Genomic DNA, 144179 nt, shown 5'->3' with positions numbered 1-144179 from the left:
TATGTTCATTAGTTATGCTCTTTGTCACTTTTGCAGCAAAGTTTGCGCATTTAACATTCACTGGTATATCCGTTTGTCGCAAGCTTCTGGTGGAAGTATCTATTTGAGAAAAAAATGTCAACCTCGGGTGCACCAAAGCTATAATAGCTTTCACAAATACTAAGTTGCCTTACAACAACTTCATTTTTCATCGTCAGTTTGTATGGCAGCTATATGCTATATATATCAAAATAATTTCTTCGAAAATTGCATTGTTGCTCCAAATAATAATCTATGTTAAAATTTGTGAATATACTTCGTCAAATGAAAGAGTTTTCGATCCAAGAACTTGATTCCGATCCTTCAGTTTGTATGGCAGCTATATGTTATAGTGAGTTGGTCTGAACAATTTCTTTGGAGCTTTTCGTTGCCTTGTGGAATACGCCATGCCAAATTTGGTAAAGATATCTCGTCAAATCAAAAAGTTTTTCTTGCAAGCACTTATTATCAGTTCCGACAAATGAGCAGCTTCTTGAGGAGAAAAGATTATGAGCGAAATTTCAGAACGATATCTGAGAAATAGAAGGACTAGTTTCAGTATATACCGACAGACGGACAGATAGACATGGCTAAATCGACTCAGCTCAGCACGCTGATCATTTATGTAAATATTCTATAGGGTCTCCGCCTTTTCCTGCTGGGTATTACCAACTTCGTGGCAAGCTTAATACACACTCTTCAGGGTAAAATGAGGATCAAAAACATCACCTTGTGTTTTTTATCAGACCAGCACCCCAATATATCTAAATGCTCCCTCGTATAGAGTTTAAGTGAATATCGTTATTGTTGTTGTAAAATCTAAAAGTATTAATAAGAGTGAGATATGTTCCATCCAGACTATCATGTTCCAACAGTTTCAACTCTTAGTTCCTGTGCCGATAGTTCAAAACACGGGACTGTGTTAGAACCAAAAATGATCACGAATAAAGGCAACTCTTGGATCATTTCCCTGGTGTAAGCGAAAAATGATTAGTTTAAAGTGTTTGGTGTTTAAGTTTAAGTACCCACATATCCGCAATGCAATAATCTAGACCCACAGGTAACTTGTATATATTAAAATATTAATTGGAGCGTTAATATAAGTTTTTTGATAAGCCTATGAGATTATCACGCAGAGTATTTATAGGCTAATTCATTTTGGCTTTTTGAAAGCCAAGTGTTTGAATGAGCTTTATCCAAGTAAATATTATCAGTGGCGTTAGACGCAGGTGGTCTGAAATTAGGTTCAAGCAGTAAATTACATAAAAGTATCGTAGTAAATAGTAAAGTCCAAGCGATGCTTTTACTAAAGTCCACTATAACAACACTTAACACATATGACGATACACAACACGTGTTTAAAATATTTAACTTTCCAATAGAAAAAATAAGTTAAGTTTTTAAATTTAGGAGCAATCATTAGAAAACATTTAATTACTTTTATACTTACTATTTCGGTGTGATTGTTTATATTGTACCTAATTTTAAATTTTATGCCGGCGACCACAAATCGTATAACTGAATATTAAGTAACCGAGGGTTAGCGCAGCAAACAATGTCATACCATACAAAAACAAGTAATACATATACATATGTATAAGGCATACAAATATTTGCCTAAAAATTCTAGGAAAAATAAACTGAAAGCGAAAATTCCACCTACGAGCGCTACGCCATTTCGCATTTCACAAATACAAGTATTTAGCTCTCAAAGGGAATGTTTGCGCATGTGTGCGTGCTCGTGTCACTGTGCAACATTTTTTGCCGCATTGAAATGCGAAAGTTCAGCTACAAACATAAACTTTCGAATTTTTTCGAACTCGCGCGTGTGTGTGTGTGTGGGCGTTAGCAATTTGCAGCTACATGTGAGCAAGCAAAAAAAGCGATCCAACACATTGCAAGGGCGGTGGGGACGGTTGCGGTGAATTAACATTTCCGGTATTGCGGCTGCGGCTAAGCACAACAGCGGACTCGGCGTAGCAGTTACACGCTTTTTGTATATAAATAACTGTGTGCATAGTTACACATACACACCTATATTTGCTTAGTATTAGTGTTGGTGTGCGGGCAGGCATATTTGCGCGGGTGTTTGCATCGCTTGTGGCATAGCTGTTTGTGCAAATATTTTTTAGACATGTTTATTCACAGTTTTGGAATATGCAAAAATAAAAATCTTGTATGTTATTGTTGTTGTTGTTTGGTAGTTTTGGATTTAACCAGCGATAACGAATGTGTGGCATGCAAATGGGAATTGGATTTCGGCGTTTCGGTTTTGAAATCATGCCTAGAACAGAAAATTTAATTGATGAATACGCAGATTTATCATTGTGACAAGGCGGAAGAGCCGTCAGCGTTGTTTAAAAAATGTTTAAAATGGTTGATAGAAGAAATTCAAAATGTCTCATTATACTTTGGAAGGCGGCTCGTGTGAGTTGTCGTTTGTAAACTTACAAAAGTGGACTAAATACATTGCAGTAAAGCTTTTTCTTCTGTTGAAAAATTAAACGAAAAGAGTTTTCACACCTTGAGAGCTGCCACACGTCATATAAAAAGCCAAATAAGCATTAATTAACACTGAATATCTGCTCAAGGACTCAGCTCCTTAGAATTTTCCAATACAACTTCAAAAAAAAAACTTATTTAGACAACTACAACCAACAACAAAAATTTATATTTTTTGGCGTTGCCACCTAATTATGTTGCGAACGTATTGTGATGTTTTGAAATGGTATTTTAGGAAGTAGCTGTAATTTATAAGTTGTTTACAAAAGTTCTAAAGTTTTCACTTTTAGATCAGGGTTGCCATTTTTATATAAAATTAAGAAAAAATATTTTTCTAAAAAATAAGTATAACTGCTTCTATAAAAGGAATTATTGAACATTTTTTCATTCTAACCTTGCCACCAGATTTAAAATATAAAAAATTTAACATTTTTAAAATTTTTTTTATAAAAAACCTATTTTAGGCCTAACAAGAAAAAGCTGTAATACCCTTCAAAAATATAAAAGATTCCTAGCAAGAATCTGATCTAAGCCATTTCTTCGGAGACTGTTCAATTGCCTTCGCAATAATCCATGCGAAATTTCGTGGAGATATCTCGTGAAATGAAAAAGTTTTCCATGCAAGCACTTAATTCCGATCGTTCAGTATGGCAAACTTAATATACCCTGATCGGTTATAAAAATCGTAAATTAAAGAGCTTCTAAAGGTGTGGTTTATGATAAGCTTAAAATATTCATTAATTTAGGATTTTTTTAACATATGTAAGGTTCAAAGGTCGAAACGTATTTCTGAATTTTTTTCATATTTGAAAATTTATATATAAATAACTGTAGACTTGTTCCTAACAGATAAATTTAAATTCCTCAAAACCTTAAAGATTAATTTTCACCACTCTAAACTTTTATTAAAATCTCTAAAAAGATAGAACTGGAAACAGACAAAACGCCAAGTGGCAGGCATACAACGACAATCGAATTGCTCGAGTGGAGTGTCAATTGGAGTGTGTAGGCATGCATGTACATATGTATCGAACGGTAAAAGTGACAGGTACATGCAAATGTAAAAACCTAAGTACGGACGGAGGAGTAATGGAATATATGCCAAAAAAGACAGACCAAACTTCTGCTGAACACAGTTGATAGGCAGCCACCACCACGACGAACATTCGATTGTGTGTGTGAGTGAGGAAGACAATGAAATTTTACCGAAAATGAGGAAAAGTAGTTTTCGCTAACCAAAAGGGCACTTCGTGTGAGATTCCAATATACTCGTACTTGCTGTGGAGCGGCAACTGTATGCAGCAAAGAATGGGTTAACGATAAACCGTGTTTGAGAAAGAGTTAACGGGAATGCTTGCCGAAACATATTTAAAACCGTTTGTGTATAAACGCCAATATGTGCTTGCTTTTGCTGGCACACGAGCAACTCGAAATTTTATGCAAATGACTGTTGAAGTCCCCTGTGACAGCAGCACTGTAGCTGTACCACAAGCCATGTTGCACGCTGCTAGTACTCGACTGAAGTTGAGCTTGAAGCTGCTGCGCCATAAAGACTGTTGTAACTGTCGCTTTTGCCAGCGACACAGCCATTACCGCTTCCTTTTACTTAGCTTCGATTTCGACTCTGTCTATTTTAGTGTTGTTATTGCTTTACTTTAGCACGTCAAAGGGTACATACGCACTAACTTTGCCATGCGAAATGACATACTGAGGGTAGTGCGTCGCCGGCATATGTGACCATCCCTGTCTGCGTGGGTCCACTGGCATTTGCTACACTCGGCAACGGTTGGTTGGGTCCCTGCCACAGCAGTTGCCTTGGACTTTGACATTTGCAATGTTGATAATTCTCTGGGCGTTCACGGTCTTAACACATATGCCACAACAACAGCATGCAGTCAAACACAAAACAAAAACAAACAAGCGTGTATTTTTGCAGACATTTGCATACCCATGCACAAGTATGTATACGTGTATGTGTGCGTGTGGTAAGAGGGCTAAGGTTTGCATTCCGTCCTGGTGCTGAGGGCGTTGAGCCAAAAACACCGTGTGGCTCTCGAAGATAACCAGCACCAAATAAATGTGGCAGCAGTTATCCATTGGAGACAGACCAACTGAAACGTCATGTGTCAGCAGATATTGCTTTGTCAGAGATTTTGAAAATATAGCCTGAGCTTGAGCAATGAGACTCGCCGCTGTAAACTCTATGATGCTATTTAAATCAGCGTTATCCAGTAAGATATGCAGCTCCGTATCAATATCAATTAACTCTAAGAGAACTCTGTCATACGCTTTTTGAGTTGGCTCAGACTCAATGAAACCATTGAAATAAAAGCTCCCTCTTGAGAAAAGGCTTTTTAGTATCAGTTAAAGGATCATAATATGTACTCAAAAAGACCTCGCCTATTTCCTGGAAGCTTCTGAAAACATAGCAAAGTTATAGACGAGTTGTGAGCAAATGAGGATGCTCAACTTATTAGTTTGAGCTTAGACTTCAAGTTCCTCTGATATTTTTAGATCGATTTCAAAGTTTCGATTCGATCTATAAGACATTCCAATGCTTACTATTATTATCTACTTAAATCTTTTATGGTTTTTATCATCACAGTTTCGTATTCTTAATTATATTCAGCATCACAATGCCTAATATGAAGAAGAAAAAAACGTCGATAGTAATTTGTGTCAAAATTATTCTTCAAAAGCTGAAACTATCGCTTAAACTACCCTACAGCATATTTTAAAGAAATGAGATAAAACCGATTGTTGTTTAAAATTTGTTGCAAACTTGTGTATAGCTGTGTTGGTTTAACGTTCCTCTAAAAGGTGAAAATATTTTGTATACAAATTTTTGAGCCATTTGGCCTTGGCTGTCGAGAGCCTCCTAAAACACACATATTTCCCAGTTTATCTAGTAATTGAGCTCACGATACTTTTAGTGGTATGCATATACTAGACTTGGACAGATATTGAAGTTTTCTTTTTGAATCACTGATTGAGAGCATAAACTTGAATTAATACAGTATTTTTCTGATCTTTTGAAGAATAATTTTAACTACGACTTTTCTGCCTACTGCCTATCAATTTTTGAAAACGCTATTCTGTCTGTCTTGTCATAATATATATTTGAAAATGTAGGAGCGGCTATGAGAATGTGTTGCTAAATATTTTAATAATCACAAATATTCTCTTTATGTCCGCAGTTGAAGCACCGGATGTACCATCGATGCGTACATTTTCTCAGAGCTGACTAGGTATATATACTGTTGGTATTGGAAAGCAACTCCCTGCTCAACTGTGTAGCGCTAAACATAGCTCAATGGTAAGGCGAATATATAAATTGTCCCCTGATACACATTCTGTTGTCTGCATGTGGGTGCAGGTTGCTGCTTTACGTGTCCCGTAGTATGGCGGACAGCATGCAAATTTTTTTGTGTCAGCGCAAATGTTGCACACAACAACAACAAGCACAACAAAATGTGAGAAAAAATTAAAAATAGCAACCATAAAAACACTAAAATAAAAGCCATGAGAAATAGACAAATGGGTACGTGAGACAAAGAGCGATATTCACTGTAAGGAGAGAAAAAATAAAAACTAAGTGCCAAAAAAGATAGTAAGAGCTGGAAAGATGTAAGTGTTAAAGAGTGAGACGAACTATAGTCTTAAGCAGATTACCGCTAAAGCTAAAATGAAATAGAGTTTTCAAAGCTGCAAATATTTAAGCGAAATTTTTTAGTACAAAATCCGCTGGTTTACAATTTTGGTGGCCAAATCAGTTGCTCCATCAGTGTAAATGTCAACTTTGCATAATGCAAGAGTTAAAATATTTGCCTCATTAGTTGCGTGAAAAAGTTAAACACCAGCAACAGCAAACAAACTCGCTAAACATGTCCACACCGATTTAAACTCATTTTAAGCGACGACGGCCGCCGCTAACTCGCCTCAATTTCAATTTGAATGATTTGTGTTTGAGTTAATGGCGCCGCACTAATTTAACACATGTTCAGCTGAGCCAATCACCGACACACCCACACTTGTACACACGCACATACAACCACATACACACATATGGAGGTATGTAAAATAGTTAACGGTGAAATACACGTTGAAAACCGCATGTCAAATACCGCAAAGAGGACACCTTCATATCAGTTAAAGTGACATGAACGACATCAATGGCGGTCGCCGTAATAACGGCAAGACAAACAGCAACAGGAAAAAAAAAACGACTTAGCACACAATAGTTGCCACAGAATGACAACAACATGAAAAAGGTCAATAGCGTACGTGGTTTGTCACACACAGGAGCATACATACAAATATAGCGAGAGTTAGAAAGTTGGTATATATGAGCGTGTATGAGTATATACCGATAGCACAGAATTATTACAACATGTGTGGCTGCGAAAGCGTGCATTTGTGTAGCAAAAAAAGTTGCATACGGGTTGTAATTAAAAAGTTGTCATTATCGTTGTACCACAAGAAAGAAAATAAAAAAGTTAAATTATATGTAAAAGCGTCACGGCGTAGTGGAAACAAGTGACAATGACATTTGGCATATGCCGTGGCGTATGAGTAACCTCTGGTGGTTAGGAACATATGTACGTATCTACAACTGCAGCGAAATTTTACTCAAGCAAAGTTGTTATGTATGTTACGTAAGAGTGTAAAGAGCAGCTTGTTTTAAGATTTCAATAAAATTTTTGCGGTAGAAGGAAGCTAAATCACTGTACAAGGTTCCTAAATTAGTGAAACAATTTTCTAGAAAAGCGTAAACAAATATAAAAAAATGGGTGTCACAGTTCTAGCAATTTTTAATGGTGATATATTTTGGATTTGAGTTAGCACCTATTATTAAAGGAAAAAATCAGCATAATAATATACAATGTGTGCCAATTACCAAGCGTTTAGCTAAGCACAAAAAATGTATGTCTCAAAGTGAAAACTAAAAGTTTATCCAAATTCGTTAAGAATTTTATAAAAACTATTTTCTTTATTATATTTTTACCATTTTTATACCCTGAACAGGATATATTAAGTTTGCCACGAAGTTTGTAACACCCAGTAAGAAACGTCAAAGACCCTATAAAATATATGTAAATGATCAGCATGACGAGCTGAGTCGATTTACCTATGCCCGTCTGTCTTTCCATCCGTCTGTCTTATATGCGCGTTGTCTGTATATACGCAAACTACTCAGTCATTTTCTGAGATGTCGATCGGAAAGTTTGGTTCCGATGAAAGGGCTTAGTAAAAAATTACATCGCCAAAAGAAGCCAAAAATGTGAAAAAAATAGACTTACCAGGAGGTTCATGGAGAAGACTGTCATAATTCTACTATAGGTGAAATGATGCCTTGAATGATACATCAATATTGATGAGAAGCCACGTTTATTTTCGAACACAATTTGTGAAGGACTTAGACGTGACCGTTACCTTATCTTTAGAGTAATGTGTGGAAAATCTGTATAACTATAAGTTAATTAGTTTTAATATCGGCATATTTTGTATCAAGAGACTCGTATATATATTAAGCAAGCAGTAAAATGCAGCCTTGTTTCAAAACTGGTTTATATTACATAGATTCACAGTAATATTGGCTTCGATGAAATCGCCAAATTTAAGGTGTATAAATTATAATAGTTAAAAAATAGCAACCATGGGTGGATAAGTTACTTTTAAAAAAATGGTATTGAGCCCAGTAAATATATGCCTCACAGAGAGAAGATATTTCGTATTAAAGCTCTTCAGGAAATAATTTCGAAATTATAGCACAAATAGTTGAAGCTGCTGACGACCCGTATTGCACAGCTCGACCGAAGGATAAGGATGCGAAGATTCGAGCAAAGTCTTCTTTTCCCAAATCAAATTTATGCCAGCATATATATTTAGAGTAAGCAGAGAAGGGTATTGAAAAGTGATGAAGCAAAAAGAAACCATTTGAGATTTCGCAGCGCACTTCGAAACATTCTCTCGCCTTTCACTGCTTCTATTTTTGTTTGGCAGCCAATTTCTTGATGAACAAGTATTGACGTTGAGACGGGACGGGGGACTAAGAGTTCAAGTTAACTAACTATTTTGCATGTAATACAAATAACAAGCAATAACAACAACATTGTAGCAAAACAAGCTAACACAAGCGTAAAAAGCGCCTCGTAAGAACGCCGGGAAGCCCACTAGGCGGCAGGCAGCGGGCGGGGATTGGACACTGCACTGAAATCAAGCCAACTCAAGTCAAGTTGAGACACGCAAATCAGTCAGCATACTCAGCACAGCGTGTGTAATGAATTCCAATAGCCGAGCTGTGAGGGAGGAAAGGGTTCTGCGCCTGAATAAGTTTCTTTGGCAATATTAAAGTCTGATTCCGAGTAACATAGTTATCTGCCGCACATATGTATATGGATATGTGTGTGTGTGTGCTTTGCTAGTAGGTATATATGCTTGTTTATGCTTTGCGCTTTTTATATGTGTGCAAAACTTGATTTCTTACACAACTTTTGTGCGAGCAAGTAAGTAAATTTCGGGTTTTTTCTCGCTTTTTGTTCCACAATCTCGTCTAAAGCAGCTAGTCTAGTTTAACGGTAACGTTGTTGTACGTAAATTTAACTTTTTGCAGCTTTCATTTGCTTTCCCATGGTCTTTCACTTTCGTCCGAGCGTACGAAACAACTTCGTCCTTTGGCATGGGCATGAATAAATTTTCCAATCAACGTCAGTTTGTCTTCGAGCGGAATTTTTATTTGTCTTCCTCATTGCCTCTCACCAGCATACAATGCTGCATGTGTTCGCTGGTTTTGCGAGCTTGTGCGGACTCAGTGTTTGCTCCATTTTATTTATTGCTACGAAAGTGTTGAATGAGACGGCAACAAAGTATGTGCTTGGTAGTACGATGTGTTTGTGCGTGTGTATGAGTGTAAGTTAAAGCTGTACTGAAACAAAACTTTTGGATAAAATACACAAAACGCTCAGGAAGAGAAGCACACTTATATCTAGAAGGTTGAAATGTTTATGAAAACTTTCTTCTCTGGCGAGGCAAATTCACTTAACCTGTGATTTGTGTGGACTACGAGTGTGGTGTAAGACTTACTGCGAACTCTGTCGAGGTAAATCAGTGCATTCTCTAATATTTCTAAAATCCTTTAAATATTTAAGTTAAATATTGAAAAAGTAAGTAGTAGTAGTTAGCTTTACCACAGATTATACAAATTTTGCTAAAGTTCGGTTACTTTTCACGGATTTCAAACGAATGCCCTAGTTGTATTATGTAAATATATTTAAAATAGATTCACATAAGCCGCGAGGCTGATTATTATCCAGCCATGATAATGTGCAGGGATGACTCACTTATACTTATCGAGACTATAAGTGAAGACTTCAACTCATCACAATAATATCCGACTTTTCGCAGAGTTAATGGATAAGTTTTTAGTGTAGAATATGAAAACAGATCTTAAACAAGATACTATTGTGTTACTGGAATTGTGAGTGTTGGTTGTAAGATGTGTGCTTTGGTAACATATTTAAAACTGGTGGAATGTTTCTTTGCTCTGATTCTATAATTGTTAGTAGGTGTAGTAAAAAGAAATCCATTATTTATTTAGGCTTTAATTCCTATAGTTAGAATGTTCCGGTTAAGGTCAAACATGCGCAGTTTTTTTCGATAACTTGTTGCCATTTTATGGATAATTTCATTATGCCTCTCTCATAGAAGATAGTTCTTATTGGTAAAAAATTGGGACCGTCGATTTTCACAAGCCTCTCTTGAAGCTCAAGAAACAGGAACAGATGGTAATCACCTTCGTCATAAATATTTAACTGAAAATTAAGGAGGCACCAACTCTGCTAAAAATTGTGTTCAAGTGAAATAATTTAACATTTTTTTTAAAAAACCCATAATATAATAATAATTCATTTTGTAAATTTTTTTGTATTAAAATTTTGTATAGATATAGCATTAATATTCAATCCTTTGCATTATTAAACCTAATATTTATTAAAAATCTTTCAGTTGTGTTAATTATTTCATTCTAATTAAAATTTAAAAAGGCAAAGCAATTCATAAAAAAAAAAACAAGAGAGAACGTTAAATCTGATCTTTCAGAGTGTACGGTAGGCACAGTGGTCCGATATCGACGGTTGCGATAAATGATGTACTGAGGGACTGGTTCGCATATGTACAGACAGACAGACAGTACTAAATCGACTCAGCTCTTCTCATTGATCATTTATAAATGTATATAGATAGTTTATAGGGTCTCGACACTGTTCAGAGTAGAAAAATTTCGTAAGAATTAAACAATTTCGCAATTTTCGTGCCCATATTTTAGAGTTCTTCATTTCAAAATTAAACTCTATTTTTGTTGCGTTCGGCACTACGGTTCGGTTCAGAAAGTGATGGATTTAATCCCATATTCCTATTAAAAGTATTTTAAAGATAAGGCTAGATTGAAACTTTGTAAGCATACAATAACCCCGTTTGAATTACTTTCTTGTTCAGCGCTAACAAAATTGTGTTTTCAGAGCTAAGAAAAAAGAGTTAATTTGGAGGAATGAAGTAATATCAAGCACATAGTTTTGTCCGGTGGACATAATGGATGTACTTACTGAGCGTTCAGCCAACTGCTTGAATTTCACCGTAGACCAAGCTCGTTCAGAACATTTTAATAAAAAAAGTTCTGCTTTATATTCCCAAAGGAATTAAAAATTTTTTATTTCTCTTAAAATTTATTATATAAATTCATAAGCATGTGCTAATATGTACGCATGTGTATGATATATGGTCGTGTAATTACTTGCAACTCGTTTGTGCAAAAATTCCCAGAATTACCAAACTTTAATTGAGTAACACAACACAACTAATTGGCAAATTCTTTGCAAAACTTTCGGCACTTCAAAGTTCAATTTAAGTGGCTGCAAAGCTATGTAAGTCGGATAGTTGAGCTACATCGAAAAGCTGCAGATAGAAGAAAAGAAGAAGCAGAAAACGTTTCTTTTGAAAATGGCTAACGATTTTACTGTTTTATTTCGCTTTTTGTTCGACCAAAACACACACAAACTAACATTGTGTATAATTTTAGAAGAGTTAATAGGGCTGAAAGAGTTCAGAATCAAAAACTTTTGCAATTACAACTACTTGTTTTGAGGAAATTTTGCTTAATTTTGTTAGCTAATTGATAATATATTTTTGAAGTCAAAGTATGAAAATAATAATTTAGTGGAAAGTTTATTTTTGTTTTAGTGGTGGTCTTATGAGGCTTAATATTTCCCAGATTAATAACTTTCAAAAAAACTGCCAAAGTGAACAGATGTTTTAGATATACACTTTTTTATTTCTAACCGATCAATTTTTTTTCAAAAACTTTTATTTTGTGCCGAAAACTTTCAACTACATTTAAGTCATCAAATAATCTTCAGCGTAAAACATATTTGCGCTTTTATGGGTACGTTAATAATCAAAATAGCAGAATTTCTTGTTTCTACCATCATTGAGAGACTATATGGGCGTTATTAGTCTATATTCTTTTCTATCTGAATCACTAATGATCACTTATAGACGTTATAATTAGTCGTGGTAACTCTCAAGCTTTGTGCTCAAATTAGAGCTATGTAACAAAATATATCTCATAAAAAGTGTTAATATAGATATAATATATATATATAAAGTATGTCTTGAGAATATTATACAACGAATTTGATTCAAATTAACAAAATAATTTGACATGTATAGGATTCCTTCATGAAGTAGTTATTGCTTTGTGCTCGTATTTTTGAACCGATTTATATGTAAATCAAAATTATCATTCTTCATATTCTACTTTAATTGGCGAAAACATAAATTCAAGATCTAGATTATTATTGAGCGGCGCCTGTTGGCGGTGATATTTGTAAAACGCATACTTAAAATCCGATTGAGTTCGCATTTGAAAGACATGAATGAATTTTTTGCAAAAAGACTGCACCCAGATGTAGTTATGAACGATTTTAAGACCAAAATATCGTTGTTGTTGTTGTTCAAAACCATCGATAAACCACCGTATTCACCGGATTTGGCTCCGTACGACTTTTTTTGTTTCCAAAACTCAAGTTACCACTCCGTGGAACCTGTTTCGACTTGATTGAGGCCGTAAAAGAAAATTCGCAGAGGGAACTGAAGGCGATTCCGGGCAGAGGCCAAAAAGCATGTTTCGATGGAATGGAAATCGAGGTGGCATATGTGTTTCGCTTCAGAAGGAGCATATTTTGAAGGCGACAAAGTAAATATTAATGAAGATTAACAATTTCTGGTTTTATTTACAATTTCCGGAACCCTTCTGGTCACAATGTATTGTACATAACATAATAAATGAATATATGCAAAGATTAACAAAAAAATAAATGTTTATTTATTTTATTTGCCATATCCCCAAATCATTAAAATTAAAGGTAATACTCAAAGCAAAAAACCAAAAAATGTGATAAATCTAATCAGGTATTGCCTATACAAACACCAACGATTGTTAAAAAAATTTGAATTTTACAAAATGACAGACTTTAAGAAATTTTCGAATTAGGCTCTAAAATAAAAGGATTTTTGGATCGTTAAAATTACATTATTCATGCAATCGAAAAACTGTGAGGTTATTGCACGTAGAAATACGTACACATATACAAAGTAAACAGAAAAAAGTCAAAACGATCGGATGATTGGTTTTCGCGTTACAGCTGCAGCCAATTTAAAAAAGGCAGTTTTAAGAAAAACGCGTTGAAAGATAAACTGATTGAGCCCATTGAACTGAGCGGCTACACTTTAGAAAGCTGTAACTCAAAAGTTTATTTAAATATTCGATTACAATTTTAGTATGTTACTTTTAAAGGTAGGGACTATAGTAATGTGCAAAAACCAAAAAATATTTCAAATATCAAATGGAAAATGTACGAATAAATTCTATTTACATAAAAAAATGATGTGAAAGTCCTTATTCAGATACTAGATAGTAAAAGTTAGATAGCCATTTTGCGCATCAAAAAACGATTGAAACACACACTCACGCAGTGATCGAAATGTTTTGTGTAAACATTTGTTGAATGTTTTTAACAAACTTTTTTCCAGCGCTTTTATTTCGCCAGCGAAATTGTGCAATTATCAGTGGCTATTGCTGCTTGCGCAATTTGTGCTTCTAATGGACCATGTTGCAGGCCACAAAAATAACGGGAAGAACTTTTAATAGCTCTAGCCAACCACACACAAACACACACATACACTCACACTCCTACATAACAGTGTGCACTCCTCGTTTTCGCTACAAACAACCGCAGCCCTGTAGCGCGCAAAGAAGCTGCAGCCAATATGCAGCAGAGAACGCGCGACTGTGTTTGTTGCTTTGTAAGCGGTTAGTTGCCGCTGCTCCTGCTGTAATGCCGTTAAGCGCCAGTCAGTGCTCGTAATTCACTTTTTTGCATTTTGGCGTAAAACTTTGTTAATCCACATGTTTATGGGCCGCACTGGACATTGGAGTTGCCGCGCTGTGGTGGCAAGCTTCCTACTCCCATTGACGCAGCAAACATGTAGCAGGTCAAATGTGGCTATCGTTGGGTATGTGGAGCGCAGTTACTTGCTGCACACAGCTGCGTGTATCGTTGTTGTTGTTGTTGTGTTACACACTTCTATGCCCTACGCGGCGTGTTTTATGGCGCAATCACCATATCCGTTGCCATTATCCTGACTAGAAGCATCCATGTGTCCATGTCTGTGTGTTGGTGTTGCATTTGGCGATCGTTTGCCATTAACGCAGCGCTACAATCTAGCGGTTCACTCAGAAAGCCATTGCCGTCGTATGTACTCGTATGCATGCGCACATATGTATACATGTGTGAGTCGTTGTAACTTCGTTTGAGTTTTAGCTTTTCGATTTTTAAAAATGCGTTGAGTTTTCTAGTTTTATATGCTTAGCATATCAGCCAATCGTTTGGAATACATTAATTTGGTTTATTTTTCAAGTGTCTGAGCGCTGAACAGAATATGCTTGCTGGAGCTGCATGCGTTTTTGCTACACTCAATCGAACATTTATTGCACGTTTGGCGCAAAGTAGTTATATGGTTATGTGCATTTACATAAAGAATTGCGCTTCATACTTAATTTTTTTTACCACTTGCTGTGTCTACGAACTTCTATTGGACCTGCTATCATTCGAGATACATTTGAAGTGAAAGAGAAACTTTAAAATTTCGTTTTGATTTAAGTTATTTTAAAAAAGATGTGATATGTAATAAAAATACTGCAAATATGCTTTAATAGGATATACACGGCGTATGAGTAACGTTAGCTGATAGAAATTAAATAAATATACATACGGGCCCTATTAGACCCAAAGTGGTCGAATAGCAAGCTAAAACTAAATTATAGTTATTCTTTCTCTTTATTATATTTTTTTGCTAAAAGGCAAACATGATTATTTTACTGCAAAACAGCCCTGTAAACTTCGTTCGGATTCGAATAATTTCTATAAAATAAATATACTTGTAGCATAAGGTCTAGTAAAAAGAAATTCGTTATTTTGCATTAGGCATTATTCAGCATAGTTAAAATTACCCGATTTAGGTGTTATATGAACCGTTTAGTTCGATAACTGATAGGCATTTTGAAGATAGGTTCATAATGGCACTCTCATAGAAACACTTGCCTCTATTTTTAAAAACTGGGACTGTCGATTTTTATAAATTTCTTTTGAAGTGAATTTTTTATCAGAAAAATCATAGAACCTTAATCAGGAAAAGCTTGTAATCAATTGATGCCCAGTCCAAACTGTAAGATTATGCATACATTGTAACCAAAATCAGGTAGCTTCTGCCGAACCACTATCGATGTGTGTGACCTAGCGTTGCCCAAATTGAGTACAATTCCTCTTCCATTGGTCACTACTCTAGGCGATATCTGCCTTCAAACGGTCTTCAGAACGTCCAATTGTTCAAAGTACAAGCACGGATTAAAAGCACATAGCAAATGCTTAATGACCATTAACCCTTGACCATCGTTTTCCCGCCTCAGCGCGATTTGGTCACGACCGTGTTCGTTTGACGTTGTCGTGGGTGAACCACTTTTGATCGCCAGAAATCACAAAACTGTCAGAGATGTTTATTTTTAGTATGAAGTATTTCTAACGCGAAGTTTCATAACCTAGTCATACTTACACAACGCGAAATATAGGTAACTATAGCCATTTATTGGAAATCTAAATGGATAAATAATTTTAATATACTCAATATTATATCACATAGTATAATTGTCATAGTTTGGGAATATAACTAATATGTATGGAAAAAATTGTGTGTTACTTTGAATTAAAATAAAGCTTTTTTAAAAACAACAAATAGTTAAAAATTTGTTTTTCAGATAATCGATATATATCTTAGGAACATTTGGGGAAATAAGCGGGATGAACAAAAGCATGCATTAGCATGCATAGAAAATATGGTACTGTAAACATTATTTAATTCATGGAAATGTCAGTCAACTATATATGGAATTTCGAAATTTTTTATGAGATAAGAATACACCATATGATATAGATCAAAAAAAGAAAAAAATGACTATACTCTTCGTAAATTTCGTTTGAAAAGAGAGAAACACAAACTTTAGAGCCTCTTCTGTATGGTAGAAAAAGTTAGGATTGATTCCAGATTAACCCGATTAACAAATATTAAGAACTCTTTGAATACTTCTCGAACGCTCACCAAAAATAGCGACGCAAGTAAACATGTGCTATCACGTGCGGATACGTGCGTATGTAGCTGCTGCGTGCGTTTGCAACATAATTATGCAATTTAATTGAATGCCACTAGTCTACATTTAACACCAGCATGCACCATTTATGAGCATGTATATGTGTGTGTATGTGAATATACCAATACATACATATATTGTACCATACGTATGTATTTATGTGAGCGGCTATTATCTCAGAGTTTTATGCCTGCAAGTAGTTTATGCCACAAGAGGTGCCGTTATTGCTTTGTTGCAAGCACAACAACAAGTCCGTCATAGAGTCGCGTCATTCGCGCATATTTCAAGCGTCAACTGTACCAACATGTCAGCGCAGTGGCAATGCGTGACGGAGCTGTTGCGCTTAATTCCCATACAAACACACATACGCACACATACACAAATTAATGATAAATATATGCTTATGCCGTTTTAGAAAGAACGCGGTTCCTAAAATGGCTGTTGCAAGTGTGGAAAATGTTGCATGTGTGGGTTTTCATTAAAAGTGAGTGAGTACGCAACGCATGCACGGCTATTATGTGGCATGCCACATGTAGACACGCATACATCTCCGCTGGAGCGTTTGTATGCGCATATATGGTGCACTTTCGCAACAGTCATGCGATTACGAGCGAAGTGACTCTAAAATGCTAACACTTTTTATGAAGTCATTTACAGGGTGATTTATTAGCGACTTTGTTGAGAAAGAAAATACACCAAAACGCCATATAATAAAGTCAACTGGCCTCGCGTGCGTGTTGACAGAACAGCACACGTGTGTGTTTGCGTATATGGTAAGTAATGACCGTTAGGAAGCGTTGTGCCAGCGCCTATAAGTATGCCACGCCTGCGCTGTGCGCCAACTTTGTTAGCTTTTTGTTTATGAATTGCCACGTTGTGCTGCCTAATTTTTTACGTTAATTTTATTTCATATATTTTTTTATTTTCCACTTGGCTGTTGCACACTGAATAATGAGCATACAAAATGGAAAAACTGCAGTTTCCACGGCAAAAAGCACATGTACGCGTGGCAACTGGCTTGGCAAACTACATATACGAATGTTAACGGTGAACCTTTTTCAAAATTGCACACTGCCACTCACTCATTTACACACACACACTCACACATACATATATGCAAATATTTGCTCATGAATACGTAAGTGCGCTAGTGTGTGTGCTTTCTTACTTTACTGTTGTTCGTTAGCTCAGGCGCCTTGCAGCAAATTACTGTGCCTGTTGCTGTTATTAGATTTGTTGTAGTTTTTAACATTATTATTGTTTGCAGTTTCGGTTGCTCGCTCCTCGCTAATGAATGGTTAGCGGAAATTGCTAAAATAACCGTACACGGGTTGACTCACATTTCGCCTTCCTGATTTCGATGCATGAAACATGATGTAAGCAAAGCAGGAAACGATTTTCGGAATGAGTGTTCAGAGCGTACCCTGAAAAAACTGAAAACATAGATAGTTTTTAGAAGTTCTGTAATGCAATAATCAAATATACTTGCAAACAAAATTATAAACCAATTATTTTAATGTTATATTTTCACTACAGCGCAGGTACAGACTTTATTTTATACTAACAATTATATGCAAAAATAAGTAATTATTTAATATTATAAATATAATTATATTATAACTATGCAAGCTTTTCACTGACCTGATCTCATCGTAGTGGTCTACGATATGAGGTAAGTATTTTGCAATTTAGTCTTTGAACAAAATCAAAAAATTAATTTTCTTTAGTATAAAAAGGCTCGGGATAGTCCTATAAGATGTTGACCACAATTATAGTTAATTCATGTGAGACAAAAAAATATTGTTTGAAGTGCTTGAATAGTTATACATAACTAATGTATATTAAGTTTGCCACGAAGTTTTTAACACCTACCAAGAAACGACCTATACCCTATAAAATATATAAATAATAGAATAAAGAGCTGAGTCTATTTAGCCATATCCGTCTGTATATACGCGAACTAGTCCCTTAGTTTTTAAGATATCACTCGGAAATTTTGCACGCGTCCTTTTTCTCCTAAGAGCTGTTAATTTGTCGGAACCGCCGATCCAAATCAAGTTCTTGTAAAGAAAATAATAAAGAAGTATTTGTGAAGGCTATTATAGTTTAAATTTTTTTTTTTTCACATGCTTTTGGGCGCCGAGATATATATGTTTTTTTGCATATACATGCCAGAAATATACTAGCCTTGAATGCTACTTGTTTGTATTTAAAAAACTTTATTTTGATATGCAGTTCGTCCAATATAATGTTTAACTATTTTTCTACTTTTCATTTATGGATTTATATTATTAAAAAATTTATATTAAACTAAAAAGTTTACTAAAAGCTTTTCTTTTTTTATATTAAAAGTGCAATTTATTACTAATGCCGGTTTCAAAACAAACCCACTAAGTTTTCACAGTGCATTCCATTGCGCTTAAAAGTAGACTATATATATGAGCTTATTATGCAAATTACCTCATCCCGTATGCGCGTAGCTGGTAATTTTAAACATTTGACCCAATTTCCAAGGTGGCAAAATGGGGGTAACCAGCATATTAATATAATGGCTTTATTAACAGGTGACTCCAGTGCATTACAAAAGCCATGTCGACACAACATGCAAACTAATGCATGACACTATTGAAGTACAGTAGTCTCGCGTACAGGACATTATGTAAAGCGTGACGTAATTTTGTAGAACATTGCCTAGTACTCTTAAATTTAAATAGAACTAGTTTTTTTTTACAGACAATTGCATAATTCCGCAGCGACATAATGCCATACCGCAAAGTCAAGTTGACTTGGGTCCTTTGATGGCTTTTCAAGTTGTGTTTACGCAGAGTGCCTACCTTCGGTAATCTACTTCATTTCCATAAAAATGTTTATTCACATCGCTTCTATCGAGGCCTCGGCTCTTCATGCTTTTGCCTTTTACTTTTTCTCACGTTTCCTGCGCCATTTGCATTACGCTATGGTATTTCCATTTCATTTTATGCCTGTCTATGGCGGCTTTTGCTTTCTTTTGCGCCGCGTCCGAGCGAAGGTTCAATGGCAGGCGAGGCAAAAGTAAATTTTCTTACTGGACAAAAGAACGGTGGAGTAAAGAAAATTATGTGTAGGTGGGAGTAAACGTGAGAGTCGGGGCGGTGGCTGCTGTATTTCTCACTTCAGTCCACTTCATTATCGCCGTGACTGCTACGAGGAAGCGCCGCTTGGCTAGAAAAGAAGTTGATACAAAGCAACAAACCTGCCGCTTGGTCTAGTATTCAAGTAAAAGTTGTAGGTACCTTTATTCAGGCTTACGCTATCCAAATGTAGGCAGCATTCGAGCACACACACATACACACATAGGTAGATCCGTACGTGTTGCCGGCAGCTCCAGTATCTAGCTGAACGAACATATAAACGAATTGTGTCATAAATTATTCATGTCTGAAGGTGTTCGTGATAAAAGACAAGAAATGCTGTGGGCAAATAAGAGTGAAGAAAAAATTGCAAAACAAAAAATAAATAAAAATGGCTGAAGAAAATGAAAATGGAAAACTTTCTGCCATTGCAACGAAATGATTTTTTCGCCATTTTCATTCACTTCAAGCACAATCACAAACAAACTCACCCATATATCTGTGCACAGCGCATATGACAGATATACATACATACAAATCAACTTTTCTTTTGCTTAAAGCGCCTCCACCACTCACCTGTGCCATTTGCCGGTTTTGTGGATGGCACTGTTGCTGTTTCTGATAAAATTTCCTATTTCTTCTGCATTCTACTTAATTTTGCCTTTGTATAGCATCACTTAGTATATGTGTGTGGTTTGTATATGTGTTTGTTTTTATGCTGTTTAAAAGGAACTTCGCTTTATATGCGCATAAAATCAACAAAACTAGCTTTAATTAAGCCCTACAGCGATAATGAACCGCAGTTAAGTTGCAAGTGATTAATCTCAGAATTCTATAGTGTAACTTCTTTAACTGTATAATTGGTATGTGTTCTGAAAGGTGTATTATATATTCTTTAACTAAGTTATATAGAAGTAATTATTATTTTAACACTGCTGAATCCTGCAGTGAACATATTCAAAGACGGTGTGGCAAGCAGAAAATGAATCCAGTGTATATCTAAAGGAGGAATATATTTTCCAATTTGCAGACGACAAAAACTACTCGCTGAATGAAGAAGAAGTAAGTGCATTATTGAGACATATTTTGAGGCAATAGACAATCGTACTATAAAAATGGTGTCAAAAAATTAAAGATCACTATATTGAATCTCCTATCTAAACGTTATCTACGACAGCACACTTGCGAGAAAAATATTAATTTTTTTATTGGAAGAATATGATATTTATAACTAGTTAAAACCATTGCAATTTTAATTTTCTGAAAAAAAAGCGTTTTCGAGCGTCGGCCTCAGGCTTTCCCAGCTGCACTAAACGCCCAAAATCCAAGCAATTCTTTCTTACAACAGTTGTCTTCGCACCAACGTTTGCCTACATTTTGGTCTCATGAAAAATGCAATTGCATATGTCTGCGGAATGAAATTGAACTCGAAAGGATAATACACTTTGCATGCATAATATGAGGAGTGTCTGTAGACATGAAGAAAAGCAATCTTTAAGACAGCTCTGCTTTGCATTGAAAGTGGAAAAGCGTAGGCAAAACTATGTGTGCAACATTTACTGTTATGCGACCATCGAATTGTTGGCGCTTAGAGCAGCTAAGACAGCTACTTAGTTGCAGTTTCGAAGAGGCGATATTATATAATGAGGATTTTTTGCATCAGAAGTTGATCTGTAGCAAGTCACATACACACAAACACGCATGCAACTGCATTAATTCAAATACGGTCTCGAATAGCCGCCAAGTGGCGTCTGAAGTGCAAGTTGGGCGTCTTACCACTTGCATAATTACACATATTTTTGTACAAATTTTCAGTTGATTTTCTAACAAATTTCTATGGCTTTGAAGTCCCGATTTTTTGGTTTATTTGCCGTTGTGAATGCACTTTCTTGAAGTGCTTGCGAGCTGTGCGTGGGGCTTAGGTGCTCATTTCAATAATGTAATTGCGTCTCGTCTACGCTGGCGTTATTGGCAAAAGAAAGCGCTTCAGCTGCTATATGCCAGTGGGCTGAGGGACTGTTTTATTCCCAACTTAGAAACAACAATGGTTGTGGTCAGCTTTTGAGCCCTTAAATCATCCCATTGACTTGGCCATTCCCAAACCCCCAAATGTAATGGAATTGCGAGGAAATGGCGCAAACTTTGGGGTCCAAACAAAAGTTAAAAGTTTCTTTATTCGAAGTTTTGGAAAAAAGGTCAACACGCACTTTATGTAATAACGGCAAATAAACGTAAAAAAGTATTAAAATAAAAACAGTCGAAATAAAATGCGAAAAAGTTAAGTGCGTTGTTGTTGTTGTTGTTATTACATCAAAAAAGGCCGAAATAATGAAACAGCTTTAAATGCAAATACACAAAAAGTATACACTTGATTTTTATTTATTTTTTGCAAAGTACGTCATGCCAGCAGAGAAGTTTATATTATTGTTGTTTTTGTTTCCTGAGTGTGACTTTTGCTTTGAACTCGACGGCAGCAAAGCGGCAGTTGGACCACTGCGTTGTAAGAGGCGGTAGACAGACAGACATCCTTTACACAAACGCGCTTTTTGCATGACGCACCGTGTTGCATGCCACCCGAAAAGCACTTCCTACCCTCGTCGAGTCTAAATCTTCGCAGTTTCCGAAAAATGTCAGAAAAGAAATTAAATTCCATTCAGCGCATTTTAATGGAAATTAATTGAAGTTTTCAAGCGTCTCGTCGCTCGCTATTTCAGCAAAGTTACACTTTGTGGCACAGTGTCTAAATATCATAAATCTTAAAGACAAAATGATATTTCGTGTATTTCGCTATATTGACTCCCTGGTTTAGGAATGAGAGAACTCGAGCAATAACTCAAAGAAATAACACAACAACAGAACGGCGAGTGCGAGTCAATGTACAAAGGTTTGTGTAACCAGCTGGACTTGGTTGCTTTCGAATTTGGTTCATCGCTCGTATCTAGCTGAGGCAATAAATATTTTGTGCTTGCTTTATATTGCCGAAACACTGTGCAACAGTAAGCCAACGCTAAGTAGCAATCAGATTATGTTTGGCAACAGCTGGCGTAAAAAGTATTACAGTTTCGCGTTAAGCGCTGGGTGTCTTCCGTAACGCGTTACCGTTGAGCTGACATAAAAAAGAAAGCTTTGGCGTACCAAAATCAGAGTGCAAAGAAAATAATTTTTTTAACTAACTTTGCCATAGTTTTCGAGAAATTTTGGTTCCTTCGAAACTTGTGCAAAAACTTCGGTAGTTTTCGTTTAAAGTAAACTGTAGTTGCATAAATCTTTGAAGATCTCGCTTAAAGGCCCAAATGAGAGAACATGTGATGGCTTTATCTTAAAGTCAAATAATACGAAATTGTATAAAAAATGTTATCCGATGGTTACAGATGTACGTACATAGTTATGCATGAAAAATAACACAAGTTTGGGGTTGATAAGTAAACAGAACGGCAGCATTGCATGCATTGATAAGGTATCGATAATATTAAATTCTCCAACACCCCTAACACTGTACTACCATAGGTTCGAGTGGAATCCTTTTCATATCTTTAACACGTTCGATGAACAGCGGCTTCGCCGGACTGGCCTTAGTAGCCGAAGAAAGGCAACGAAACGAGGGCAATGAGTTATCGCATGCGCTGATTGGCGTTTCTTATTGGATTTTAATTAAATTCCACAGCGCTGAGCAGCGGCGAGCAGCAGCAGCGACAGCGCAAATTCCAACTAGATAGAATAGAAAGATATTCTTGACTCTAATTGCACACTTTCTTCAAGAGCGGAAAGGATGAGATCAATGCTGATAACACGTAGTATCCTGCTGTGGGTCAATAGTGTAGCCGCGCACGAGTCGCGTCGAGAGAAAGTCATTAATTTAAATTTGCATGTAATTAAAGTGGAGAAAATTCCAATTTGAAGTGATTGAATGGCTCGCATAGCCTCTACCTCTAGGCGGTGGTGTGGGGGAAAGGTGAAGGCATTGCTTTGTAATCAAATGCTAATGAGCTGCATGTTGCAAAGGAAGAGAATTTCGCGAAATTGCGCACCTATTCAATAAAGGTCAATGTGGGTCATAATTATTCACTCGTTCGCCATTAATTGGCATTTTTAGCACGAAGTGCGCAAATTTTAAAACCATTTATGAATAATTTCATTTTTAATGACCAAAGTTTTGAAAACATAAATGGTTATCTAAGAAATTATGTCAATAGATATGATTTATTGCGCAGTTAAGAAAATATAGTTCAAGAAATCTTACATTGCGCAAATATTTCGTAAAGGTTTAGATAAATTTCGAGGGCAATCCGATAAGTGCTAACCGGGAGATGATGCCACTGCGTTCCTAGCAGTAAAAGATTAGACTTGCAGAGTAATCTTAATAAGCTTGGCGAGTAAGCTGACGAGGTTAGCCTAAAAATTAACCTAAATAAAACCGAATTCATCGATAAGAAACATAACCTCGAATCTGTTATCAGCATTGATCTCATAATTTCCGCTCATGAAGAAAGTGTACGATATACTATATATGACAAAGAGATATCACGCAAAATAAAATTATGTTGCCTTGGGAGCACAATTACCACCACTGGAGGATTTGCTGAAGACATTACCAATCGCATAAACATCCTCTAAATCTAACTCAGTCAGCTCTCAACTTCGTACTTTGACCTGCTGCGTGAAAACAGTGCTCTTATACTGTTGAGAATCCCGGTCTTTAACAAAAACGTTGTTAAGGAACTGCAATCTTTTGCAAATTCGTGTTTACGAAAAATCTTAAGGATAAGGTGACCTCGTACCGTTTAAAAAGCTAACAATCAAACGTAGACGATTTGGCTGGCTTAGGCATGCACTATGCAAAAATACTGATGCGGTTTGAAAAGCTGCTCTTTATTGAAATCTGCAAGGGTTCAGGAATTGCAGACGTCCAAAAACCTCATGCCGACGTATGGTAGATGCCACTTGAAGGACCCTCATATTAACTGGAATAGTCTATCGCAACTCGCAAACAATCTGCACGATTTTAACGCTTTTATTTTAATCCTACTACTCCACCGGAGTTGAAGGAAATACTATATACTATATATTCTCAGAGACGGCTATTGTCAAAACAATTATGGCTTCGGAAAGGCTTAGATTGTCTAAAAAATATTAACTTGACATTATCTGTTTTTTGTATGTCGATTCTAAGTTTTTATTATTTACGTTCCCTGCTACAAAGGCTAGGAGTCGAAGTTTAACTTAAGCTAGGCAACGTGTGTCTGAGATCAGACAATTCTTTGAACTTTACGATTCATTAGGCCACAGTGCGTGTGGCATGTTAAGACATTTTGCTGCGCCAAGAAAAATATTTTTGGCTATTTGACCCAGCTATCGATTCATTGTCGCTAACATTCGATATTTTTACTTAACTCGGATTTTATGACAGTTAAATTAAGATGAGAAAATTATACGCAGCTGCTTACAAAACTTTCTAATGACTTTCCTCAATGATAATAAATATAAAGTGTAATTCTTAATATTATATTAAAGTTGCAATGGAATTATAGAAATGAATAAGCGCTTCAATATTATTACAGCATTCCGATGAACAGTTTCTTCAATGGTTGCCAATAAATACACACACACTTGCTTAACTGCAACCGGCGGTCATTCCCTACAGGTCCGCTTTCCTGCCGAAAATCGCTTGCCAGCACAATTTCACACTCAATCGGCTGCAAAATGAAACTTTCATATCTATTTGCGATTGCGAGTGCATGTACAAATGCAGATACAAACACATACACACACTGCTCAAACAAGAATTACAATATAAAAGACACTTCAAGTACATATTTACATAAATCCGTGCGGATAAGTTTTTTGCAAATTGCGGCTTTGGAGTTCAGAACCGAAAGTATTTTATCTGCGGTTTGCAGCATTCGCTCAGCAAATGTATGATATATACACACACATACTCAAGTGAAGCAACGCGTACAAATGGAAAGTTGCCGACATTTGTGTCCTCGGTGTCCAACTATCGGGTTTCCGCTTCCTTGTCGCAACCCTTCGGCGTTTGCTTTATGAAACCCTCGAACTTGAAAGAAATCTCAAAATGCTGCATACATAGATACATACACAGGCGGCTTAACAGCGGATGACAAACGAGTGCAGGAGGGAGAGAATACGATGGAAGCGGCCATTACAGCGGAACGAGGCGGATAGTGCACAAAAATCTGGATCTGCGAGGAGCATGCTGCCGATGAAAGCATAATCGAAGAGCATGTCCCTATAAAGGGCTGAGGATTCAAGTGAGCTGGCTGAGCGGCGGGTGCTGCTAGTTGAGCGCATGATAAAATCCGAATGAGTTCACTCATAAATTTGCGATTATGAATTTTCCATTGCGATGAATGTGCGGATGCGACTGAAATGCACTTCCGGCTGTAGCAACAACAGCTGCAGGGACGGGCGTGAGTTGTACAACACGAAGCCGTTAGGGCAGCGGTGCAGCGCAGTGTTGTTGCGGCTTACTTAAGCACTTACGGCATCACACATGCACAGCGCACACACGTACATACGCCTACACAATGTATGCGGCATGGAGGTCACAGTAAATTGTTGTAGTTGTTGCATGTCCATGCAGTTGCAGCTGGCTTGCGGGCTTTTCCGAGCAGCAGCTGCAATTTATGTTTGCGGTGCAGTCGAGAGGAAAATTTGTGCGCCTTTCAAGACAGAATTTGTGTTCGCCGGCGTTGTTGGCACTGTTTGCGGATCGTTGAGGTAGGCGATGTGCAACAAAATGCCGAGGGATGGCTGGACACAGGCAACAGAGGCCTCGGTTTGAGTGTGAGGCGCCTTAGATGCGAAGTTGAATGGATTTGGGTGACAAAGCTGCCACCAACTGTTGGCATTTCCACATACCTACACATCCCTTCTCTCTTCTGCTGTCTTCTGTTTTCTATTTCACCCTTCTGCCCGCTTGCTGGAACAGAGACTTTTAAGGCGATTTATTTCGATTATGGCGAGTGCTGTCCTGGATGGGATTGCGATAAGCAGCCTCCACGTCCACAGGCAGCCAAGTGTGTCGCGTTGCAGCGGTGCTGGAGGCATAGTAGAAAAAGCACTTACAACAGCGTCCAGTCGTTGTGCCATCTTTGGTTTATGAAATTCAATGAATTATCGCAGCACTCCACTACAGCCGCATGCTTTTGCGGTTCCTGGCTGCTGCAAGACCATACGCCACATGCCGATTGTAGCGCCAACCGCGCGCACCACAATGGCCAAGCTACGGCCGGCGAGTTCGGTTCGGCTGTAAAACTATTTGTGGGTCAGTGGTTGTGGGCTGCAGCGGTAAAGCGGAGAAAATGTTGCACAAGATAAAGATGTAGAAGACAAAAACAAATGCAAAAGCACTCTGCACTTTGAATTTTCGCTTGCGTTTGCGGCGAACGGAAGTAAATTTATGATGAAAGCCGGCGAGTTCGTGTTGAAATTGATGAGTTTCCTATTTAAAGGCCCAACAGTGCGCACGTGTGGGGGAGCGGCGGCGGCGCTACAAATCAAATATGAATGCAAAACTAGGGCAAAGTGAATTGCTTTTACCAACTGAGAAATTGATTGTGCGATATTTTGATTATTGTCTAAACGGAAGAATGGAAATTGAGTTCGAAGGAAATGGGAACTTGGTGATTTGTTGCTTTTTTGTACTTTTCTTATGCATAAGATGTGGTCTTAGTTTGCAAAATCATATAAAAAAAAAAAAAAATTATAAATTTATATAATTTTCTATGATTGCTTCCACTGTATAGTTCTTATATTATTGATTGCTAGATTTCCGTATCTGAAAACTTGTGTTAATTACATGGTGTACACACTTCTCTAAGACTATTGAACTAGAGACCTTGCCATGAGTATAGAGTTACTATAAAAACTGAGGCTAATTGGGTTAAATTTAGACTAACGCTCAGAAAATCGGGGCATAAAATGCTTGTGTGAAAAACTCTAATATTAAAGCCTCAAATTCTTCGAACAGAAATCACTACTTTACAGCAAAGTCAAGCAGTTACATAGTTCAGCACAAATTACTTTTAGAGTTTCAAACATACACACAGGTACATGTCACAGTGCTCAGACCATTAAATCATATCTTTTTTAGCTCTTGAATATTTATACGCTTATTGTTGTAATTTGTATTTATATATATAGTGATAGAGTAGTCAAGAGCCTTCGTAGAAAGTAAGTACCTATTTAAAGGTTCTCAGCAAAGAGACAACTACTATTATTTGAGTCTCAACAGGAGTCCTATTCTAAGTATTTGCAGCCTCTTTACAGAGCCTGCCGCTCTTCGTGTGTAATATATGTTTCAATAATAGGTGAGAAAGGTTGTGCTAAGTAAAAAATAAATATAAAGAAAGCCATCTATTACTCCCTTAGTACTTCATATGCCGATTGTTTTGATTTACGTAACTCCAGTCGACTTAATATTACATTTATCGCTCAGAATGTGAGGTTAGATACTTTGATACAAACAATGCTAGGCCGCATTTTGACTTCCGGTTGACTCGACAATGTATATGTACATAGGTATGTGGGTTAGTATGAAAGACATCAGAGTGAAGTTTTCTAAAACTTTTTTGGTTTTATGCAAATTTTTATCTGTCGAATTATTTCATCTACATTTATTTCTACAAATTGTGAGAATATATAGTTACGGCTGCATCTTATTAATGCTGTTTAAGGTGCTTAATATAAATGGTCTTATTAAAATTACAGTACATAAGGAGATAAATTAAATTTATTAAGTACATTTATTCTTCTTTTCTACAAAATTCCAGTACACACATTTTTTAAGCTCTCATAATAACATGTTCTATTTGGGAAGACCGGAACTTTATTTTTGAGCTTTAAATAGAACTTGTATAAATTTGCCATCGTAATAACAAGATCATAATATTAACATTTATTGCGAATAACCGTTATGCTGTCTACCAAGCAATGAATAATTTCTAGCTTCCCCAGCCAATTCATGAATTTTGAGTAAAAAATCATATTTAATTGTGGGCGATCAATCTGTAGTCGTTAATTTTCATGTCTCTTTAACAATCATTTAATGCTGAGAATATAGAAATTTATGACGCCTAAGCTATAACAAGAATTGACAATCAATAACGTTGACTCCTCGGCACGAATGAAACGACTGCGATTTATTGGCTCGTTGCAGCATCAGCGATTCATAAAATGATGCAGCAAAATTCATACATGAATATCCACTTTATTGCAATTCAACGAACGCTCGCCCCACACCCCACTAGGTGAGCATACTGAAAGGGGTAGCAACTTCCTCTCTGCTTTGATTGCTGTCATTTTGTGCTTATTTGTAATTTCCAATATTTTTCATGCAAGCGCCGAAAATTTACATAAACTCAAATTTTGTATTTTTTAACGCTGCGGCGCATCACCCTTCACCCGCTTTACAGCTACTTTAAAAAAGCAAAAACGTATTTAACAGCTTTCCTTTAGCTCGATTTTCTGAATTTGTAAAATTGTTGGGTTCGTAGTACTTTTCATGTTTTTTTGATTGGATTTTTGTATTTGGGAGCGTACATCATGTGAGTGGGAAGGCGCATACGTAAAATTTCGATTAATCTTTGAATCAAAATTATATGCGCTCATAAATATTTATATGCCTCGCCCCGTTTTATTACTCTGCCGTACCAGTATCAGCTTTGGTTTTCCATATTTTTTCTGTGCAAACCTTTGGAAGTGAGCTGGCAACACCGCCACCCAAACGAAGTGCCAGGCATCATATATATGTATACAATTGTTGACTTGTAGGTTAAAGCACATATATATTTATGCATCCCCACTATTTCCGCAATGTCGTTTGCCATTATCCCTAAAGTTCAATCCGTAATATATTCTGCTAGCTGCATCCATTCACTGCACAAGCATCTCGCGTGCAACTCTTCAGATGGAATAGCAGGGATATAAAAATGTTGTAATCGAAAATGTTAAAAAAAAAAATAAAATTGTAAAAAAGAATTGAGATCAGTGTTGGTTTAGGAATAAATATTCACTGCAACTAAGTAAATAAGGTTGAGAAATCTATATATTTTTGTGACTTGGAGAGAAGTAATAAGCAATAAAAGAGGTGACATTTTATAGCACTTTTCATGGAACTGCTGTCATTTTACGATGTAAGCAAATTTTAGAGAAATTTATTTCGTACTGTTAAGCTATTGAAGTGAGTGTTATTGAACTCAGTATAAGCTTAAATTTTAATGAGTTAGCAGAGATCTAATTTGATGACTTAACCGATCAATAGCTATTCTCTTTAAAGACTCTCGTTATATATATTTATTCTAGTCACCTGATCATCTGAAGTTATTAAACTGTGCATCGGTTTAATTCCTACCAAAAAGTGGAGAAGTACATGTACTCGTATATTGGGTACAGATTGACTGAGAAAGTGAGACAAATTGAGAGATAAAGTCGATAATGATAAACAGAGAGAGAGAGAGAGAGAGATTAAAAAAAATTGGGAGTTATACAGAGAAACAACAAGAAAAGGTCAAATTCTATAAAATATTATGTAAAGGAATGTGGACTCTTTTGACCCGTAAAAATGTTATTAAATTATTACTTTTAAGAAGATTTTTTTTGAGTGAAGTATAAGTGATTGATGTGGCTGCGAATGGTTTCTATCACCGTGGCAAAGTAAATGACAGAGTTTATTATGTTATTTACTTTATAATTTTCAAATTTAGCTTAAAAATGGTGAGTAGTGCGTGTCTTAAAATGGATCAAAATTGCAAAATAATTGCATGAAAGCAATAAATGAGAATAAATATTAGATTCGTATGCGCAACATCGAAGTAATTGAAATATTTTTTGTTATAGAAATATACGGATTTTTTAAGGAGAGGAATTTTTGATGCTTTCTAGTAAACTGAATAAATACATAGACTGGTAAAAGTTACTAACTTATATAGTAACTAAACAACCAACTGCTATAACTTTTTACATAACAAATTTAATATAAAATCAAGTAAAATCATAAACTTTAAAGCAACAAATAAAATTTGAACAAAAATTAAAAGCAAATATAACTGTGGAAAAATAAATTTAATCAAGGTACGCAATCTTTTGAAGGAAAGCTGACTGCTGAAAGGGAAAGTGCTCACACAGACATAACTAAATGCCAAGGTTTTAACAAAATAACATTTTTGGAAGTTTTGTAAAGCTCTTATGTGATGTTGCAATAAAATAAATTCCAGCAGCAGAGAATGAGAGCAGTTAAGCTCTAATTAAGGTTAAGTGGGAAGCATACGAGCAACTAAAAGCACACATCCCAAGCAATATATAGACAAATAACTAGATTGCGCTTTAGAAGCAGTGATATGTGCTAGTGTGAGTGTGTGAGTTAAGCACAAAAACCAAAAGTAATTAAATAAACCGACGCTTGGCAGTGAGTCTCTAAGCCAGTTACAGCCAATAGTACAGCTTGTTGTTATTGTTGTTGCATGTTTTGGTAGCACTTGTACTTATTTGCACAATACTTCTATAGTCAGACAAATATCGTTAGTTTCAGATTGCAAGCGCTGCTCGGCAGTCACAAGCGGCGCGTTTAAAGTGGAATGGTTGCGCATACGCCCTGTCCTCGCTATTTAAATATGCTTCGTTGGGCTTAAAAGGGAACATAAAACTTTTTACGATGCAAACACGAGATATGACGATGACGACGAGAGTTTTTCATTCAATCTGCATAAATGTATAACGCAAGCAGTTGGGCGGGGCGGCGACGTAAGCAGCGTGCCCAACTGACTAAATATGTGTTGTCACGAGCACAGCGCGGGGTGGTGCGGCGGGCGCTACACAGCGTACCAGATATGTGGAAAGGAGCCAATGTTGTTCGAGCATATGCTGTTGACATTGTGCTTGTTTTACGGCTGCCATTTTCATCGGCTCACTGCCGTTTGCTGTTGTTGTTTGCTGTTGGTGTTGTGACACAAATTCGCAACTAAATCTAAATTCCAAATTAACAGCAGGCAAAAGTTATGACGTTGACATTTTACTTGTACGCGCTCGGTTTGCGCCACCACCGCCGCTATCAACAAGCTTGATACACAATGTTGCCACTTTCACACACACACACACACTTGCAGCGCTGCAGATAATAATGTGTTGGTACATATTTGCTTAGCTATGTTTTTGCAGTATGCGATGTCGAAAATTTCATCGGCGTTGTCATCAGCAGCTAACCGATATAGCTGAGTGCTGCTGTTGTTGTTGTCGTTGTTGCTTATTTATTTTTAACGTTTTTGTTGACGTTGTAGCTGTCATAAAAAATTCAGTAGCGGATACATCAGCCCAGCTGTTGCAATAAAGTGTAAATCACTAAAGATGAGAGCGGCAAGATGCGAAAACGTTCCACGAGGGTAAGCATAAATGGAAGGTCGATTGGTAAAGGTTTGGTTGCGATGAGTTGCGTAGAAAGTGCCAAGTCAGATTAGAAGAAGGTTTTGTTATTATTGCAGAATTAGAATTCGTTCTGAAGAGCGTTTCATGTGTGAAAGAGAAAAGTATTAAAAATGTAACTTTTTGCAATATTCTTGCAATTATTTTGATGTGGTCCATACGATAAAATAAATTTGTGAATATGTTTTTGTACTTGAGATAGATTTTAATAATATAAAAATCGATTTTTCTATATAAAAAAACATTGGAAAGCGAAAAAATTTATTTTCACCATTTTTTTAAAATAAAATCTATCACATTTCCCTAATGAAATTCTCCTTTGGTTGAAAGTCGTTGCATTAGTTCGTGAGCTCAAACTTAGAGTTACAACACAGTGAGCGCTAGTTGACTCCTTCACCAGCCTTCTACATTAGATTCGAACCAATCACATAAAAGCTCACTGTATACACCATCTACAGTTGCTGCAGCCTACCCACCAATCTCTCACAGATATTAGACATTTGCCACCAGGAGCCAGCACGGCGTCAAAACGATCTGAGTATTCAAGAATGAAGTTGATATTTTCGAAAAATTTAAAGTGTCGAGACCTAGTTACAGCTAAGTACTTAGCTTCTTTATGTTCAGAGTCTATTTCATCGCTATCGATGGCTTCAAACTAAAAATGGCGCTGGGGCATGTACTTATGGTGGTTTACTTTACAATTCACCAAAAGACAGTGACAATTTACTAGCAACAGCTGCCCTTAACTGCGCCGCCCTTCAAGATTTAGAGGCCTACGAGTTGAAATGACGAGGTTTGCCAACATAACATTTGTGTGTGTGTAAGAGGAGGTATGTTGCAAAAACTACCATATACAGTGTGAGTAAGTGCGCGCTGCGGCAGCTAAACACATAAAGGCGGCACATCAACACGTCCTGTCATGTGAGTAACTTTTTATGCCTTTGCCTATATTTTACTACGCTTTGCATAGGTTTTTACTAATTTTATAGTGTTCAGCTAGTTCTCAACTTGTTTGTTTTTGTAAAAGGAATTTTATGACAATGTGGTTTTTACGATTATTTGCGGGCCTAAAATGCTTTTGGCGACTTATTTGTTGTTGCACATGTCCTGTACAAAGGCCGAACATAAAATGTATATGTATGGGTGAACATAACGAAACATATTGTGAGTGTGAACACTTTTTTTGTTGTTTTTATCAAATTTGTGCATTTTATTTTGGGGAAAAGGTTTGCAATTTCATTTTATGCTGCAGCTTTGTGTAGTAAAGTATACGGATATAAATACATGTATGCGTTTTGTGCCTTTTGCTTGAAACATGTCGAATTTTAGCACGCTTTGTCAGCAAACAGTTGATTTGGCGTTTTTATTTCGTTGAAATGGATTTTTTCCAACACGCTAAGCTCCACGCGCCGCAATAAAAATATAGTTTTGTTGCTGTTGTTGTGCTGTTGATTAGATTTCTCCAGTTTCCTGTGTACAAAACACAAACACATTCGACACACACAGTTGCATAGAAAATGTAAAAGAAAGACGCAAAACGATTTCACTATTCTCTTTGTTCGACCAAATAAATGTGTATATGATAGGAACGTATGATATGCACTTCTCTTTTTTCGCATATAAATCGCTAAATATTAACTAAAATCAAATTCCAGCGCCTGTCTTTATGCAAAAAGTTCGAATGTGTTTGCTAAAGCTGCGCCGACCGCAATTCTGTTGCCAGTTGGGTGCCATAAATTTTGTTGCGGAAAATAAAAACACCCATCAATTATTGATTTTTGCCAGCATTGACTAAATTTGCGACATTTGCGAAATTTACGCTGTTTTTTGATGGACAAGTGGCACAAACAAAATTATTTGCATGTCATTTATTTTTCGTCGCCAAAACTTTACTTGCTTTTCGCATTTAATTCGACAGTTTTGTCGTCTTTATCGAATGTTCGAATGACGCCCTTGACAATGCAAAGGCGTCGCGGAATATTTGGTGATTTTATTTGTGATAAATGTGCCTATTCAGGGAATGTAATTCCAAAAGTTGTATTATTATTGTAATCTGAAAATTTTAGTATTTCTAAATGTTCGCGCAGGACCATAATATAATATTTTTTTCCTTCGCAACTTTAGTGGCGTGCCCTGAATACAAAAAAAAAAGGCAGCTCTCACTTTTTTCACTAATTTTCTCTCGAATATCGGGTACTATGAGTATGGAGACGTTTGAAGGGAGTGTGGCTAATTCAATATTTTTGCCGCAGAGCAGTTTCAGTCACGGTAAAATATCTGGGTGACGGCAGGTGATCATTTTCTGTACGTTAAGCTTTCAAAGACAGAGCTGGCTAAGAAAAATTGATAATTTGCTGCAATTTGTTGCTCAAAATTAACGTTTTCTTCAATTTTTCTTCTCTGCATTGAAAAAATCACTGCGTAAATTTAAAATACCAACACAAAATTTCTTTTGATACTAAATTGCCAAAGCAAATATTAAAGAATATATAATAAAATAGATATATTCAAACATAGCTACTTTAATCCAAGTGATTAAGCAACAAAAGTTTGCTCATTTGGGGCATAAATTAATATATTAGTTAGATGGACCGTGCAACTTAAGCGTAATCATTTTGCTGCTCCAAAATATACCTAAATACTTTCATAAAGGATATTTAGGTGCCATTCATTTTGTAAGTTTTACCTGTTCCGAAAAGTGGCAACTCTATTTTTGAAATATGTGCAAACATAATATTTACTGGAAATGATTTGTGTTTGTTAAACATTTTATACGGTTTTGCAAAGTTTTATTTTTTCAATAGGTGGCAATACTAATACAAAATATTTTTATTTTTATTTTAAAATATTTCGTTAGCTGTTGAGTAGGTTTTCCTGGAAGAATTACTGTATGACCACCAAAAAAGTGTAAAATAATAAATTTTACTCATTTCGTTATGTGGCAACTCCATTGTCGAATATTTCTAAATTAAGGATTTTCTGTATAATATTTTTTTTTTATAAATCTGGTGCAAACAAAATATTAAGCACGTAGGAAGTGATTACATGTTCTGCTTTTGTGACGTCATGCGAAAATGTGATTCAGATAACTTAAATCTGCTGTAATAAGTATTAAAATTATGACATACGTGGCATGGTTAAACTATCGGAAGTGCCCGATAACAAATATAACTGTTTTTAAATGTACTTGAAGTTTTCGGAATGTACTTGGCAACAAAGGCCTCATTCAACTGAATCATATGTCCTATATTTTTAAGCCACTGGTTAGCAAAGAAAATAATACTTTTGGATTTGGATATCCTTTACTAACCAAATGATCAGTATAAAGGTTAGGTTCCTTCGTAAGCCTGTTTTTTTATTACGTAAGAGATTTCAATAATAATTTTTTCCAACTTCGAAGAACTTGCAATGTACGCTCAGGGCGAAACATTGTTGAAAGCGGATTCTCAAATAACGTTTAAGCATTAAAATTGCTGTCGTTACCGCGTAAGTTTGCTATTAAGAAAGTTGCAATCGTCTCTTTTTGCACAGAGCCGTTTCACCTTCGTTCTTCATATACTCCGCATTTTAATTCTTTTTTCGTGGAATTTATTGCTTTTGTATTGCGAATCGTGCTCTTGTATAGAGATGGATATGTGAAAGTTTAAACTTACTCTGTGTACTAGCACATTTTTTTTATAGCGATACGTTTAATTGCTGCAACACGCTGTGGCTGCACATGCCACATTAAGAAATATTCACACATTTTTCACAACTTTCACTGCAAAGTACCACAAATGAACCTCATTTTCAGGGAATAATGCGCTCAATGTTGCGAGTGGCACAACAACAACACAGATGGTACATTAACTTGCTACTTGCCGCAGCATGTTGCAACCACACGCACACACACACAGCTGGCAGCAAATAAAGATGTAATTTTATGATATGAGCGCAAGGAACGGTTGCAGCATATACTGTGCACCAGCAGCCGCAGCAGCAGCTGTTGCAACTAATTGTGCAACACTTTTTAGTTTTATTGCCACCGCGCAAAGCAGCGCAAGGCTAAGCAGTGTAACCTCAAGCAAAAACGCAGCTAATCAGATGGGCTAAGCAAACGCAGCAGAAGCCGCAACAACAACTACAAAAACAACAACAGACGCAGTTGCGCTTATAACTTTTAGTTTATTTTTTATAAGTGGCAATGTGGTGTTTTAAGGCGAACGCGTCATGTACAAGCAGGTATAATGGCACTTTTTTGCAACAAGCGTCTTGTTGTTGCTGTTGCAGTAACTGCCGCTTGGCATTGGCCAATTAAATTTCTTTTAAACGCTCCTAATGCGGTGCGAGTAATCGAGCGCATTGTTGCACTTTACTTTAAGTGTTGCACAATTGCATTGTTGCAACACCGCCGCGTTGCCACCGCCAAATGCATTTCCTCGCGCTTTTAATCGCTGATCGCCGGCAACGCGCTGGCAAAAAAGTGTTAATCGACGCGTCGAACAGCTTTTGTGGCAGTGAACAAGGTAAATCACACTACTCGCTATAGTGGCAAGTGGCATGTTGTGCGAATGCTTTTGCCTCAGTGCGGTTTGTTGTTTTAAAACATATTCTTTGTTGTTAATTTTTCACATGACATTTGCGCTTGCTACTTATTGTTGTTGTTACTTCTTGTTACTGCCGTTGTTGTTGTTGTTAAGGTCACCAAATCGGCATTGAATTTCATTGCCGCGCTCATCTGCCACGACTGCTTTGCCGCTGCTTCCCTCCGCTGGCAGCTATTCCTACCGCCAGTGCGCGTGAGTTTCGACAATTGTTTGGAGTGCACAAAAAAAAAGAGGCACAACTACAGTAAACAGCGTTGGCGAATGTGCAACAAGCGCAACCTTAATGCTCGCGCAAGACCTTCACACACGATTTTCCGAACCAAAGGCAGCTAAGTAGACGAAATGAGGCGTTTCAAGGCGTTCATGCCACACCGTTATCGCATTGTCAAAATCTCGTGCCACCAAATGGCCAAACGGCTTGCGTTGCAGCTATGATATTAAAGCAGTTACTGGCGATTCGCAGTGCCTAACTCCCTCCGGGTGTTAAGTGCCAATGCCACATTTAAGTTGCTAGAAGTTGGCGCTCACGGCAGTACTCAACGTTAGCTGCCTTGCATTTCAGTGGTCTCTGCGCTGTCGCCGGCAATGCAATTTCCACCAAAAATTGTATTTTCCGACATTTCATAAGTCATCGAACGCTTTGCGACCTTTTCTCGCCTTCTACTGTTGCGCGCGCATTACACAGCATGTTGTATGTTTGTATGTGCAACTGAAAATGTGCACTTTCGTGGCATGGGTGTCGCCAGGTGGCTGGCCGCATGTATGAAATATACAATGTTTCGCTATATTTTTATATATGAAATTTATATATTTATCTTTTAGCTGGACAGACTTGCGGAAATGGCTAAGCTGTTGCCTCTTGGCTGCCTGTTGTTCTCAAATACTTGTAAGCATAGACCAGGGCGGCTACTGCAGAGTGCTGCTGCCTACATTGCATGGTGTCATTGTTTTTGTCGTTGACACTTTTGCTGTTGCCAGAATTTATGAATGCAACACGGCGCTACTTATTTTTGTAATTTACTGTGTGGTATTTTCGGGTATCATTTTCTGTTATGCGGTGTTATTTTCTAGTATGTGCATTTGTTGTTTCCAATTTATTATTAACTTACATGCTGTTGTGGCATCATTCGCATTCCTTGCAGTATGAAGAGAATTGTTGCAGAAAAGAGCTCCTGTGCATGGTTCCGCTTTACGCCTTCATACATTCATACATACATATTGCAAATATATTTTCTAAATTTAGTGCTGTTCTACCACATAATAAAGTTGATTTATTCTTTATACCAAAGATTTCAACCTTTTCCTTAGAAATTCCAAAAACGATTTTAAAACATTTTAACCACTTTGGAATATTGGTATGTTGGGTATCCGATCTTTAGTAGTTTTAGATTCTACACACACTTTTTTATTATTTCTTGAGTTTACTCTTTTCGATATTTAGTAACCTATGGATAAATTGAACACTTCTGAAATACTCTCGAACTACAATATTTGGTTTTGCTGTTTGGTGAAACCACATTACAATAAGTATCAACAATTTCAGTAGAAATACAACATCTGAGAAACTGGATCGATAGATAAACTATTTTGTATTCAAATCAAAAATAAATACTTTGGAAGATTTCTCCTTTAAAGGTGGGTTCTCATTTCGATCTCGCAGGAAGTTATCTAAAAAGATTTTAGTAGAATTTTTTTCATGAAATATTTTATTATATGCGAAAGAAAAGATTTGGACGCTGATAGGGCTTAATTGAAGCTTCAATCACTTAAGCAGATTTGGCGTAGTAGTTAGCCAGTGGTTTCTTCTATTCTTTATATGACACCAAGTCGAAACATGAAATGAAGCCAAGTGCCTATTCACGTTTTAACACGGAAGGGACCTTACTTATCTTCTCTTACTGCAAGCTGATATAGCATTGAATAAGGCTTTGTTTCCAGCAAATTATAGAACCCACCCAGCGTAGTTACTCACTGAGCTATAAAACAGATACAACTGTCCATAAACAAAAGTTGCGATTTTTAGCAGAGAGATGGAGGTTAAGGTATATATAAGTGTCCTGGAAAGGAAAAACGCGAGTAACCGGAAAGGACCACAATTTATATTTGGTTAAGGATTGTCAACTCATAAACACTCCTCAAAATTTGTTGGGGAATGTTTTCTGCTATTACAATAAAAAGAACAACAGACGTGAACGCGAAAATCATAAGCGGACGCAGTCAATTCCAAAAAAAAAGAATATTTATTTACATATATATACCACAAAGTGCATTCAATAAGACCAAAGTTCTGTCACGAGAAGTACTTCTGTTCTATTTTATGCCCATCGGGGCCATTTAGAGATAAAAATCAATACGAATTTTTTATCGCCACCAATAATTGCTTTAGCACTTTGGAGACAAAAAATAATTGGCAATAGATTTACAGCCACGACGTGCCATGGATGACCAAGGAGTAGCTCAGAAAAGAAAAAAAAAACCAAATACCACATTTTTAATATGTCATACAACACCCATTCCGCCTTAGACCGTTATTTTTGCCGACCGTAAGCGCTGACTTTAATCTTGCATTGCGATCAATAAGGCCAATGATCTTGATCAGCGAGAGAAATAAGTAGTGGCAGCAAAGACATGGCGCTGCATGACGAGCAAAGCAGCAAGAGAAACCAACAACAATATATTGGTTATTGTACACACCAATATTGGTTAATGTGTGGGTGTTTATTGAAGTGACACTCGAGTTTGGATCACGTTGCATATTGCCAGTCGCAGTAGATAACAACGTTGAATGTTGCACAGTTTCACAGTTGAAGAATTTGAGAATTTTGTTTTAGCTTTATAAGCATCTTTAATGATATTAAAACAATATGTAAATAAACAAAAATAATGAAAGCATGATGATCACACCGTTAGTTTTTAGTTTGAATTTCTTCTTACATTAACTTCTGCTTAGCAAGCTGATAGCACAACTAAATATTGTTTCGTTTATAAGATTTATTTCTTATGTCAGTAAAGCTTAAGTTCCATATTATCGTAAGTAATTCTTTTACTATGCTCCTACTACTACTATTTTATTTTTTATTTTAAGATACACATTTTCTTGAGCATATTTCACGCCATTTTTACCTACATGTTGCTTTATAGGGCGCGCCTGTAAATATTTCCTAAAGTTAGGGTATAAAAACACCCATACTATCCCTATAAATATCAAATATTTTTAAATAAAATTGAATAATTTACAAGATTTTTCCAATCACTCTTTGTATAGCCCTTGATGTATTATTATTATGCTCAGCTAAGTATTCATACACCCTGTAGGAAAATCTACTAACGTTACCTGACAATATGCTGCGACAGCTCAAAACTAATTTGATGGTAATAAGAATTTTAAATATGAATGAGGTAGGAATCCCAGTTTAGTTAGTCTTCAAGTTTACATTAATATATTCTAAAAAAACAACTGCAGTTAATCTGTACAACAGCTGCTTGTAATAAGTTGTTCAATTAAGATGTTTTTGACAACTATTGTACATATACTATCACATGATTGTAAACGATAGTATCACAGCTAGTTGTAAAACCTTGACAACTTTACTTATAAATTTCTATTAGGTTGAGTTGGATTGTAACTAAATATCTACTTATGAGAGGCTATTGCTTACTTGGAAGAAGTGAAAAAGAGCTGCTTGCTGATTAAAATAAATATGGTCTAGGGAATTTCATAATTTCAAATGGCAGAGTTTCAAAGCAAAATGTGGTTTAAACCGAGTTTGGAGAATATTAACACCAGATATTTTTTATATTTATTTAATTATTTATTTTATTTAAAATCATAAATCGTTAAATCGTGCATCCACCATTTCCTACAAAACATTATGTTCTTGCTAGGTATTTAATTTTTAGTCAAGGTTGTGCATGAATGTGTCACTCATTTATTGTCTTTTGCCTTTTGCCTTCTACCTTTTACTTTTTTTTGCGACTTTTTGCGGAACGTTTAATTAAATTCATTCATTAGATAATATTGCGCTTGCTGGCGCTGGGCGTGCGTCAACTTTTATCGTGCCCTTTTTCACAAAAGTTTGCCGCGCCGCATGCATAATTGCTGTTTAAATTTCGTTATTCACTTTTATTTCAATTTTTGCATTTGCAAACTGGCTTATCATAACTCCATGTTAATTAAGTTGGAAGGGTTATGAGTTCAATTAAAACTCGGTGCATGCGATCATAAGATATTTCTATGAATTTATTGTTGCTTAGGTAAATTCGTTTACGTTGGTATTATATGCGCGTGCATTTCGCGAGCATGTAAATTGGAAGTGATTCGTGTTATTAGATTTTTAATATATAATTGTATACATTTTTCCAAGGATTATTCTGACATATATTATAATAGTCACTGATGTGAGGCATATATGGGTTTTAGCCGAGTTGGTAGCGATATTATAATATATGCTAGGATCGTTGCGGTATGAAAGCAGATCACCGAGTTGAGAGTTAAACTTGATACGGTACACATATAAATAGTTGTTCTTTGTGATACCAAGTCTCATATAAATCGTCTTATATCGACAAAGCATCTAGCACCCATAGTAAATGTGCTAAGACGATTGATTGCGATACCAACACATTTCCCAGATTGCCGATAAGAGGTGTTTTTATACTAGTATTGCAAAAGCTGTGTGGTTGGAAAGCATAGATTAATCTACTTATTTTTTTCCAAGCAACTTCAAAAACTGGTATCCATCAACATTTTAAGCCTTCCTGTAGAAAAGCGTAACGAACTGTAGCTGGTTAGAACACTTACAACTAAGGAAAAACTAATCTTGACGGGGAATCAAGGAGCTCAAGATCAACAGAAATACGCTGCGGAACCTCGACTTGTGCCGAGTCTAATTGCAATAAGGCAAGAGAGCTTTTTTTGCCAACTTTGCAGTACGCATAGATTTCGTTATGAGCTTGCATTTATTCAAGTTTTACCATAAAGTTGGAAAAATCCAATATATTATAATTGTAATACAACTAATGCAAGTTGTAGCGTGCTAAAATTAAATAATGAGAAAAGGTTTGAGCTCTAATAGAAGCTCTAATAAAATAGAAAAGACCCCAGTTAAAATGTGATTTTGCTGAGATCTGAAACTTTTGGTTCGTTTTTATTGGTAGCTTATTCCTCTTTCTGTATGCTAACTGATTCGTATGCTGAAAAATAAATATTCAGATATACCGAGTATATCGATTAAATTTGCAATTACTCTCTATTAATTAGTTGTTAATAATATAAATAATTTTTAATCAACATTCTTTAACCTTTTTGAATAGGTATATAATCTTATTTTCATAAAACGCCTAAATCACAGAGGAGCATTCGCGACCTCCCTTGGAACCTTCTTAGTAATTAATTGCCAATTAGAATTCATATACTTTCCCTCAGCATCCTACTTAATTTCGCCAACATTTGATACCGAAAGTCGCTCGCACGTACTTCCCCCCGCTGCAAAGTCAGAAAGTCGTAAACTCTTTTGGGACATGTTCTTATGTTGTGTGCTATTTTTTGGCCTTCACTTTAGTTGTCATTATGCATTGTTGTTGTTTTCACCATTTTATGTGTCTTTTACAAATCTCGTTGTCTATTTGTCCTATTGCTCAGCCTTCAGCAGAACTTCCTGCCTTTTGTTAATGTTATGCTCTAATTGTGGGCGCGAACTCAAGGCTTCGTATATTGTATGTGTACACACAATAATTTATTTATGATCATATACAGTTACTGACAATAAAATAAAATCAAATAGATGGTTCCGATAACAATCTTTATTATTTGTCAGTTAGATTTCCAATTCGTTTTGCCTGTAATCGATTTCTACAATATTTCTCTTTAAAAACAGCATGATGTAACGGAGCTACCACATTTATTGTTATCTTTATGTTCAAATTAAACATAAGTGTGCTTTTATTGTCGTGCCAAAAAAATAGAAACAAGGAAAATATCAATTATTTTCGTTATTTAGTAAACAATTATATTGTAAGTAAATAATCTGTGGGAATTTTTTTTTTAAATTGACATTTTTTATTAATTAAGTATTATTTTTCTCTCGGAAAGTCCTAAGGTTGACAAAAAGACAGCGGAACAATCGGATTGCTTTGCTGCAAACCTGTGGAAGTTTGTAAAGGAAAAGGTGGTAGGCATTAAACCACAAAATAGGAAGGAACTATGGGAAAAAGTTCAAGAGGCGTGGTACTCAATACTGAATTCAGTCCTTAAGGCTCTAACGGAATCTCTGGCAGAAAGGTGCGCTGCCCTACTCGAAAGTAAAGGTTTTGCAACAAAATTATAACTTATATGCATTTTTAGTTATAATACTCTACTATTTACGAATTTTGGTGTCAGGATTATATTTTATTGTCAATTGAAGTTTCTGACAGTTCCTCTAAAAATTGTCTGCTGATAATATTTAAATTTATATTCAGTTATTTTTGCTTTTGAAATGTTTAAATTCATTTTATTAACTATAAAAAATAATTGTTTCCTCTTAAGAACTGTGGCAACACTGTTTTTTTTTTTGCAAATAATTGTGAATAAAATTTTGTTTCTATTTTATTGTCAGTAACTGTACATATATGTACATATATTTACAATGTACATAAATATACATGTGAGACATACACAAGTGTGACATTGTGTGTTTGGCTTAAACGCTTAACCCGAATTTGACGCCGCAACCGCTTCGCTTTAACTAAACGCAAATTGAATATTTATTGTTGTTGCCTTAGCAACACGTTTTACAATAATTTCGGCATGTTTGTTTTTGGGATTTTTCATTTAATATTTAAAATCATTGTTATTTGTCTTTTGCTGCCTTTGTTCGCTTCAGCACTCACCGCTTCACTCACGCTCTCGCACGATATGCTTTCTGTCGAGGCAAATGAGAAATTTGGGGTTATTTTCTTACTTATATGTATGCGTGCGAGGGTGTGAGTTTTTGGATTTCCTATAACTTCTTTTGTGTTCGTTGTTTTTGTTGGCACTTGGTAGCAAGCATTCAGTGTCAAAGTTATCGGTGCTGTTTATTTAGGTTTCGGGTAAGCTTTGCTCTGAGCCACTGCTCTTCTGTTCTTACCTCACTTTTCAGCTGTACGCGGCCCCGGTACCCAGCCTTAACTCGGCTTAACATTGTTTACAAGCAATTTGTGGAATTTTATTTATTGTGTACTTTAGTATTTGTGTTGCGCCTGTTTTACATACAAAAAGTGATTTTACTTTATTAGAACTAATGAAGGTCTTAAGCCAATCCTTCTGTCTTTAAAACAATTTTTTCTTTGTGTTTGCTTCGATAATCTTGGGCGATATAATTTGTGGAATTTAAAACGAAATACTTGTAAAAAAGCAGTAAAACTTTAAAAGTGATTTTCAAGTATATACAAATCTTTATCGTTCTTTTTCTCTTAAGTGATGCTTTCATAGCAAAGTTGAAACATAAAAACTAAGTGTCGAAAGACATCTACTTCCTGAAAGCATAATTTTTATTTAACTTATTGGAATACTTGATAAATATTTGATCCCGATTTTCGACACCACAATTTTTTATATACATTTACGGTGAAATAATTCACTCTCATTTTTTTTAGTTTTTGGTATATTTTAGAGTTTACTCTCCCCCCTCTCTTACTCGTCTAAAATATTATTTTAATCGTTACCTTAGCTATTTTAAAAGTTCAATATAAGGACTTGATTTTCAACGATCAGTTTTTATAGCAACTATTTCTTTCGACCGATTTCGGCGGTTCCCATAAATGAGCAGGTTTTTGGGGAGAAAAATGCTTGTAAAATATTTCAGATTCATAAAACAAAAACATATATTAAGTTTGCCTTTTCAGGGCCTTATCATTTTTCAAAAAATATTTATATAACATATTTATTAATTTTGCAAGAAATCTGTATTATAACACACTAGAATTTTTATTTATTTTGTACTTTGTTCGAAACTGTGTTCCTTTATTGCTTTTTTTATTGTATTTTTTTTAATATTTACTCAAATTATTTAGTCCATTTGACTCCACTTGAGAGCGCAGAGTCATTCAAGCGCAAAACTGCGCTTCGCACAGATTCACTTTACTGCAATTCCCAGACGCCATCAACATTTTTATGCCAATCATTTTTCCCTTTATGGCGCGAGATCAACGCTGTCAGACCGCAAAACGCAGATGCTCATTAAAATTTTCGCCCTTCGCACACAATGTGGTAAATTCAGAAATGCCAACGCACGCTATACACACGCATACGCACACAGCTGCAAGCATAACTGTGCGTGGTTGTGTGTCCGTGTGAGCGCATGAATACAAAAGCGATATTGTAATTATTGTGTGAGCATCGTGTTTCATAATTACACATTACTGCAACTGTGCCACACGCAATCAGGGGGACGCAGAATGCCATCTACTGATCAAATACATAACGCGTACACTTATCTGTGTGCATGTGTGTGCGTGTATAATGACAGAGGAAATTGCTGTGCGACAACTATGCACTCTGCTCACTGAGGATACGGCACTTTTGATGCATAAAAATGCCATCCAATGACGCGACATTGAGTTTTCATATTTCAAAGTGTCAGACTAGCACACACACACTCAAATGTGCTGCTATATATGCACTTCGCTGTAAAGCGAATTTCAGTGAGCAGACATAACCAGATATCGCAGTTATGCGCGTCCTTGCATTTCGCGCAACCACACACAGGCATGTTGACTTTCGCGCTTCTCCATTTACATGGAAATAACTGTGCACCTACATTCACACACATGTGAATTGGTATGCGTGCGTGCGCTAACACATTCACGGCTTTATGTGGGGTATTACGCATGAAGCGCCGATTTGGAAAACAATCAAATGCATTATCAGCGCCGTCAAAGTGCAATCTCTCGAATTCTCGCTTATGCCTCGGCTTCGCGACATTTTGCGCATTCACAAGTGCCACCATACACGGCACAGTGGAAAACATTTTACTATGAAAATATACATACATACGAGTATGAACGAGTATGATTCCTTATCAGCTCATTTTTGTTTAGAGTGCGCAAAAATTGTGATATGAAAGTAAAATGTAAAAAGCACATAGCGTACATTTTACATACAAATATTATTATAAGTATTTTTAATACTAGCTGTTAAGTTAGACGCTAAGCTTGTTAAATCCCAGTTTTGAACTTTATGGGTACCGAGTTTGTAGGAAAAAACTTTTGTCGGGTCATATTTAACAAAAAGAATAAAACAGTCGACGGAAATTTTGCACCATGTCACATTGCGAATTTCAGTCGAGGTTACAAAGGATCTCAGAGTGCCCGTCTTTAGATTGTCTAGATACACAAACTCACTGAGTCTGATAGCAACTTTATCCTTAGCGCACCACAGTTGCCGCAAGGAGAGCCGATCTTTTAAGACGTTCCAGCTGTTTGGCGAGTGTTTTCTATTCCAGCACACTGCTATTATAAGAACACTCCATGAACATTACTGACTCAACTATAGTTTTCTGGAGCCATTATTTGATTTCTGTTGAGGGGCGCCGCCTTCTTCACTTCTCCCTTGAAGTTCGGCCTCCTCAACAGCTTCCCATATGGGATGAACTCCAGATACTTTTCTCTATCCAGGGGTTTAAGTGAGGGCCTCACTATGTGGCGAGAGGAGCTATGGATATTTGATATACCCTTACGATTAAAACTAGTCGCGTTTCCCTTGTACTTTCTGCAATTTGTTCAAAAATTGCATATCGATATGGCTTCTTAGTTATTTTCGGCCGGTTCCTAGATAAAGTAATAGTATTTCGAAATCCCTTCGATTTCTGTTAGTGTGGAGGGCTTTACTGGGAACCAGATACAGGTTTGAGAGCACAACTAAAAATCTTTTCTAAGCACTGAATTAAGCTTTGTTTCTCTCCAAATCTTTACCGAGATCCTGCATCCTTACAGCAAGAAGACGAACATGTCTCAGCATATATTTTGAGCTCGAAATGCCAACTAGTACTATTACAACCTTGAAGTTACCCAGGGTTTACTACTATGAACAGCGGTTGTGGCCGTTATGATCCACTTCCATTAATTTCAGAAGATAACACTATACTACCTGCTACAGTCACATGCATCTAACTTCCATTCGTGATTTCGTTACTTGGAATGCTCTGCCTGTTTGATCTTTTCTCTACCGCTTAGCACTCCTCTAGCTTGCGTTATCTGTACCTATATCTATCAATTTAATAATGATAAGAATTTTCTGAAGCCTGCCAAGGTTATATAGGGACTGAACTAGTCTTCATATCAGTCTGCATTCACCAGTTGGTATCTTCCCGGCATATTCAGGTAACGGGATACCTCAACCACCAGCCAAATCAAATTCAAAATTACATATATTGTAATCAACCTGCTAAGGCTAATGATCCGTAAAGTGTCTAATAGACCTCGGAGGCATTTAAGCATTACCTAGACGGTACTACTAGCAGGTGAATAATGATGCTCTTTTTTGTTTCGTGGCCAAATTTTATTGCCAAAATTAATTCGTCGGCCATGAAGTTAGTGCTCGCTATGTTTATATGATATCAGAATATAGATTGTGGAATATACTATATATTATATTACACTGTTCACCAAGCTAGGGCGCTGGTTCGCGCTTGATTACCTTAAATGTCTAATTGAGACACAGAGATACCTATTTGAATGATAATTTGGCTTAAACTGGTGTGGCATGGTGTTTCCGGGTATATCTATTGTTGGTTGGCCGCAGATACAAATGCTTTCGTAATGCAACAGAACAGCAGAATCTAAAGAATCGACAAACGAGTTCACATATATTTTTTCAATAGAATACGCTGGTTATGTGCATATGCATGTGCAACTGCATATCATTAGCTTGCTGCATGGAAATGAGCGGCAAGTCCAACTTGCAATTGTTTGGCCGCCATTACTTGTTGTTTTTGTACCTTGTTTAACCGTAGAAAGTGGCCGTTAAGCATTGTGGACACAAGTAAGCACACATACATACACTGAATACAACTGCCACATTTGATGTCTTCATACAAACTAAAGGCCAACTGCGGTGGCACCGCGACATAGAAAAAGTTGCCACAGCCGCCGCTATTGCCTGGTCACATGCTACGCGTGTTTTGTGTGTGGCAAATTTGTTGTCGCTGTCGCAGGCGCTGTCGCAGGCGCTGTCGTTTTGCTGCTTCCGTTTTCGGTGCAACAAATGTCAAATGACAGCAGAAAGTGCAGCGACAGGCAGCGGAGTCTCTTGCCACGACTTGTGTTGAGTGCGTATGTGGGATGTTGCACAGTTACGTGTACGACGAGTACGTATGTGGCATGGCGAACAATTGCATGGCTGTTGGCTGCCACTGGTTGTCTAATGCCACTTAAGGAATTGTGCTGCCGCACACATATTTACTTGCAACATGCGACAAACACTAATTAAGACATTTCCACGTTCCGCTCGATCGTTGTGCGCTTCCAATTAGTTACTCGCTAGCGCAATTCGTGCTTGCGGCACATACCACAGGCGGTAGGCCGCTTTTTCATGCCATTTGCGATTTGTTTGCGCTGCCACGGGGAAATGGTACAACCAAATGCAAACTAAATTGCAACAAAAATCGTTGAAATAATAATAAGCTGTGCCGCTTTTGTATTGCGTGGGTTTTGTGGCACAAACAAACAATTGCAACATGCCGTGCGCTTGGTCTACACCCGTAAAGACACCAAGTAGAAGGAAACTCTCATGCATATGTGTGTGTGTGCGTGTGCTTTCACGTTGCATTAGCATCGCATTTATTTGGCTGCTTCTTGGCTTCGCCTAGTTTCTTCGGCATTTCGCTGGCTCGGCTTGTTGCCAATTATTGCAGTTGCATAAATGCATTTCTTTTATAGCCGAGTTACATGGCAGTCGGCAATAATTTCGCTTGTTACCGTTAGTTGGTAGCATAAAATTTAGTACTCCCCAAGCCCACTCATCTGCGAGGGCCCACAGCGTTGCCAGTGGCGCATTAAACTAAGAAAAACAAACAAAGGCCGGACAGGTGCAATAAAACAATCAACTGCAATTGGCTGAGCTGAATTTAAGTTGCGGTTACATTCGCAATTGGCTTTTGCTCTTTTCGCTGCTGTTAAGCTATAAATTTTGACAGTTATACGGCCACAGAACTTGGCTGCGCTTCGTTAGTGTTTCATTGCATTCGTAAGCATTTATGGCCAGCCGAAGTTTTTAATGATTTCCAGATTCCTTCCTTACTAAGCGCGTTACTGTGATTACCTTCTATGCAGGGCATTAAAAATATTTTGTTTTCCAGTAAATTATTAACATGTGTACTTGAATATCATGCATGAAAACTGCTTCTAGCCAGTTAACTGGTGCTTAAGTCGTAATAATTAGGTGAATCATATATTCTGTGGTAGGATCGGTCAAATCGCGATTCGTTAATAATGCTGATGTAGAGAGCGAGTTCTAACCAAATGTTCTTCATCTGCGGTCATGAAGTATATTTAAGACTCATTCACGGAATGAGTCCCGAATTCGTTTATCAAAGGTTAGTACAATATATTGATTGCAGGTCCATAAAAGCTTTTTTCAATACGTATAGAAAGGTTTTTAGAATTCTGTATGCAGAAAGATGAAAATGTGAGTTTTAGACAGCTAAAAAGCTTTTCTTGAGGAAAACTTATCTTATTGAGACTATTTAACGATAACTTTCTTAATATACGTGGTATGTTCGCGGGCTGTGTGCATTCGATTATCGATATTTTGTTTTTGTTATTGTATAATCGTCGTCACTTGAAATGTTGACTGTGACATTCGGTGAGTCCACTTTGTCTCAAAAAAGTGTTTATAAGTGGATCAAGCGCTTACCAGAAGGCCGAGAAGTTGTTACTGACGATGAGCGATGGTGGTGCGACCACACCAACAATCGCCAACATCGAAACAGGAAAAAATTGTTCTTGAAAATAGTCGAATCACTATCAGAGAAGTTGCAGAGGATGTTGGCATATTTGCGTGAAGAAATATGGCTTAAACGCTCCGAATTGTGGAAAAACAAAGCGTGGATTTTGTCAAAAGCAAAACCGTAATCATGCCTCAACCACCGTATTCACCAGATTTGGCTCCCTGCGAGTTTTTCCTATTCCCAAAACTAAAGAAACCAATGAAAGGAAAACATTTTGCCACAGTTGATAAGATCAAGTCAGAATCGAAGAAAGAGCTGATGACCATACCGAAAAGCGCATTTCAGAAGTGCATTGATGGAAGTCATCAAATGGTTATAGAAGATAGACTCGCAGCAATTAAGCTGATCTGTTGTGTCAACATAAATTATGCATTTCATAAGAACATTGAGAGAGGCTATCTATACAATTTCAAGACAGTTCTGAGTAAGTATTAATAACGGTATCGTTCATATAATTACATAAGGTAATTTATTTCTGAGATTTCACCGCAAAAAACAAAATATGAAACGCGTCAGAAATTTTGTATATTTTAGAAGCCATGACAATGCAATGTACTTTGGCGAACTTGAATTATTTGAGTGCACTCAAATGCATAATGTGTTCAGACGATAAGAATAAAATACATATTGCTTCTATATTTCACACAGATATTTTGTGGATATTAAAATTACTTCTAACTGAGTTTATGAAGCGCATTTTGCCATTTTTCCTCCTTAAACGCCGACTGAGTGAGTGTCCTAGAGTCAGCGTTAATAATGCCGAGCTTGCAAGTGCATAACCTGGGTTGCCGTCAGGTTATTTGAGCTTTGGAGTAAACTAAGTTGCTGGTTACGAAAAATGTAAAATTTTTTTTCTTACTATCAATAAAAAAGCAGAAATACAAATGAAACGCTTCTTTCGCAAGCAGAAAAAGATAAAGGATTGTGGCAAAACTCTAAAAATGCGGCAACCCTAAACACAGTCAACTTACACACACACGCATTTAATATTTTTTAATTACACTCGTGTACATTTGCCAAGCCATTATTTCACATTAATGCATTTGCATGCGCATCATTTGCTGCCACATGACCAGCAACAAAAAACAGCTTGCAGACTAGCTTACCATGTTGGGCGGTTGGCTGACGAAGGGTGCGGGTGCAAGAATAATGCAACGCTTACACCTCACAACCAAGGTGCAACACTATTGGCACTGCATGCAACACGCACCCATCTAGTTGTTATTGGGCGACTGAAAGTGCATTTTCTCACAATCAATTCAAATGCAACCATTGCCAGGCAAATACAATAATTATTTTATTGCTGCTGCCTTTTGTTTCACAGTACTGCGCTTGCCACTAATGCTAGTTGCAGAGTAGTTTAGACTCATGTTGCACCACGATACCCATGTAAATATGTGCACACACATATACGTCATGTATACATATATATATGTAAATAGTGGTTGGAAACCGGTGAGAACGCTGCGCTGATTACCAAAGTGCCCGCCGTGCAACCGTACAATCGAACCACCGTACAGCAGTGCAACGGCTTAACTCGCCTTGTTGCCTAAGTACCAATGTACGGCGTGAGCCCTGGTGCGCCCATTCGGCTAACAAATGCATTTGGCCAAGTGTCAATGTTGCATGCTGAGCGATGGCACTGAACAAGCAGTGCGCCATTGTTGTGGATGTTGGTGTTGCAACACATTGCATAAATGCCAAATACCCAAATGGTTGCTAATGGTGGGCCAACACATTTTGATGCCAAATTATGGGGCGCTGTGACCACAGGTGGGCGTCTGCTATCGCTTCCGTTCTGCGCGCCGCCTGCCGCCGATCCCCACCGCCGTTGTATACAATTGCTGCTGCGCTCATGTTGCATGCAATAAGTGTAAGCTGTTTGTTATTTACTGCATGTGGCGCATTAGACAGCCGAAGCTGGCGGCCAGAGAACGGTGGTTGGGTCGGACGTGTGGTGCTTGGATAAAGTTGCGTGTCAGCTGTGGTGTTTGGTTTAATTTACCACGCGTTCAAATCCAAAACTTATTAGTGGCGCACATACAAGTGTCTAATGTGAGCGTCGACAAAGTGGTGCAGGGACGCTGGGTGTTGCATTACAAGCGGCAGCACTTGTCAAATTCTGTGTAACTTAGCGTGGTTTGTATTTTGTTCGATTTTGGTTTCTCGTTTGTTTGGGTACAAATAGTATTTATAAATTGTGCGTTCATTATTAAGTGACAGTTGTGAGTAGAGTTTGCTAGTTTCAGTGAAACGGTAGAAACTAATGGATCGCATAATGGTTGTGTTTACATTGACATCAACTTGGTTTATTTCTCAACCCAAAGGTTTCAAACTATTTTTAACTTAATTATGAAGATATACCTTCTGGCACGCACTCTCATAAATTACGAATGAAAGCATGTACTCAATTTTAACTCGATTGACTACTACCAATCCTGAATGATTTTTTAGAGTTTAGTACGATACATACGTATATAATTGGCCAATTCGCATTGTTCAGCCTTTCGCAATACCAACATCAATGTCAATACTAATATCATTGCCAATATTAATACCAATACCAATACCAGTAGCAGTAGCAAGTTCAATATCTATATCAATATCAATACCAACACCAATACCAATACCAATACAAATACCAATACCAGTACAAATACCAATACCAACACTAATACCAATATCAATAACAGTTGCAGTAGCACATTCAATATTTATGCCAATACCAATATAAATACCAATACCAGTACAAATACCAATACCAACACTAATACCAATATCAATAACAGTTGCAGTAGCACATTCAATATTTATGCCAATACCAATATAAATACCAATACCAGTACAAATACCAATACCAATACAAATACCAGTACCAACACTAATACCAATACCAATAACAGTTGCAGTAGCAAATTCAATATTTATGCCAATACCAATACAAATACAAATACCAATACCAATTCCAGTACCAATAACAACAGCAATACCAATACCAATACAAATATCAATACCAATACAAATACAAATACCAATACCAGTACTAATACCTATACCAATACAAACACCAATACCAATATTAATACCAATACCAGTACAAGTATAAACTTAATACCAATACTAACATAAATACGAATACCAAAAGAATCAAATTGGTATTGATTATTATATACAAGTAATTAAATATTATTATATAATACACAAAGTTGAGAGCTATGAATCTTTGAAAATGACTGTGGACGTTCAGAAGAGGTTCGGAAATTTGCTGGAACTTCAGACTGAAGTTTTACTAATTAACCAATATTTTGAAATAGTTGAAAATACTATGCTTGCTTACTATTACACCCAAACTCCCCTCTAAGTAGGGCTCCTATTCAGTCTACATTTGAATTGAAATAATGGAAGACAAATCCAAAGCACCAAAATAGTAATTAAAACTAAGAGGGGTTCTAGAATAAATCATTTGGATACTTGTGCGTAAGTTATTACTATTTACTTCGCATACTTAAGCGTAAATTTACAAAGCTACAGGTCTGTGCCGCCTGCAAAATGCAACAGCCAGACAGTTTGACTTAACGCTTGAATAGACGCCTGACATTATCGATGACGTTGCCAACGACAATTGTTTGCTTGTTGAAATCACATCAACTTTGCATACGTGCAAATATTTGCGAAAGAGCCCACGCCACCAATTTACTTAAGTAAGCACACACACATACATATTTATTTACAAACACATATGCATATACAATCGTATAATCGTAAGCAAATAGCGGCAGACACCTTGCCCTATTCAATGAACGCTGCATGGATTGCTCACTCTAGCTGTTGTTGGGCTGTGGGCTGCTAGCGTTAGTCAGTGCTGGACTGGAACTTGTTGGCGGCGACGTCAGTGGCGATGGCGGAGCTTAAATAATTCAATAAATTCGATTGAAGTTTACTCATTTGCAACTGTTGAAATTTTCGAATGTTATTTGCACAAATGCTCAGGCGATCGGGCGCTTAAACAAACGCGTCTGAGCGAGTCTGCGAGTGTGTGGCTTATGGACGTGCTCGCTGAACGTTCGTCGATGCTTGCGTTTGGCTGTGTGTGGCGATATAGAGCAGAGGTTGCACGCAGCAAAGCGCTGTTTTGCATTAGGTTCGATTTGTATTTACTTAAGTTTATTTATATATATTTATGTATGTGTATATTTGCATGTGGCATATAGACACGATATGCAAATACAAGCTATATGCCCACAATATTAATGCGTTCATTTGAGTACTTTCTGCCAACTACTGGACACACTGCCTGCCCATAAGTCTACATATTTCGTTAGTTGCTTGCAACACGCTCCTCTTTCCTTGATAAGCGCCTCTACGCTTAGCACTTGGACCTCATTTGGATCGACTGCGTTGGCCTGGCATTAAATTAATTAAATTTCTATGCTTAATTTGTTGTTCAAGTTTAGAAGTTTCATTAAAATGTTGTAAACAAAGTTGCAGTTAATTGTTTGTCTAGTGCACGGTCACGACTGCAGTGAGTTGGTGCCCCATTGGTCACTATAATGGATTCTGGAAAGTGTTACACACACCGAGAAAGGTTAATTGTTCGAATATTGGATATTTTTGTCTGTCTGTTTTTGTAATTTGGAACTTTTTTGTGTATCTAAGTTTGGCAGATTATACGTAATTGTTTGTGTGGTACGTAAAAATTTGCGCTCGATGGAAAATCTGAGGCAAGCGCTGAGGCAGCCTACATACAATTCAATATCTAATTAGAAGTATTGCGAATCCAGAGTTGACAATCATCACAGCATAACTCACACATATTTGCTGTTTATTATTACAAACATTTTAGTCTCTTGTAAAGACGTCTTCTGGCTCATTAAAAATTATGAAAAACATGCGACAGCTGTCTGTCTATGTTGGAGACGTGCAACATGTTTATATTCATGTAAAAAGCTAATTTATTGGCACATTTGGCATTGCGGGCAAACGCGCTAGCTTGCATATTTGTGTTAAACCCCCTCTGCGCAGAGTGCTGAAAGTGTGCAAAAATTGTTGTGTATTAATTTCTTAATAAATTGCCGCTTGCAAAACGCCCAGCTGTCTGTCTGCTGCAGTGTCTGTAGTCTTCTATTCTTAATCTATGCGGTTTTATTAGTCTTTGCTTGCCACATGCGCATCGAAAGCGCATTTGTAGCGGCTGCCTGCTGCAAGCTGCGAGCTTATAGACGTGTTTAACGCGTCTCCCGCAGTGCGGCAGGCAAAGTGTTGCACTTGCGGCACCCACCATTTGGCGCGTTCACTTTGGTATCGCTCAATTAGCGTGTATTTTCATGTTGCATGCCACACGTTTATGTTCTACGAAATAAGAGCAGAACATGTTTTGCGGTTTATCCCTTGGCTATCGAGTGATTTACGTGGCAATCTGTCGCGTTTTACTTATTTTGGGCGTGCAAATGTCTGCAATTATATTTTTGGTTATTTGTCGGTTGGTTAATAAGCTGCGTTGACATGCAACAACATGTCTGCATTTCGGAAAATATGATTTTTTAGTGAAGCATTTTTCTTATATACACTTGTACACATGATTCGACAGCAGAGCGCGTTATGCGGTTTAAAGTGGAATGGGAGTGGAAGGAGTGAGAAGAAATACTTGCACTGGCACTAATAATACTGGAACGGAACATGACACTTCTGAAAGTGTAGTTAATTACTATTACTTATCGCCTAAATTATTTTTCTAAAGACACAATATGTTTGTGAATAATTTTATTCAACTAATATTTGATTCAGTTGATTTTGGATTCGTCATTTTCTTACTCAAGTTTAATTCTACGCTATTTCCAAAAAATATAAATAAAAGTATATAATCACTTGCTATTATATAATAATTAAATTTGTCAGAAGTTATTGATCCTGTTGCGGCGGTTCGCATTAACGTTGTGTTATTGAAATGTCTGTCTCTTATTTTAAAAATGAAGTATATTAACGGGATTTTCAGTAACCATGTTGCGCTCGCTGTAAGATCGTTGATGGCGAGTTATTGCTCAATAATATAATATCATGTTTTCTGTTGCCATAGAACTATTTATAATATATGCGCCGTTTCAATGCGAGTCGGTGCCGAAAGTCTGAGGGCACCCTAAGTCTGAATACAAAAACAAAATCAATCCTTGTCTAAAGTGGTTAAATTATGGTGGGCACGTCTATTATGAACTACTCCAAGCTCTTAATTCAGACATGTACAGTCAACAATTTTATTGTCCGAAGGAAACAATCGCCCAGAGGTGGCCAATAGGAAAGGAATTGTGTTCCATCACTATAACACCATACAACACATCCAGAGTGTCTAGACGAGTCGGCTTATTCTAACTGTGCTTAATAAAAGCCTCCATTTAATGCAAAAATTATAAATTTTTATTTTTTTAGACCTTATACTATATTCCTTATTGAGATATTTTAGGCGCTACCCGAATATCCCTTTATTCAGACCCGATAGATGTGAGTTACATTAGTATTTGAAGCAATTTTTATTTACAATTGTCTCAAGATATAATATTTAGAAGTTCCAATATATATTTCTATTCTCTATTTCTGGATTTATTGCTCGTAAAAAGGAAATTTTCTGCAGGTGCCTTACAGTTAGTAGACTCCAATCCTATGCTTGTAGTGCACGAGTAAAACTTTTGTTGTATTTTCAGAGAAGAATAACTGATGTCGATGAAACTTGTTCATCAGATCTTTTAAGATGCTTTGAAATTGAGTATTCCGCTGTTGATTTTAAGAATCTTATTACACACACTCCTATTCCAAAAACAACAACCTTCTATAAGCATTACTTCAGTTTAGTATATTCCACATTTCCGACTGCTTCGGGAACTTCAATTGAATAAGCGATGATGATTGTCAGTTGCAAAACTATTTTTATATTTAATTCAACATTTCAATTCAAAATTTAGAACGACAACAGCAATAGCTGAAGTCATCTGGCAGCGTATGTCACATTAACAAATTGCCGCATTCTCAATAAATTATAAAATGAAAGCTAGCAACATTTGCTATGCCACAATTGTTGCAAGAGTGCGGTGGCATGCAACATTGGCTGCCGCTATTATCTTAAGACTGCTACGTACAATTCGGTACTGTGACAGAACAACACTTTGGTGATATTTATGCGCTTTGCATGCCAGCATTTGGACCACTTTTTGCTCTGCACTCTCTGCCATCTTCGACACTCGCTCATACGAGTACTTTGCCATTTGGTGCGCTTTAATGAATGAAAGTGACAAGTTGGCCCTCGGTTACACTCGGTGGCAAGTAATTTTTAGCATACTACATAGACTCACTTGACGCCTAATTAAAATTGTAAGCTGCAATGTTACTGCGTTGCCAAAGAGAAATATAAACACGGCTGCATATACACATGTGTGTGTGTGTGTGTGAGTGAAATGTACCGCAACCAGAGCAACAATAATAACAAAGTCAACTACACATAAATTACCGTCAAGTGTCATTTGTAATGACACAAAAATATTGCCGCATTTATATGGATATTCCTTCGGCTGCCAACTCGATGAAGTTGTTACATTTTTACTCGGCATTAATTGTCACTTGCAGCGTTGCACTCAGGGCGTTTCTATCTATGTGCTAGAGATGTGTTGTCTATAAATGTACATACAAGTACATGCGTATATAGGCAATGCAATTTTTTTTTTTTTTCGATTTCATAATATCAATTAAGACTTCAGCATCTTTTTATTTATTCGGACTGAATGTTGGATTAAATTTTGTCGAAGTGGTTGCACCAACTTGATATATTTATAGGAACTTACTAGAGCAAGCCAAGGAAGTCAACTAATGAGATGAAAAAAGGATTTTGTCTCACCGTGGAACTCCTAAATAAAATTGGTTTGAAAACCGTCACCGTTGTGAAATTCACATATTATACATATAATGTGTTCGAATGGAAGCTTTCTTCCAATATTTGGTTAAGAGGCTAGAAGATATTCTCAGTATAATGACCTATGGAGGAAAAAAATCGGTTAAAAAAATAATCTTGATTTTTACCCAAAATTTTTGCCGTTTGTGGGCTGTCGGGTCATCATTTGGTACTATATATAGAACAAAGAGAAAACATTTAATGGTGATCAGGTCATTTGTACCCGAGTGATTATCCCAGCATATTCGAAAAATATAGTTTTGAGAAAAACGAGTTTAAGGATAAACTGATTAAGCTGATGGAACTAACGGGTGATCCAAGTAGAGATACTTTTTTCATTAGCCTTTTTCGTCAGATCACGCATAAGTTGTGTGAAGCTGTTATGTTATTTTTGTTTAGTATTGCTTGGCATTTGAACATATAAAGACTTACAATTTAACAACATTATTTTTTACGAAAATCCACGCTCTGTAAAGAATGAGAACCAGTATTCATTACCGGAAAATATTCGACCGAATAGACTTCGTCCAGCTCGCAGTGAAGAAAATATAGCGGCCGTAGCTAAGAGTGTACACGAATATCGTGGAGAGTCGATTCGGCGCCGTTCGCAGCACTTCAGACTGACGTACAAGTATGGAACGCTCGACCTTCCGCTCCTGTCCTGTAGGGATATGTAAAGTCTATCTATGCGGATAATCACATTTCGATTCAGGTCTTGGAGCAAAACATTACGCGTGTCATTTGCCAGTTACCAGTCGAAATGCTCGAACTAGTCAACGAAAATTGTACTCAACGGATGGATGATCTGAGACGTAGCCGCGGCCATCATTTAAAAGAGATAATCATCAAAAAATAAGTGCCAAAGAATGTTCTTTCGAATGATAATAAACAATTCCCATTAAATAAAAACCACAAAATAAATCACCCTTCAAATTCAGCTCTCTTGGATATTAATTTCAATATTATGGTGGGAAAGGACCAAGAACCAAATCGGTCATATTGTCGTTAAAAATACGACATTGTTCTCTTATTTTAGACGTGTGTATAGTATTAGTGCCGAATAAGGGCGAAAATCCATGCTGTTCAGATTCCCTACTCACATCTCACTCATACTCTCTAAGAGTAGCGGCCAAATATTCATATGTACGTAAAGAGTGCCTTGGCTCTCAGAGAGCTTCAAAAACAAGCTTGTACGATGGTGTTTATACCGAAAGAGGGGCAGAAGTTTTCGAAATCAGGGAAACCCCTAATAAATAAAATGAAAATGCCAATATGATATCTGTCATTCCGAACAGCACACTACAAGAGTAAATGATGAAACTGAATACGATAATCCCAAATAATGTAATTTAATACATTTTATAAGACTAGAAAAGAGCTTAAGTTGGATTGCAACGTGTACCAGCTGATCGAACTTCCTTACATACCTTTGAAACTCACATAGCTATTATTGATTATGAATGTGTCAGGAAGGAAAACCTTGGAAGCAAGGCAACCATTTTAAATAAAATAGAACAACACTTTTAGTAGCTACTAATTAATATGGTTGGAGAAATTTCTGGAATATTTCTATAATAGAATTTCGATGAAATAATTTGAGCTAGAGAACCCTTCACGCACGATACTAATTAATCATTATTAATTTAATTAATTTAAGTATAATTAACTGTTATTCTTCAAGTTGTAAAGAAAATTAAGCATGAACAATGATTTTTACGATTTTCAGGGTAAAGTTAGGATGTATTATGTATTCTGTAAAGAATTTATTATCTCCAAACCTTTATGTAAAGATTAAAGGCGCAACACACACTGTTGAACACGAAATGAAAAAATGTATGTAAATGTATGTGTGTGAGTAGCCTGCTTACCACCGTCCATTCACCATGCTCTTCACACACGCACTCATTCAATCATGCCCATTTATTTAGCTTTGCGTGCCTGCGGTAATAATATCGAAATAAACGACACTTTACGGTTAAAACTTATCAAAGTTGCATGCAGCAGCAGAACATGCAACACATGTATGTGCACAGATATATAAATATTTTATTGCTCCACATGTAATTTGTGTGTGTGAACGTATTTATGGCTGTTTGCATACCGCCACAATCAGTGGAGGTCAGCGGAGAAGGGCGAAAGCGCCTATTTCCACGCAATGGCAGCGCACATTCCTTGCAGGACTGCTGAGCAGCAATTAACAGCGCCACTTGTGGGGAATATCAAGAGAAATGTTTGTCTTGGAAAGGCTGCAGAAATTGTTGTTAAACTATTTATTTGTTAAGTGCTTCTAAATTGCGAAACAATTTGGGTGACTTTTAAGCAAAGTAATTAAAAAAAAATTCTCATATTAATTTTTTTTTAAATCAAAAGCTTGAATTTCACTTAAATGAAGCACCATTTTGTAGTTTTCCCTGTGGGGTGTGTACAGTAATTCCCGCATATCTGTGTGTGTGTGTGTGTGCGCATTGGCCACAATCAAGTCCGCTCGGGTGCTTCAATGGTCGCTGCTGTTTAAGTAAATAGACGCTAGTTGGCGCCATTACTGTGAGGAGTTGTTTGCAGCTATATGCATATGGGTGTGTGTGTGAGCGTGTGCTTTTTGCTTGACTTTGCAGTGCGGCGTTGCATGCGATGAGCAGCTATTGCCACACTACACAGCGCTTGTAGTGCCACAGCGCTTGTAGTGCGAGTGTGCGGGAACAGGGTGTTTCGTGGCAGCACTGCCATTAATTATAAATGAAGAAAAACCGCATACCCGTACACCCACTCACACACATGCAGTGCAGTTGGCAAGTAAACAACAGCCGGCATATGCAACACACTCACACATGCATGCCACACATGCATGCATGCTATGCAAACATTACACCACACACACTTATATACAAACATAATTGCATAAATGTATATACATACATATGCCTGCATGTGTGTACATAATAAACATATGCAGTACACAAATTTACTTGTGTTTTTGTGCATAATAAATATGACGCTTTATTTTTAATTTGTCACAAGCCATGCTGCAGCTCCTCCGCACCTACGCACACACACACATGCACTCGTATAAATATGTATGGGAGCCTTTTCATATTCGCATTCGCTTATTTATATGGAGCACAAAGCGCTTTAGTGCCACACACCAACACTTGCACAGTGCGCCATAGAAGTACGTGTACGCATGATTGTCTGCTTTTTATTTGCTGTGGGTGTTCAGCTTTCAATGGCTTGCGGCGTGTTGCGGTTGTGCGGGAGGCGGGCGCTCGGCCAACGCTGTCTGCACCACTATACCGCTTTTGACTGATTGAATTGAAAACTGAAAGTTTTCAGCTGGTGATGGTTTGTGTGTGAGCCTGTGTGTGTGTCAGTTAATGCATAGGTGACGAAACATAATACACGATGTGGCTTTGCGTAATGGACTTTCAGTGCAGAGCAGTTCAGTTTATATTAATAATATATGCAATTTTCATTTATTGGTTAACAAAATGGGTTTTTAAATAGAGCGCACTTCTTTGTGGCTTTTCAGATAAAACACAAACATAAAATTTTTATTAAAAGTGATTAGTTGGAAAATCAGGCAGAAAAAAAGTTTGATATGTTGCTAGAAAAAAACGTTTTAACTTAGCACTCTACATATAGAAGAAAATTTCGATGTCTGTCGGCTTCATATAATTATACCTTGAACAGGATGTATTAAGTTTGCCACGAAGTTTTTAAAACACAGGAGGAAACGCTGGGGACCCCAAATAATTTGTGTATAAACGATCATTTTGACGTGCTGAGTGGATTTAGCCATGTCCGTCTGTCTCTATATACGCGAACTAGTCCTTCTGTTTTCAAGACATTGATCTGAAAACGTGCCTACATTTTTTTTTCCACAAGAGGCTGTTCATAGCACTATAGCCTATAGCTGCCATACAAACTGAACGATAGGAATCAAGTGCTTATATGGAAAACTATTTAATTTCTCGAGATATCTTCAAGAAATTTGGCATAAATTATTGTCTAAGGCAATAACCGAGCAAAATTCAGGTATAAGGACACTTAGAAAACTTTTGTATTTGGTGCTATATCTTCATGAAATTGTCTGGAATAGTGTAATTTCCAAAGAAATTATACACATCGGATCACTATAGCATAAAGCTGCCTTACAAGCTAACCGATCTAAATCTAGTTCTAGTATAGAAAACTTTGGTGTTTGGTGCGATATCTTCATGATAATTGGCATGGATTATTCTCCAACACAGCGCTTTAATCTACGCTGAAATTGTGCGGAGTCGAATCAATAGCATATAGCATATAGTTGCCATACAAACTGATCAACCAAAATCGAATTTTTGTAATAAATCGTTTGTATATGTAAAGGTTATTAAAGTTTCGGTGCAACCATTTTATGTTTTATGAAAAGTTTAGAAAAATGTATGGAGACTCATTACCGAAAATATACTCGTCAAACCCAATATTTTTTTTTAGATGGCGTATCTATAAATTAAAATATTTGATATGTCTTTATGTTTCCTAATATGATTCTCATAAAGAAATATTGTTTGTTTAGCTATTTTTGTAAACTTTCACTACATTTTTTTGGCAAAAAGGTTCGCCTGTGTGCTGACTCAAATAAACTGTTCCAATGAAAACCTTTGCGTTCCTTCACTGTTTTATGTAACACTGCTCAGGGACATAAGTATATATATGCAGCAATGATTTTAATGCTTGATACATACATATTTTTTTTTATTTTTGGGGCGATTTTATTGATCTCTGGTTTTAAAAGCTAAGACGACTATCAGTGGAAAAATAATGTAATGGAAGACCGGATTGGTAGATCCCTAACTTCTCAAGCTACACCTATAGTTTGGCATGAGGATAATCTTCTGGGGGTGGAGCATTTTAAAGAATCCAATGAATTGAATATTTCTTGTTTCAAAATTTGTTTAAATATATTATTACATTTTATCCGACAACTTCATTTTAATAAGTTTTGAAATGTCCATTGCTGGCTACTATCTGATAGCGTATAAAATATTAAAATAAAAACAATTTCTCTTTGTGAGACATGGGTCTCTTGGGCTACTTATTCAGTACCGAGTAAAGTGTAAATATTTCTAGGCCCTATTTGGTATTGTATGTTATCGTATTTTATGTTTCGATTGATGCGAAACTAATTTTCGCATCGTAATCAAAACTTGGTTGATTTTCTCTTCAAAAACCAATTTTTAAATTAGTAATTCTATATTTGCTTAAACTTTGTTTACTATCAAGCCAAAATTTACTAACTCAATTTGTGAAAAAAATAGCCGCTAAATCAGACTATCCTCCTACAGCACAACAAGAAGAGAAGTCACATGAAACAAGCTATGTGCAACATAGCGGCAATTAATCTGCAAATTAATGTGATGTCTCACACGAAATGACACAACGACAAAATGAGTGTATCCTCTATACGCCACCGTCTCACCGCCGCACACACTTGCCACCTCCGATTCATACTCCTCGGGGCATACAATGGCAGCAATGAAATGCTGCTTGCATATCAGCACTGTGTAACAGCAACAAAAATGATTGCAGCACTTACTGGCACATAGCGCAGATTTCATTAGCCGGGGCCATAGTGGCAACGCGGTGGCGGTCGAGGCAGCGATGGCACCACAGCCACGGCAACAGGCGCAGATGGAGTGGCACAGAGGCCGCTTGACATTTATTTGAGGCCATCACAGCGATTGTCGCGCAGAGGCAAGGCAGCACAGCTACAGAGAGAGTACCGTCGTGCCGCTACCTCTCGTTTCCAGCGTCACGTAAAAGGATTACAAAATTAACAGGCGCAGACAATGCAGACGACATTTTAAAACCGAATTGCAGGGTAACAAGAGCCGCCAACGCACGACCGAGGGTAGAGAGCGTGACGGGTGCCAATGTGACATATGCCGTTGCATACACACGCACACAGACAGGTATGTATGTGTGTATTGGTAAATGGTTGAAATGACAACGCATTACAAGCACTCAGCGCGATGAAGGTGGCGAATGTAGAGGAGACAATGGATGGCCGTTGGCGGCTGGAGTGCTCAGAACAACGGCGGCCGGGGGCTGCCGAAGGACTGAAGGCATAAAAATGTTGGCCCGGACTCACATGTGATCGATGTCATTTATCACGCATGGCTCCCGCGGTCAGCAGGGCGTACGAAATGGCATTGCAGTGACAAGGTCCAATGCGACATCAGCGCAATATAAAACAACAACAACAGCAGAAGCAAAAACAATTGCAGTAACTGGAAAAACAATGGCAGCGTTAAGACTGTGACAGCCAGTGCAAATGCATATGCACCAAAACAAACACACCGAACGCCGCGTCGGAGAAACCAAGTTAAAACAGAAGAAGGCGAAGGCAGATGCGAAAGGAGAAAGGAAGGATGGAGCAACGGCAAAGCGCGCCCACACTGGCTAACTGGGAACTGGTCGCCTGATTGGAGCCAGCCATGAGGTACATTATGCGTCGCTTGCCACGACGTCGCTGGCGCTTGCAACATATTGATTCAAGCCTGCTGCTATTTGCATATGCAGTCAACCTCGCTGTTGTTGTTGTTGTTATCGCAAGCTGCTGCTGCTCTGTTGATTTTAATATTGTTACAATGTGTATTTTCGCCGTATGCTGCACTAATTTTTATCGTTTTCCTCGTTTTGTGCTTTCGTTTTTTGCTGTATTTGTTGCTTGTTGCCTATGCAACAGCATTGCCGCGACGCCGACTGCGTTTATGCTTTTGCCTGCGCATTGTCTGCTCTGCAGCGCAGCGCGTCTGACTCACTTAATGGTCAGCCCGACGCCGAGATAAGCGTAAATGCCATTTTATTGCACGAGATCAGCGCCGCCGCGAGGCCAACGCAGTTAAGTGCCAGTCAAGCCACGCTCATATGTAAATAAATACTTGTCGACGTATTTTCCAAAGTAGGTGTTGTAAATTAAGCGCCTTCAACGGATAAGTTCTTACTTAATTCTACATTTTGTAAAGTTATTTACATTACGCGCTGAACTTTACCGAGTGCAGACCTCAGACTGGATTGTAGACTTTTTACTAGTTAATAAAATATATACTTCTGAACTGTTGGGGTTCGTAGGTGTTTTCCCATTTAGTGTACAATGAATAGCTATTCACATGTGTATGCATAGTATTGTGAAATATATATTCATCTTGTGAACTGACGAAGATTTGGACTTAAAAATGTCTGCAAAAACATAATCTAAATTATTTCATTCTTATTTTTGGCACAGTGACACAAAAAGTATACAAAAATACCTTTTTGGTCTACTTTTTCAATCAGTGGGTAATAAAAATAGCAATTGAAGAAGTTGAATAGTCTTTGATATCGGTGAATTTAAATTTATGGATTATTGCTAACGCCTTAATATTTCTTGATACATATATATTTTTCTTTTTCCTCTTGGTTTTCTTGTCCTCATATAATATTCAAGCTTCCCTGGGAATATAACTATACTTCCAACTTAATACTTACTCTTCTTCAAGATCCTTTTGGTCATCGAATGAAGTTAACCAGCGCAATATATTTCCTACATAATACTAATCGAAAAAAAGTTTTCTTGACGACGTTTACTCATAGTTATTTTTGTAAAAAATAGTTGTTTTGGTTAGAATTATTCTAGCTTCAATCATAAAGCGAAAACCATCAAATAAGTTCCATCGATAAGGATTTTTGAGATTCCTAGTAAAAATGCATTCAGCTTGTACCAAGAATTTAGGAAATTTTTATACGATATTACGATCTTCAATGAAACTTTCTATACCTCCATAATACTCGTACTCTCATCTTTCAGAAACATTAATTACACTGTACGATAAAATAGATTTTTTTCTGTGTTGGACTAAACCAATTTTTTTGAATCATAAGTACAAAAGTAATTTCTCCGTTATTTAATGTTGGCGGCCAAAAACAAAGTATTTGACTTTGGAAGTATGTAAGTTAGTGGACAGGTAAATATATCAGTATTATCCATCCCTTATTTCAATGTAGTATCTATAAAATTTCGCGGTCAAGCTTATATCTTGGAGGTTCAAGGCGAATGACCAACGTAGCATATTCGAAAAAAGTATTAGTTTTATATAGCAAAAAACATTGGACCGATTTTTGAAAGTTTTAAATCATTGTGACTGAATGTGAATTTTGGGACCAAAAACGAGAATTAGGAAAAATTATTTTTTTAACTCTAACTCAATCTCTTAAAAAAATTGGATTGGTCTATAGTAATACCCATCCGACTTTTGTACAGTTTTATTATATCACCAAACTTTCCACAAAAGTCAAGCATAATCGAAACGAACAGCTCTCGTTGGTCAATTGGTAAATACGGAAGAAGTGGTCGTAAAGAATGTGGAGGGGTATGAGACATTTTGAAATACCAATTATAACTAATTTCGGATAAAAAATTATGATTTACTATACTCACGTTAGGTACGTCGTCAGACAGCCGCTCTACCTACCTCCTCCTACGTTTGATCCATATTTTTTGCTACACTTTCTTTGTTTGTGTTGTGAGCGATGTTGGCCGCAGTTGTATTTTCTGGTCTTTGCAACACTTCGTTCAAGTCATTCGGAATATTTTCTTCTGAACTTTTTTGGTTAGTAAATTCAACTGCTGTTATATCTACCGCTGTATATAAACTATACTCATTTCTCTTTAATACGCTTAAAAGTTATGTAAACAAAGAAAGAGTAAGATTTTTATCTCCAATTTATTTTCGTACACCCTTTCTTAATTCCATCAAAATTTTGCAATTCACATCTAATACCTAAAGTCACGTTGCCACCGCTCCATCCCTCAAGCTGAACAGTTTTTCAATGCCAAAACAAACGCGGACATTTCATAGTGGAAGTGGAGAGGATTATTGGCAGACAAGGATTGCATGAGGCGGCTGGAAGACAAGTGAGGTGGGTGTGAAAATCCTTGACAGCCGTGAAAATCACTCAAAGTGCTAAGCAAACAGTTGAACAACTGAAATTACTGATGGTACCGCTGCAAGCCAAGACACTTAGCAGCGCAAGATAGCGCCAAGAAATCAAAGTTCAACAGCAGTTGCTGACGCAACAACAACAACAGGTGCAGTTAAAGGGAAGGAATTGGAATTAGTCAAAAGCAGAGTATGGTAAGACGCTGATAGTACGAAAGGATCTCAAGCAGAGCAGTTCACAACCCCTCATTTGTTAGTGCTGCACTTCGCTGGCTGCTGCTGTGGCAAGTGTGCGAATCGGCATAATCGGTTGTGAAACGACGGAGCGTTGATTGTATGCCATGTGTGTGCAGGCGCAGGCACACACCCACACCCACACCACAGCTAAACGTGCGGGACATTGGCAATCAGCACAGCGATTGTTGTTGATAACAGTCAAAGTGGTGTCGCGCTGTTGGCGGCGATCAATACAAGCCATAAAATACGCATGTGGGCGGGCCAAATGACGGAAATGGCGGCGAGTTGCAAGCTGATGAGGGTGGTTGCATGCGTGTGTTTCGCTGCCTGCTACGCGTTATCTGTTGTAGACACATGTGTGTGTGTGTATGGGTGAGGGTGCGAGAAGAATTGGCGCCGCATGCCGCATTGTGTCAGCAACTGCAGGGGTGGGTGGCTGCGTGCGCTTCTAATAATGGTGATTTTGATTGAGGCATGCAACATGCTGTGTTAATCTGCATAAACTACGGCGGCAACGCGTTAACTTGCAGACACACATTGCTTAAAAAAACGCAAATGAAAGCTCCACGCATTGCGCTTTGTTGTTGTTGTTGACTTTTGTCAATGGATTATTGCAGGCTGAAATTTTTTCTCGAAGATTACTCGGTGCTGATAGCGCGCAAATTGCTTTTTCACGTTCACAGTCAAACGCCACAGCGACATGGCTGCGGATTTATTGTACTGGAAACATGTATATAAACATTTGTGTTGCCCAAGTATAACAAAACGTGCCCAACCATATACATATACATATCTATAAGGGTATAATGACATAAAAAATAGTTGGAAAGTTGGGCGTGTATTTTTAATGCTAGCATGTTGCCAGAAAATAAAATTGGTTATTACCAGAAAGAGTAGATATTGAAAATAACAATTTTATTCGAATGAGTTAATCAATGCCTTCAGAAATATATATCGAGTGTGTTTACTAAAAAAATTTTTTAATATTTTTTTTCTGCCCTTATTTAATTTTTCATCGTTAAAGTCATCTATTTCTGCAACACCTATATACTATGAGCTTTAAATAAGCGCACGTGCCTCAGTAAAGTTGCAACTATTCCACTTCATTTAGTTTGTTTAGCGGAAGTAAAACTTTGCTCTTCACTTTTCTATTTGCAAATGCACAATTTAGTTGCTAAATCAAATGTTTTTTCTGACCTCAAGCTTGAATATTTCTATCGAGTGTAGCCCTCAGCTCGCTTTGTTGATTTTTAGTTCATTAACGCCGGAAGTTAGTCCGTGCTCGCTAAAAGCTTGTGTACAAACTATAGGAATTACAGTTAGCTAAACTTTTGTTTGTTGTTATTTGCATTAACATTTGTTGTTGAAAAGCTGAGCTGCATTTAATACTATAACTGAATAACATAAAAAAATTTTAACAAATAAAAACAGCATAATAATAATATGGATAATATTTTAATTTTTCATCTAATATTAAGTAGTATGAGCGCAGAACATAAAAAAAAATCGATACATAAAAAGAAGAACATTTATGTAATACATTGTACTTGGATGTGTAGAATAAATCGCAATAGCGGTGATGAAAGCTCGTTTCGCCAAGAGTTACAGAGTTGTGAATCGAATAAGCTATACAAACAGTTTAAACAGACTGCCAGCACTTGTAATGCTTACTTTGGACAAACAAAAGCAATGCTTTCCTTTGCTCCAAATAAACTTCTGTAACGCCTTGATTTGCATTAACCCTTCCGTTTTCTATGTATAATTATATATTATTTCAAGTCAAAAAACAATTTTATATATTCATTTTTGATAGTATTTCTCATAGCTGTTCCCATTTGTAAAACTTTTCTAAAATGTATAAAGAAACACTTGGTTACCGGTTATACCTGCTTAATGAGGAATCTGTATACTCCTAACTTTCGAATTGAACTTTTTAACAAGATAACAACGCTTAGGTATAATCAGGAGGGAAATGGCAATCGAAGATCGCTATATATTCGAGGTTCTTCTGGCAAGCGGAGAAAATGATAGTAAAAAGATATGCATTTCATTATATAATGTATGGAATAAAAAGCTCTATGAAAGCTCAAAGTTACACCGAAAACTGCCAGACATTTTTACTAAATGTTCAGCAAGCATTTGCGAGGGATATTACATTTAATGTCATTTAATTATACCCTAAACAGGGTTTGCACACGTCCTTTTCGCCCCAAGATGCTGCTCATTTGTCGGAACGGCCAATATCGGCCGTTATTATTATTGATAATACATATTAATATTACAAGTATGTTTTCTTAAAGTTATTCGAAAGATTTTGGTACAAATCACTGCTTTTTATAATATTAAAACTTGCATGGATATATGGTTTACTGTTCATTGTAAGAATTTGACTGAATTGATGTTTCGAAAACAGGTCTAACGAACTCTATCGCTAAGTGGTCATACTTATTCTATAAAAACATACGGACATTAAAGATGACACACCCTTTACACATATGGCATTATTTATACATTTTAGTTGACTTAAATTCTTAAAGTTTTACAAAACATTTTTGGTGGGATTGCAAAGTTCGAGCTTTCTCTCAAACTAATTGCTTCACTTTCGCAACAACTGCAATCGTCCTCAGCAACTTTTTATTACAATCATTGCAGACAGAATAATTGCATTGCCCCGAATGCATAAAAGTTATCTGCCAAAAAGTTCTTGTCAAGTTTGCCAGAGCGGCAATAAAAGCGATGGGGTGTGGGTGTGGAAAGTGAATTCCGAGGAATGCCGCCAAGTTTGGATGGATGCAAGATGGATGTGGCAGTGTGGCAGTGATATGTGGCTGCCAGCAACCAAATGTTAATGATGTCGGCGCGCAGACGAATAAATATGCACATAAATATAAAGTGAACACACGCACACATGCCTATAAATATAAGCTCATTCGTGTGTGTGTGTGTGTGCGGAAGTGCGCTGCTGAAACAACAGAGGAAATGTCAGCGGGAAGTGAGCCATGGCGGGAGGCGACAGATTTTGGCTCGACGTTGCCGGCAACATAAAATATGATGAGAGCAGTTTTCCGCTCCATTGCAGCGAAAAATAATAAAAGCTACACACACATACACACGCACACATACGCGTTTATATTTGATGGCGGGGTGCGTATGTGAGCATATGTTGCAACGTATACTTGCTCGTATATAAATTCGTCCCCGTCCAGCGCTGAGACAAAAGCAAACGAGCAAAGTGAAAAGTTAGCTACAAAAACGAAACCAAAAAAAAAAAACAAACACAAGGGCAGCACAACAAAAATTAGCATTGCAGAAAATGCGCTCATTACTTTCTTGCTGCCGCAAGCGTACGTGGCAACAAAAAGTTTCGAATTGAAACATTTCGCTATTTCTACGCAAAAGCGACAGTTGGAGCGAGCGAGTTAAGAACTGCTCAGGCACACATTGATTATTCCAAGCGGGTGAAGTGGGGTTGGTGGCTGAAAGTCAAAGTTTAAGCAACGCATTTCCGCTTACCACAGACAAAAGTCAAGTTCAAATCTGCTTGTAGAAAACGAGCGCGACAGAAGAGTTCTGAAGGACAACGCGAAAGTGTGAAACAAAACCAGCAACATTAACTTGCAACATTTTTGGCTTTCTTGCATGGACTGTGCTACAATCCGCGTTTATAAAATATATTAAACGGCAACAAATTGTCAGCTACAAGGAATGAGTTACAAAAAGAAACGCAGAACCTTTGTAGCAAATCTAACTGCTTAAGGAACAAGAAAGACAATAGCAATTACTAGTAAGAATGCTGCAACAAATAAATAAAGTGGTACAACAATGAAAATATGCCCGAATAAATTTAAGCAAAAAGGCAACGGCTGCATGCAACATTCACGACAGAGTCCGCTGCAAGTTTTTTTGCTCTTGTAATAAGTGTACAAAAATCAGTATATAAATTATTGCAGTTCATTTCGAATATACGCTGCTTGGTTTGCATTATGGACGATCACAACAACAACAATAACATCGAAGATATAATTCTGTAAAGGACGCCTTCGATCTGTGAGTGTAATAGCACTGCAGCTGTTGGTAGTTATGGCATTGGGTAGTTTGTGCAAATGGTTTCGTTTGATTTATGCAACCACAAACCGTTGACTTTGTCGCCAAATGTCTTATCGCGCCGTTGCGTGAATTTTAGCGGTCACTTAATGCTTGTCTTGTCTGTGGCGAGGCGGCTGGTCGCCCATCTGTGAAATTGCTGCTTTTTGGCTTGCTACATTTACTTGCAACTAGTGATATTAAGGAGTAAAATATATATAAACTTTCGGTTGGAATTTCTAAAGTTTAGATAATAAAGCTTTTCGTCATTATAAGTAATTTTTGTTTCAGCTATGTGAAGTGTCAGCTGGAATGATCCTTTTAAAGAATGAAAATAATATTTTTAGAACTGCCCTGTTAATGAGATCAAATATGTAGACTGGATAAATCACAAAGACTTTACAAAGTGACGAATAATGCTATTAGAAGATACCTTTTGGATATATATCCTATATTGGGCGGATCTGTACCAACTATTGTAAGACTTTTGAAGTCGAAAACGAAATCTTCATAAAATTGTGGCACAATTTATGCTAAAATCAGTTGTAAAATAAGATATGACTAATAAAGTAGACTCAGCTCTGACTAAATTGTTATAATTAAGTTAAATTATTTGAACAAAATAAAGATTAGTCACTTTTAATTAAATCACTTATATTCCAATTAGCAATTTAATCATTAAATAATATTTAAATAAGCCATCATTAAATATATTTTCATAATTTTCTGCTTTCGCGTCTTTAAACCGTAGCGCCACAACTTGCCAACACGTTCGCCACTGCGTATGAGTAACAATATTTAAGCGACGCCACATGACCACCGCAGAAAAACACGTCTGCTATAAATGCAATTAAAATATAATTTACGCTGATGAATACAAAATGCATGCAGCAAGGAAAAACAGGGACATCGTATGCACGCACGCACACACACGCGCACGCATGTGAAAATACGAGAAGAGCATTTTAAAAATGCTGAAAAATGGCAGAAAACCGGCCGCAAGCGTTTGTCTTTTTCATGCGGCAATTCGCAAAATGCAAAAGCGAGCAAAAAGTTCCATTTATTTATTGCCATAATTTAATAAAAATGCGTAAAAGTTGCAAGAGGCCGAAAAGCGCACGCCGTAACCGTTATTCGATGTTGCGGCATCAGCATTTAAGCACTTGACTTAACCCTGTCCGTCTGTCGCTGTCTGCCAGCGTGTCACATGAAAAGGCAGCATGAAATGCAACACCTAGTCAGCGTCATGGCTTTACAAAGCCGCCGCTCATACTCTCTCCTCTCGTGGCGCTCACAGTCGCCCATTAAATGCGCTGTCAAACTGTCAGTCTAGGCGCACACCTGCGCTTTGTTGTTGCGCAACTCTATTTACACTTTATTTAATTTTTTTTTTTAATAATATTTTTTCGATTTTTGCAGCGTTTCACATCAAGCTATGCCGTGCTTTGTTATTGTCATTGTTGTAACAATCACTGTTTACAGCGCAGCACACTTTGGTGCAAGTATGAGTATTGTTGTTGCTACGCCATTTTCACTCCTGAAAATAAAAACAAAAACAATACCAAAATCGTATTCATATATTATAATTAACCTAACGGTATTGTATGGGCACAGTTATCTCGATCATTACCTTTCAACTGCAGCATTTACTAAATACACACGATGTCACATATGGATATGTATGTATGTCGTCATTTAATTTATTTTAATAAATTCATTATTAGGGACTGACTGATATCTGTTGCATATACAAATATTATTATTTTATTTTTGGGGAAGGTTTCAGGCGTCGGCTCTAAAATCCGAGTTGCAGTATGGTATGAAGCAATATGAGTTGACAGTTGGACTACTTTTGTCTATGCGCCTTTCAAAAATTGTTGTTTGAAAAATAAAAAATTTGTATTTCAAACAAAAAAATTTTTTAAAAATATTTTTCAACAAAATTAAGTTGAACAGTATTTTCACTTTTCTAAAACTGATTAGAGTTTAATTTCAGCAATCACAGCTCTAAAGCCGCTGTTGTATTCCACAGGTCCATATTCCATCTAATTTTTTGGGAGTTATGATTGGTCATTGTTTTGAGTGACCCACTGTACTCAGCCTCACTTTCTATTGCTATTGTTTAAATTATTGTTATATAAACTTATACATATATAAATATTTTCCCGTTTTCCTTCGGTCAACATCCTCGTAATTTTTCCCGTAGCAAATTTTCTCATTAAAGCTTTTACAAAACGGTGTACAAAAGAGCCAATATAGATACATACTTATTACGCAACAACTGCACAGCAGCAAAAATTATCGCTATCAATGAATCCAAAAATATTTTTGTTACATTCCGAAAAGTGGTTACGTATGTAAATTTATACCTGAACAAAAATGATAAATGGCCACACCAACATAAATCATATTCGCGCTTCGCATACAACGGTATACACGAGCCGTGAACCAAAAACAAATAGATACATAACATACAAACGTACTTGCTATACAGAATTGTTATTGTTCAGAAAAAATATTTTGGTAGTAGGAAACAACCCCAAAATAGTAAGCAAGTAAGCCAAAAGGCATACATTTTTGAAGAGACTTAGTTAATAGCATTACTATGCCTGAAGCATAGACCACAGCCGCTGATACAATATGAGTATGTTTTTCTAATTATATTGTCCTCCCCGTTTGCTACGGCATGCGTTCTACTTCAACTTTAACTTTTAACGCAAATTAAAAAAAAAAAAGAGTTATTTCAGAAAAGCAGCAGCTCTCTCTTTAGATTACTGCCTAAAAAGAACATACGCTATATTTCGGTTTTTGTTGTTCTAAAAAAATGATTTGTTTCATGAAAATATCAATTTAAACTTTTTCTGCCTTCAACTATTGATTTTGCTTATAAGAATTTACTTAGATAATGGTCCTCAAATTATACTTCCTTTGCAATTTTAAAAGCTGGAAGGATTACTGTATTTAAGAAACATAAAATTATTGGTTGAAAAAGGAGTAGAGGCGTTCAAGCGGCCGCGCGGGATCTTAAACCGAATCTCTTGCAAGAAGCTTCAGAAAATTCACGATATACTGTCATGATTTTTCTAAAACTATTAATAAGCACATAAGTTTAAGGAAATATTCTATGATCTCAAACACTGAAACAACCTTTAAGTCGCTATTAAAATTCAACGAAGAAAATGGGCTGAGCAGCGAACAGAGTGAGACAAAACTTGAGCTAATCCAACTAAAACGGAAAACTAGAATGAAAGCTTCGCTGGCTAGTTTTGTAAACAAGACTCTGTAAATGTCTCTATGATAGCCTTCACTAAAATACTCTTTAAAATCATTATAAATGTAGCCCAGTTCTAAATCAGCCAAGGAAGTTGCAAATGCAATATTTATTGACAGCCGACAAAGTCATATCGATGATGAAATATTAAAAATTAAGGTGCCTAACTCAGCTTAAAAAAAATTTTTGAAAATTTGGAAAATACATTTACATTTCCATTGTTCATTGCCATTAGTACTTTTAGAAGTTTTTCATATCATTAAATATATATCAAAATATTTATATTTTGAATATTGTAATGTTTGGACCAATATCCCACACGTTTTCATTAAAATTGTTCATCAGAATTATGCTGAAAAAATTATTAAATTGCAGATATTAACTTTTATTTTAAAATCTGCATTTTTACTCTCATTATTTGAAGATAAAGCTGCCTTTAAATAGCGACACATCCATACAGAGTATACTAGCAGAAAAAATCAATAATCTTTGAGTACAAGTATGAGCCAATGTAAACAAAAATCTCTCGACCAGCTGGATCGCTGAGAAGCACTCTAAAAGAGAATTCTTGTTAGTCCCAACACAATTAACATCTGCTTGCACCTAATACACTATCACATACTACATATGTCCTTCGAGTGTGTGTTTGTGTGTGTGTGTGTGGTTAGTGTCGGTTTTCAATTCATCAACCAATCGACCTAATTAATTTTCCCCCTTTTCACATTAGTTTCATTCCCCTTTGGTTTTGCGCTCACTATGCTCACTCACTGAGACCAACTGTTGCCCGACCACTTTTGCTTTCTTTCATTCCACTTTCCATGCAACTTTCATTTTACGATTAGTTATTTGAATTGGCAGGAAAACAATCAATTGCAACTGCTTGCGCCTAAGCTGTGCTAACTAACTGGCCACAGCTGCAAATGTTGCATGGTTTTAACCACTCGATAGCCAGCCGAGCGGAAGTCTTCATATATGTGTGATGCGGAGAGCTGAAAAATGAAATTGAAACTTTTTATTGACTTACTATAACTACGCCTAATGCGGAAGTGTAGGAGTGTCTTTCAATTAGTTTTGCGGCTTCGACAAGGAGAAGCAGAGAGCAAATTGCTTGAAAGGAAATCATGCTAGAAATTAAGTTTCAGAAGCGTATAATTGATAAACTGCTAGGGTGTAGTGTGATGAAGAGATTATTTGACTTCATATACTAAAAAGTTTTGGTCATTAGATTGAGAAACTAAATTGGAATTTCATTTGTCACATGTAAAATAGCATACAATTTCCAGACTCTAACTTCTTTGAAATATGAAAAGTACATCTCGTACATATCGGTCGCTGTAAATTTATCAGAAATTTGTGATCTTCTTTAGTGTTTATAATTTCTCAGTAGCCAAATAATTCAAAATAAATGAAAATGTGTCACATTGTCAACACAAACCGATCTTCCGATACTTTCCTCTTTAAAAGTTATATCCTAAGATAAATTCGGCACTCCATATTTATGTCAACCAAAATAATTAAAATGGAGTGCTCAGAACATTAAATTTGCTTAATATCTCTACTTCAGTCCTTGGCCTCGGTTGTTAATTTAAAAGTGCTCTCGCAACTTTTTACTAACTCATATATTTGTATTTTATCTTCATTTTTTCGCTTATTTTCTAGGTTTCAGACTCAGGGAGAGCGTCGTAAAACAACGCACGGCGTATAACGGCAAAACAGACATGTGCCACAACACAAGTGTGGCAGTGCTAATAAAACTAAATTAAGTTTGAAAACATTGTTGCAAAATGTGCCGAGCGCCGACTATAAGCTGTAAGCTCGGGTAATAGGCCGCAGCAGTTTCCCCACCAACACCACTTATTGTAGGCAGCCACGGCGGATGAGCAACACTCAAATGTAACTCATTAAAAAAGAGCTCGTTCACTATCGTTTGGGTGGACAGACCGAAAAGTGTGCTTGCAACACGTCCAGTGCGAGTCGTAAAAACGCAACATTATTGCGGCACATTATTGAAAGTTGTGTTGTCCAGTCGCTACAAAAATTTTATGTCTCACTTAATTTGTGTGTGTGTGTATGTGTGTCTGTGGGTAATGCAACCTACGCTTGTTGCTGCTGAAATGATCTTACGTAATTTATTTTTTATTTTCTTTATGTTTTAGATTTTACGAGCCTCTGCGCTGCTATATTTGTTGGTCAGGCAAATGAGCTATTAACGGCGATGAGCGCCACGTACACAAGCACTTACAACTTGCACTCAGCGTGCCGCATTTTGACGCGTGACGTCGATGAAGTTATTTTTCTTTTATTTTACTTCTTTTTGCTTACGTTTTTGCGCAATTTATTTGATGTTGTTGTTTCGAATATAAATGCAATAGCTTCTTTCATTATTCCAGCGCAGAATATCCTTCAAGGTGGCGCATTAAAAGTTTGCGCATAAATATGCTCTACAACACGCACAAAGTTGCCACATCATTCACAATTTGCTTTTTAATAGCGTTTGCTTTTAAAGCTGCTTTTACTCTCTCATTACAGCTGTCAGAGCACATTCTTAAAGTATGAAGACTTTAGTTGGTGTGTGTGTTAGTGAGTAAAATTTAGTGGAAATATTGTTGCGGTTGAGTAGAAGGAGGTTGAACGTTGGACGTACTAAATATTTTCAAGAATATTATCTCAAAATATTTTAAACAATGGCCACCACTGTGTGTATAAAAGTTACTCCCATTTTTAGCGCTACTCTCAGAACTTTTATAAAAGCCTCCTTTGAATACCATTCTATTTGGCTTAAATCTTAAATTGTAATTCACTAAAGTAGAAATTCGTAACGGGCTGAAAAAGATATGGATAAGATTCTGTTGTTTTTTTCGAAGAAATGTTGAGTTCTCAAAAACTAAAATTCACCGTTATTACTTTCTGGTATACTTTAACCCTGAACAGAGTCTACTCGGATTGTCACGAAGTTTGTAATACTCAGAAGGAAGCATCGGAGATCCTATAAAATATATACACAAATTATCGGCATGACGAGTTGAGTGGATTTAGCCATGTCCATCTGTCTGTATATATGCAAAATAGTCCCGCTGTTTTTCAGATATCCTTCTAAAGAAGCTGCAATTTATCTGAAATGCTGATATCGGGCCGGATCCGTCCGTTGTCCGTTGTGGTGCCCAAAATTCCTATGGCAACCGAAATACTTCTACGCGAATGCTGGATAGTGAAGGAGAAAGTGTCTGGATGCTTCCATCTCTTCTTCTTCCAAGCAATTTTGACAATTTTCGTCCTCCCAAATATTTAACCTCACCGCTTGAGTGCCAATCGGACAGTCTTCAGTTAGATCATTGCTAAGAGAAAGTGGCTATTACGATCCGCTCTGAGTCAGAAATATTTCGCGAGCGCACATGTGCTGGTTGTTGGCCAACACTTGCTGAGCTCGTTCGAAGCCGCAGATCCAACGCTATAATATACGAAGACATCTCCTCATAATAGAATTAGGGTAAGAGTGTAATTTCTTGCAATCTCAGCGGCTTTATAGTTTACCACGATTCTGCTGTGTTCAGGCCCCCATACAAGTCTAATATGGATTAAGCTTAATGATACTGCTAATGAGGCAATGTACGCATATTTCTATGTAATTTGAAAACATTTGAAATAGTCTGCGGTTATGTAGGTACGTAAACTTAATCTAATAGTAACCACAGCCCTTTTCTAAAATTTTTAAAAATACAAGTTTTTCTTGTTTTGATCTTTCACTCTTCCTGGCAACAATCGTTATGGATAGTTTCAACATTCATCATGTGGCAGGCTATACAAGAAAATAGGACCGCCGAGGTCATTGTTCCATACTTTCCACATTGACTCTTCACATTCATGTAGCTTTTTACTTTATTTTATTATATTGTGCTCTCTTACACCACCACCTGCTGACCGCCGCTATATCTCAGCGCTCATTTATTAGACTCAGTGGTCTCTCAGCTAACACAGTTGAAGGGACGCGCATCACTTGTGTGTGGAAAATATTCTAATTAAAATTTAATAAGCTTGCGGGTAATCATAATGTGCGTTGCAAGTACTTGTTGCAATTGTAGCTGTGTTTATTTTGTAGTGAAAGTTAACCGCGGCTGGTTAAATACAAGTCAAAACGCTTAACAAGCGTGGCCGCATTACGAACCGCAGCCGGCGGCAACACTGACCGCATGAGCGAGCAATAACTTAGCTCTGCGGCACTTTCCTTTTGCCGTTGAGTGGCAGCTGCTCAACTCGAAGGCTTAAAAGCATTTTTCTCTAATAACCTTTTTTCTTTGACGGTTCTTTTCAATTTAGCGTTTAATTAGTTTCTACTTCGCACCCTTGCCCCTTAATTTTAAAAGGCGCAGAGAGTGGTCAATTATGCCGTTAAATACTCGAGCTCGTAAAATGCACCCCAGGTACCCAGCTGCTTTAATAACTTTTATTAATATTTTCTTTTATTTATTTTTTTCCCAAAATCATTTCGGGAAGCCGCCAGGATAAAAAAAAAATGCTTATGAAGTTAGCTCAATTTAATGCTTCATAAACTCACTTGCGTCATTCTGCGCCCTTTGTCCTCTATCCAAACACCCGTTGTGATTCTTGCTTTAACATACCTGTCATTGTTTGCTGGCGCTTGGGCTAAATATTGGTTTGCGGTTAACACGTGAATTCTTTTCGTGCATTCGATTTGGGTTCGGCGCGTTCGTGCTGTGTGACATGAACAGCTTTGTTGTCATATTTGTATGCAATATTTTGTTTCAAACATTTTTTACGGTTATTACTGGCGCATCGCACGTCCAGTCATGCGGTTGACCGCATTATCACCGCTGCAGTTTTGGTATTTCGAATTCGCTCCAGTGAAATATGGAAAATATTCAACTACGTTGTTCGTGGCATTGAACCTACCTCCTTTGTGGTTGGTTGCAGTTTTTGGCAGTTGTTGCTATCTTTTCGATTTATTTTTGAATTTTCTGCACAATAGTTTGGACAAAAGCAACATTTCTTGTGTGTGGGAAATTTGAATTTTGGAAGAGTTACATAAGAGAGCAGTAGCTGAGAACTATAGCTACCCAGGGTCTCAGGCTAAATTTTAAAAATTATGCTAACTGTTGTTTATAGTTTTCTTTCCGCTATTTCCGTGATGTCAAATCCTTGATTAATTTCAAATTCTTAATAACTCTTAAAATTGCTCAAAAAGAACTTTCCAATATTATTGTAATAATGTTATTATATACGTTCTTTAGATAACCTTAAGGAAGGTATTTTTTTGGCTTTAGAAATTGCTTTATAAATTTCTTAATCTTTTCAAGAGACCATAATGGATCAATATTGGCTCAAAGCTCTTAGAGGCTTATTCCCAATTTTTAAGAAAGTAGTTTCTTGCGTCCAATAACCGAAATTGCTTTATGGAAATCAGAAATGTCGTTATGAGTCCGATAACCGAACTCGATTGGACATTTGTTGGAAACTCTCAAACGAAGTAAGCAAAGTAATGTAAATGATATGTGAAAAATTTGTTTTATGAGAAGGTATCATAAAATTATTGTCAGACCTGAGTATGCACTAGATAACCTTTCTTTGAAATATCCTCTGAATTTTGTGGAACAGCGAGAGCATACTTCTTGAACTATAGACATTCACAGATTAGTTCTATTTAAGAAATACCAAAAAAGTGTCTTCGGAGTGTTAATTATATATTACTTCCAAAAGTTGTAATCCCAAAAATTATCAAATTTATTAAAATCCTTCAAGATACTTGTTTGAAAATTTAATTAAGAAATTCCTAAAAATGCTGATTTAAATACTTACATCGCTGAAATTTAGATCAAAATGCTCTAGTGTCACACGATTTCTTTTTTCATTCTTGTAAATGCACATATCTTCCTCTCTAATGCACCATGTATGCAAACATTCCTCCAACTAACATACATCAAATACGGGCGTAAAAAGAGATAAAGTGCCACATCTCGTATGCGCTGGTGAAACATGAAAATCTCACTTGTAAACCCCTGTGAGTTGTAAATTCGTTGAAACAGACAATGCGACATGCCTGTCAGCCCAATCGTTGCTATTTCTATTGATGTGGACCAATCGAAAAAAAAACAAGAAAAAACTTCAAAAAAAGGTAGAAAGGATAATGCAAAAAATCTACTCATATACTTGTATACATAAGTACCCATGAATATATACCTGCTTATATATATATCGATGCATATCTACATAATATTGAGCTTAGTTCGCTGAAAATAAGTTGGCTATAAAGACAGAGGTGGTGTGAGCAATTGAAAGTCACTCTTACTGCTGTCACGCCGCTAAGGGGAGATGTCATGTTGCTGTCAAGTGGGATCTAAGCCGCAGCAGACAATATCGATATTGGCGGAATTTTGTAAATCCGCAAGTAGGCTTGACGACAAGTATGTGTGTATATGCCTCTGTATGTGGAGTCTGAGAAAAATTTATAAAATTAACTAACCTTGTATGTGAGGAAGTGGCTCCACCGGCTGCTAAGCTAAATAGAATTAATATAAATAAGCGATCTGGCAATTCAAGCGGAAAAGCATATGCGCTTGCGGGTATTGAGACGTGTAAAATTTATATATAATTTAAATATTACCATATATTTAAATATATTTGCCATATTTGCTATCAAAAGCACATATAACTAAAAATAGTGCAACAAATAGCAAGGTAGACAAATCGATAGTGCAGGCTCATTTGCATTTTCAGAGAGCATCTTCTTCCCCAAAGGGTACAGGCTACATGAGAAAATTGCTGGATACGAGGATGCTTATACTAAATTGAACTGTCAAGTATTGAATGGGTTGTGTGGAGACAAGATGCAATGTATATACCGCTCACAAGTACAGTTGGAAATATAAGATTTTATAACTTTCGAAGGTCCATAAGCTACAAATCGCATTTGCACACTGAACCACATTTTATTACTTACTGTTGTAACTGATAATTATGATTTTCATTAGCCATTTTCGATTCTTTGATTCTTTGCGCTCTATGTTTGAGCTTTTTTCCTTCTGTTTGGGATTTGCTCTCTTCTCTTTTACATGAGAACATACAACAAACTTATGTGGAAAGCGAATCGTCCATTTCCCATAATTCTATAATATGTGGTCCCGATCGGAGGAGAGGACTCAAAATAAGATTTTTAGCGCTACGGTTCGACGTTGGAGACTCTCTTCGAGTCAGGTGAGTTCAATATCGTGAAAAATATTTAATATTAGTGACTGGAGACCGAACAAAACAAATTCCAAATAACTGTTTCATAGCATTACTCTTCATTTAATCGGCATTTGCTAAATTCACAAATACAAATTTTAAGAAGGGTATAAAGAGAGACACACAACTGTCACGGCAATGTCGACAATCAAGTTGACACTTGCACATGTAGCTGTCATGTTTGTATTTGTTGGTGTATGTGTACTACCTATGTGCACACGAATAAAGCACACAAGTTAGCGGCTAATAAGTGGGGTTGCTTTGATTAGCCATGTATGTATGTATGTGGGATAGGAAAAGTCGGGTGAGCATAACTAGAATGTGATATTTTCTTTACATTTCACGGGAATGTTTCATTTCTAGCCTCAGGCGATTCGAAATTCAATTACCCAACCGGCGCATCGTGTCTGCGTCCACATAGATTTACTCTCTTTTAAGTTTGGACCCCAAACTCTTCCGTCTGGTTGCCGCCGCTGTCAACCGCCAGCTGTTTATCTGTCATAATTTGCATATGCTCGTACGTCATACTCCGAATGTGATAACTGCTCTGCCTCTTTCCATGAGCCACGGCGCTGGCTTTCTATCGAAAGCGACTCCTTTCGAGAGCACGATCTGTTGCAGCGTTGCAAGTAACCAATGTATATTCTAGGTAGTATTGTGGCATGCAACGTTGCAGTGCTGTTATAACATTTTGTTGCTTTTATTTGGTTGCTTACTCTTGCTGTTCGCTTTGCCACATTCGGTCCTTTCAGCTCTTGCCTCATCGCGACTTTCGATATTTCATCGCCGTGCGACAGTTTTGCCATTTCGTCCATTTTCGTTCATTCCAAATGCACAAAAGTCGCTTAATCGCGCGCGCCCGAGTCATACTTTACGGCGAATGGACAATGTAGCTGCTCGACTGGCAGCAAAGGTTAGCTGGTTTATTGCGCTTTGTTTGTTCGCTCCTGGTGACGAAGGTTGGGAGCAGGAGTGAAGTGAAATAAAAGCGGATAATAAAAATGATTTATAAATAAAATAAAAGTCATTGGCAGTGCAGTGGGTGTTTGTTGCTGTTGGATTATAATGGCTATCCAAGCTAACTGACTTTGCATTGTAGTAAATTTAGCATTTTATAGCGGTGTTTTGAAATGACTTTTTCCAGTTATAAAAAGTTCACTTCACTGGTACAAATCGTAAAAAAATTCGGGCAAAATTAGTTCATTGCCAAAAATAAACTTGAAATAAGAATGCAATTACGGAGAGAGCAGATTAGTTTTTGAGAATAAAATAAAAAAAAAAAAATAATAATTCTAAAAAATATATTTGTCACAGAAAAATAAATAAATTTAGTTCTTCAATTTTTTTCTGCAACCGTGCGTTATAAAAAATTTTAAACGCTTCCTGGAGGGCTTTGACTTTTTGCCCATCCAACACTGGAGCTCACTTATAGCCGAAACGATATTTGTATATGGAAACCAAAGGAAGTGGAAGGGTTGTATCGAAAACTACTATATGTATTTCAGAAATATTAGGTACAAAGGCCATATGTTTCTATTTAAAAAAATTGCACCAAATGTCAATAAAATATTTCATAGATTTTCAGGTAACCACTTTTGGATCGCTGGCAATTTTGTTTCTGCTGAAATACTTTTACTTCATTAATTCAAAGCGCTTGGCTGGAAGTGTCTTTACGTATAATATTAACAGTAAAGTAATAACGATATTGTTATTGGTAATATAAAAGTTATCTCAATTTTTATTATACTTCTATTATATACAATTCTCATTTGGACTAAGCATGTACATTAGGATGGGTCAAAAACGAATGATTTTTTTGCTGCGTATTCCGAAAATCTTTTTTATGGACACCTCCAAGGCTCACCAAGTATGAGCTCGTAATTGTAGCGGGAAGGTCCTCTGCCTAACGGTTTTATATTTTTTCCTTATAAACAGATAGAAAAATTCACATCTCGCTGTCAACTACTTGGAAACATATATCGTTTTGTTGACTTTGTAGAAAATTACATGCTCTTCAAAATAGGTCTCAGACCTTTTGAAAACATAACCGTTTCAAAGATATTAACGGTTGAAGTTTATTTTCTGGTAAATTTGTTTTTTCTTTCGAATTTTGTAGCTCAAGGTAAAAAAACAATTTTAAATTGCAAAGCTCATAGTCTTATAGGAAATTTAGTGCTTCATAAAATATTTAATTTTTTGTTAGGCATTGTGGTTTGACTATGAATATCTTGTAAATGCTAATCTAATAACCTAAATAACTAAATCGATGAACTTCTAATAAAATCCATATAACGAAATCTTTTTTTTTCACGTAGTTGGAAGCAAAAATAAAATTCATATTTGTTATCTGATAATATAAAATATAAAAAAGAGCTCATACTTTGAAAGTTATTTTTAGAGGTGTCTAAGAACCTATTTTCAGAGTACCAAGCAAAAAAATATTAGTTTTTTTTACCCACCCTAAGGTACATACATATATATTTAACTATTTATTAATATTTTCACCACACAATCGCGTGAGCGTATGAAATATAATATATACATATACATACAAGTATCCAACTTTTCGCAGCGTGATCAAGCGATAACCGAATTTTATTGTTTTGCCATTAAAAAGTACCGCAGCCACGCCAACGATGTTGCAAGCAGTCGTGCGTAGTCCAATATATGTATGTTACGTATTTAGCTATAAGTATCTAAAGTGCCAGAAATAGCGGTAAATAGATATATTCTGACATTTGCGTCATTGTAAAAAAACGGATTTGTTTGCGCTTTATTATTATATTTGAAATTATTGTTGCTTTAACTGCTGGACACTGCACATTATGCGTCCGTTTTATGAGCATTTTTATTACCTCTGATAGCTAGCTGCTTTCTATAAAACTTTCGTAATAAAGCGCAATTTTCAAGGTAAATCCATATCTGCAAGAGCAATGGATGAAGCTTTTTATTTATTTATTTTATTTTTTTTTTTACTTTTAAGAATTACACATTTTATTTTTAATGTGCTGATGCTGAGGATTAAGTGCAGAGAGATGATTGTTATAGTTAAAATGGAAATCATTTTATATTCCACGACTAAAGGTTTGTCCTTTAGCTTAAACTGATTTCTGAGAATGCACGCTATACGACTCTATTTGCAATTAGTTTCAGGAAATTGTAGATGACAGAGCTAAGGATTATAGATATTCAAAGAAGTTGGAGAGCTTCAGACTTTAAATCGAAGAATTGAAAGTTATATATACCAGACTATATAGAGTTTAGGCAATATTCAGACCCTAAATATTGTGATACCAACACTAGAAGTAGTGTAGGGAAAGACAGAGAATCAACAAAGAGTTCATAAATATGCCTATGACAAATGAGTTTCATTCGTTTCTTTACAAAGCGAAGTGAATTTATTGTGCTAATAATTGTAGAAAATAAAATTAATAAGTAAAAATACAATAAGTCCAATACAAAAAAATGCTATACTACATATATACAATTCATGTTTAATAAAGTATTTGCTTGTATTAGTACCTTATGTAAATATAGTATATGCAACATTCACCTTTATGGAATTTGTCCTTTTGCTCTTGTGTCATTTAAACGCTTGAAAATACAAACCATACGCAAAATGCTAAGTGTATATTTTTTGATAATAAAATACTTAGCCATGACCATATAGATAAACACTACTAGAGGTCTCAACGAGCTTCAAAAGAGCAAAAAAATGGCGATTGAAGCAAACCTTCCTCCTCACTCTGTGCTTTTCTTCTCTAATTTGCTAATGAGTCATAAAGGCACCTCGAATGTGCTCATAAAAGTGCTTTAGATATGCAGTCGAGATGTCAATGTTGCACGCATGCAAATATGAGCAGCCAACGCAGATGTCCACACAAAGACTATAGACTATATGCGGCATAAAGTCTCATATAAATAAACATTTGATACGCTTGTTATTACTCATATGCCATTTGACGCCACTTTAGAGACGCTAATAAACTGTCAATTCTATATACATATATTATAAAAATAAATGTGTGTGTAGGTGTGTATATGGCCATGTGTCCACCATCCGGTGTCATGCCCTCTCATTTAGACCGTAGAGCTAGTATTGCCTTGAAAGCACCGGCTTTTTGTTCTGCCATTCGATCGTGGGAAGCGTGGCATGCAACATTATGTCTTTATGTCCATAGAGTACTTGTGTGAACTCACACATTAACGATGTTTATCTTTACGCTTAGGTGAACGCGTTTAATTGCCATTAGGTGCTCACATGTGATGTATAGATATTTATGTACCGAGTAAAATATCACTGTAGAGTACAAATAAATAAGTCTATGAGCGTATCAGCCATATCCTATAAGTCAAAACTCGATAAATTCGATTAAAGAATAAGGCAGGGCATGTGCGGTTTTTATGTAGTGCTGTGAAAAATTTACCTCGACAAGATTTTTTTTTTAAAGAAATTGTAAATTGTTTCGTTAAGACTTAGTCTTCAAAGCTCACCGAAACTTTACAGAAACCGAAACTCTCTGGTTAGATTGTTTTATGCCCCCTATATGTAACAAACAAGCCGAGGTGGTTATTTAGTATAAAATAATACTTGCATCTCTCACTCTCTTTCTTTCATAAGAAATATCTATGTCTTATGTACTTCAGTTCTTTTACAAAAGTTCATAAAGATATTCCAAATTTCCATTGTTGACGAGAGTCGTATTCTATGAAGAAATTAAGAGTGTTCCGAACATAAGCCAAGTGTTTGAGAGCAATATTTTAAAACCAGTTATTTTAATATTCTTATCACAAAATAATAATATTATTCTCCGTTGCAAGTTCTATATACTTTCTGATACTTACTTACCGAAACACTTGGTTTCGGGCAAAACTCGAGAAATCGCAAAATTTGTTTTAGCTCTCGCTTGCTTGCTTTTCGCTCCAGTGCGCTTGCGGTACTTCACTGTCGTTCATTTAAAAGTTTCTGTTTGTTATTTGGACTGTTGTTGCTCGTTTTGCTGTGAACTGTATTTTGTCATAAAATTTAGTAGTTGTCATAAATAAGTTGCACCCATGTTGTTGTTGTCGTTTGTTTTATTTGCCATTTTAGTTTTGTATTCTTCGAATTCGAAAATTATGTGTGAGTTGACCTGCAACGGTATATTTTTGACGTGGAGCCTCACGATTTTCGCCTTTTGGGCTTCGTATTTTGTTGAACTAGCGTGTTTAGCGTGAGTGACAACAGTCAATAAAATTGATAACGGAAACGCATATTTTAATTATATGATACATGAAACATATTATAAATTTGAGTTATTTTACTTGGAAAATACAGGGAGGAAGCAAGTTTAAATATTTTTTAAATATGTGGACTTATGTAAGTATAAATATTTTACCTTAAATTCCTGGAAAACAAAAATTACGTTATATTAGCCCGTTCCAACTATTTTCCAAAGTTTTTCGAAATTTTAATCCATTGTTTTAACAGGCATATTTTTGTATGCTTAAATATAATGTAATTCGTATTAATAATCTTGGTCCATTGAAGAAAATTTTTTTTAAATATAAAAAGGAGTGTTGTAAGTTAATTTAAGCCCCAACTATCACGAAACTCGCCAGTCATCAATTCAATTTTAAATTTATAACGAGTCCTTTTCACACACTCATTTGCATACATTTCCTCAGCTTGGTTTTGCGCAACACACTTTGAGGCAAGTTTTTTCTGCCAAGCGCTACGAATGTTAAACGTTTGGGCGGTTCAGAAAAGGAACAATGTCTGCCGCAATCGATTTCCGCAAGAGTTAGAGATGACACTCAGAAATTTGGCTAAAAAGCGGGTTAGCAAAGGAGTGAACAATTCAGGCGTAAATTGCAACTCAAACCGAACCCTTTGCTGTAGAGCGGCAAACGGAAAAAGCCAATTCCTGCGTGGACTTAAACGGAGGCGAGGAATGTTAGCCGAAGTGTTTCAGTATATTTGCAACCAAATTAAAGTTAGTAGAGAATGAGCGGGGAAGTGTGCCGCGCGCTTTCAGCACTCATCCAAGTCAAAAGTCAACGTGGCGCACAATTTGCTTCCTTTCCGTTACGAATTGTTGCCATTCGGCGAAAGGACACACCAACCGAACGCACACACAGCCGCGTCGGTATTTAACAAAGCTGCCGTTTTGATTGTTTTTCAGTGCTTGCCGCCTACACACTAAGGCACATCCTTGCCTCGTGCAGCCAAATGGCTTTTGTATCCTTTCGTTATTGCGTGGGTGTTGTGGTTGTTGCTGTTGTTTTTTGTTTTTCATATATCTGCTTCAGCTGCTATTTCGACGGTCGTTTGTGGCCTCCTTGCTGCGAGCTTAACCCACGTGGTTGTGCGCCTTTGCGTCTAGCAAAAAGGATATTTCATGAAAATAGGATTTTGTGGCAATTTCGTTGTTTTTATACTTTCCAGCTATTTTTGCATTTGTAAAACTCTACACATTTCTGGCTAACAAATGTCTGCGCGGCGTTTATGTGTGTGCGCGTGTGTGTCCGCATGCTCGTTTCGTTGTCATGAGAATGGTGCCACATGTTCGACTTTTTGCGCTTTTCACAGTCAATTCACACATTGTTCGCAATTAAATGACAGCGCTGCACAAGGCTGTTAATGGAATTGAAAATTAAAATTTTTCAAGTCAATTTTATAATTTTAAGCACCCACCTTTTGTGTTAAGTCGACTGTTGTCGGAATTTGTGTGTGGAGTGCAAAAAAAACGCTTCGTTCAGGTATGTTAGGTTTGCAAAAAATTACTCTGGTTTTGTCGACACTTCTGTGTGTGTATGGCTGAGTTTGTGCTCTACAATGTTATTGTTTGATTATTGCCCACCGCCATTTGTGCCAGTGATGGTAGTATGTGCGCGTCCCGGCGCTTGATTATAAAAAAATATTGTTGCGAAAACAGTTGTCAGTTCACAGCTGCACTTTCATCTCAAACAAAAGTCAGTTCGGCGATAGGTTGGCCCGAAATCATGAAAGCTGGCTCATAGGAATTTGGAAGGTGAACTTTTGGAGTTGGGGGAAAAGGGATGTGCTTTAGTATAAAAAATTATTCTTAATTCGTGAACGGTTGACACTTCATTGCTATAATTCTCTAAAGAATGAAGAGTTTTTGTGTATTGCAAGATTAATTTTTATACTTTAAATTCATATTTTTCTGTTTATACCGTAATTTAATACCACAACGTCGACTAACAAACATAAACTTGAGTTCAATTTGGATTTAAAAATAAATACTGTCTATAAATGAAAGATTGTTCTATAAAATATTTTTTAAGCCTACTTAAACCCCTTTTATTTCAGTGTTTATGGAAGTGCAACACTGCAATATTTTGCACTAGCAAACGTAGCTACATATGTATAGTAGGTCATCGCATACATAAAAAATAGCCAAATTAAACTCTGAGTTTAACACATCTTAAACTCCTGTTTACGATACAACTTTTTCGTATTTTTACGTCAATCAGAATCATGTGCCTTTTTGGAAATTAGCGTAGTGTCTTATATTGGTCATTGTGTATTAGAAAAGTTCGCAAAAGAAGAGTACTTACTTGGTGTTGTTTTCACTAGTATTTTTATAACATATTCTGTGTAGCCTCTGCAGCAAAAATTTCGGCGGTTGTTGTTGTCGACTTAAGGAGTTTTTGCCCTGATACTTAGGCCTTATATTATATATAACTCTGTCTCCTGAGGTTCAATTTAAAGAAAGGAAACAGCTAACCTGCGCTTTCTTTGAAATATTTTTTTCTAATACTTACTATGCTAGTTCAAATCTCAGACAATCTTACTGGCTTCTGCGTCTTTAAAACTCCGTGTTAATGATCTCGATTGTTTCGCACGTTGTTGGAACATTTACAACAAACACTTTATAAAATGTACATAGGGGTCGTTGAATTCAAAGATTTCGCCATTTCTTAATTTAGACTGCAATATACAATCTATATATATACCCGTACATATAATACTTAGATTTATGAAAAAGTTGTAAGCCACATAATTCTAAATATTTTGAACACCGCTATGCCTATTGGCCTTTTGTTAGCCCCGAATTTTAGAGTCCAATTGTCAACGCAGGGTAGTTCCCAAAATATCTACGTGCCACTGGGCGCAATGCAAAAGTTCGCTGGTGGAAGCGTATAACAGTATACTTGTATCTGTATGCACATCGGTAACATATTTGAACACGAGCTGATGCTTAATTTTTTACTGTATATGTAACTGTCGGTACATATTGCATGAAAGCTCGTATACATGAACACTTGTGATGGCCTTGAGCCATTTGTGTCTGCTACCAATGTTGCAAGTGTTTTTGCGTTTCAAGTCTTACCAGTCCGCTTGACATGTGGAAAAAGAACATTGCTTTTTCTGCTCACTTTGGAGCACATAAAATGGTCAGTTATAAACGGTTAACAAAAGCAAAAACAAATTAAAGCACTCTAGCCACGCTGCATGTGGCAATAAGGCAGTTATAACAACGAAAATATACAAAAGCAGCACACACTGGCAAGAAGATTTACATGCAGAGTTCCACAAATGAAATGTATATACCCTGATGGAAAAGCCTGAGCTAAGGCTGCAATAAATCTTCGAACGAACATTTAAATACATAACTGACTTTTATAAGCAACATGTCTTATTGCATGTTTTCACCGAATTCAATTTAAATTATTATTATTAAAATTCTACTTTCTCTGAAACTCGTTTAATTGAGCTTATTACAAATGAAGCAAAGCTTTGTAAATTTTCCAGCAGGGCATTCGACGCCCAAGCTCACATTTGCACCTGCGACTTATTGCACAAACAATGCAAACCGCTAGGTGTCGCTCCACCATTAATAGCTACACACATGAGAAGCTGGTATTATGGCAGAGTACGAGTATTTGGTTCGCACTGCCTTTGTTTTAGGTTATTGTAGCAGCTCCTTATTTATTGTTTTTGTTAGGTCACTTTTGCTGTTGATGTTGTTGTTTTGCGGCTACCCTTTTCACAAATAACTGAAGGCGTTAATATTTCTGTTGCTGCTTGTTTTATGCTCCGCTATTTGCAACACACACACACACACATGCTTTTTGTTTTTTACTTCAACTCACCTTTGTTGCAACAGAACATTCCATCAACCAACCACCGAATAAATAGTCATGCCGCAGGGGAGCACCACGTGTGAAGCATTTTTTTGCATTTTTTGCACATCATTCAAATAATTTTTTCAGGTTTTTATTCACACCCGTTCAGCACAGGTGATTACAAATACTCACTCGTAACGGAGCTTTGATGGCGTTGCAACAATAAATAAATATAAATGTCGTAATTGAAATGCGTTGTTGCTGTGCTTACCAGTTTCGATGGCATTTAATATTATGAAAAAAATGTGGAAAGAACTCAAATAATTTCAGTTTTATTTCAAAAAATAATAATCCATTATTACTGGTGGTTATACGAAATATAATATATTGAATTTGTTACCTACAAGGAACTTGATACCCATTAAGTGTTTAGGAAATATATATTTTGGACTGCGATTTTTTACTGTGAGTTTCTTTAGGATCGACTAAGATCTGTGGTTTCTGCTTTTATCGTTGATGGTGAGCCAACAGCATTCGAACTCGTTCTTCTCTATAAACCATTTTTTACGACTTCTTAAATCATTGTATTTGAACAGTTTTACTGTCCGAATCGTGTTCTCTAACTTAAGATGAAAAGAGTCATTAGGTACAGAGTCATCGATCTGAGCTGAACTCAGTGTCACTTTAAGAAGTTGTATAAGTTACACAGGTATACCCAATAAGGCATTGTTTTTGAGCTGTCGAAAGCAACTTTGAAATCGGCGGCTATATAGATATTTTAAATTCTAGCTCTTAGCCATTTTTTAAGATTTGGAGCGTTGTGAATATTTCGGATTTCTCAGATCTAACGCAAAATTACCATCGATGATATATTATAATTTTATAGTTCCTAGTTGCATCAGTTTGCGGGAATTTGGGGAGCAGACCTAAGTTCCTAAACACTTATCTTTAACAAAACGAACCACCTTCTGTCTCCATCTCATAATTTCCATGTTAAAGAGTGACAACAGAAAGCAGGAGCAAGAGTAGAATATGGAATCTGAAAACTACCAAAAACGCATAGATCATTTGCTCCAAATTTTTAGTTTTTAATCTGTTATTAGAAACATTTTTGGCTTCCTAGAGCTTTACGGATATATTAGCTGAAACTTTATATTAATCTGTGATGTAGTTAGATAAGCCGATAAGATAATATAATAATATAGGATAAGCCGAATAATAGTCATGATAAAAAATAAATTACCAAATACGACTTTGACATCTCAAAACCATTGAAATCCGCTTTGAGATTTATTTGCAAAAGCTTAAGATCTCCTCCCAGTTCTCACTAAGATACTACGTGCTGTCAAATAGTTGTTCCAAAAATGCGCGATCTCATCCCAGCTCTTTCATTTATGCAGTTTTATTACGTAGTTAATTCATATCATGCACAAACTGTGCTCAACTCAAAATTTTGGAAAATTTACAAATATCTCATATTAAGGAGGATGTATGTAAGTATCAAGTGTTCGTATTGCACCGTTTAATTCTTTTTCATTACTTTTTTGGATATATAAAACGGAGAAGTGTTTAGGCTTATTGACTTCAGTACGTTGTATGCTTGGAATCTCAGAATTACTTCAACTTCCAAATTAAATTGTGAAAATAAAAAGTTCAAAAATACAGTAAAAAGATAACATGAAGAAACCTATGATAAATTGCAGAAAATCTACAGCCATCAACTCAATTACACATGTAACGAATTTGGTCTCGGCTGAGCTTTTCGAATTGGTAAGATATCGTATTTAATATGTTTTGCTAATATTTCTTATTTGATTGCGGCTTCTTTCTACGTTTTATGTTTTGCAAATATCTGAAAGCAATATTTCTATTTAATAACTGAAAATTTGGAAAAACATAAATAAAGAATAAAATAATAAATAAAAAAAAAACAAATAAATAAAATACGAACGTAAATATTCCTTGACTATATTTCTTCATATTATACATTGATTTTATATGTATATTTACCTAAGCCAGCGCTCTTCGCCACACCTAAAAGCTAACTTTCCAGCTTTAATAAAATATTGACTGCAGTTGATAGTTTGTGAAGCATCAACTTTTCAGCACGGATATTTTACATTATTGCCGCAATGTAGAGTTGCATGTTGACATATATGTATATGTATGCAACCAATTGCATAAAGGCACACGATACACCAGTGTTATGTGATTTATGAAAAATGCATTGCAACATGCAACACTGAAATTCCAGTGAGCAACGCAAAAAAAAACAGAAAAAAGAAAAACAAACGTTATATGAAATGAGAATGTTTGAAAGTAATAAAAATAAATAAATTTGAGTGAAAAAGTGGTTGCTACAAAATAATTCATCATCGTCACTGCCAAACGGCAACAGTAATGCCAGCAATTGCAACAATTACAACAATCACTCATTTGTGTGTGTGTGCACAACTGCTTGTGTATGGATAGAAAGTAACAGTAGCAACAATGGCATTGCCAACACTGCAGGTCTTCAGCATGACTGACACAGCGACAAGTTAATCGGTCGGCTTTTTGCCAGCACAAATTTTTTCTGTAGTTTATTCATAGCAAATAGTAAAGTAGTGAATTACATTTTTGACACAAAAATTGCCAACTGTCACTACATGTCAAATGTGTGTCATGCCATCCACACTTTCGGATTCTATATGCACTGGCGCCACGTACTTACACTCATTATATACACATGTATATAAATACCTATATATATATTACTTTGCCAAGTTGTGTATATTTTTTCTGCACATCATTTTGATTTGACCCATTTCGATTTCCATTAACGTTATTACACTATTTTAAATATAATCAATTTATTTAGGCATATTTCTAAAATTTAACTACAATCATTGTAAAATATCATATGAAAATTTAAATATGAAAATTTTGAAATATGTCTAAAACTATATTCGTGGCCTTTTTTCTTAAATTTGAACGTTTATTTAAGTAAAACATGTGTACTAGGTGTATTCAATATTATTTCGAATAGGCAATACCCAAAACTATAACCTGTTCCTATCTTTCTGGTAATTTGTGGATGCCATCCTACCCTACCCTGTTTTAATGTTAATCGTATTACGATGAGGGTGTTCTGCATCGAACGGAACAAATGTTAGTCAAAAGAGGCAAGGTATGGGCTATAAAGTGGGTAGCCAGAACTTCTCAGCTGCTATTTTGAAATAGTTTTTAAACGGTCTTGCAATATAGTAATGATAAAAAAACTATTGTCCCATGTCTAATCGCAAATTTTTGGCATTTGCTGGCAATCGCTCACTACAATTTGATAAGTGTTTGTGGGTAGGGTTCGCCATTAATGGGTTTACTCAATTTCAGAAGCTCATAATACAACACGCTCTTCTTATCCCACTAAAAACAGAAAATTATCTTTAAAATCCTTTGTTTTTATTTGTAGTTGAAATTATTTATTCGTTGCGGTTTGTAAAAAATGATGGTTCAAGTGGATACTCCAAAGAAAAAACATTAAGCGAAACTAGCCACAGTTCTTTTGCGAGTTAGGATGCATAAAAGTGAGTATTTCTTGCCAATATGATACTCACAGCGAAATCATTGGTTATTAAGCGATTAGTTTATGGGTAGGACACTAGTAGCCTAACCACATTCTAATCATACAAAACAAATTGAATTATTTGGACTGCCTTTGGCTAATTCACATTTCGCAAGTCGTTGCTGTATTACCTATGGCTAACAGAGATGGATCTAGGATATCGAGACAAATTTACTTCAGCACTCACATATGTTTAATATATGAGTACATACCTCAGATTTATTGATTTTCGTATGAGTTTTTGATCTGGCACCAAATATGGTTCAAACCGATCCATAACGTACCATAACCTACGTATTTCGTTAGAATTTAGCTCGAAATTACTGTTTATTGTTTTCGAATTTGACATATATATTATAGGTATGTATATATATTATAATTTTTTATATTTTTCCACTCGAATATCGCATTTATTTCAGGATGTAGTTTATATACAATACATACGAGTATATCAAATGAAACCTTTTAATATAAAAGCGAATACTTAAGTGCTTTCATGCAATTTCATTTTGGATCTGCTGCACTACATAGAACTCTTTTAGAGTGCAACGGTTAATTGAATTGTTGCCATGACATTTCTAACTCGATTAACACAGTGCAAGTACTGTTTATTTTAAATGTTAATCTGCAAAAAATATATCAATATAAATATGAAGCACTGTCCGAAAGCATATATTCGAATATTAAGAGAAAAATGCGAAAACAAATATTTTTGGTTAAAGTAAAAATATTTATGTTTTTGTTTGTTTTGTAGAAAAATGCAATTATATTAATAATATTTTATCAGTGCAATGAATTCATTAAAATTCATTCAAAAAAAAGTTGCACAACAAGAAAAAAACTCATAATTCAGTATTAAAATTTTATCTGAAAAAATATTTCCTTACAAATAAAAAACGCATAATTGTTATTTTGAATTCAAAAATTTTACTTATTATGATAACTTTCTGTGAAAAAGACGCATATTATTGAATCTGGATTTAATTAGTTGGAAAAATTTATTATTTCTATTCATATGAATTTGAAATTAATTATTTTAATTTTTTCATGTAATTTAAAATGATTTTCCATGGCGCACTTAATTTTAAATGCTTCAAATTGTTTGAACTCAGTAAAACCAAAAGTTTTTAACAGCAAAATAATATTTATAAAAACAAAAATCAAACAATCCCGAGCTTTTCTACTTTTTTCAATCAAAATACCGCTACTCGAAGCAACGCAAACAAATAGTCCTTTCCTTCGTTATTACATTCAAAATTATGCGAGCAGCCACTCCATATTAACAAACACACAAAAAAACGCACGCAGAGTGGATTGAATGACTGAATCACCGCATCAATGACACACTCACTTACTGCCTTATTAGCCACATAAATGGTTTACAAAAGGCATAAAGGAAGAAATTGTAAAAATTAACAACGACAACAAAAATAATGTCACCCATATTATATTACACGAAGCGCACTTCACAAATGAGTGCCTCTGCTACGCATATCCTTTGAAGCAAGCGCTTCGTGCATACACATCCTCCTTCTCCTCTCCGCCTGGCTGCGTCGCCCACTTGTGGAAGGATGTGTCATTGTTGGCAGGCCATACATCATTGTCAAAAGCGTTTAGCATTACACACGCACACACTCGTCAGTACTTATGAAAGTGCATAAGTGAAATTCCCGTTACGCAATGAGAGCGACAAAACAAAGACATTTGTTGTAAAATGCGTACCCTTTTCGCATAACGCAAAGCGTAAAATGTAGCGCTGGCAGGCGGCCACTCCTCAGTGCTTCAATAGGCGAGGGTCGGTGCGGTGCGGTGATGAAGGCAACGGACCGGAGTAGGAGCTGCGGGCAATTGTACCTTTTTGAGCTTTTGTTTTTGACATTGAAACCCGATTGCATATGAATTGGCTTTAAAGGCTTGTACAAAAGGGTTTCAAGACAAATATGGTTGTAGAGGTTTTTGATTTGCCGATTCTGTCTGTCCTGAAAAAAGAGAGAGCTGATATTCTGTCCTTAACCTTGGTTCCGCACGCACACACGTACATAAATGCGTAGGCAAATTAATTGTGCCCCCTTTTTCTTTGTTTGGAATTTAATTTTGCAATAATACTCTCGTTTTTTATTCCCCTTTTAATGACTATTTGTATTAGAAGAATGCAAGTACAAATAAGGGAAACATTATGAAAACAGCTTTTTATCAGCATCCCTTTGTTAACGTCTTCTTGCTCTTTTTACTCTGTTATAGGGCTAATTAATAGCTATTCAAAATATATTGCTATCTTTCATTGGGTCTCTTTTTATAAATTTGTCCAAATATACTATAAAATAAGCAGCCGGAAAAATCAAAATACCAGCAAAGTAGCGCGAGAACTTAAATTGCGAAAATCCTTTTCCCCTATTGTTTTTTTTTTGTTCTACTTGGCATATTAAATCACAGTACCTGCAATTTTTTAAACAAATGTCTTCACGTTTACAGTCAGCTACGATGAAATTGAATTTGCTCCGCTCAAATACTTGTGCTTTTGAAGCGAAATGAAGCATATATTTAGGCGCTTATTACGGCGTAAATTGCTTGTGCTGTTGTGGCAAGAATCAGAGTCACAAGAGCACTGTAAAATAATTCCACGAATTTTGTGCTAAATAAATGACACTAATGTGCTTATTTTTCAAATTTCATTTTATATCTTTTCTTCACTTTCGGTTTTCATAACGGCACTGAAAAACGTCGTTATATTACAACTCATTTGTTTGTGTGTGTGAGAATTTTTTTTTCGTTACACATTTTGAGAGTATGATGCTGAAGACAAGAGACTCCACCAGCTCAATTCCGCATAATTTGATGTGCGACATAAGGTTGCGAAGCGGAAAGTAGACAGCAGCAAGCGCAGAAGACAAGCGAACGTTCGAAAATTATAAATACCCGAACAGATTGAACATGACATGGTATTTTTAAGTTGCCATAGCATATCTTATGGCGCACAATCTTTATGGCGTTGAAGTATGGCTTCATAAAATTATGGTGGGAGTTATATGCTGAATATTTTACAGTAATAATATTTAAAAAAAAGTTTCTTGAGGTTTTGGCTCGTAAATTCAAAAAGTTGGTTCTAAAACTACTTTCTATCATCTCTTCAAAATTATACTATTTGAAGGTAATAATTTTGTTCACTGAAGTTACACTTTTAAAGACTCTGACTCCTCCATATTTTCTGGAATAATTTCAAGTAAATTCTATGTGTATTTAGTTCTACTAATACTAATACTGTCGTGTTACCCTCTGCCGCTTTTTATCTTCCACAAATTTCTCACCACTGCATTACTGCGTGAGTTCACTCAGACACTGCATTGCTCCAGTGCGTCGCCTCTAATGAAGCGCAAAAGCGGCTTGTGGCCGTTCTCACCTTTTGCATTAGTCGTCTCACCTGTATCTATGTTGCCATTTATCCACTTTTGCCAATCGTCCGGAATTGATGCGTATATGAACAGGCACGCAATATCTAAACTCAAAACAATTTTGTTGTTATAGTTGTTGCTCGGGTCATACTTCGCATTACCATCACTTAAATGCGTAAAAGCGGCTTTGAGTGTGTGTTATGTCGTATATGTATAAGCATATCTAAGCTATAATCTATATTATTTATAACTCTAAACATTTAAGTTATAGCCACATGTCTCTTTACAATATTTAAAGAGAAGAGGGAACTTTTCATGAAAATTGAAATTTGTAGTATACATTTAGGCGACGAAATCAATAATTTATAAGAAACTGCTATAGAATTTCCAGTTTTGGAACTTATATCAAAAATATCTGCATTTTCTGTTGTGATAGCATACATGTTTTGTCAATATTTCGAACGAAAAATTAACAAAGTGTCTCAAGAGAACTATTTTACCAGCAAATAAGTGTTTATTTTGGTCTCATTAATATATTTATGCTTATGAAATGACTAACTGTGAAAATGACTCGACCTAAAATTTTTGTTTTCACTTCTGCTTTCCGTCTATTTTTGTCTTAATGACTGTGTAATTCGATTTGCGTTAAAAAGTTGTTTCTTTTGAATTATTTTGCATTTGCGTGTTCATGAAAATGCGAAAGTCATTGCACGCATTTGCTGCTGCTAGTTCGTTACCCGATTTTGTGCGGGGACACAAAAGTATTTTGTTTCGTTGTTTACACTTGAACTCATTCAACTTTTTCAAAAGAAAGTAAGTGATGAATGATAGTCAAAGTTATGAGTGTATGACAAAGTTGTTATTAAGTTGTTTATTTGTGTACTATAGAAAAGTATATAATGTACTTTACAGGAGTATCGAACGATTGCCTATCACTGGCCGAACTATAGTTTCAGAAATGTTAACTTACACAATGCATTATTTCAAACTTTAAAAGACTTGGGTGCTGTGTTGCTGTCTTGAGTGCATTAATTTTGGATTTCGATTAGAAATATAATAATATAATTTCATACTAACTAAAAAGCTTAGTTCATAACTGCCGAGTACAAATTGATTTACATTAGCTAAATATTTTACGGGACCTCATTTTTTATACCACTAACATAATATATTAACCTTGCCACGAAGTTTTTCACGCACAGAAGGAATCATCGGAGACCCTATGAAGTATACTTGTATATATAAATGAACAGCGTGATGAGCTGTGTTCATTAAGCCATCTACGTTTATGTGTCTGTCTGTATATAGCAGAACAGGTCCCTCAGAACCGCTGATATCAGTTTACTTTAGTATGTAACTGAATTACAAACTGATCGATCATCATCATCAAGTCCTTGAAAAGAAACATTTTCCATTTGACAAGATATTTTTATGAAATTTGGCGGAGATTATTCTCCAAAGCAACGATACTTCGGAAACTTCGCATATAATTCAGCAGTATTAAAAAGAAAAATTGTATTTAATATACGTATGTATTCTAAGAGTAAAAGCTGTTTGTACAACAATTTTACGATGTAAGCTTTAAAATGTCGTATCGGAAATTGTCAAGATATTCTGAAAAGTATCGACTATGTAGTGGAGTAGATTCAGAACATTCTTTCTACGCATAAATATAAAAAAATGCTTGAAATCGCATTAAAAATATTAGCTGACTAAATTAGTAATAATCTGCTAAATGTCAGTTCTTCTGAGGCTAGCGCATTTCTGTGACCTAGCCCAGGTGTATTATTGTCAAAGACACCGTAATTAGGGTCACTTAGACCGAATGTTGTTATTTGTTTGCGAAATGCCACCACTGCTTATCAGAGCCTCGGTAAGTGCATGCTCATGTAGATTTGTATTGTGAAGAGTTGCGAAGGCCTTGCCACATTGTTTACATTTTTCTTTACACTTAATTGCATTTGTTTGAGTGCATATCAGGCGCCACACCCGCCTCTTGCCCAGCAGCAGCAATGCAATGCCGTGACGTCCCTCTGCCGTCTTATTTTGCAATTTGAGTAATGCGTCTGTTTTCATTTGCCTCATTCACATGCAAATTGCAGGGAAAAGTATGCGCGCATGTGTGAATGTGTGTGTGTGTAAATGCAGACATTCGGTTGTGGATTCAGACATTTTTCTGTTGCAGTTGCAGCACTCAGCTTTATGCATGGCAAAATTGTTGCTGTTTTTACTGTCGTTCTTGTTATTATTTTTGTTTTTTTTTTCAAGCTAAAATTGTTGTTGTTACTTTGTTTATCGTATGTCACTTGAGTGCTTAAGTAAATGAATGGAAACAAAAGCAAAAAACGGTAAACAACACGAGTAAGTGAAGAAGAAGCAGAAGAGAAAGAAGAAGAGGTACACGAACAAGAAGAAGCAGCATTAAAATGCAAATGCTGTGCGTACAGGTGGCAGTATTTGGTAGCGCGCAGTGCACGCGAGTGTGTGGCAACAACAATGAAAATAACAACAACATACCGAACTGTTTCAGCTGGAACGAGCATTAACGCCGATGCGTAGGCACCTGATTAAGCAGAAATTATGCGATTACGCTTTGCATGCGAGCGTGTCAGTGGGTCGGACAGACGGACGGATGGACGCAGAGACAGACGGCATTCGGTGCATATCTCCATATAAATATTCTACAGATACACGCACGTATACACAGCAGTATGTGTGTGCGTGTGTGTGTGAAGATAACTGAACTTGAGCTGCTTGCAGCACTTTGCATACTCCTCGCTCGGTGGCATGCGACATTCGCTGCGTGGCGTGCAACAAACGCAGCAGTAAATAAGCCTGCCTACAACCACACACGCATACAAATATGTTTGTGTATATGTGTGCGTACATGCGGCATTGAAGAGAAAAGGTCGTTGCCATAACGGACGAGCGGTTTTGCATCGCTCCGCATGCCACTGCCACACAACTGTTGCAGAAAGTTTTGCTGTTGCTACCGTTGTTGTTGTTGTTGTTATGTTGCATGCATATAACTGCCCACGTTACAGCAAAAGCTGTGCAATTTTCAACTCATAGACCAGCGAGTGCCCCGTTCGTTGCGGCGCCCCGCCCGCCTATAGCTGCGACGTTGCAATGTGGTGCTGAAATCGAAGTGACAGATTGAAAGCTTTGAACTGTTAAGGAAACTTAAGATGGCTTAATTGCATATTTGCGTGCAACGGCCGCATGCCACGCGTACACATACACACACACAAACACACTGTTGCTTGTTATTTTTGTTGTTGTTTGTGTGACGATGCGTGTGCAAAAATTGACACTTGGTGGTTATCTCTGCGTCAGTTGTGCCCGCTCGGCCGAAGGGGAAATGCATTACCGCTTCAACGCCCCTTCCGTGTCCTTCCGTCAGTCGCAAGCCATTTGTTGCAACTCCGGTTGACATTTCGAAAATTGAATATTTCAAGATTAAGACCTTTGGCATGCGAAAAGTGCTGTGAAACTCTTCCCAACGCGTGGCACATTATCCTTTGCTTAAGTGGTTTCTCGGCCACCAACCAAATGCAGTTCGTTGTTGGCGGCGGGAGTACTGCAATGAACCAGAACATGTATTTATGAGGAAAACAAAGAGCACGTCGCATCGAATATGCATATTCGGAAGGTTATGAGGACTATAGCTAACCATAAATTAGTTGCATTTGCAACAACACTGCATTATATTGCAGTTAGGTGAGATTTTGTTCTGAAAGTTGGTTTCTATTACAAAAATAAAAAAACACCCTATAAAATATATATATAAATGATCAGCTTGAAGAGCTGAGTTGATTTAGCCATGTCCGTCTGTATATATGAAAACTAGTCTCTCCGTTTTTAAGCTATCGATCTGTCTAATGTTAATGCAGAAAATCCATCATAGTTTTTTTGAAAAACATAATCATTTTGCAGGAACTTCATTGGAAAATCGATAACAGTGAAAATAAAAACACTATATGACAGGCACTACAATAGTAGTTGATGAATGACGGCACACCGTTCTTAAATGTTTTTTTGAGCAAAAAATAATAATTAAAAAAAAATAATAAAAATAATAATTAATAAAAATTAAAAAAAAATTGTTATTTTCGAAGGTTTAGAGAGAGGAAGTTATAAAAATAGCTCGAAAAAATAATTTATATTAAAATTAACATTTCCTGTGGCGGTCACGGAAAGGCCTAAATATTGGCCACAGAAATCGTAAAGATGATTCTCTGCTTATATTCAACTGGTATATTTGTGATGCCATTTATTAAGGTATTGAAAAATTCCAAACTTAGCACAGTGATAAGAAATTTCGACAAACGGTTGCAGAAGTCTACAGGCCTTGAATATTTTGCTTTGACGGTATAGGTCTCCATATTAAAATAATAGATCCTTTATTGCCATTATTTATTGTTAGTCGTTAATTTCTTCAGTATTTTTCTGCTTGGAGTACTTCAAGTCGTCCTTTTCTTCAATGAATTTTTAAAGAATATGAAGATTATTTGTTCTAGATTTTGTACGACAGATTATTATCTTCAAGTGCAATGTTGCATATACAGTTACAAATACCTGACTTAATTATAGCTAGCTGAGACCACTTAATTAAGACTAGTAAAAAAAAAACATACATAATAGTTCCAATAGATGGTTTTTGTGATCAGTTCCACGCATTATATACATACTTCTCAGGAAGTTTTGTGATTGCTTGGTTCGATATTGCTTGAACACCCTCAAAAGATATACACCCACAACGAGAAAAGACACCATACACAAGTATTTTCTAGTTTTTCTGCGATTAAGACGAAATCACTACAAATCAATGGATTTCTGCAGTAGATGTTTACCGATGATGAAAACTGCTCAGGAGTGATGCTTATAAGATTTTGCTGTGTGTTTGGTGGGATTGGCACCAAATCGCCTACTAAGCCATAATTCGTACCTGTACTGTCAACAAATTGGACCATCTGAAGGAAAAAATCGCTCAGAAGCGGAGACCTTTAACGGACGGGAAATGTATTCCATAAGTACCACGTTAGGACACAAATCGATTTTGAAGCGCCTGAAGGCTGCTCTGTGGCGAGATTCTTACGCATTTACTTTATTAAGGCCAGACCTGGCACCAAGTGGTTACCACCTGTTTCTGTTTTGGGTGAATGATTTTGCTAGTGGCAAACAATATATTAGAATATAAGCACAGAAAAGAAACATGAAAATTTTTATATAAAATGCCCACATATTTGTAACGAAAGCGTTGGTTTCACCAGCACTGAAATAAATTTTGTTCTTTGACATATTTTCCTCTCATATTTTAATAACTTGCTGAAAAAATTACCTAAATTCAATTGGCACTACTTCCCTAAATCAGTTTCTGTGTGCAACAGCCAAAGAGCACACACACATTAGCTAAAGAGCAAAACAACAACAAAATTAGCAATAGCAAACAGGCCACTGCATACGTTAGTGTGAAATATTATATGAATGAGTTGTTGCAGTTGCACTTCGCATAATGAAACAGCTGTCGATATGAAATATTCAGTTGTTCGCGCTTTCGAGCCAAATGTGCAACTACACAGCGCCAACTTCCAAATGCAGCAACAAATCACCAATGCCATTGCATCCACACAAAGTTGCACGTGTATGTGTGCATTTGTGTTGGATTTGGCAGCGAGTTTTCGCGTATGCATCAATAGTTGCATGCCACATTGCCAACACCATTTCATTTTCAGCGCATATTTTATTGCGAATAGCATTTATTTGCCTGTTTTTCTTTTTGCGCTGATGTTGTTGTAGCTCTTGTTGCTATTGCCATTGCCGGTGCATGCATTATTGACAGCTAAGCTGCTAGTTTTTAGTTTATTTCGAAAGTTGCATGGCCATCACTTGTTTTGCTTTGCGGATTTCATACACAAATTTGGCGAACGCCTGCGAAAGAGCGGCAGTTGCGGGAAAACATGTGCGTGTTTGTGTATGTGCGCTGCTGTGCAAATTCCTCATGCGCCCCGTCTGTCGGTGCGCGTGCCACTGGTGCGCGCAATATGCGAGCTCTGCGCTCCGCGAATTTTTTATTATAAAATATATACTCATTTATAGAAATGTAATCAATTCTGTGCTTGCATACATACACGCGTTGCATATGTTGCAAGTTCGACATACGCAAGCATTGCGCGCGCTTTTCATGCATTTCCAAGTGAGTGTTGTATAATACTTGTATGTGTGTGGGTGTAACATACATTCAATTGCGCTGCCTCATGGCAAGCGCCAATGTCGGTATGTTTGTGTTTTTATAACTTTTTTGTTGTTGTTGTTGTTGCATTGTATCATGTTGCAAGTTCGTTTTTAATGTATTTGCAGCTTGTTTTGATGTTTCTTTTGTTGTTGGCGTTTTTTCTGCAATTTCTGCTATGCACATAACGTAAATGTTGCATGAACACATTTCGTAAAAAACCGATACTTGCCCAAACGCCAACAGCCAGCGTGGCGCGCAAAAATGCATATGTGGCATGCTGAGTACGTGTGTGCTTGTGTGTGTGCTTATTATTCAATAGAGCAACTAACATGCTGGGCGGATTTCGCACCACTTTGCCGAATGCAATTTATTTGCACAGAACTTAGTCGTTCTTTCACCGCCTCAATTTATTTACTTTATGCTTTTTTGTTGCACTTCCTAAAACTTCTTATTTGCCATGCATGTGTGTGCATCTTTGTTTAAGTATTGACTGACTGCGCTCTGTGTCGGGGCATTTCCGGCGCTCATTGTCTGCCAGCCAAGTGTCGAAAAGCGGATTTTCTGCAATTTGCGCGCAACGAGGCTGAATTTATTTAGTGACGCCAGCGCAACACTCACACACACACACACACTCATACTCATAGGATCGACAGGATGTGCTTCGCATTTATATATGTTGCACGTTTTTGCCGCTTTGTTCCGGCTGTGAAACGCTCTGCTCATTTCTGCTCACAAGCACATACACACACTTGCAACTAGATATACCGTTAACGCCGACAAGCAAGCTCACGCAACTAATGCGATAAATTCCCGAGTGCATGACTTCTTCACACCTTCCCTTTCGTTGCACAACGAATGCCGGTCAAATCTGACAACTGCAAGCTGCAAGTAACGGAAATCGCCGACAAACAAAAAACAGCATAACGGAAGCGGATACGAGTGTCTTAAGGAAGTGCCGAAATCAGTGTTGTGTAGTGTTGCCAACAGCGGATGTCGAAAGTGCAACACTAGATCGCCACGGCTTTATTATTGTGTTTAGCGTCGCGCGAGTTTTATGCCACGAAGTCAGTCGAAAATTCGAATTTTGTGTAATATGGGAGTTATTTAGGTTAACAAGCTGAAAAAATTGCTGTGACTCAAGAATTTTATTTAGCGGTACTAAATGTACATTTAGATACAACTTTTGAAATAATCCCCTTTATTCCTACTCTCATCTATCTTGTTTTAATTAGATATGTGAAATTTTTGACATGATTTTACTAAAACCTGAACTACTATCTTATTTCTTTATATACTAGACCCCTCTATGCTAAGCAAAATATATCCACCCACTCTTATCATGATATTTCTGGTGAATACGATGGATGCTGGAGCAATTTGTACTTTAATTCGTTGAATTTTCTGATTGTCAAAACACCTTTGTGAGCAGGTGCAGGTTGTCTTGATGAAAAATTAATTTTTTTGTGCTGTAAAGCAGGTCCTTTTTTAAGATTTGTTTCATCTAGCTTAATCAGAAGGCTGCAATAATATTCAGCATCCTACAAAAACTGATGAAATATACTTCTTTGCTAATCGTTGTGTCTTCACCTGATTTAGAGCTGAGCAACCAGCTTCAGTCCACTGTAAATGTTCTTGTTTCAATTTAGGATCATGGTGATAGATCCAAGTCACATCAGATGTACTAACTTGAGAATAAAAAAAATTGTAGTCAGTAGTGCTATTTCTTGGTGAGACCAACCAACTTATATATGATATCAATTAAACGATAGAGATGGAAATCCTTGGTCTGATATGTGAAAACATTTACTTTGAAATCTTTTTTGATATTTTAGTTATTAAAAATAAGAAAGAGCAAAATGGTTGTCGTGTGGACGTAATGGAAACAGACTGTATACATTTGCGGCGGAGCGTCGCTCGCCATTTCAATTAAGATGGCTTTTGCTAAATTTGAGTTAGGAGTGCTCGGTTATGAACGAACTAGTTTGGTATATACTCATTTACGAAAGTAGTAACTACAAATTTCAATATTTTCTCAAGTTTCAACAAAATTTCTTAATTTTTTCCTCGAATTTCGCTCTTACGATCGGATACGCAACTTAAAATTTATTTATATCGGAGTTGTGATATTTTTTATACATTTGAGATCTTTACTGCTTCGATCGTTTGAGGTTAATGCTAAACTCGATTGGGTATACATATTCCAAACAGAGATCACAACTAGGTATAAGAAGTCGCATAAAGTTCGACAAATTGACATTTATTAAGACAATGTCAATTAACATTGGACACAATCAGGATATTTGCGAGATTAAGACAAAAATAATCCATAATAAGGAGATATGTTAATTATTACAAGGAGTCTGAAGGAAGAAGCAAAGCGCCAATAAGTGACAAATCATTGTCGGAATATGAATTTGCAGAAAAATAAGAACTATCGAATTACTAGCTTTTGGTGAAGCCTCATAGAAGTACGGCTGAAGGCAATAATGAATAGAGTCAGTAATGTGAATTTAATCCGAAATTGAACATTCCTAGAAGTTAAGTGAAACTCTCTAAAGATAGTTGAATTGAGAATGAGTCTCTCTCCATGATGAAGAAGCGGAATTGACTCTTAAAAATCGCAGCATTAAAATAGTTGCACTTAAAAAAGTTTGAAAAGATAAATTGAATAAACACAACACCTTCGATTGCACACTTCAGTAATAATTAAGCACTTGAGCAATCGAGCCAGTCGAAATACAAAGGAGCAAGTTCATTTTAATCACCTGCAACGCCCCTTTCACACCACACCTGACAACAACTACCGGAGCTATTTCAACTTCGGCAACAGTGAAGTGAAAGTACTCGTATGAGCAATGCAAGAAGTAGTCGGCAACTTTGCGATGACTTGCATTTGCTGTGAAAAAATTTTACTCAAATACCGAGTAAATTATAGCCTTAAAGCTGCTTGTTTAAAAAGCTATGTCCTGGCCAACGGCACACACGCAACTGCACCAACACACATTAGAATTTCGCTATGGCATGTGTGTGTGTGCGAGCAATGTAACAAAAACATAGAAAATCGATTCAATTTTATATCCGCCAGCCAACAAATGCACAAACACACTCACCGGAGAAAAGCCTTCATGCAACAGGAAAAAAGCTGTCGCACACACACGCGCGCACACTACTTCCAACAATCAATGGTAAGTTTTTGTGTGTGTGTGTGTATACTGCGAATGCAATTGTTCTATGGGAAGCTCAACATTTGTCCTTTCGTGCGATCGCAATCAGTGTGAAACAATACGACGCCCCTCCCAGCTCCCCTCGCCGGCGTTAGTTTGCCAACCTGCTTGCGTATCGAAAAAATCAGCTTTTGTATTATTCGCATGCTACACTTTCCTTCCTGACTTCCTTCCTTGCAGTGCTTCCTTTCCGCGTACGTGTGTTTAGCTTTCCTGGCTACGGCCAGCTGCCACTCCGCTGGTGAGTCTCGCCGCCTGAATTTTTCCAACGAATGCGTTATTCCGTAGCAAAGTGCTAAAAAGGCGTCGCAAAACGTAGCAAAGCAGCAAATTATTCGGGCTTGTTGTGTGTCCTTGTATGCCTGATTGTGTATTTGTTCGTGTGTGTGTGCCATTGTGGGGCTGCAGCATGCTTGTGTGCGTGTTTGGTCACATTATTTAGTGGCATTGTACAATTGTCACTTTTATATTATTTATATGGGAAAGGATCGTCTGCAGCTATTTGCTCCTTCTTTTTGTCACAGTTTTCTGGCATTTGGCAAGGAATTAGCTGCACTGAAATTTAAAGTGTGAGGCTAAAGCTTTATTTCCAAGAAAATTTTATCTTCAAATTGAATAAAAAAAAAACTAAAATAAAATTATATTAGTAGATAGTGTTTTAAGGCACCATCGTTAATGAACTACACAGTGCATTAGAGATGAGTAGTATTGTCGACTTCTTTAAGGTGAAAAATGCTCCTAATAAAAACTTTTTTTTAAAGATTTAACCCAAATTTTACAGTAAATTTAAGATTTAATGCAGCAAATATGTTTTTTTTTATACATCACGCTCCATCCACCATCATGAGTTTCTATCCACATCCAGTGCGGGTGGCGGCATTGACGCTCTTCACTTTACTTTTTTGATTTTCAAAATATGTTCCAAGCAGACCAATAACCTTACGAATTATTTTATAAAATTTTGCTAAAATCGTTGTGACTCCGATATTACATATAGCTTTTGTGTAACACCGATATTTTGCTTCCATCTTCATAATTTCTTCCTTAAGCAACAAACCAAAGCATCACCATCCTTCGAGATTTTAGGTGCTCTGCAAGCGTTGCAGCTTACGGGCCTTATTTATTTTAAAGAATGTAGCACCAAAAATTTAATTTGAATTATTTTTTGAGGTCAAAAAGGTTGCCACCTGTGGGAAATTTTTAAGTTTTTAAGTAAAAAAATATATAAGAAAAGTAAGCAACACAATCTAAAACGGCTTAAAGAGTTTACAATTTAATATTTATGGAGAATATTGCCACAAAAGTTGACAACAATAATTTTAACATGTTTAACCAATTTTTATAATATAGGTATGAAAATGATGAAGAGTGTTATCAAAAAATTTCTTGGCAAAAAAAATTTATAAGGTAAATAAAGAACATAAACGAAAAAGCCTCCAAAAGCACACAATTGAATGTTTTTGTGGAATATTGCCCACTGTTGAAAAATTTTACCTCAATAATGATATGATTAACAAATTATTGTAATTTTATTATTTAATTATTTTTGGGTAAGATTGCCATAAAACAAAAAAAATTACACATTTATAACAAAATTTCTGAGCAAAGGTTGCCGCTTGTTAACAATTTTTGTAAAATTGAATTAGTGAAATAAATGCGGCATTGCTGCTATACAGACAAACAATTCGTGTAGTGGCTACAAAAAAAAAGTTGCATGAAAGAAGCTTAAAAATCCAAACAAACAAATGCCAGGGTTCACTATTTCAAATTGTTTTCTGTTTTCTTCATTTCTTATTGTAAGTTTTGTTGTTGTATTTTCTATGTATGGTACTTACCTTGTTTTTGCTTTGCATATTTGTTTTTGTTACAGTGCACATTTCCCGACTTGCAAATATGCTGCAAACGGAGCGTAAAATTATTGTGTTGCATGATATTTTTACAAGTTGCAATCAGTTTGTGGCGCACTAGTTAATGCAACGCTCAGCCAAGAATTTTGTGCTTTTTGTGCGTTGCGTCTTAGAGTTGTATTGTACTTATAAGGAAATAAGCGAAAATTCATATTTTTTTGTTGGTGCAACATAACATTTTTCGCCGCCGATCTACCTTGCAACACACCAACGTCGCTTTGTGGCACATTTTGCTTTGCCGCTACATTGTGGCACTCGTTAATTGCGGCTTTGCTAGGTCTACAACAACAGCAATAAAGCATATTAACGCCGTTGCACTTGACTCTTCGTTGTTGCACGCCCGAAACGATGGCCTTATCTTGTTCTGTGTCTGTCTGCGCATAAATACACGCCCATGCGGCCTAATTATAGTTTTTACATAGAATTTTTGAGGGCACTAAAACATATACACGATCATGCACCGGCTTATGGCTTCGAAGTTGTTAATAATTTCTTGCTTTTCGCGGAAATTTCCACTCGCAGTCGTGCCTCTTGCGCTATGCGGACAGCCTTTATTTTTCGCTCAGCTGATTTTTATGCAAATTTCGAATTTATCGAGAATTTCCCGTGTTACTTTTCTTTTTATAAATATAGTACATGCTTTGTTTGTGGAATGTTGCCGACTTAAATTCTACAAAATTTTCGCGACTTGCAAGCGGAAATGTAGCAACGTAATTATGTAGCTTTAAACATGTGTACTTACAAGAATTGTTGTTTTTTACACCAGTTGATGGCTTAATTAATTGCGTTGTCCAACTGAATGCTGGATGTTGTGTTAATTAGTTGTAAAATTATGAAATTGCCATTATAAGAGCAAAATGTACCCTCGGAAAAATTAAAAAAAAACTTGTTTAAAATTTTCAAAACAAAAAAAAAAAAAATTATAGGATAAACTAAAACATATGAAACGGCTTTTAGAAATTTTAAAATTTACTACTATACTACATACATATATTTCGAAAAGATTGCCACCTATTTTAAACTGAGTTGAATAATATTGATAACCTTAACGAATTATAACAATATACTTAACAAATAAATAAACTTTACAAAGCTTACGCTTGAAAATACTTTTTGATAAAGGTTGCCACCTGTTCACTAATTTTTTTGCATTAATAAAATTATTATATGTATGCCAAAAGCCGTACTTTGTACATTTATCAAGTGAGCAAGCCTAAAAGCAGACTTCCTTTGCGGCAAGTATGTTGTGAAGCAGATTTGTTGTTGCTGTGACGAAAACTTCCTACATACGCAACTCGATATGTGCTGCAGGTAAGCGCCACATATTTGTGGCACATAGCAACGTGCTGATATGGAGATTATTGCAGGTACTACAGGTATTGCCGCGGTGTGGCATGCTACATATTACTTGCCGCCACCCAAATATTGCGAAGCAGGCATGTTGCCACTGCCCCGCTGACATCTGTAGGCACATTTATAGTATAAGCTCTTCTACAATTTCGTTGCATAGCTACAAACAATTGTTTTTGTTGCGTTTTTTCGATAAATTTTTACGATTCTGTTGCTTTTATGTTGCCCACATGCGCCGCTGGTGCAACAACCGGAATGTGTTTATGTCAGCAGCGGCCACAAAAGTGTTGCAATAAAACATTTTAATCATTTAACGGCCATATTCCACAACAACAACAACAACTGGCTGTAGCTGCAACAATTGCGAACGCGACTGTCTACCGAGGCGGGTGCGCGTAGCATTGCAGTTGCTGATTCGACAGCGATTTTAATCACAGTCGCAACGCATACGAATGTTGTAAATTACCGCTTAATAAAGCCACAACAGCAGCCGTCGCATGCCAAAAATGTGGGTGCGAGCTGGACGCTACAGTGAGCCGTGGCGGCATAGTTGCATACATGCCGTTCATATAATACATAACTGCCACATAAGGCAACGATGGCGATGCGTCGGTGAAATGCATATGCATGTGGGTATGTGGCATGCAACGCGTTGTCATGCGAGGAATACACATTTTCATTAAGTGAAAGCCAATAAACAATTTAATCGGGTGCAATAATCGATTATAATGTTTGCGCCGCTTTTTGCGGTGTTGCAAGTTCGTTTTCCTTAATGAAATGAGAAAAAAAAAACAATTAAGTAAGAAGTGAGGTTAAAATATAATCAAATTAAACTACAATAAAATAAATTTAAAAAAAATTAGAAATAGTAAAAAAAAAATTAATTTTGGCAGCACCGAAGTTATAATGCCCTTCAAAACAACAAAAAAAAAAAGATTTATATTTGAATTTAATTTTGATCATTCATTATGGCAGCTATATTTTATAGTGGTCCGTGATCGACGTTTTCGACACTTTCAGATCGTTACCCCGATAATTGAGGGACCAGTACTTTTGCATATAGACGGCCAGACTGACGAACATAGCTAAATCGACTCAGCTCGTCACGATGATCATTTATGTACTGCTCTTATGGGGTCTCTGACGTTTCTTTCTAGATGTTACAAGCTCCGTGAAAACTTAGTGTTCAGGGTATAAAAATAAAATATAACAAAATTTATTAAAATAAAATTTAGTATAAGCTAAAAAGGAACAATTTTTCAACTCAAAGCACTGCTGTAATGTGATATCCAGAAATGTGTTTTCTATCAGCAAGTAGTACGGCAACCCTCACTTATAAAATCCATTTTCAACTTAAACGTTTATTTTGCTTATCTTTAGTAGAGCATTAAGTTATGGCAAATATGTGCATGTGAGAGAAGATTATATGTGGATCGATAGTGTGCTACACAATGCTCTCTTGGCTTTTTATCCTTTGCCTATTTTAACTTGTGGCAACTTTTTCGCTTAATAAAATAAAATTCAATTTCCAATTTCACAAACAGATTTTAAAGCAATTTTATATGCGTTCGCCAGTAGCTGGCCGGTCGAGCGCACAACCAAACAACTGAAACTAAGTGTAAAAGCAAAGCTTCAATTTAAGCGCTGCTAGTGCAACAAAGCTAAATCGTGTAGTAAATACTAATAAAATGGAAACTACTGGCAACGTCGCCAGCGCCAAGGACTTATGCTCGAGATAGCGACAAACTTACGCCAAATACCGAGGTGCAGCTACAACAACAAACAACCGTGGAAAACTGATTTTCTGAAGGACTAGCTGCCGTTAGGATGCACCGAGCGCCGCCACGACGAGCCACTTGCGCGCCAAATAGCAACCACTATAAGGCAGGTGCATCAGTGTGGGTCAGTGTTGTTGTGTGTGATAATCTTATAAGTAGTATATGAATATGTGTTGATATAAAATTAATTATAATAATGATTTGGAAAGAACTAAAGCTTAATTTCCTTCCAAATCATCATTATAATTATTATTATTTCATTTTAAGTCAACTTGACGATTTTGGTCCATATATATAATTTCTTTTATGCAATCGACCCCAACTAATGCGTGGCTTCTTGTGATTCAGTGAAGCAATGTCTGTGCCACTTGATCGTAATGCGTGGCACGTTGCAACTGCCAATGACAGCCAGCCGTTAAGGCTACTGTAACTCGTGGTCGCGACGTAAGCGTAAGTACTTTAGCACTTGTGTACATACATACCTTAAGTATATAATGCATTTTCCTTATTCCAGCAATAGTTGTTGCAATTCCATTTTCTTTATTAAGTTTTCAGACATTATTGTTTTTCTATTACATTAGCATAACAACAAGTGGGCGTGGCATTACAGCGGCAGTAATCTAACAGCAATGCGATGCCATTGAAGTAGAGTACAAGATATTGAGTTTTGAAGCTGTTAGTCTACTTTTCGCAATCTCTGTTTATAACTTGACAGCGTATATTAAGTTTGCCAGAAAGTGTGTAACACCTGGAAGGAAACATCGGCGACCCTATAAAAAATATATATAACGAATATAAATAAGATGAGCTGTGTCGATTATGCCATGTCCGTCTGTCTGTCCGTATATCCATACGATCTAGTCCCTTAGTTTTTGAGATATCGATCTGCAATTTCGCACCTGTCCTTTTCTTACAAAGAAGAACAATTGAAATAAAGTTCATGTGAGGAACCTCTTGTATTTGTAAAGGTTATTATAGCTTCGGTGCAACCGAATTTAACGCGTTTTCTTGTTTTATTTTCTCCTCGACAAGCTCTGCTTTTGTGTGCCTTTAAAGTACAGTAAGCGCTAGTGAGTGTATTTCTAGTAGAGAAATTACTCTTACAAATAAGGGAGTCAATTGCTTAACGCTTTATGTTGCATCTGCGACGTTTGTTTTTGGAATAATGGCTTGTAAAATGTTTTTTAGTAACAAAATGGTCAACGAAGCGAATTTCTAAACACTGTTTATTCGGAATTTAAACGTGTGCAGTTTCAGGCACTTGACAACAACCTACACAAAAAATTTCAGTTTTTCAGCTTTTGTGCCAACTCACGTCGTTCCATTGAGCAATTTTATGGCGAATGCGTAGAAGTTCATTGATAGGTGGAAACATGCACTGCGCATGCGCAACTCGGCATCCAACACTGAGCAACGGCAGGGAATCAGTATCGTATTGCTTTTACGATCGCTTGTCAATGCGTGCGACTGTAACAGTCACCGGCATCTCCAGCTACTACCCACATTTGACTACCACCACTGTTGCTAACGATTTGGGTGCCCCAAATGTTTTCAATTGATTATTATTTTATTTAATTTTTTGCATCTGTAACGTAACAGCTGCAACAGTAAAGCATGGCATATTGCCACACATGTGAAGCTAACCGAGTGTTATTTACGGCATTCGTTTCATGGAATACTGGTTTGAACTTGAACGTATATATTTCTTTGCTTTTAAAATAATAATTTGGGGAAAATTATTTCACGAAATTAACTTATAAAGTAGATGAAGGAATCTGGTCATAGCTAAATATGTCCCAATATACAAAAAATATATATACAAAATATATGATCCTGCTCTGTGTTATTAACCATATATAATATGCGATTTGCAACTGTATTCAATTATTTTAAAATAATGACGAATGCCTTTGTGTGGTAAATATTTCTTCTGACATTCACTTTCATAGGACCCCGAAGTTCAGTGCTTAAGCTGCGTAGGAACCCCATCTTTCTAAACATCACATCTACAATTATTTTTGGTAAGCAACGATGATTAGTTAGTCTACGCAATTAACATTAATTTTATTCGCTTTTCAAACAAATTTAAGCAAATTGCTGAAACAAATACTAAACTTCATCGATTGGCTCCACGCTCTAATTTAAGCTAGGCGCTCTTGGCTTGTCGCATATTAACCGAAGTGTTTGTTTAGTTTTCAGCCTCAGCAACACAGCGCAGATGTGTTAGTCCAATGCGCGTGTTCATGTTTTGAGGTCTTTATTTTATTGCACGAAAAGCTTCGTGACGCAAAACCGATATCTTCACAAGAGCGTTCCATACCATGCCATACACTACTCCGCTGCCGAAGTCGTCGGCGAAAAGGCTGGTAGACGCGTCTGCCTATAGATTTGCAGGACTGCGGCTGATACTGATACTGACACTGATGATGACGTCGTGGCTGAACGTACGTGTGTGCGATGGTGCAACATTGTAGATGCAAGTTGATGCGAGCGAATGAAGAAGTTCTTCGTGCAATTTCAATGTCAGCAATGCCGCTGCCTCTCCAACGCCGCTGATTATCATTCATGCGCCGGCGTAATTGCTCGTCGTCTGCTATTTACATACATACGTGCAACCGATGAGTTGTGATGCACACGAGTTGGGGCTCGCGGGTGAGTTGCGCAACGCGGTAGAAGGAGCGCTTACTTACACTGAGCGCTTACTATACTCTACACTAGTAGTAGATCCATAGACCGGCTATGATATAAATTTATTGGTTCTGCCTCTTGCAATGCAACTTGTACTTACTCGTCTGCAACAAAGTTTTTCTTACTTTATTTCGACATTTACCTTTATTTTTGTTTTGGAAAAAAGTTAATTCATGGGAACAAATGACGGAAATTAAGTGCGGCATCAGCAGGTATTTGCGCGGTATTCACAACGCCTGTAATGATGTTTGTAGATATGCTATTGTTGTTGCTTAGTTCACAAGTTGGAAGAGGGGCAGCGTGAGCGCAGGGTTACCAGGGCTGCGCTTGATTGCGCTTTATGGGTGGCCCGGCCGTGTTGTATGTTGACTGTTGCGCATGCGCAGCTGCCATTATGAAATTATTGCCGATATTAAAATGATGACAATGAATTGGCCATGCAGCTGAGACTAATGCAACACACTCGCAAACAAAAAATGTGGCAATCATAAATTTATTTTTAACATTTGCTAGAAACACAAAAAACGAATAAAAGAGTTCTGCGAGCGAACGCGTCATTAGCGAGATGTGTGGCAAATGGAAAACTTGCCACAGCTGTTCATATATTCAACCCCCTAAGCAGCATGTCGTTGTTGTATGTTGTTTTGTCACTTGACATGTTGCTGTCGTTGTTGATTAGCTTGGTTTCCTAGTATTTGCTCAGTGTCAGCGCGTCGTGAGTTGTGCTGTGGCAAGTTTGTTGTTCCAAGGCTTAATTAAAGTACAAAAGAAGAAGAAGACGATGAGATGAGTGCTGAAATTCTAATGAGAAATAAAAAAGAAAAAAAGTCAGTTGTTTTTCTAAACGAATAGCGTATAAAGGGAGGCCATGATGTTCAGCGCAAATATGTTGCAAGTTTGATTTAAATAACATTTCGTGAGATTCAAATTATGCTATTAAAACTATTCATAAATCAAATCGCGTTAATTTATGACGCTCAGTATTGTAAATATTATGCTCCTTTAGACCAAGATTGAAAGATGAAATGTCATCATTCAGTATTAAAATTAAAAAGTGCTTCAATTTTATATACGGCGATTCTTCGCCTTAAACCAACCACTAAATTTGGTTTAAGAGTTTCTACGCACGTGGGGTCAGCTGCCCAGGAAACGGCTACCACGAAAAATAACCTAATAAAATCTACGTTCTCGTATTGGCAGAAGGCGGTTGGAGCTAAGCATGATAGCTGAGGCATTTGAAAAGACCTAGTGCGTTATATTCGGTAAATGCCACTTATGATCTCTCCAGGTAATCAGGTAACCGTGAAATCACCTCACAGCAGCATGTGACGTTGTTTAAGCGCAATCAGAAGGAGTTTCTGCCTCATTTCTTCGTATTTATCACCATCGTTGAGCCTTGGCTCCACTCTTATATTGAGACCAAGGAACAGTCGAAACAGTGAACTCCTCCGGGGAGCTTGCTCCAAAGAAGGCGAAAACTTTCGTATCGGCTGGGAAGCGGATAGCAAGTGCTCTCTGGTGTATACAGGATGTGATCTACATCTACATTTACGTTGAGAAAGCAAAACGATCCGATTTATTTTCCTCATTCTGGCTCCGTACAACCTGTTTTTTTGGTTCCGAACGGGTAAAAGTTACTCACCGGGCAGGAATTTGAGTCAAATAAGGATGTCGCCAATACGGAGGCTTAATATGGTTTGACCAGCTTCGTAAATGAAGATACAGACACACATACTCTATCGTTGCGAATTTCGGTTGAAATCAGTGACACCAAATTTTGACCGGTTCTACTTTTTTTTTTATTTGAAATACAAAAATGGAAATTTAAATCGCAATTACTTTGCTAGAAATTAAGGAGATGCAGGAGAAAGACTGAAATAAAGTGTTATGAAACAAATACAAACATACTCCTATATGTATGTATGTTAGGCCAAAATCGCAACAAAAAGTTGGTGAATAAATAAATTAAAAAATTCGATTGTATTTAGACATCGGTGGAGTGCTGCAAACTCTTATCTCAAACAAAAGCAAATTAACAAAATATTGGCAATGAACCTGCAACACAAGCAACAGATATCGTGACGATCTGGCGATCGCTTCCGAGCTGGAACTCACTGTCTTGCCACATGCCTGTTTGCATGGTCAGTTCATTGGCTGTCATATCAGCCGTGAAGATGTGTCAGTTTTAACCACTAATACACTCATTTCGCGGCTTAATTTGAACAGCAGCAACAACAACAAGACAGAGTAACAGATCAGCCCCGCTTTGAAAGGTAGCCGACATCACAAAATATAAAAAAACGATAGTGTCGATGTTGTTGTAGTTAAAGCGTTTTAATTTTCGCGGCTGCTCATAAAAGCAATAAAAAATTGTAAAAAGAAAACTGAAAGATAAGCAAAATGGGTGGCAAACAGTTGCCCTCATATTTACCGAAGCGCAAACCCATTATGAATTCGGTTGTTGCAACCAATTGCACTGGAATACTGTCGAGACATTGATTACTTATTGGCACAGGCACAATTAGTTAAATTGGGTTTGCTTTCTAAGCAAGATTTTTCGAAATTTAGGGCCCTCCATTTCTGTCGACTGAATTTCTTTTTGCACTTGTTATATATCTAAAAAATCAATAAAACTTAATAATTGTAGCATACAGTTGCTGTATACCTTTAACACAAACAATACAGCAATACGCTGTGCGCGACTCTCTTCCAGCTCCCACTGGGTTTTTGTGCGCTGCGAAGGTGTGAGATTCATCGCTGTTGTCGTTGCATTTGCAGGTGTTGCAGCAGCAAATTAAAATTATACAAAAATGCGCAACACAGAAAAAAAACAAAAAAAAAAATTAAATGAACAAATCGCTACCTTCGACAATGTCGCTTTAAATGCAATCGATATATGTTGCTTGTTGTTGCTGCTGTCCAAAAATGTAATCAAAAGCCTTTTAAATTACCAAACAAACACAGCAGTAGGAACAGCCTGCCACACACACACACACACACCTGCGCTGGTGCAAGCGCATAAAAGTCAACCTGTGTCGCAAGTGGCAAATGCCAACGCATTTCCAGCATAAAAGCCCTTGAAAGCCACAAATATGGCATTGCTGAGGCACGCCTTTAATTGCCCGTCAAGATAAAGCTGCAAAGCAAAACGAAGCGGCTTGCACAGGCGCGCTCACTGATCGCCGCCTTAACGAATACTTCTTGGTACAAGCGCGACCGCTTTAATTCGCTGTATTTGTAGCTGGAAGTATAGTTGATCGGCAGAGTTGCATTTATTTGCCTAATTTTTGAACTACAGTGGCGCGTAGTGCTGTCTTTATAAGTAAAAATTTTATCCTATTGGCTATTATAATCTTTAACTAATATTGATGGTAATTTTATTCAATCAAACATATTTTTTCATATTTATATTTTTTCTGATATCCATATTTATATTCATATTCATATTTATACCAATGTTCGCAGCCATATTCATGATCATATACATAATATTTCTACTCATATTCACAGTTATACTCATACTCATACTCATACTCATATTCATAATCTTATTCATACCGCTATTTATATTTATATTTTGAGTCATATTCAATTTTATAATCGTTTTGATATTCATAATCATATTTGTGCTCATTATTATACTCATACTCATATTTGTATTCATACTCATACCCATAGTCACAAACATATACACATTCATATTCATTATCGTTCTTTATATATCTTTAATTTTTATAGCCGTATTCACATAGTCTGTCATAGTTATTAGTCACAATGACATTTATACTCATACTCATACTAGTAGTAATACAAATACTCATACTCATAATCAAACTCATTTATGTATAAGAATATGAAATCATATTATTATCTATTTTCATAACTAGATCTCCTATTTAGATTCATATTCATATTCCTATTTATATTTATATTCGTTCTTTGTATGTACTCAAACTCGTATAACTTCTATAGACATTTAAGACTCACCTTACTTCTGTTTGTATTCTGCTCATGGTAATACTCATTCTCGAATTCATGTGAGTATAAACATTTTTACTCATATTCTTCTACAAATTCATGTGTGATTTCTTTCATACTATTTTCTATGGTTACTTTCATATTAATACCTATATTTTCCAATTCGTATTCATATATATTGAACTCCGTATTAAAATCAATGAATACTCATACTCATATTTATGATTTTATTAACATTTATTTCCACTCATATATATTCATATTCCCTATTTTTTACATTCTGCGCATACTTTTCCATAGCCAGTAACACTGTAGGACTCTATCAACTGCGGCGATTATGCGCTTGATGCTGCATTTTGATGTTTCTTGCTTTTCAAATCTGCAGCTTTAATTTCGAGTCGTGACTCAATTTTCAACAAATTGCTCGAGGACTCCAAATACTGCATACCTACTTACAAAGCGAAGAGCAAACAAATATTCTGCCGCCAAAACAGGTATCCGCTTTGGAGCGATGCGATGAGCCGCATAAGGACTTTGTGGAAGAGCGCTTTGTATGCGAGTAGTTTGCATTTGCTGCTTTGCTGCGGGCGGCACGCACGGCGCCGTAACTACTGCCGTTGTGCTTGCAACGCCACTGTCATGACTGCAGCTCGGGTCTTGATAATATTGTTGCTACCTCGAATTGACTGCTGCCGCAGTTGGACAAGTGCAAATGCTGCAGATACACAGTCGCACATAAATCTGCAACTATGGGCATGTTGCTATCAGAATGCGCATGCGCCTGCGCAGTCAAAACGATTTTGTCGATTATTTTATTACAAATCGAAATTATGCGCATTGCAAGGTGATGCCGAAGGATATTTTCATACCGTAGCGTTTACGGCCAGTGCAATTTAACAATGTGGCATACACTTACATGCATATATATATGTATATATCTGTATCTTATACATTCGTGAACGACTTAAGTAAACTCCGACGCAAGTATGTGTTAATGTATGTGTAGGAAACCACGGCGGAAGGCAGCGAAATTGGGCTCATATTGGTGGGCTGGCCGCACGATGTTTGGCAAATCGTTCAATAAATTCCAATTTTAATCATAATTGCTTTTTCGTTGTCGCGCTTAACCTCCACTGCTTGGCGATTTGGTTGTTGCAATTGTTGTTGTTTTACTCTTTTATTCATTTGGCTTGTAGATGCTTGTGTTTGTCTTATGTTAGCCACGCCTCTTTGTTGGTAGGCAGGCGCGCATTGCTATAATTTATGAAGACATTAACAACAAATTCAGTATACAGTTAGCGCTTGAAATCTAAGCACACATTTCTGTTGCTTGAAAAAAACTATAAATATTTATTTTAACATTAACGAGTATTTTATTCCAATAAGAAAAGTATTCGACAGCTTATTTTTATAAATCTTAAAAATATGCCAATTGTTCATCTAATTTCCATATACAATAGTACTCATTACTGATGTGCTCTGACGTAACCTGTCTTCTCTATGTATACTGCTCTTAACGCGTGCAAATACGAGTTTAATACAGCTTTTTTCTTTGCTTGCTTTCAACTTAAACACTCTCTTCGCTTTTTCTGCTTTCATCTGCTTCTGCTTTTCGTCCAATAATTTATTCGTATTTTTATTCGCGTTTGCCTTATGACCATATTGTAACCAATTTTATTGCTTTGTTTATTAGTTTCGCAATATTGGATTTCAGCCAAGTGTATAATAAATTGCCGCTAAATTTATGAATTTATGCCAACTCTGTATGGAAACCCTAGTAAGGGTTTATTTTAGTTTAGAGGGCTTGCACACAAAGTAATTAGGCAGACACTCGACAAATGAAAGCTTCATTTCTAATGGAAAGTGCTACACGTTTTTGTTAGGGCAGCAGCTTTAAAGCAGTATTATATTTGAATAAAAATATTAATGTATGTAATATTACTCGACTAAACTATTTTTTCACAGAAACCATGAAGTAGTCTTCCTAAATAAAAATATAGAAAATCACCCGAAAGTAATTTCGAAAATAGTCCCGATATGGGTGTTGCTGCCAACTTGGGAATATTTTTTAGTCTACAGACTGCTAGTAAGTAGTCACCAGTCGTCTTCGATTTGCCATTTCTTTGCTCGCTAGCCTTGGCTGCTGTTCTCTTCTTAAAAAGTTCATATTAAAGCAATTACAAGGTGAGTGAGTTGAATTCGATTGAAGAGAGTCCACGGATCGCTCATTCAAGTAGTATAACCACTAACCAAAATTTAGTTTGTATATTTCAGACCAGTTTCGCTATTGTAAATAATGCCAAATTTTCCAGAAAAGAAAATAAAAATGTTTTTTGTTTTTATTGACTTTAAAAACTTAAGACTTAAAATTATAACTTTACTAAAATGTTATTTGGCTCGAAAAGAAGCATTTCTCTATCAAATGGAAAAGAGCAACTCTTCTTTGCGCTCTTTTCAGAGGATTCATTAGTACAGGGTTGCATCACAAGTGCTGCCAGCATTATAGTTTGTTCGAATCGCACTTCTCTAACTTTCTAATGCAACATTGTGGTTCAATCTTATTGAAATCGAAGTTTTGACGGTGAAATAGTTAAGTCTATCAAGTTAGAGTATAAATACATTTGCAATGTAATTTGAGCAAAAAATCCTTAGAAAAAAAATCCAAATTTAGATCGCGATCTGCAGCTAATTTTTTGAAGTGCATTAATACTTTTAGTTAAATAAAATGAATTAAGAGAAAATTTTCTAATCTATCCACGGCAGTTATAGCCAGTTGCAGCAACGATCTGTCACAAGACATACTTGCAATCAGCTTAAAATAGGCATGTACAATTTATAATTGCCACACAGTTGCTTAATAGCGACAGTTTACAACAACAACACGGCAATGGAAGGAAATGTCAAGTACAAGCAAGAAGCCTCGCTTCAAAGAAGAACAGCAAAATAAACAGGAGAAAAAAGTCAATGCGACAAACGAATGCCACCCAACTGTAAGCGACAAAAGCGTGAGTAAACACACAGAAGCAAAAACAACAAGACTTGTGAAGAGTAAATCGCGCCGCCACCAGCACCGCAATTGCCGCCACGAATTCGCGAGAAATTCCATGCAAAAAACCATGTCAACTGTCAAGCAACAATGCCGACATTGCCACCACCACCGCCACCACCAGCATTGTCAAGAAACAGCCGTTGTTCTTATTGTTGCTGCCACCAGGTATAGGCAATCGTTGGCTGCTTCCATTTGAACATATTTGCAACGTTGAATTGCCAATTGTGACGCTGCTGTTACCTGTTCCGTGGCATGTATTTGCTTTTATTCTTAGTGCAGTTGTTGCTGTTGGTGTTGCAAGTGTGCTGTCATGACTCTTCGCTTGTCCATTTACACAACGAGGAAAACTATGCATGTCCGTCGTCGTTGTCGCTGCCTGTCCGTGTCCATCTAATCATCATTTTTCTTGCGTGTTGCATGTGCAACCATCAGTTGGCCGGTCGGCAGCTGGACAGTTAATATGGATAGTGTTAGCAGTTGTTGTTTGTGTTTTTGCCGTTTCACTTTGCGCAGATTCGATTGCCGATCAATTTGTCACCGAATAGAAAAATGACCTTCTGCCGCGCGCATGCGCAGTGAGCCTTGCGTGCAGTGGCACCCATAAGGCAAGCGCGCGTTTTGTGGCACGTCGTCCGGGTAGTTTCACAAACGCATAAGGCGGTTCCGCACAGTTGTTGCACTTCTTCGCTTTATTTATATTCTACATATGCAATTTTGTTGTTGGCCAGGAAAGCCTCGTATACATACATCTCAGGCAGACAGTCCATCTGCCTTGCCACTGAAGCGGCGTGTGTGTGCGTGCCCAAGCTTGATTATGTGAGTGAAAAATGAAGTCGCCAACCACAATAGGCCATTTGGCTATTTGCGGCTGCAACATGCTCCCCCTCTCCTCTGCTCCTACACCAACACTGAGTCCGTCTCTCCATGGCATTGCGTTTGTTATTCGCGGGTACCGCCATCGTTGCCGTCATTGCCACCGCACATCAGCGGTAACCTGCACTGAATACGCAATTTGTTGTGCAATTTATTAATATTCCATTAACATACTCGCTGGTCAGGCAGTTTGACTCGTCATCAGTCATGCGGCGAGCTGCGACCAACCCAGTGCGAAGCGGCGTATACCGATACAGATGTTCGGTTCAGAAGGTGGGTGTGTGACAAGTATTGGCGTAAAGATTGCTCACAGGGAAAGAAATTTGAATACATGATACATTTCTCACACAGTTAATTCCAGAAATTTAAAAATTAATTAAGTGCTGACTATACTCTAAATAAATCTTAAACGCCATTGAGAGCTTAGAGCCTACCACAAATTTGTTGAGGTGGTTAAAGTCAGTTTTGGCTATGCTTTCTGGTTCGCCGAGATGTTAGGTAGGTGCACTTTTATCTATTTTAATTATGATCTCCTACGGTTTTTAAATAACTAGAACAGATAGTGTCATGCGCCTCTTCTTTCTAAGTAATGTTTTTAAATGTCTTCGACCATTTTATTTTTCAAGATATAACTGCTTTAATTTGCAGCATAAAATATTTAGTCTCGAAGCCACTCTTTCTAGTGTAGTCTTAATCACGGGTGCGAAAATTTCGTGACATTTATTGTTGTAATTGAACAAAAAAAGTCCTCCGCGGTAAGATCTTGTAAATTATATCTCAAAGACCCGTGTAAAATTTCATTATGATCGGTTGAGTAGTTCGTGCGAAATCTTGACAACCGACTTTGAAAACACAGTGTCGAGAAAAACGGGTTTAAAGTTTTAAGTGACTATATAGTTGACCTCGAGCGCAAAACTTTTCAAAGCTGTATCATCAAAACTATTATTATTGTTTTGAAGCCGTGAAACTCATGTAATCCCTAAAATCAGGATTTCGGCATCATTACAATTTAGCTTGTGCGGGAACATCAACTCATTCGTCCCGCCTAATGTCGTTTCAGACAATCAAGATAATGATTGATATAAAAATAGGGAGAATACAGATATGCGTCTGACTACATTCATAAAATAAAAGTAGTCAAGGCTTCTAGGCTCTGCCAGCAATCGCTTGGGTATGCGTGGCAGACATTTAGTGGATAGCGGTTAAAAGATCTGATCTTAAAGAAAATTATTTCTTGCGGGTAAAAATGTTTCATAAAAGTGCTCAGCCGAATACTTTTACGTATACGTATTTTTATTATTGCTTGAACATAAAAACTGAGGTGAATTTTTGAGTCTTACATTTTTTTTGACAATTTCCTACTGGGTATTTAGGACATTTTTCTTAATTTAGTATTTTTTGTGTTTGAAAAATGAATGTGCAAGAAGAATTTGCTATGAAAAATTACGATTTGACGGTGTAAGCGCGTAAGTGAACATGCAATATTATTTCAATTGCCAAAACCAACAAGACCGCCGGGCGCTGATATGCAGCGGCATATGGCATAAAATTGATGCGGCAGACTTTGAAGTTATTGCGCCAATTCTGGGCTAATTTTTCTGCAACAACAGCCGTTTGCTGCAGTTCAACGGCTGATGGTTTTGACATTTACACGCTCGACAAGGTGTGGGTGGCATTTCACATGAGCGCGGTAGGTGGCATGCAACAAATGTACTACTAAAGACGATTTTTCTTAATTTATCTGCTTGATTTTGTGCTTCAAGACAATATAATGAATAGCTTATATCAATTTACTGGAAATTGTAAAATTGTGTTTATGTGAGCGCATGCCTGCCACTGGAAACGAGCTAATGGAATAGACCGTTTCAAATATGTGTGAAGATGTTGCATGCATTTATTATAATAGCATAAATTGTAAAATAAAAAAGTGAATAAATGGAAACATAGAAATACGTATGTAGCTGCTTAGGCATGTTGCATTCACATATCGGTGTGTTTGTTGCAATTTGCTGGCGCACGTACTAATTTGAGTAAACATTTGCGCACATGCTTGCATGCAAAAACAAAAAAACCACACGTATCTCCTGGCATGTGTACGCCAAAAGCAAGTTGATCGACTGAAATTGCGCATGCGCATCCAACTCACGTTGCACGAATTCAAATCTGCCTGCCATTGTGAACTCGCCAAACGCCTGCTCGCGCCGCAGTGCTTATGTGTTTAGAAGCCGGCCGATAACCGGAGCAGACCTAATACTCGCTATTGATTTCCACCACTCACTGGTTACATTGTTGTTGCTGCTGTTGCTATATGTTGTGCGCATGCAGCTTATGATTGAAATCATGCAATGCCATAAATGTGGCTTTTACATGACATAAACACACACAATGCACCGCAAGGCGCGCACTAGCGCTTACCTGCCGCATGCGGCAAGTTGCAGGCAGATGTCAGCCAAAGCAGCAGAAGCAACGTTGGCGGTGCGCCCTTGTACGTGGCATTTATGCAATTCTTGTTGTTTCTGTTTGTGTGTGTGTGTGTTCATTTGATTTCTACATTTCCGTCTTTTCTTGCGATTTCTGGCATTAATAAAATCGCAATAATAAATTATGTTGGCGTATGTGTTGCTTATTGCGCTTTTTTTGCAACTTTACTGTTAGTGTACCAGTTGTTGTTATTGTTATTGCCATTACTATTGTTATTACTCGCACCGGCATTTCGTGCAATCTTTAGTCTTGCAACAGCGACCAGCAGTGCATCTCTATTCTAGTATATAAGTAAATATATGCTTATGTGTGTGTGTGTGTGTATGTGTTTGCGTCTTTTGATAGATTGCGCGTCCCACTTCGCTGTGTCGGATGCGATTTGATTGGTTTTTCGTGTCAAATGAGTATTTGATTTGGTTTATCTTTAAATATATTGAATGTCCATATGAACGGATTATTTGTATAATGAGGCTTTATATATATATATATATATAAAATATTTTAAGAACCCCTGTTGGAAAAGTCTGCATCTAGTAAAGTAAGTATTTCTGTAAGGTGTGTTTTGTAGTGCTGGGTCTTGAATCTTAATCCTTAAATACTATGTTGATATGGAAGGTTGCCGAAATAACTCACGATCTATATGTTGCACGATTCCACATACTGGTTAATATATTAAAAAGTATAAGGTCAAATTAGTAAGCTGTATATAGTCTGAGTGGTAAGGAACTTCCTAAAGATTAAGGGTTACTTATTTATGGCTAACGGTTAGTTAAGTAAGGAAAATTGAAATGTGCGTAGTTTCATGAATATATCCACCAGGCTTCCTTGTTTCTAAAAAAGTAACTGTTTAACATTATTGGAACATATTTTTTTTTAAATGGAGACCTGGTTAAAATTATCGCCAATACACTCAGTTATACACTCAGTGGAAATTTGAGGTAACAGAATGCTTGTTAGAAGCTTACACTTCGTTGCTTTGGCATATCTTCACAAAAAACAATACTGTAACGATGCCACAGCCTCAATGATCGGCAGTCAAGGCGCCATGTGACTTCTTCCTATTTCCAAAAATAAAGAGTTCCTTAAAGGGCCGTTGTTTTACAAGATACATAGATGAAAATCACTGTAAGAGCTTAAGCTTATACCAAAAATCGAAGTTTGAAAAGTGTTTCAACGATTGGAACAAGCGCTGGCATAGGGCATTTTGAAGGCGACAGCATTAATGTAGATGAGTTTATAAATATTTTTACAAAATTAAGACTCCCGTTATTTTTTGAATACACCTTGTATATTTGGTATAATCGTCTGTTTGCCCTTATTCCTCGTATTGATTTTGTGCTTTTGCTTAAGAATATATTATTACAAAGGGTTGTAGGGTTAGGTTATTTTCCAATTGTTCTTACTTTACGTCGTAGTTTTCAGGAGTGAAATCTTTCAAAATCTCTCAAAGTTTGACTATAAAAAAAAAACATCTTTAAGTTCAGATACTTTAGTAGATCATATAAAAAAAATAATAGTTGACATTAATATTTGCGAGTGACACTTGTTTCCAAAAATAATCAGTATTGATTTCAAGGGGGTATTCTAGTAGTCTAATTTTAGGTAATTTTTAAAGTGTCTTAAAAAAAAAGGTAATAAATATTTTTAGAATCTATTTTATTATCAGTTATTTATTAATGTTACAAGAGTACAGAAAAAAATTAAAATTTTTAAAAACTGGCAGCTGATGAAGTGGGGGGTCTCAAAAAATTGGCACAAAAGTATACCCACGATTTCAACCCTCCTAGTCAACTGAAATGAAAAAAAACTAATTATCAATCTGTATGAACAAGCGAAAAATAAAAAAATATTTTTTGACAAAATGGCGTATGTTTGTTTTAAAAAATTATTTTTTGACAAAATGGCGTATGTTTGTAAAAAAAAATTTTTTTTTACATTTTTTTTATTATATATAATTAAATTTCTCGTATTTTTTAAAAATGGTAAAAATTGAATTTTGCGAATGACGTCAGTTCGCGTAAAGTCTTTTGTTCGATTAGCCAAACCAGTATGAAGGCGGTCAGAAAAATTTCTATATCTTCGAAAATAGTTTCAATTTTCAAAAATGCTCTTGTAGACATATTCCTAAATAGTTAAAATTGAAAATATTGAAAAAAACGGTTTTTTTGAAATTTTCCACTAGAATACCCCCTTAAGTAATATTATCTTTTCTATGAATGACTACCACTTATATTCAAATATGGTTCCAAGTTTTCATTGCTCGAACAAGGAAATGATTACTCTGAGATTTTCAAATTTAAGCTTCATTAATTATGTAAAAACTTACTTAAATTTTTTTAAATATTAGTGAAATAAATTCGGTTTTAAAAATAAAACCTTAAATAATATATTACTGATGTTAATATTCATATTCCAGCGCATTTTTTACTTCTACCATCTCATGTGATTACGATATTAATTACTGATTACAAATAATCGTAAATACGCACTCGTGTGTGTGTGTGTAGCCGAAAGGTCGTATGTGTGTTTGTTTGATTTGTGATGAAGTGAAATGTTTAAATTACCTGTTAATTGCCGAAGCCAGCCACAAAAGATGCCAATATAGAATCGAAAAGCAACAACAAAAATAGCAACAATATAATTTTGTTTATTGATAATCGCATCAACAGATCAAAAATTGATTTACACACTTATCTGCAGCACAAATAAGTGGCAAATAAATGATTAAAATCAAACGGCAAACAATGAAGCACGAATTGTTTTCAAGCATTGTAATTATGGCAGCAAACCGCACAAATGCAAAATAATAAACCGTTATTTATATTAACGTACATACATATATACATTTATACATAATGCATTAATTTATATATGTAAGTATGTGGTTGTGAATTTAATATTGAAAGGGCAGCAATTTAAGAAGTGAATGCTTGAATTTAAGCGAACTCAGCGTGTTGTTGTAACATTGCACTTACATGTGAGATAACTGTAGTTACGACAAGCGCATTAATATCATTTGCAGAAATTAATTATGTGCAGTATTTTCTAACATGAAACTGTATCTACATATCTAATTTGATGTTGTGGGTTTTAATGAAATTCTTCTAGAAAGCTGCTTTATAGACAATACGTCTCCAAGAAGTAGCAGAAGCACTTTAAGGCACTTAAACAAATTATTTTATAATTAATATGTGTTAAACATAATTTACACAGCAAGCTACCGCTCTCCCCACATTTAAACTTAAGTTTAAATTAGCTGAACTCCTCATTCATCTTTCATGTAGCAAAACGCCAGAAATTAAAAAGTACCGATTAAACAAGCTTCTTCGAAAAGGAAACATAAAATAATGTAAATTGGGTAAGTTTCTAACCTCAAGTAATCTTTTCGCAAAAACCATAGTCACACAATTGTAAAAATGGAGTTTCGATGAAAACCTGCTCCCTGTTCTTTGTTTTGACTGCTGCTTTGAAACTACGCCCGAATTCAACCGCGTAATTTTTGTCATTGTACCAATAGAATAATACTTTTGAAAAATGTACTTTACCTAAATCAAATAAAATTTAGAAACTCACGATATCCGATTTCTCAGTTATTCAAAATCCATGCTGAGCACTTGTCGCAATCTCTCTGTGATGAAGGATACAATGTAAGAAAATCGCAAAAATTTTAAATAGCAAACCTCGTATAGCTGGAATATTTGATTGTTCTAAAAGATATCTTAACAGTCTTCTATTTCATTCATCAATTTAAGTAAAAGATGATTATAGAAAACTTATAGAACTCTAAGGAAGTGAGTTCTACAATTTTTATTGTTTCTAATTTTCTATTTTATATATGATTAAAACCTAATTTGACCATTACTACGAACGAGCAAAAACTCGATATTTCTAGACAAGCTGTTTGCTTTATCTTCTCAACGCGTGTATTTAAGGCATCCTATGAAAAAATATTTAGTAGTTTTTCACCACATAAACTTTAAAGCAAAGCTTCTTGAAGTTGCTATTGTCGTTTGTATTCTACCCTTGGACCGTAACACGGATAATTAAGTCATATATTTATTTTATTTTTAGTACTGCATTCGCGTACATGCTCACACAATGCATACAGACATAAATATTTATGATATCTGTGGTTGTCATCGGCAGCGGCGAGCACTCTGCGACCCATTCACTGCTCGCTTCGCCCATTTATGCGCGTAATGCAATATTTATTATTTATAATGACACAAGTAAATGTTATCTAAGTGCGCGCATCCCGCTCGGCTACTATAATCCAAGCCGATAGCAATGGCTGCTGCAGCAACTACAAGCTCAACTTGTGGGGCAAGAACGGCAAGCGCATGGTGGAGGCGACCAAAACCGCAATGCTTAAAGTTTGCTAAGTTCAATATACATACAAGCAGCAACAACATCGGTGCATTTATATTCGCTGTTGTTGTTGTTGCTGTGAATGCTGCTGCTGCTGCGCCCATTAACGCTTATTGCCGACGCGCACAAAACGCCCCTCAGTTGCGGTAATTTGCACTCATCGCTGGCATAAATACCCCATCAAAGCATAGGTGGGCAACAGCGCAGCGAGAGGGGGGGTGCGTATAGGAGGCTTAAAGTGTGAACGCTAAAAGATTAAAAGTGTGGGGAGCGGCGCACGTCGAGTTCGGTGTGCGGTTGCATTGGGCGGTCAAAATGCATTTACAACATTTATGCAACACACCACAAACACTTCCAATCGCTTGCTGCATCAGTTGGGCCAGCGCCGTCCCACTCTTCTCGGCGCGCTAACTCATTCTCGACGGCTTGAATGGCTGATTGTATCGAAATTATTACGATGTGGTAATTTTATGAGCATACAAGGCGACGCAATGCGCGTTGCTGCCACACCAACAACACAACAACAGTCATAGTAATGAGCGTTCCGAAACAAAAGTGAACTGTGTGCCACAAATTGGATTTACTAAGATTTGCCTTATGACCGCATAAGCCAAGTCACCGACTGACCAACCGACCGGCCTACCGATTTGCTGCTCAACGCACCAGCGCTCGTAGCACTCCAGCAAATGTATGCAGCTGAAATGCATACTTTCAGTAGTATATTAAATATATATAAGCATAGGCGCTGCACCGGTTGCTTCTCCTGCTGAATTGTATGCAGATGGCAACATTCTGATAAGATACTCGGCCGGCGATATCGGCTTATGCTTACCTCCGCTCTGCGGTTGTGGCATGCAGCCTCAATCCAATTGCATTGGCAACTGCTTACGTAACCAGCGCTGGGATTCGTAAATTCCTAAGTTGGATTATAAATTGGTCATTGCGAAGGTTAAATGACGGTTTTAAGGTTATTAATGAAATCATATTATTATATATACATTTCGCACTGCCAACTGAGTGGTGCATGCACCGTACGAAGGGATTTACTTTGCTACACAGATGTAAGAAGAAAAACAAATGTGATTATTGCTGACTATCAGGCCAAAGGTTTTGCTATAAAAAGTGAAATAGATTTCAGCAGGATCCAATTCTTTCAAGTTCATGCTTTTCTAATTCCAAAGCTCGATACTTTTGAAGCAAAGTTTTATTCCTGTCCGTATAAGTAGTTGATATGAGCGAATTCTATATTTGAGCAACGGTCATGATCTTTAGTAAAGTAAAGATCTACAAAATTTAAGTAAACTAGAATAAAACTGGATTCCACAGTCTTGCCATTTTTTGGAGAGAGAACCCTTAGACGCTTAATATATCACCGCATTATAATTCAACTGGACTGACAACAAAACTAAATTTTCACGTATTTTAATACACATCTGTATTATCGCCTTCCAAATAGCCTCCAGAGCCAATATTTTATAAGTACGCCAACGCTTAATCCAATTTGCCATACCCTTATTATAAGCCTCGGCTGGGATGGGGCCTTCAGTGCCTTCAGTGAATTTAGTTTTTTTATTCGGTTTCGGCTCATTTTTGGAGCGCCATTCACTAGACTGTTGGAGAGTTTCGACGTCATATTCATAAACCCACGTTTCGTGATACGTAGCAATGCATTTAATGAATGTAGCGTTATCAGCCATTGATATGCTACATACCCTAAATATTAACCAAATAGTGATACAATGTACCAGCGATCCACCATGAAATATTCTGTACTACTGTTCCTTTACTTTTTTTGAAATTATCGTCATTAACAGAGGTTGATGGACGGCTCGCATGAAGCAAGTTTGCCATGACTCACGACCGGATTCAATTTGCTTAGATGTACGCGTAATTGAAAAACCTTACTTTATTAAAAAATATAAAATTTTTAGTGACGAGAACAAAGTTGAGTTTTTTTTTAAAGAATGCAAGTTAAATATCATAATCACCGCACATAACTATTTATAGTCTGAAGATCATCTCTAAAGAGAAATGTACGCTTGAAACTACGTGGTGTATGGCACGCTCGCTCTACAAGTATGTTATACCCAGCGCTACTAAACGATTGCGTACTTGGAGAAGTATGGTCATATTTCCATGTAGTAAAATTCACTTAATACCTCTCTTAAGCTACTTAACGTAAGCAAAGGTTAGGTTATAATGCGCAAGTTAAGGTGAGCTTAAGAGAGGCAATGTAGAACATAACTACTCGGGTTTGCCTGAATACATATTATATAGGTATATCATTTGCTATACTTACCATATGTGCTACAGGTTGGTGTAAGAGTAGTTTCTTCGACGTAGTACGGATGTTGTTAACTTGGAAGCTTGTTAGTGTGGTGTGAAACCTTTAGCAGTGTTGTTCGATACTGTTCTTGTGGTAAAATACCTAAGATGCTTGCAGCGTAACCAGTTTTGTATAAATTGTTATGGTTAACAATCTTGGTAACCGTTAATTTTAGTATGTTTCTGCATTCTAAATTTGTTTAGCTCAAATTGAATTATTTCAGCAACACCTTGCTCGCTGGTCCATTGCAGTTTAGCTACACAAATAGTGCTTGAAACTCCGTACAACATATTTTCTGCTGCTGCGCAATGTTTTTTCGTTGTTGTTGTTATGTTATACCATAAATTCATAACAGAGTACACATTAATTCAAATCTCGACCATCGACAGTTCATTTGATAGCCTCAAGCCATTGACGCTGATTATTATGATTATTGTTATTGCGCGTCATGGACACAGACTTACACTTACACATACACTACACTATATATCATATAAATATTGCAACCGACTAACAGCTCGGATGCTCAAGCACTTGGGTTGGCACAATGAGAAGGAAGTTGCATATACCATACAAAGTCACCAGCAAAATAGTAGCACTATATGTTTTTATAACTAAGTTATGTATTTACTGGCTACAGTTTACTTACACATATACATATATGTATGTAGTAAGTAGTTAGCGCAGTGAAAAACATCGACTAGGATATGCAGAATGTTTGCTACTTGTAGTTTGTGCGGATACGCAATGTGGCATGAACGAAGTTACACAACTCTAGCTGTCAGTTGGAGGACACCAATCGACGTTGGAATGGGGGCAGAACAAAAAAATATGTAAATATGTAAAAACTAAAATCTGTATTGTATGACTAGCGGCGGCGCTGCGCCAACAATTTCGCTGCATGTTATAATAATGAAGTAAGGAAGAAATTCATTACAAGGTAATTGAGCAGCGAAGTGTAGCCAGTGCTGCCGAGGGGTTTGGGTGCGCGCCACTCGGGTGATGACTAGCAAACTGGCGGATTGGTATATGGCGCAGCAGTGGGCGCTGCTGTTCTCCTGCTGGCGGCAGTAGCGCTAACCAACCAAAGACATTTGAGCGAAGGCTCCGCTGTGCGAGTGAAGGTCGTTGGAAAGCGGCTGAAAAGGCTACTTAGTTGAGCAGCATAGGTGTGTACAAGCAGCCTGGGTGGGGTGTTGGCTGTCGTTAATTTTTGCGCTGCATCCGCAGCTCACTATGCTTCAGCTAACTTTGTGCTCACAGCCGTTTTGTTGCGTTGTGGTAGCTGCCACATAGTTACTCTTGCAATACATATTCATTCACTTGGAAATCAACGGAAAGTTCCTAATTCATAATCGACAGCAGTAGCGGTGGCACAGTGTATTAATTATGGACAACAAAGCGAAGTTGAATTAGTGTTTGGTCATTGTTCTCTGCATAAGCAAAAGTTTTGAGCTTTTCTGCAAAAAAATATTTGAAAAACTTTATGCTCCCCAAGAGTTTTCAACTAGCAAATGTGTTTGCTTCTTCTAAACTTTTTTGCTAATTCTACATTAAGAAGATTATAATCATATTTTATTATACTCGTCTAAGGAATTATGGGTTTCTAGCCGAAAGTTCGTATTTTATGAAAATCTTCCAGTAAATGTCTTTTTTACTAATCATAAGTGTTACGAATGAAATTTCTGACAACTACTGACTTGGGTTTGTGGGAACGGTAGAGATTTCAGAAGAGTGTTGAGGCATGTTGTATCACAAAGCCTATAATTCTCTCGGTCTGTTGCAAGCCAAATTGATCACCTCGAAGGGTCGAACGGTATCAGATTCGCTCGGTTTTGTAGTGAACATACATTGAAATGTTGTATTTGTTTATTAATATTTTCTAAGGGAAAAAGAGCTACCCTAACAAAAAGGATCACCGTAGTAGCACCACAAGCAATTGTTCATTAACAAATTGACTACTAACTGACTTTTGTTATAGCGCTGTTGTAAGTGATTTAGTCTGCAAAGTTTTTTTGTCATTAGTGCTTTATCGCACAACAACACACACATGCACGCACACATCCGTACGCTCGCTGAGCTGGACCGCCAATAATTTGCTTATTGTGCCCAGCACCGAGAACATCCAACTTACACCGACACTCCAGCGATTCAATGTGTGGCACTGCGTTGCAAATTCAAGCACACACATTTCCAACAGATTTCAAGTTCGCCAATACAATACTTCCGCTTGTTATTACATGCATATATATGTATACATATCGGTATGTGTTATTCATATTCGCAGAATTCTTGTGGCCTCCACCACTGTGCTGCACGCTGTTGGCATTGCATTAGCCTCGCCAACTCCGACATTATCATCATCTCTATCAGCAGCAGCGCTGCCACTTGGATCGCACTGCCAGCTGCCTGCTGCCATTGCGTTGCGTCGTCTGCCTTTGGCTTTGCCATGGCCATAGCCATTACCGACTCATATAAATCATTCATCGAGTGGACCCCCAATTATTTGTCAATTTATGTCTCCTTCAAGGGCAGCAGACTATAAATAATTGTACTACCGGTGCTGGCTTTGCATTTATTTTATTGCTATTGTTGTCGTTATTGTTGTTGCTGGCTGAGATATCAGTGTTGTTAGAATACTACGAGCACAAGTATTGTTGCCACAGTTGTGTTGCGTTGTCGAGTTCTTCCTGTTGCTGCTTCAGTTTCCCTCAACATGCGCTAAATATAGTATACTCATATACATATATACATTTGCACATGTTTAAATCTACATAATTACATACATATATTTGCAACGTTATACTATACTACACACTTGGCTTGCTGATGCTACTACATATGATTATTAGGCTTGTACATGCGATTCTACGGACTTTGTAATGTATATATACAGTGATGCATACATACATATGCATTCTCATACGAGTACATGTGTTTCATATGTATGTGTGTTAAATGATTGTATCAGCATACTTGTAACCAGTCTTTTCCTTAGAATGCATCCTATGGTCAAAATCGATACTTCCTAACATGGAGATGAATTTGCAAACGTAGGCGTGCTACTAGATCTATTGCGAATTTCACTTATATATTCAATTTTATTATTATATGCATAAATATACAGTTAGGTAAGCTCAGATAAGGATAAAGTAAAAAGTCTCCAGAACCACATTCCCCATTTTGAAATTAAATAAATAGCGTATACAGACTTGGGCTGCAACAATGTTAAGTTTAGGAATAAAAATATGTAAATTCCAAAGTCTTTAAATAACCCGTAGAACCGAATCGAAAATGTAACATACATGGCAACACTTGATATAATCACGACACTTAAATTCCGTTTCAGCGAATTTTACTACTTAGACTTTTTCTAATAACTGTGTGCGATGCGGTGAATCATGTCATCAATATAATATGCTCACAGCTTAGACCTATATACATACAGGAACATTATTCAAAATTTTTGTCCAGAAATTGGAAAATAAAAAATATTTCCATAGCACTAAATAATTGCCAATTTAAGTGACATGGCAAGTAAAGCTTTCTTTCACTAAAAATTCTGCTGAAATTTCCATAGAGTTGCACAGCATTGGGGCAGATTGAAATTTCACCGCAGTGGATTAGGTCCTTGGACTACACTGACCAAATTGGTAGTTGTTGACGATATTTATTTTATAGGTACAGAGTTTACATTACCTTTCAGCATTCAAAAAGTTACGATAGTAAGATGACAAGTTAGTACGCGAAATAATTCGAAATCGAGTTTGAAAACTTGGCTGTGGGGTTGGCATGTGGCTTCATGTGTTCTTATAAATATCAACAAAAGACTAAGCTGCAAGACTTAATCAAGACGATCAGAAAAATACTTATATATATCAGCTTCCGTTTTACAGTAATTAGTGTGGCAGGGGTTTATTAAATTAAATTCAATTACCTTACTACATATAAAGTAAGGCGTCAATATCGTGGCTACGATTTCTTTGAGAAAATATCACTGAATAGCTAATATATTAAATCAATTTAAGGTTCAGTCTGCATATTCGTATTTGCCTAAAATGTCTGCTGAATTGAGATAGTCCGTGAAATTAGAAAGTACAATAAACGGTTTCTTAGTAAATTTTACATTACACTTTAACTTTTACCTCAAACAACCCGAATGTGGTTTAATAAAATCTTCAAGGCAAGTAGACGAAATTGTTGCGTTCCTCGCTTTGGCGCAAAATGTCAACAGAAATTAATAAGTCAGTCAGTCAGGCGCTGACCCACACAAATAACCCAAATAAAGGAAAGAATGTAGGCAACAATTCTTATACAGTTTATATAATATACGAGTATAGCAACAACCCAGTTAGAAGAAGAGTCAGCAGAAGCAGAATACCGTGAAATGCCAACGCTTTGACAGTTGAAGTGGAATATTGTTGGTTTCTTTGAAAGAGGTGCTTAATGTAATATGACATGAGAATATTACACAGCTGTCAGCGACACCACTACACTCACACACACACACAAGCACATCAGCAAATATCTAGCAACATTTTTGTATATAGACTGTGTAGTTTTGTTTGCAAACGCCTGACCACTTTGGAGAAAATGTGTTTATTAATAAAGATAAAAGAGAAGGAGGAGGAGGAGGAGTAGGTGGCGAGAGCTCATATAGACAGCTGGCACATGCTGGCAAATATCACGACGAGTCGACTAAATGCCGAGGGTCGGAGCAAGAAATTCAATAGCAAGTGTTGCTTGGTAGCTTTCACTGTTTGTTTGCCAAGCGACAGGCGCTTTGACGCCTAAAAAGCTGCTAAAAGCAACAGGCTAGAGAGCTGACTAGGCGTTGATAGTGGCGCTGACATGTAACAGATTCTCCAAGTAATCGATACCAGCGTTCGCACCCAAAATCAAACAGCCACTCGACGGAGACTCTATTTATTGGACTAAACGAAAGTGGTCACTCGACAGCCCGCATGCGGTGAGGATGAGGGGAAACGCAAGGCAAAAGGAAAACCGCAAATTATATGGCGTTTTGTGTAGTTTGTTGACTTTGTCGCTTATGTAATCACTCGAAATTGTTATTTTGTTATTTCAAAGGGAGAATATGTACACACTTTGGCTGCGGAAATTGTAGCGGATGCAATTTTTGCGATTGTCAACCGGACGAAAGGTAAACAAATCACGATTTTGTTATTGAATAAATAATTGTCGATCAAACAAATGCAAATGAATTGGTAAACACCGTTATTTTTTGTTATTTTTTATTGCATGTAAATGTATGTATGTTAATAAATAATTTATTAGATAAAATTGCGCTTAATGCTTTTATACGCTCGCAACATGTTGCTACAGAGTATAATTATTTTGTTCACCTAACGGTTGTTTGTATCACCTAAAACTAGATTAGTTATATAACTAGTTAGATATAGAGTTATATATATATTTATAAATGATCAGGATGAAGAGACGAGTTGAAATTCGGGTGACTGTCTGTCCGTTCGTCCATCCGTCCGTCCATCTGTGCAAGCTGTAACTTGAGTAAAAATTGAGATATCTTTATGAAACTTAGTACACATGTTTCTTGCTGCCGTAAGGCGTTTCGTATTGCAGATGGGCGTAATCAGACCACTGCCACGCCCACAAAAGACTATTAATGAAAAACTAATAAATAAATATAACTAAGCTCCATAATAAGATACAAGACTGTTATTTGGTATACAGGATCACGTTAGGGGGGGCAACTGCAGTTAAAATTTTTGTTTTTAATTGGATCAATATTTCCTTTAATATAAAATTTTTCCAACACCTGAGGCAATATCCCGAGCTTTGATCCTTTTAAGTTGCGCGAGTATAAAATGTTCGGTTTGACCCGAATTTAGAACTTCCTTACTTGTTTATCTTTTAAAAATTAACAAAAAATAATTAATGAAAAACCAATATTATTTTAATATATTTTAATATGCGTGTAACAGTCTAAAAATGTGGATACATCAAATTAAATTTGCTTCATGCTTTAAATTATCGAAATTTTATTAACGATTGCGGAAACCACTGCTGTGCTGCTGACTACCAAAACCCAAATGAGCTCAAAAACAGCAATAATCAGAAAATATAATGTCACAAAATGTCTACTAGATATTTCATAATATTATATTTCAAGGAAAGTGTCGATGCTGATTGTGGCAGCACAGCACACATTAGCGTATTTGCAGCGGCTTTCCCAACACTCCCTGAAAATTAACGGAATTTTCAATATTCTACACCATTATTGAAAAAAAAAATAATATTAAAACTCTTATTTGTTATTGTTGTTGCTGCGCACTCATTATGCCTTTCGACGCTTGTGTATAGAATTTTTAATTATGTATGTTCCACCTTGCGCAAACTCTTCACTTGCAACACACCGCTCGCACTGCCATTGCCTGGCTGTCAGACTGTTTTTGACTGCCAAACTGTCGAGTGCGTAATTTCGCCAGCGTGTCGCGTAAAAATTGTGCATCAAATTAAATTTTAAAATATTGATTTTCTCCTGCCCACAATTACCACGCCCACCGCGCGCACAGCCAATATCGGCAATTGCGCCGACCGTTAAAGTGCAATCTGCGTTAATTGTGACATTATTTAGTTGTTGTCGGTTGGCCGAGTGTTGGCGAAAATTAAAATCACGCTGCCCTGCAACGCATGCGACACGCGCTCGCCGGCTATGCCCCACCGGCGTCGCTTGGCGTGTCAGCGCGATTCGTGTGTGTCGGTCAGCGTTTGTTGTTTTCACTTAAATGCCATCAATATTGGCAAACAACACACGGCTTAATCAAATGTAAATTGGAAAATTGCGGTTTTTACTATAATTTAATATGGTAAATGTGTTGGTGCACTGGTTGAACGCACAGATCGAAGGAGGGGCGCTGCGCAGTGGGCGGTGTGCGTAAAAAATTAATTTCAACTTATACATACATAGGTGTATGCAAATGAGAAAATATATGCTTGTACTAGCGTAGCCTTTTATTTATATAAATTATTTACATATCATTTAATGCTGTCAATTCGGTGCAACCGTGTACCGCTCCCTCACTAAGTTATTAAAGGTGATTTTCTATTTCAAATAAATTCTCTAAATTTTTAACATTTTACTTTTCATTATTTAAGCTTTTGCATTTTCATATTTAAGTGGACTCTGCTGGAAATTATTTTCATCAAAAAAAGTGATGTGATACTCTAAGAACAACGAAATATTTTTGAACTGAAATAGTACATGCAATTCATTTAAAAGCTCTTAAATATCAGCAAATAATATGAAAATAATGCCATTATATGCAAACACTTGATTCCGATTGTTCAGTTTGTATGACAGCTATATGCTATAGTGGTCCGATATCGGCCGTTCCGAAAAATCAGCAGCTTCTTAGTAAGAAAAGGACATGTGCAAAATTTCAGGTCGATATCTCTAAAACAGAGAGACTAGTTTGCGTATATATAGACGGACAGGCGGAAAGACAGACGGACATGGCTACATCGACCAAGCTGGTCAAGCTGATCATTTGTATATTACATATACTTTATAGGGTCTCTGACGTTTCTTTTTGGGTGTTGCAAACATTGTGGCAAACTTAATATACCCCGTTCAGGGTATAATAAAATATCAGGTCGAATTCAATATGAAAGCATATCTAAAGACTTCGTTAAAGTATAATAACATCTTGCTATTCTATCTCTAATTTATTTACCTAAAAGCAAAACAACGTATCACCACAAAATTCGGAAATAAGTTGTTTATGGATTACGGTTCACTAGATCGTATTACATATGTATATGTACAAAATTTCAAGCTACTGCTCTCAGTTATAACCAAAACTAAAATTTTGTTTCAATATACGTAATTTCCTTCTACTGTAAACTTATGAAAAATGAGGTTAGGTTGTTTTGACTTTTTCGATTCGCCACTATGATAGTTCTAAGGATGTTTGTTTGTGCGTTTAGCATTATCTGACTAGAAGTCATTACGTTAAAGTTTGGGCTATTTTGCAACTAAATCTCACTTATACTTGTAAAGATCATAAAAAATCAGTATTTTTCATGTCTCGTCTTTTAGCTTTTAGCAAAATTAATATATCAATATTTTCAAGCTATTAGATCTCTTCATTAGAGTTATTAATTCAGCAGTACTTTGTTGCCAAATATATCACTACGAATATTTTTAATCACGGTGTTTAGTATATTTTAGTATATATTATTAAAAAATAGTGTGTCATTCACTTTAATATTTTTGCATTCACTTTTACTAATGAAAGAAAAGATCATAATTTTTGAACACATCCACAGCTTTAGAAACCAATATTTTCTAATTAAAACTATTAGTAGAAAATATCATTTAATTTCAGTGCTTTGGAGCACACACTATATTTATCTGAAAATCCACTGAAGTAAATATTCAAAGGTGCATCCTTTCATTATCCTTCACTGCACCACAGTAGTTGTAGTAGCTCGTTTATCTGACGGAGTTGTGCGCGTGTTGGCAACTGTTGTAGGTGTTGCAAGCTTTGAAAGGCTTTCACTCAGCTTTGTGGCACATTGAGGCACTTCACAACATATTCATTCATTCTCGCCATCATTTATTTATTCATTCAATCGTTCATTGACTCGCTCAAGCCAGTTGCGCGCTTCGCCTGTTGTCTGAAGCCATATTATAATAGTTTTCCCACACATACACATGCACATCCTGGCACACGAATCGTTTATGCTGTATGTTTGTACGTGTTAGTGTGTGTGTGCCTTAATATGTACTTATCTACTTTCATGTAATACTTCCATTCAACGCATTTTCCTTTTCAACTTGTGAAAACACGATATGGCATGCAACACAAAATATTTAACAGCAAAAATCTTAATGAGTGACACGCTCAAAAGCTTCAACATAAATCGCATTTAATGCGAATGATCAGTCAGAGATACGCTCGTGGGTGCGAGTGCTTCCCATACATATGCACACAGCTATGTACGTGTGTGTGCGTGTGTTGGCATGTGTTGCACGTATTTTTCAACTATAATTAAAACTTAACGTCGGAAGCGGAAATGTTAGTATTGCATTTAAAATATATATAATATAAGCAAACAAGCGCGGCAAATAGAACACCGGGTGCATAGATCTCTTACCCAGCAGTGTTTTGGCTTGGTAATTTATATAACGAGTGCAGCACTTCAGCAGTTCACAGCTTCATAAATGTCATAAGGACCGAGTATTAAACTATTTGTGGCAACTAACAGGGTTTTATAACCGATATTTAGCAGCCTCTGCTTACGTCAGTATCCATACCGGCGAGGGGTTGAGTAGTTTTTCCATCGTTAGATAGTGGTAACGCCAAACCGTAATTAGAGATTTCACCAACAGGCTTTAGAAGGCGAGATCTATATATTTTTAAGTAACAACAAGTCACGAGTATATAGTAGCGAAGTATTAAGCTCTCAAATACTTTCACTATCTTCAGAATTCTTGTGAAGGACCGGAGCCTTATGCTCATCCATATGCTCATTTTCGAGACGATACTTAATAGAGCGCGTAGTTGCTGCTACGTGGCTTACAGAGAGCTCTCAAATATCTAGAAAATACAAAGCTCAGGATTACATAAACGCAAGGGTTTCATACTGACCTAAAGATATACCATATATCATAATCATTCCACTTTGGAAAGCAGCACTGGGTTATGACCCTTAGTACTCATGTGCGTGTGTGCGCATCCCTTTAAAAAGCAAACAAAGGGCTACACCATATCATTCGGAAAGAGATGTGTATGAAAAATGATATCATTAAAATTAATTAAAGTTTAATTGAAAAGCACTTGTTGTGGTTTTCCTTTTACATTCGGCGCATTGGGGATTTGGCGGTATTCACTCGGAAGTAGAAGTGAAAATGCAGAAAAGCTAACAAAGCTGGCAGCAGCTTTTCACACGCCACAACACCACCACACCTACACGCAACAAACGAAAGGCAGTTGCCTGAACACAAGTAACTCATTGTTGTTGTTGCGTAATACCAGCCGTTGCCATATTAATTGCAGTTGCTCAGCGTCTGTTCGTCTTTCCACATGTGATTTCAATAAATCAATCAAACCGAAATTACGCAGAAAAAAGGTGTTCGCGAATATTTACTGATTCCACCAAAAAGCGGCGAGCAAAAAATTATAATGATCACACGATATCAATGATGCCGCATTCCCCGCTTGTGGCATACACTTTGCCGCGCTGCAGCAGCCAAAAATTCATTATTAATAATGACATTTGCGACGTGCTACGCATACGAGAGGACAACGAAATCGCCAATGACAGAGGAGCCAACAACCGCGACCATCTATCGTCATAGCGTTTGTGTGTGTGTTTGTTTGTGTATAAATTTATAATTTACCGTCTTTCAAAACTCGCAAGAATATCATTGTCCGCGTGCAACATATTATTTTTTTGTGTTGCCACATATCAACTGTGCACTCATAACAACGCACGCTTGACAGATGCAGCAAAATGCGCCAAAAATTTCGCAAGATAAAATGATATGAAATATTTCCGACAATATTGCGAAAATTGCAAGCGGCGCAAACAGCAGTTACTGCGTAAAAAAAATTCAGTTCCAAAAAAGTGCGAATGACAAATCATGCTGCATTGTTGCAACATGTAGCAACATGCTTTCGGACATTTTATCATAATTGCTTGAGAGGGTTTCTTGTTGGCACAAAATTAATGAACTCATTAAAAAACAGTGCTTTTTTGGAGTACGTTGCTGGATCGATTACACTGCTGCCGCAACATGATTTCGATGATGGCAGTTATTCAGTGGCGATAACACACATAATGGAGTTCTAAAATTTGTTATTGAATATTAGTGAGAATTCCTCGAAAAAAATATAAAAATTAATTCAATTACTTAAAAAGTTAGCGGAGGCAAAAGGCTTAAAAATCCTTTAAAGAATAATGTTTCCTGATAATTCTTTTTTGTTATCGCTAACTTGGTTTGTTTGTTTTTATCATAATAAAAAAGCAATTTACAAATTTGAAATCGACTCCAAAAGACTTGTAGATTTCATGACAATATTTTCCATACAGCAATATACTCAGAGGAGCTTAATTTCTCGCTGAGCCTTGTTTGCTTTCCAAAAATGAATTTTGACCGCATCACGATGCTCGTAAAACATTTCCTTCTGGGTGTTACAAGCTTCATGGCAAACTTAATATACGTTGTTCAGGGTGAAACAAGGAACAATATAAGCCTACTAGAAATAGCCGCCATTGAAATTGCTTATGTTTTACCTGTTCCGAATAACGCGGTCCTCTTAAAGACGTTTGAACTTAAATAAGTGACTAACCGATCAAGCACCAGTTCCTAACAAACAAGATCAAATTTGATCTAGTTTATCTAAGACAGCTATGTTATGGAGCGAGAAGCTGAGGAAGTTTTGGTACAAATTGGTGGGATATTACTGACCTGAATAATAATAACACAAGCACCTTGAAAAGTAGGGGAATATGAGGAGTAAAGCGAAGGTTTAAGGGTGTAAAATTTAACAAAGGATTAGGCGCCGATTATTAAGGGTTCAATATAAAAGTAAATATACAAATTTTAGTTGCATCGGTAATTCTTAACATTCTAAGCTTCTAAACTTACTAATTGTAGATTTGGCTTTTGTGGTATCTTTTTTTATGGAGAGAGCAGTGCGCGATTACTTTGTGGTGATCAAACATAACCCAAAGAAATGCTGGTGTAGCACAAGCAGCTAAGCGACAATAGCAGAAAATGAGGACTGGGGCATCCAATAAAAACACTGATTGCTGTTTATGTGGCTGCGCCTCTTTTATTCTCCATATTTTTTTTGCGATGCATTTCAGGCTTCAATCAGCTGCTTTCTGATTGCAACCAGCGCACCAATTGTTGCGGCAATAAAGCAAGATTTTTTAATTGGCATAATTTGTTTGTGCGCGATTTCGCTTTGTGTCCTTCGCATTGTGCCTTGTCACTGTTTGTGTATGCAGTGTTGTTGCTGTTGTTGCACTTAAACTTAAGTGCTCGTTATACACTTGTATGTCATTGTTGTTACCTGCCTGCATTGTTTTCAATGTCGCCGTCGCAGTCTCTACGCGAACGCTTTTTAGCGGAGGCAAAGGCCACACCCGAGTGTGCCTACGCACTTCCTTTGGCGCAGGCGACGCATGCATGTGTGGCGCGTTTGCCAGTTGGTTGGAGGTCCATGCGGCGTAAGTGCATTTGTGCTGCATGCGAAATCAAAGCGCCGCCATTTACCGCATTTATGTGCACATTGCCGCCATGGCAGCGCTTGTTGATTTGTTGCATGCCACATTGTTCACACATATGCGTATTTGCATGTTTTGTCTACGTTTGTTGCATACACAGCGCGACATTTCCCATATTGTTGTGCTGTTTGTCACCGCTGCCTTAGCAAGCCTGTTGGTGACATTCTATTTGCCACACACACACATACATATGTACGTCGCACACGTTCCCCTATTCAACAGACATTTGAGTTTATTAAAAATCAGCCACGCATAAAATCCTTTAGATATTTGTATTGCCTTGCTTTCCTCGTGTTCGTTTTGTATGCACCCTTGCTTATTGCCAACAGCCGGGTGTTGCACGCAAACCAGCTATCAACATTTATTCGCTTCCTTGAACAGTACTTCACATAATTCATTTCGTAATCATATAAAATGCAGATATGCAGTTACGTGCAACATCGTATATGCCACAAGCTACAGTGCTGTGGGTGGCAGCAT

At 36.8% G+C, this 144179-nt stretch overlaps 1 protein-coding gene across 1 annotated transcript; it reads right to left on the bottom strand.

Annotated features, from left to right (window-relative positions):
- Positions 1-51874: 51874 nt before the first annotated feature.
- LOC138857525 (uncharacterized) lies at positions 51875-143757 on the bottom strand. The gene is made up of 2 exons (XM_070110315.1): positions 143577-143757; positions 51875-52425 (listed from the first exon to the last, which is right to left on the bottom strand). The coding sequence occupies exons 1-2, from the start codon at positions 143755-143757 to the stop codon at positions 51875-51877; spliced, it is 732 nt and encodes a 243-aa protein (XP_069966416.1).
- Between the last annotated feature and the right edge of the window lie 422 nt (positions 143758-144179).

The sequence above is a fragment of the Bactrocera oleae genome, chromosome 5 (genome assembly GCF_042242935.1).
Source record: "Bactrocera oleae isolate idBacOlea1 chromosome 5, idBacOlea1, whole genome shotgun sequence".
NCBI lineage: Eukaryota > Metazoa > Arthropoda > Insecta > Diptera > Tephritidae > Bactrocera > Bactrocera oleae.
This window is presented reverse-complemented; position numbering and strand designations above follow the sequence as displayed.

Excerpts from the sequence above, each read along its gene's own strand:
- LOC138857525 (XM_070110315.1), bottom strand. The coding sequence starts at position 143,757 with ATGTGTGAACAATGTGGCATGCAACAAATCAACAAGCGCTGCCATGGC. Across the intron at positions 52,426-143,576 it reads CGTCGCCTGCGCCAAAGGAA|GTATTAGTACTGGTATTGGT; the intron begins GTGCGTAGGCAC and ends GTATTGGTATAG.